The following is a 144,179-nucleotide window of genomic DNA, read 5'->3' as shown; positions in this document are numbered from 1 at the left end:
CTTAATAAAACTGTACATTTTAGAGTGACCTTTTATAGCTATGCTGTTTAATCAGCATCTTGATATGCCACCCCTGTCAGGTGGATGGATTATCTTGGAAAAGAAGAAGTGCTCACTAGCTCACAAATTTGTGACCGAAATTTGAGAGAAATATATCTTTTGTGTGCATAAAGTCTTAGATCTTTAAGTTAAACCCGTGAAAAATGGGAGCAAAAACAAAAGTAATTTTTTTTTGTTCAGTGTATAGAAAGGACATATTTTGTTATCATAAAATCTGTTTCTCACTTTCCCATGTTTCTGCAGCAGTCAACATTTTTAGATGGGTTCTGTTCACACTCATTTTGCTATCAATCATAACAGTTCATACCCTGCCAAGTCCCAATGACGCATTGTCACTCAAACCTGGTCACATATTGACGTTTGGTCATAGACTTTCCACGTCAACATATGATGTGCAAGGTACTCTGGATGTGTTGGTTGTTGACATTCTGGGACGCCGTGTCAAGCTATGCCTGTTACATGCATTGTCTGTTTTCAAAATACACTTCCATTTTCACTGGAAATGTACAGTTTGCATTCAGTCTTTTTCTAAATAAAGGCACTGCGTTGGTATAACACCTCAAACTGAATTGAATTGAATTAGTTATTGTTCTTCAACAACAAATGCATGTGCAACCTGATCTCACAGAAATACGTGAAATGACCACGACCTCTTAACACCGCATTCCGTGGTGGCAGCACGTAATGGGTTGAAATTACGTGCTGGTACCACGGAAACAATGCCAATGTAAAGTCAATTAGGATCCTTTCCCGTGGTGGACACATGAATTCCCTGATTCAATCACGTCACGTCAACCTTGTTTTCCTCAATGATATCTTTAACATTCCTGTATACACACAAAAACGTGGAAGTGTCCTTGATAACTCAACAATATGGCAGGTTAATGTCAAGGTCACAAAATAAAATAAATGTATTTTGCCAGCTTTTGATAGCATAGGGCTTTAAGAGCATTGTGCTGTGGGCAGATGGGGCGCGTTCCACTACTGTTTTGTATCTACTGTCTGGCGTGTGTGGGCTTCATTCCATTTCAGATTCCTGTCCGTCTGCCGTAACCAAATTCAAACGCCACTAATAAATGAATAAATAAATAAGAAGACAAAAATAAGGCACACAGCTCCCACTGAGGAAACACTGGAGTTAAGAACTAAACTATGATAAATGACATAAAATATTAAGATGTAGGCCTAACATTAAATAAATTTGTTACTAACTAAATTCAAACATATAGCCTACAGTAGATAAAAGCAGGACATGCTAAAAGTGAATACAATAATAGGCTAAATAGTATCTAAGCAATAATAAAGTGTCTAAACAATAATAAATTGTATCTAAGTTATCTATTAGGCTACCATTCCACTCTGTCAATAGATTTTAAAATTTCAATATGATTTTAATATTATTTTTGCTTATTTCATTATTGTTATTATTGGTTTACTTTTTAGTAGTATTGTCTGAGAATGACTCATTTTAGTAACTATCTACAGTAAAAAAGAAAAAAAACAAGCAAAGAAACAAACAAAACAAATAATTTTATACACTGGGCCTTCAAAGTGCTCTCTGAAACTACACCTGGTATGTCTTGTGTCCAAAAAATGAAAAAATCGTAGAGCTAAACCAAATACATCATTGGAAAGGTCTCAACCTGGAGAGTAACATATGTCAGTATGAAGATTCTACATGGCTCCTGCTTTGAGCAATTCACCTCTGAACCTTGACCTCAGTGCATGCTTGACTAACATAGACATAACTCAGCAACAAAATGGGACCAACTGTTATAGAGAGCTCTTGACCTCAGCTATCATGTGAGTGTAGTCAACAACTGAGGCTGCTGTCAGATATGGGTAAAATATGGATAAAATTAATTTTCACCCATTTAGAAATTAGATATTTAAAGTCTGATTACACAAATGTGTTTACCACCCCCTTACAAGTCCACAGTGTACTCTCAATTCAATATTTACAACTTCCAAATCTGGGAAAAACACTTATCTTTTTTAAAAACTACAATTCCCTGGGACCGCGCCATGCAGCTTGATACATATCAGCAACATATTTGTAGTTCTTCTGATTTGCAAAGTAGGGCTCTAAATAGGGTTGTAACAAGATATATTTACCCAATATATCTAATATCTAGTAAAGCCGAACTAGTTATTGCACTGCACCTAGATGAATTATGTTAAGAAAAAGTAAAGATGTCGGCTAATTTTTGATGTTTTAGCTGAGACGCTAGAAACATTGTTTTTGGGAGGGTAGGTTTTTTGTGGCTTGTAAAATAGAGTTGTAAAATAGGGCTGTAAAAAGATAGATCTACTGAATATATCTAATATCTACTAAAGCCGAACTAGTAATGACACTGCACCTAGATGAACTATGTTAAGAAAAAAACGCAAGGATGTTGGCTAATTTCAGATAGTACTCTAGAAACGGCGTTTTTGGGACGGTAGGTTTTTTGTGGGTTGTTGTAAAATAGGGCCGTAAAAAGATAGATCTACTGAATATATCTAATATCTACTAAAGCCGAACTAGTAATGACACTGCACCTATATATATCTCCAAAAGTAGATCAGGAGCCAGAGCCTTCAGCTATCAGGCTCCTCTCCTGTGGAATCATCTTCCTGTTACGGTCCGGGAGGCAGACACCGTCTCCACATTTAAGACTAGACTTAAGACTTTCCTCTTTGATAAAGCTTATAGTTAGGGCTGGCTCAGGCTTGCCCTGTACCAGCCCCTAGTTAGGCTGACTTAGGCCTAGTCTGCCGGAGGACCCCCTATAATACACCGGGCACCTTCTCTCCTTCTCTCTCTCTCTCTCTCTCTCTCACTCTCTCTCTCTCTCTCTCTCTCTCTCTCTCTCTCGTATTCTATTACTGCATCTTGCTAACTCGGCCATTCTGGATGTCACTAACTCGGCTTCTTCTCCGGAGCCTTTGTGCTCCACTGTCTCTCAGATTAACTCATATCACAGCGGTGCCTGGACAGCGTGACGTGTGTGGTTGTGCTGCTGCCGTGGTCCTGCCAGATGCCTCCTGCTGCTGCTGCCATCATTAGTCATTAGTCATACTTCTACTGTTATTATACACATATGACTATTGTCACACATGTATACTGCCAGATATTAATACATACTTTCAACATATTGTACCACAGTAGCCAGAACTATAACTATAATATTATTACTTTCAATAATGTTGTTGTAAGCTACTGTCATTACCTGCATCTCTCTCTCTCTCTCTCTCTCTCTCTCTCTGTCTCATTGTGTCATACGGATCACTGTTAATTTATTATGCTGATCTGTTCTGTACGACATCTATTGCACGTCTGTCCGTCCTGGAAGAGGGATCCCTCCTCAGTTGCTCTTCTACCGTTTTTTTTCCCCATTAAAGGGTTTTTTTTGGGGGAGTTTTTCCTGATCCGCTACGAGGGTCATAAGGACAGAGGGATGCCGTATGCTGTAAAGCCCTGTGAGGGCTGAGGATGTCGGCTAATTTCAGATAGTACTCTAGAAACGGCGTTTTTGGGACGGTAGGTTTTTTGTGGCTTGTTGTAAAATAGAGTCGTAAAAAGATAGATCTACTGAATATATCAAATGTCTACTAAAGCCGAACTAGTAATGACACTGCACCTAGATGAAATATGTTAAGAAAAAGTAAGGATGATGGTTAATTTCAGATATTTTTATATATATATATATATATATTTATATCTAGTACAGCTGAACTACCATGTTATTATTATTATTATTATTATTATTGGTGGGAAATTTAACAGAGGAATATATTTGCCATTTTAATATCAAGAACACTTTAGTGTTTTTGTGTGTATACAGGACGTTATTGAATCAGGGAATTCGTATGTACACCACACAAAAGGATCCTAATTGACTTTACATTGGCATTGTTTCCGTGGTGCCGGCACGTAATTTCAACCCATTACGTGCTGCCACCACAGAATGCGGTGTTAAGAGGTCGTGGTCATTTCACGCATTTCTGTGAGATCAGGTTGGCATGTGGTTGGGTTTTAACAAAAAGAACAGGGTTTGGCTTTTTAATCATACCGGAACACTGGCCTCCCGAGTGAAAGTTAGTGGCTGCTGGAACTGTCCACACCACTCCCACCCACCCTACTTGAACTTTTGCCCCCTTAATTTATGTTGTTGTCCCGCTGTGTTTCCCCCAGACTTTACACAATAACTGTGACCAGACGCATATCATAACATGAAAGGACGGCTGTTTTCGTCGGTGTCTGACCCTGAAGGTCACTGACCAAGTGCCAGTATTCGATGACTTCGGAGTAAGACTGGGTTTATTGGGGGCATTCTCACTGATGTGAAAACTGGCAAATGGGAAAGTCCTCCTATCTTAATGTCTCTCAACACTTGTGATTCTGCTCCCATTATTCAGAGGTTGAAGTTCAAGAGCTAAGAAATTTTATGTCAACTTAAGACTTATTTCTAGTTTCATAGCAAATTTGTTAAAAACCCTTGTCAGTGAGCGCTTCTCCTTTTCCAAAATAATCCATCCACCTGACTCGTGTGACATATCAAGATATTGATTAATTACTACACAGGTGTACCTTGGGATGGTCACGATTACAGGCCACTCTAAAATGTGCAGTTTTATCACACAATAAAAGACACAGATGTTTTGAGGCTGCATGTCCTTGGCATGCTGTCTGTAGTAATGTCCACCAAAGCTAAGATAAGATAAGCCGTCTTAAGTTGTTTCCATGAATTTGACAGTACATCCCACTGACCTGACACCCAGAGACCACGTGCAACCACACCTTCCAGGACCTCCACATCCAGGTGTAGAGGTCTGAAGAATTTCTGCAATAACTGTTGTAAACCGTCTCAAGAAAGCTCATCTGCACGTTCATCATCCTCACTGGTTTACACTGTGAACCATTCATGCAATACAGTACTTGATTAGCTGTTACATATTATGCATCCACAACCAAAACTACAACTTGGATGATGGTTTACTTTTCTAATGTGCTTAATATTCCTTATATAGGAAATGAATGTAACTGCTACACATTTAAATACATACCAGTTATTTGAGTGGGTTTAGTATGTAATGAATTCTGTTTGTGTTGATCCAAATGTACATATTTGGCATATTGCATCTCTTCAATATTTGTTTTAAAATGTGAAGGATATTTTATATACAGACAGTAAATGGCATGCATGTCCATTTCTGGGCTTCTCCTCTCCTGATGTCCTGATGACTCTCAGGGCTGCCTTCCCAGAGTGCCTTGTGTGTGCGAGCCCTCATTTAGACTTAGGTCAGAGTTCAAGCTGCTGGATCAGAGATGACTTGGCCATCAGAGGAGGGCTGTCGGTGGCCCTGAAGTCCTGCTGGGCAGCCATCTGCCTGCGGGTTGAGGCAGACGAGCCCTCCTGCCCAGAGTCCTTGAGATCGGGGGTTTGGCTGAGTAGGATTGTTCATCAGAAACAGTAAAGGCAGGCGAAGTGGATTAATAACACTTTCCCCTCCCTAAGATGTGCATTAGCAATAGGCTGTGGTTGAGAGAAATTTTAACTCGCATCGCTGTTTTAGCTGCTGTGTTGAGTGTGATCTCAGGCAAGTTGAAGTGTTGAATACAAAAGATACATTACTCCAGAAACATTTTTTTTAATATTGATGAAGCACTAAAAACAAAATTGCTGTCTGTCAATGGGTCAACAATGTTATGTTATGTTAGTTAGCCTCCTCCATCATGTTATGATTAAAAATGAATGATGAAGTGCTTTAAGTAATCCTTTCAGTCCATTACAGTTCAATTTGAAGTAAACAGCTACAGCTAGATGACTGTGTGTGTGTGTGTGTGTGTGTGTGTGTGTGTGTGTGTGTGTGTTGGTTTGTACTGACAAACCCACAGAGACTTATCACCTGACTCCTTGAAGCTTTGAAGCATCCATTAACTTGTTGGTTTGGTTTTTCTGACCCACATACCAACCATAAACAACCCTATTTCCAGCTGCAGGAGGCTCAAAGGAAGGCATCAGCCACTTTCTAAGCAAACCTTGGGATTTATGAAGAAACTGACAGGAGGATGTGCCTCCCTCCAAGGCAACTCTGACCCATGCTTACACACAGAAACTGGAGAAATGAGAAGCTGTGACTCTGAAGGATAAAACTCAAGAACCTGTTTGAAATTGATCTGATTGAGTAAAATAAATTGAAATATCACCTCTGACATATTATAAATATTTTTTACAGTTTAACTGGAAATCATATTTCATTGGATGTGTAACTGTTAAACAATACTTGCATGTTATGAAATGTATTCCCATAAATAATAAAGTGAACAGTGGGGCAAATTACAGTTAACGAGATGCTGTTTCAGTGCCTCACTTAGACAGATACGAGTGCATAGTCCCATATACTGTCATCACGTCTATTTCCCAGAACTGTCAGTGCATGAGATAATGGCCCTTTCACTGTCAGTTACAATCAGGCTTGAATTAGCCAGAATTGTGTAGCTTTTCAGATGCAATCAAAGGGTTTGATATAGAAAGGCATGCAATTACGATGTGTAATGACGAACAACGGCTGCTTTGGCACAATTGGAAAATTTCAGACAGAGTGAATTTTCGGGACCAACAAGATTTGTTTTGCCAATGACAATGAATGGCTTATGAGCTGACTTTGATATCCCAAAGCTGCTCTCTTAGATCTCTGTGCTTTGCTTTTGTTAATCAAAAGCATTTTCATTTAAGTGATGTGTGAAGTATATGTGATGCAAGCATGGTTCTCGCAAATATACTTTTTGTTCTCTGTCCTGTTGAGATACCACACTTCTAAACTTACTGAATAACACCTACTCCACTTCCAATGATTGCTTGAGTTGCACCACCGTTACTCAGAAGATCACTGACCTGGAGGGAAGAATCATAATCCTCCACCAAATCAACGAAGAGATGAAAAACCTGCGATGCTGTGGTTACCGAAAATGGTGATGATTTTGATCTTGGCTGCAGATCTTGATTTTGGCTGCAGTTGGGTGCAGCCTAAGAACCTGGCCTATTCTACAAAGCTGCATCTCAACTCTGGCACGTTGTCACAGGTGGCACATGGGATTTCTCCTCAACTGCCCACAGAAGACTCCACCTGTAGGTGAGTGGGGCGGACCCCCTCTTATCCCCCAGGCGGACCCCTCTTATCCCCCAGAGACCATCAAACAAAAATGGTTTCCAGGTGTTGGATCGCAGTGTCTGGAATTGGCACTGAGTGAAATTCACCTGTTCTCCAGGATCATGTTGTGGCAGCTTCTCTGGAATAGCATCATCACTTGGAGAGACAATCACCCCGTGCCAACCCAGTTGTCTGGATCTGCCAGACAACTGGGTTGTCTGGATCTGCCAATCACCCTCTTTTTCCTCAGTTCCCTTTGTGGGCTCTTCCATGGGTCGTCACATCTCTCTGCCAAACTCACAAACCATCTGCAGTCCTGGTACACGAGTACTGGACATAAATTCCTGTCCCCCAGCCAGCATTCTTCTATAGTCAAAATTCTGCCTCTACTTAATGTACATGTTGGTTCAAATGTTGTTGCTGCTCAGAAATCAGAAAAAAATGAAGGAGGATTTCATGAAATTGATCAAAACTGCCTTGGACTCTGACAGGCACTGCATCATTTCTGCTCCAGTGCCTGCCCTGTTATAGTGACATGAAACTCCATCAGACCAGACAACTGCATACTCGGCTGAAAGGATGCTGCTGCTCCTTGGGCCTGCCCTTTGTAGATAACTTCTTTGTGGATCTGTTTAGCAGGGATGGATTCCCATTTAGCAAGTCAGGATCCCACATATTATCTCTTGATATGAGACCTCTGCATTCCTGCAGTGCTACAAGTCTCTGACGTCAAAGGAACCACGGACGACACTGTAAAAATCCAGCATGCATTTAATATCGGTGAGAGATCAGTGAGATCACCTAAACACTTTTAATAAATTGTATGCAATTTTCAAACCTGGTGTCTACCACCGTTCATTGAAGCTAGAATCACCAAGATATAAAACCAATTAATGTATAATTAATGTGTTTAATTAAGATAAAAAGGTTTCAGCTTTGAGTCATATATCTTTTTAAAATAAAAATAAGGAAGAAAAATAAGATGATAAAATGTGTGTAAAACAGATATGGAGTACATTTTTTTTCTATATTCCCTGACCTCCATCTATCTTTACACATTTATATAAAAAAAAAAAAAAATCCTGTGCTGTTCGCAGTAATCCAAAAAGGGACTGTGCTCTATATGTTATGTAACTCACAGAAATGGGTCAGCATAACAGTAACAGTGTCGCTCACTCTCATACAGTAAGAGATATCTTCCCTTCCCTTTATTTCAAAAGACTTTCAACATAGTTACATAATTGTTTGTAGAACAGTCGAATGATATGAAACAATTTTATGAAGGTAATATGCCAGAATAAAATGGATGTAATGTTATTTACCTGCAGAATGTGTTGCCAGAGGACAGGCAGTGTACTTTGCTACTCTGTAATAATGACAGTGCATTCCAGTTTTGTCGGCTGAAGCTCTTTGAGAAGGACTGTTGCTCTGTAAGCTGACTTATGTAAAGGGGGATAAGCCGACGCTGAGTATATTGCATAAATAGTCCCTTTGTATTCTAACTGTCCATCCAGAAACTCTACCACTCCTTCAGTCTTCTGTTTTCATGTACATTCACTCAACCCCTGACCTCGACAACAAGCTCCATCTGAACTGACATGATTTGATTTTACTTGAGCACTGCACAGCCAGCTGTCCACATTCCAGGACTCTGCATGGGCATTTTAGACAGGCAGGGGCCAAAAACCAAACAAAGGGAGGCAGTGGAAGCCTTGCGATTAAAGAAGCAGGCTGTAGCCAGACACTGGACAGTGTGTTAAGATGCTGATGAGTTCACACCAACAGTTTACAACCAAAAAACACGTGTTGGCTTCAGTTGTTGCAGCTCATTATTTGTTTTATACTGTGTGGTTACAGCAGGCGTCTAGATGCAGAGGGCTGTTGCAATGCAACATAGGGTTTCCTCTCAACTTTTGCAGCAACTCAATGTGACATCATCTGCAACAATCTTTGGCCAATAAAATGCAAATTTCAGCTAGTTTATAAAGTGAATGCCATAATTACTGTTTATCTAGCAATCACTGAGTAAAAGAGTAACATGTTTGTCATCATTATGATGTTCTATATAACCTGTCAGCCAAAACTATAGTATTATGTTCTTTATTTTGCCAGGCCACCTGGGATTTTTACTGCAGTTTGCGACACATGGTGTCTTGTCTGTTTGCAGTCAGCTCTGTGTGTTGTATACAAACTGACTAACTGCAAAACAGTTTGCAGGACCGGGGTAGAGACGAATGCCTGAATGTAAAGCCTGCATTTGTGTTTGGTAAAAGCAACATTCCTACTTTTAAACATTAGGAAAGACTTGGATATCAACAGGTTTTTGGATATATGCAGATATCACTGCACCAAACTTTTCAGAAAGGTGGTTTTGAAGGAATGAAAGAGGAAGGCTGGGCTCGCATAGTTAAACAGTCGTTCCACTTTCCCATATTTTGACATGAAAAACTACATGTTAGGGCACATTCATTGGTTTATGTGCAGCTGCATGTAAACAGGAGCATTAGTAGGATATTCTTTTTTTTAACCATGTAAACAGCTTAGTAGGAATATTGTCTTCTTTCAGAATGGGATAAAACTGGGATATTTTGTGCATGTAAACAAAGTCACCTTGTCTCTTTGTCCCTCCTCTCTGTTCTCTATTCCCCTGGCCCATTTATTGCCATTTTCCATCCCTCCACCAGATGCCCTCTCATTTTCAGCCCCACCCCTCTACACACCTGCTCCCACTTCCCTCATCATCCCTGCAATTAACTTGGGGACATTAAATCTGCAAACGGAGCACATCTTTTTGGTTTCTGGGCTCAACAACATGTTTCTTTGAAACAATATGCAACGGTTTGCTCTTGTTTGGGGGTGTGTCAGAGGTGTTATCCAATGAGCAGCAACATGTATATAAACCAATTCTTGTAGATCTTTACAGAGTTCTCACAGTCATGAAAAACCTAGAAAAGTGGAAGTGGAATTTCACAAACACATCTTCCACACCTGGAGAAGTCATGGAATCAGTAAAAATGATTAAAAGTTTTAAAAAAAGTTATGGTATTTTGTTATGTGTAATGAACTTATTACAGTAATCTTCTATAGATAACCTTTCACGTAATGTAATGAAATAGCAAATTTATTTTTTGTAGCTGTTGAAGTAACATAGCTTTAATATGTGTCAGGTGTGGCGACGTTTTGTTCACCATTACACATATTTCCTAATTTTCTCCTTGCAATCTGTCTCTCCCTTCATGTATGCCAGCTAGTTGAAATTATGTCTGAATTGAGTTTGAATCTGATATGTTTGTAAAACAGTGGTAAGGTGGGGAAAGATTATTATTATTATTATTACTATTATCGGTCCTTGAAAAGTCAGAATGTTTTGAAATTTTGTCCCTGAAAATGTGTGCAAACCTTGTTTTTAACAACTGTATGTACAATTTTTGTTTTGATGCCAATAAATAAATAATGCCCCTTTGAATTTAATTTAATTAAATCTTATTTTATTAAAAAGCAGTGCACTCGTGTAACACAACAGGGTGGGGTGATCGACACACCAGCATTTCCAAAGGTTTCCATTGAAATAAAAAAATGTTGCATCTTGTCTGTGCTGAAGGCCTGACCTTCACCGCCTACTCTTTCACCTATTCCCACTTTCGCTTATCAGCTGCCCCACATTTTAAAGCAGCTCCTCTCCACACACTTCTTGCCATTTTGATAAAGTTGCCATGTTTGTATCTGAATTTGATCAGTTTTCACATTTACTTTAGTTGCTCTGGATTTACTCAGATTTTAACCTGCTGCCGGTTTATCACCTTCCTGCTCCTCTGGGTTTGTTTGCCCGTTTGGACTACCTTCCAGTTGTTGACCCTTGCCTGTCTTACAATTCTGTAAGCCTACATATGCCATCTCTGTTGCAGTAAATCTCTCTACCAGCTTGTATTGTTCGCATTTTGGTCCTAACCCTGTCACCCCACACACACTCCAGCTGTGTGGACTTTTATGCTAAGCTAGGCTAACTGACTGTTGGCTTTAGCTTTATATTGAGAACAATGTGACATACACGAGAATGCTATTTCCCAAACTGTCTGATGCAGAAAATCCAACTTATCCAATTATCTACAAAGATTTTTGAAGATTTTTCCCCCCTAAATAATTTAAATCCAGGATGCGTTGTTCAGCATCTGGTAAAAAAGGAGACACTCCCACAAACTGGTTGCTGATTCGCTCTTTTGGTATCATTCAGTGTTTCCCAACGGAGCAGGAAGAGATCTAAAACATGCAGGACAAGAGGTACTCCAGAAGAGATTTGGGAAACAGACTATTTAAGTTGTAAGCCAGTAAAAGACCTTGCCTTCTATTCTGGACATTTCTGCAGCTAAATTCTTAATTCCTAAACGAATGAGTGATGAATTTTTCCCAATGAAATTTGCCTCATTGCATTTTGGATTGAAACCCTTAAATCATATGTCATACCAGAAAGCTGCATTTCATCCTCTTTATTTCAAAGCACTTAGCCTGATCAGATTATCATTCAGTTATTAAATGACCCGAGACCGTAATACCCTAAAAGCAGAGTGGAGGAATGCAGAGATATAAGGTTACTTCAAGGTCACCGAAACATTAAATCTGTCTTGAATCCCACTTAGTCCTGATGTGAGGCGGAAGAGGGGAAAAGAAGAAGACCGAAGGAAATAACAGAAGGAAGGTAGGAAAGTAGTGAGTAAGGAAGAAAGGCGACAGTTACTTTTTATTATAACCCGACTCTTCTTACTGTTGCTCATGCCAGTGCTGTTTGGTGTACCATCCTCCATATGTGCTTCTCTTTTTGCCATAGCAATCAAGGACTCTATCTCAACTAGGAATTTTATGTTCTTGTTGGTGTTTAAGAGGGGATTCATGTGCTCAGCAGAATCCTTGTTGCTGGCTCAGGTTTTTTTTCAGACTTCTTCAAAGAGCAAAGGTTTTACCAGCAAATGCAAAATGAGTTTTAACGGAATATCACCTTTGACGGCTGCTTTCACCTGACACTGATATTGAACATTTTCATAAGAGTTTTGTGTGTAAGGTGGGATCACCTGCACTGTATGTAGAAATAAGAAGCTTTTTTTTGTTTGGCTTTTCACTTCATCTCCTTTATTGCTTTTCCACAGTCATGGGTGTCATACTGGCCTCCCAAACCACCTAACAGCATCAGCTCCCCCACCTGTCTGAAGATCAAAAATGTCTTCCTCCAGGATTGATGCAGTCTTCTTGTGAGCTGACGCACTTGTAACCTTGTTTTGACCCCCTGTTTTTGAATCTCAAAGGCTTCAGATTTGCATGATACAAACTGACAAACAGCCAATTGCAGGAAATGCCAAAATGCAATACTGAGATGGATGCATGTATGTAAACACACACACGCTTGGTTCCATCAGTGTTAGGTTTTGTTTGTCCATCAGTTTCAGTTAGGCAAACAAACGACTGCATCCCTCTTAACCGCTGATGATAAAACAAAACAAGAAGTAAACGTGAGAGAAAGAACTGCCTCGTGTGTGTTTTGTTGTTCCACTGTGACTGTGATGTGTAGCAGCCTGAGGCAGTCAGGACGATCTGCTGTGGCTTCTCTGTTCTCTGGCTGACTTCCACACATCACGAAAAGTCTAATGTCTCCCGACAGAGTTGGCGTGATGTTTTGGGGGTCTCAGAGACAGGTGGATAGTCTACCCCGCTGGGCAGAGCTGAATGTGTCGAGAGGCTGCTACACTGTGATTAAAAATGACTCTGTATAAGCTACCTGCGAGCGGTTCCTCTGGTTACCACAGAGTAAGCCTTTAGTTATAAAAACCCTCCACAAGAAAATAAATTGTGCAGTCTTACCATCAGGGAATGACAGACTTAGTGGTTTGTATTTCTAATTCTTCTAACCTGGGCTTTAACATCGATGCAACATAGCTCAACAAATGCACTGGAAAACTAGTCTTCACTTAGCATGGTTAAACTAGAAAACTCAGAAAGCCAATACCTGGTTGTAACCAGTGTTGAGTTAAGCTCTTTGTTCTTTAGGCTTTTCGACTGGCACTTTTGGATGCATTGAGTCAAACATGCTGAGTTGATTTGTGTTTCCATTACCAGTTTAAACACACCCAAGATGGACCATCTCCAGTGTCAGGCCAAAGTGCCCCCGGCCACCTCCAAGTGGGTTACACTGACAGCAGATGAACTTTATCATCATTGTGACGATTCAGTGACATGTTCTTCGAAATCCATTTGTCATCCTGTCTCCATTTTTAAGGTAACACTGTGTCAGATTTAGGTGGATTTAGTGGCACCTAGCAGTGAGGATTATAGATTGCAACCGCTTGAAACTTCTTGTTAAAATTCCTTCAGTATTCATTGTTCAGGAGGTTTTTAGCAAGAGACCAGTTATTTGCAGAGGTCTAATCTCCAAAACTAACAGACCAAGAGATTAAAACCAGTAATAGCACATATTAAAGCAGTTTAAATTTACAAGTCTGTGTTTTTTCTGTGCTATTTGGCACATCACAGACAGGTTGCTCGCCTAGCACCTGCTAATGTGTGCACATCTATTTTCTCTGATAATTCAATATGTGCTCACATTATTGCTGATCCAGATGTTTCGGGGGTTTTTTTTACCGTGAGACGAATTATTCACAGAGGTCTCTTCCTCTCAGTGATTTTAACTGGTAAAATACAGATCGAAGCGTTTTTCACATTAAAAAAAAAGTGTTTTTCTTTTACAATCTCAATGCAGAGGGGCTGCTGACTGTGGAGGCTGATGCAAAAATGTGAATGGCCCTGTCTAGAGCCAGTGTTTGGTTTGTCTATTCTGGGCTACTGTAGAAACATGGTGGTTCAACATGGCAGACTCTGTGGACCACTCTGTGGACCTGCTCCCTATGTTGATATAAATGGCTCATTCTAAGGTAATGAAAACACAGCAATTCTTATTTTGGGGTAATTATACACTACAGAAAACATATTTGTCAAATTACATTCCATCTCTGCCAGTTTATCCCCATAAATCCTACACACTGTACCTTTAAGCAATAAGGCGTAGATGCCAAACAAAATTGTAACAACAGCCTGAAAATCCTTGATGATAATTGGCTGGCTACCAGCAACTGTTGCACAGTGTAGTGGTACACAGTGCCAAAGAGGGTGCTGCTTTTTAACATGATTGACTCTAGACAAGTGCATCATCAGTTAAAGACAAACCCTCAAGTGGGTTAAGAGTCAAGCCAAGCCAAAACATATGTATGGGAAATGGCTATTAGTGTCCCAGGATTGGCTGAATCTTGACCCATGTCTTTTATGGTACTGCCACTGGGGGGCGCCAGAGTTGGACTATCTCAAATATTATATACCATGCCTTTAATTTAACAATAGAAAATCTTTAGGCATTACAATACAAAATACAAATAGTGGCACAAATGTATTATTCAAGGTGGTGGGGTTATTCCTATGAAAATAGCAAGAGCCAGTGTTCAGAAATGCTTTAAAAATGAATGGAACTGAAACAAAAGCTAATTGCTTGCTACCCTTGAGCTGTGCCCCAATTTTCCCCACAAAATTAATTTGTATCTGTCATGTTATTAATCTTTCTGCTAACAACAGGATGGAAAACACATATTAACATCTCACCATCATATTGTTGCTGTACTGGTTTTGCTGGTAGAGAGAGAATGCATTTTATTCATCATATATTTCAATATAGAGTCATATTGGTGACTCAAAGCAACAGTAGAAGTGAAGAGCCAGCAGATCACCATAGTACATTAAACTATTTAGTCTTTTTTTCCACCATAAGTAGCCTAATGACGAAAGCACCATTTTGGTCCTCAGAAGAACTGCGTTGTTTTCAGAGTGCAGGATGTGAGTAAGGAGGGCTGCTGCTTCCTCATAAACTGTGGAAAGACTAATGTGTCCTCATGGGTTTTTGTGATCTGCAGGGCCAGGAGCTCAAGCAAGGTCATTACTATATAAATAGAACAACAGCTACTATTATAAACTGTGTTTCTATGCACATATTAGAGCTAGAATGAGACCATGCCTCATGATATGAAGTAAATATGTCCTAACAGGAGCTATAATGTCACATTCATTCAATTTATACAGCAGTAAGTGTATATATGTATGCTGTAGACACTGGAGCAATCTGGGAGGGAAGCACCACCATCTTGACTGCTCTCCCTTTTAGATGTGTTATACAATCATTCATTTCAGCAGCTGTTGTGCATTTACAAAAAAAAAGGTGTTTTACTATGAAAAAAATCAGAGTATGAGTATGTTCAGTTTGCTACTTATGCATTTATTTTCATTACCCTGGATGCACTGAAGGAATGTACCCAAAAGTGTTTGAAAGGCTAGTGTCAATAAACTCCTGCCTGCACACTGAATATTCAAATACACAACAATTTGATCCAAGTATGTTTCTGCAAACCACGGCCACTTCACAATTGTGCGTTATTATCTCGCTGAAATGTTGAAACCTTATGCATAAATGACCCTGTGGTTAATGTGTGGTGAGGATTAGGCACCACTTAGTAATAATTAGGAAAAGATCATGTTTTAGTTTAAAATACCTTGATCTGGGGGCACAATCCCTGCTGGAAGGGCAGCAATGTCTCTGTGTAAAACAACCTCTTTTTGTGGCACTATCTCAGCAGGAAATGCAGAGATATGTTGGTAAGGAAAAAAACACTTTTCATGGCACTACAGGGGCGGCATGGTTGTATAGTGGTTAGCACTGTCGCCTTACAGCAAGAGGGTTCCTGGTTTAATCCCAGGAGGGAGCCCTTCTGTGTGGAGTTTGCATGTTCTCCCTGTGTCAGTGTGGGTTTTCTCCAGGTGCTCCGGCTTCCTCCCACAGTCCAAAGACATGCAGGTTAATTGATAACTCTAAATTGTCCGTAGGTGTGAGTGTGAGCATGAATGGTTGTCTGTCTCTATGTGTCAGTCCTGTGATAGTCTGGTGACCTGTCCAGGATGAACCCTGCCTCTCACCCGATGTCAGCTGGGATAGGCTCCAGCCCCCCCCGCGACCCTCAAGAGGATGAAGCAGTTACAAAAATGGATGGATGGCATTACCCCTGGTGGAAAAACAGTGACAGGTCACTACAAAACACCCACATTTGGTGGCTAAGAAGCAACTTGAAAAACAGCAGTGATGACGTGCTAATAAACAACCAGTTTTGTTGTTCTCGAGCTATCATAAGCATGAACACTGTAGTTTATTTTAACTCATTCCACATATAGTACGCCATCCACTGCCCCAGATACTCACAATAATACTGATTAATCCACTGCTGAAAAATAGTCCCCAACAAATTCACTATTTATGTTTTTTTACCTGTGATTACTGAGGACAGTTCCTAAAATAGGGCATTCAAAAGTGCTGATTATTGAGAGAGGAGGAAGGACAATCAGGTTTTCATTCAATTTTGTATAGTAAAGAAGTGTCATTATTTTGGATTAAAATTGAAAAGTGTATCTCTGTTTATAACTAAATGTTTTACCGATGCTCTTTTAAAGGTGTGAACAACATCATCATTATGAGGTGGAAAGCATTTATATTTAAAGTTACAAAAATAAAACAATTACTGTGAACACAGGACATTTAATTTTCTAAGTAACAGTGGGTTCTTGAAAAGGACATTAACAAGAATAAAGAACATAATTATTTATTTGAATGTTGGTGGGATACTCTGAGCCAGGCTGAAGATGTGTTAAATTTTAATCAGTTTGTGCATATGCATCTGTGTATGAGCGTTAAATCTCAGGTTGCTGATCAAATTGTTACTGCAAAATTGATTTATTTGATGTATATATGTGTGTAAATTTGATTTTTAGCTGGTGGCATTGTGTAATTGCTGTTTTTGTTTTCTGTTGGGGTACAGATCTGGATCCTCACACTCTTTAGCCTTCACAGAATCTGTGACAGGTCGCTGTGGAAAAGTCTTCTAAATGAGTAATATGTAAATCTAAAACATGCAGACGATCCGTTTCTGCGAGGAAATCTCTGCATCATTAGCATTGAGTTAATTTGGTGGAGATGAATCAGTTCATGTAATGTTTAAAACTTACAGATTAGGCTGGGCCTCAGCCTTTCCCAACTCATGAATAGCATTACAGTGAAAAAATATTTCTTATAACATACATTTCATTGCTGTATTACCACTAATAAACTAAGAGTCACATTAAATAATGAGCTCTCATATAAACACATACATTTGGGATGCTTTGCTAATTTCTCTTCCCCATCTTCCTCACGTAATCTCATTCACACACAGCTTCATGTGCTGCTCACAGTTTATATGTGTGTGTTTACCTATAGAAGCTGCCTATATCCTCATTATGCTAATCTGTCCTTGTCAGCCCACACAGCAGCCCTGGATGGATGCTGCTCTCTGCCTCAGCTGCAAAACAGCATGATTTCTTCTTCCTATTTAAATCAGAGCTCATCCTGTGCTGCGGCTTTGGTGAAATCACAAGCAAGTTAAACAAAAAACTGCACATTTGAAAAGGCAGCCCAGAAACATTATCTGACCCTCAGTATACAGAGCCAGAGAAAAAGAGTATTGATGTCCCTTGGTTAAAAAAAGGTATGTGATCATATGTTAAAGGGATAGTTCAGATTTTTTGAAGTAGGGTTGTATGGGGTATGTATCCACAGACAGTATATTACATACAGCAGATGTCAGTTGGCACGCCCCCAGTTTGGAGACGCAGGCTGGAGTCTGACATGGAAGCTCAGCAATCAGCTTCTGTGGCGGGGTCAGCAATAAAACATATTTTAGCCACCTTAAAAAGTCCCATCTAAAAAGAAATCAGTATCAGTTTAAGTGTACGCTATATTGACATTATTTTTTATTGCTTTACCTCAATGTCACACAGTGATTATCAACAGGAAAATTAAGCCTTTATATTGCTGTCTTTACTGCCAGACTCTTGTGAGATAAATAGGGGTGTAACGGTACACAAAAATCTCGGTTCAGTACGTACCTCGGTACACAAGTCAGGGTTCGTTTTTTTCGGTACAGTAATGAAAAAAATAGACAACTATTAAATATCTTTTACTTATTGGTAACCTTATTAAAACATACCACCACAGCAGTTAACTCTTTTTACACAATTGTTGAATGAAACAAACATATATATAAAATCCTGCTTTTTCACATTGTTTCAATGAAAATAGAAATATTAAAGTGAAAAATAAAATCCTGCTGTTTTTTTTAACACATTTTTTGAATGAAAAATATAAATATACATTTCTGCTTTAACAGTTTTACTCAATTAAAATAAAAAGTATAGTGCAGCTGGTCAGCTTTAAAGCCTGCTCAGATTCAGTTTTACAAAGGAACTTAGGAACTTACTTAGCTTTCCCACTTTGTTAAAGTGCAGTAAACAAAACATGCTTATATCTAAAGTGCAGCTTAAACAATTTTACTCAACTCCAATGGCGTTGGTTATTTCTTTAGCGCGATGGTCAGGGAAACGCTCTTTCTTTTTAAACGACGACGATATCGTAGTTTGCACCAGATTGCTTTTTCTAGTCGTGCCGGTTAACGTTCAAACTGGGATGCGTTAGCATGTTAGACGTGTTTCCAAGTACATACCCGACCACTGTTCTGCAGTGTCGGCACACTGCTTTTGTCTTGTCAACTTGTTTATTTCCATCTTCGTATTTTACCCTGAAACCAAAGTGTTCCCAAACGGAGGACTTAAGGTTTGCGGGTGGGTCTTCAGGTTCGTCAGGCTCACTTGCCATGTTGTCAAACAGCGAGAATGCGCTGCACAAAGTGAAAGCGGAGATTAACGGTCGGACTCGGTCCGTCACTCAATTATGTCCGTCGGGGAACTAGATATTTTAAATGGTTCGGCTCGCAAAAACGGAATTAAAATAAAACAAAATAAAATAAAATAATATCCTGCGCCCAATAATTCGGTACAGGGGCGTGCCAAACCGAAAGTAGCGTACCGAACGGTTTGACACAAATACATGTACCGTTATGGCCCTAGAGATAAACATTGATTAATTTATTTAACATTGCTAAACACAGGAGCTGCTGGTCTATAGCTGCCTTGATCAGTTATTAATTTTGTGTTATTGTGTGACTTTGGCCTTTAAAAGGGTTAATTCAAATTCACCAAAGTCACACAATAACACAGACTAACTAACCGATCGAAGCAGTGGTAGACCAGCAGCTTCTGTGTTCAGCAATTTAAATTACTCTTTTACTCAATGGAGTCTGGTGGCTGTGACCAGAGCACAGATGGGGAGCTGAAGCTGTTAACAGCTTCCCAGTTGAAATGGGCTGCCTGAAGGAATGGTAGAGCAGTGACAATACTCTCAATATGGCATTCCCTTCAACTGATATTGATTTTTTTAGGTGGGTAAAATATGTTTTGTTGCTGACCCCTGTTCACAGTGTACATGGCTGAGTTTCTGTGTCAGACTCCAGCCTGCCTCACCAAGGCGTGTTGACTGACATCTACTGTATGTAATATACTGAATATGAATAAGAACCTCATACAACCCCACTTAAAAAAATCCGAACTATCTAAGTACTACCACTTTATCTTTCATTCAGGAGTTGTGATGTGGGATGATCCTCAGTGGTAATAATGATACTACATGTTTATAAAATTGCGATCAATTTATTATTATTTTAACCTAATTTCTGATGTGTAGTGTGTATCAAAAAAAATGACAATGACTAAGAGGAAGATGCAGAAGGGGGAAATGCAAGTAACACATTTCAGGAGACACGTCTGCATCAGTATTTAAAACGTGAATAAAATTCACCAGAATGCAGATGCTCCAATTTTTCTGGTGCAGGATCCCCCAACCCCCCAATTCATATGTCTCTACTGCAACTAATGATTATTTTCAGTATTGATCAATCAGATAATTATTGTCTGGATTAATTGGTCAATCGTTTTGCCGGTAAAATGTTAGAAAATTGTGAGAGATGTCCTTCCAGAGGCCAAGGTGACGCCTTTAGATAATATGTTTTATCTGACCAACAGTCTAAATCTATTCAGTTTATTATCATGCAACAAAGACAGGCATCATATCCTCACATTTAAGAGGCCTGGAACTGGCAAATGTGGCTTCTTTGCTTGAAAAAATCCCAAAATGATTATTCGATGATCAAAATAGTTGCCAATTAAGGTTCTGTCAATGACTAATCATTGCAGCTCTATGTGCCCCCACCCCAGTGCTGAAACAATTCTTACAGCCTTGTTGTGTGTGTGCGTCCACCAGATGAATGTAGGTCCAAAGTCAGCAAAGTTTTGGTCTCCATGACCTCCTGAAAAAAATATCTGTCTCTTAAGTTGCCAGATGCTTCACTTTCTTGACCAGCTTGTCCCTTACTTTATTTGTTTACCGTAGAGAAGGAAGTGGTTTTTTTAAAGGGGTCTCACTGTAAACAGCTGCAACGCTGATGAGTGGGAGTGAAGCAAATCTGTAAAGTCGCAGACTGTAAAATCAAAACAGTAAGTTAAAAGATGCTAAAATGCTCTGCAAGGCTGAGGGGAACTGGTAATTCTCTGTGGGTTCGTCACTATGAGCAACCCTTTTTTCACATTACACACAGTTATATGATTTGTTGTTCTTGTAAAATGTTGATTAGAGCAGCTTTAAGCATTAGCTGTCATCCAGATGTGTCTTACCTTCAGTGCAACATGCTCCATTTTCTTTCCTGCAAACATCACAAGAGGACACAAGGTAGAAATCCGAGAGCAAGAGTAGAAATAGATTAGAATAGAGCTTTAAGTACTGAAATAAGAGGCACACAGAATGTGTAGATAAACTGCATTTTTATGTCACCTGTAAATAAAAAAAGACACCAGAAGAAGTAGAAGAAGAAGAAGAAGAAGAAGAAGAAGAAGAAGAAGGGAGCAGAACTTCTTTGCGTTCTGGTTTCGCTGCCACCCACAGCAAGACCAGTTAGACACATCAAGCACTGCGTAGGCTTCCCTTTGTACCGTAGAAAATGTATTTATTAAAGCATAGGCTCCAGAACACAATCAAAAGAAAAGGAACAACAGCTGCAAGATTGCAGAACATATTATGTACCATAAAATTGATAAAGAAATCACTGTACACGCTACAGTGCTTTTTAAAATCACAGCTTTTGCAATGCAGTTAATAGAACTGATGGTCTATGTATTATTATTTTCACATATAATAAACATTCAATAAATCTCAAATATGTCTTCTTTTGGGAACATCTAGATTAATGTCAAATAAATGTATATTTGTAAGTTTGAGTTAGAAATGTTATCACAGCAGAACAAACAGCATACAAAAAGTACAATCATTGTTCAGTATTTAGCTCAGCTGACTGTAAATCTGAGAAGAATTATGGATGAAGGACGATGATGAGCAATTTAAAAAAATTAATATTCTGTTGGACCTAAGATTTCTAATGTCTCTTACATGATGCATACATAGTTACTCAAATCTGACCAGTGCAACCACATCGGCCTTTTCTGTTACATATATATGTAAGTGTATGTTCCACTTTTGAGGTCACTTAAAACATTTTGAGGTTTCATTGCAGGAAAATGTGTTACTGTTGGGAGATGCTCGATGAAATGCAGCCTACAAGTGCTGTAACAGACATTTGGGATTAAAGACAGGAGGGAATTTCAATTTGATTTCCACAAGCTATCGTAAGACTGCGTGTGACAATTTTACACCTCAGTGAATTTCGCTTTTTTGCTAAAATCTGCAGACTGTATGTATAAAGTCAGAATGTTAAGATGCAGTTCTTCTAAAATACTAGAATTTATCTTTCTTCGTATCTACAAATTGTTTTTAGTTGCCAAAAATATTCATTTTAATTTAAAATTGAATCATCATACAAATGATATACATTTTTAAAAGCCAATATTTTATTAAACTCTGAGAGAATCATTGTTTAAATTTTATATAAAATATATTTCACTACAAAACTGTTTTCTTTGAAGCAAAGGGAGTTTGGCATACGGTATCTCTTCGTTTCTAAAAGATCTAATCTGCTTTATAGCACTTGAAGGGTTTTATTCCAAAATACTAAATAAGCACTTTTATTGCAACTGATTCTGAAATGAATCATCCGTTAATCTTTGCCGTTACTAAATATGTTACGTTTTTCCAAAGAGAGAAAAATAGTTGTGCATTCATGCCAACAACATTTTCTCATGACTGATTTAAAGTAAGGCTCTACTGATATGCTATCAGCCTGACAAAAGAAGCCTCTTCTTTAAAAAATGAAACATTTTGGTGAGCCTGTTGAGAAGTCGCATTTTGAGAGCAATAACAAATTGTGAATCTTTATTCTAATTCCTCTCTCCACACTGTCCTTAGAAAGACCTGCAGAGCGCGGTGGTGATAGTATGAAAGAGCAGATAATGTCGTCTGCATCTTCTGCTCACTGACTTACACGTTTCAGATTTGTTGTTTAATTTGTTTCCTCCCCACAAATTTAAATAAAACCCTTTGGAAAGAAACCCTTCGAGCGAACCTCCCTCCCCACTGTGGATTCAATTAGACTGTGTTGCTCAGCATGTGAATTGCAGAGGATTAAGTGATTGTGTATCTTTTAGATTCAAAACATCTGCTGTTTATGCTGGCAAAAGCTCCACCACTCTCATACTGGGATGCAAGGCAGGCTGTCGGAGAGGAGGAGAAAAGAGGTGACAGATAAATACAGGATGAAAATGCAGAGAACGGCAAGTGGTAGTCATTATTTGGTTAATTGCTATGAACATTACTGATGGAGTATCATCTTGGTAAGGTAGAATATCATTGTTTCGGTCTAAATATTTTGAGATGTGTGTTTTCTTTAATCACACAGTGCAGACATGCAGTATGTTTGGCCCCAGGGGGGTAACAAACATAACCTTAGCAGTGCTCCTATTTGAGCTCTAACTGACCACAGAGTGGGAGGTGACAGTGTATATGTGCACTAACAAGACAGATGTAACTTTTTTCGCACACAGTGTTTGTTTGCAATAACTTCCGGGTAGAAAACCCCCACGTCAGGTTCTTAAAGTCAAGTGGTGCTGAGCAAATGCTGCCCGCATTGGTTAGTTTAAGTGTTTGCTATATTTAGAATATGTTCACTGCTTTACCTCACTGTCAGACAGCCCTTTCCAACTGGGAACTGAAGGAGTTACCAAAAAGCCACCAGACTCCACTGACAAAAACAATGATTTTACTAAGCTGATTAAGGGACTCAGTGGGTCTACCGCTGCCTTGACTGGTTTAAGGTGTGAGGTAAAGCAGAAAAAAATATTCTAAATAAAGCGTCCACTGACACTGACATTGATTTTTTAAAGAAGGGTGTCTTTGTGCATGGCTAAAATACATTTTGCTGTGGCCCTGTCCACATTGCTTAGCTTCCGTGCCCGTAAGATGCCAGAGATGCTAGCAAAGCAACACAGTACATAAAATAAGTACAGCAGGAATGTCAGATAAGTTGGACCACTGTGTTTAACTATATATCTTTAAATGTTACAGTTATGGCTGAAACAATAACAGAAATGAACAAGTTTGCTGATTTTGCCTATCTCAGCAATTAAAATCAATGAATAGTTTTCTACCTGGAAGTAATTGTTGTTATTAGTATATGACGTCCAGACAAAAAGAGGCAAGTGAAGAATTTTATCCCCAAATATGATGAATGATATGTCAGCTGTTTAAAAATACAATGCAGATTTGTGGCTTAAAAGCAGCAATCTCGGATCCCTTCACTATTTGAGAACACCACAGATTCATAATTTAGCAGCCAGCACCACTTCTTTCTAAAACAGATGTAGAACATGCTCCAGCTTTAGATGTGCCACTGTAATATGATATATATTATTAACTTCCCCATAATGAATTAGCTGTAAAGTATGGTGTTGCTTTGTTGACACTGACCTCTCATACAGCGCTTGAATTGGCATATAGCCTATTGATTGGCTTTCAAATGGCCTCAGCTCATTTGCTGGAGTGCTGTAATAGTGGTCAGAGCTCTCCCCTTATGATCAAACAACATTCATCCAACAGCATAAATTTAACATCGAAGGATCTGCTGAAGAAGTAGCTGCACTACAAGACTGGTACACAGTCATCCCTCCCTCCTGTATGAGTTAAAGAAGCCACACATCATGAACCTTCTTTACCCTCAACTTTGCTATTAAACACAGAATTGTTGTATTCTTGCTGCTCCATTAGGAGCCATGAATACTCTGAAGGATTCATTATATTACTAATTTAAAATGATTACTAATAAACATTAACAGTTTAGAGGGGATGCTGACATTTCACTTGTTAATGCTGTGGTGCCCTCTGAAACCTTGCATGTCGGTTGTAAACAGGGTCTTCCCAGGGGACAGTGAGGGTGTTCATGGAAGCAGGGCAGAAAGACATCCAGTATTCATGGTCCCACAACATAAATAATTTGCTCTAATGCTCTCTAGGTTCCCCTTCATGCCTGCCTGCATCGTAGAATCATAGAGTTGTAATGCATCAGTATGTTTTGAACACCATGCACTGCAGTTTGCCATACCTGCACTGTTACAATATGGTGTAATTTTCTATGCTTGCTGCAGGCTTTGGTTTAGTTCATATACCCTCTAAACCTGCAAGTGGACAACTCAAACATTTGGTGCTGTCCTACTTACAAAAGGTGCCACCATGAATGTCCACATTAATCCTCAGAAACAAGGACACAGCTTTATATTCCAATGGGAAAGCTGGAGAACACGATACAAAGCCCATATAGGTCCAGTATGGTTATAGAAATATAGGCTACATGTGCACGGGAAGAACTTTTTTCTCTGCGAGACGTGAACCCATCCAATTTATCTTCATTCCTACTTCCGGCAGACGTTCACAGGAACAACCTGGGAATTGCTGTGAACGTCTCCTTTGGGGTTTTCTGAGATCTATTCTTAGAGTTCAGATGAACGAGGGAACATGCAAAAAAGTGAAAAGTACAGATGAGGAGGGAGGGAAATCAATATGCATCCTCTAAGGGGAGAGGTGCATTGTTAGCGGTAGCAGGTGCTGCGCTAACACTGACAAAGACGGATAACTAACACTAGCTAGCCTTAATTAAAGAGTGACTTTAGAAGAAGAGACATTTTTTGGTCAAAATGTTTGGTTTCATCTTCAATCACTCTGACTATCTGTGGTGGCAGGAAAGCAAAAGGTTTTGTGTTTCTGGGAGTTTTTAATAAATGCAGCAGCTGAGCGACAACAGTCGTATCTTGAGCAACACCTGAGCGCCCTAGATTCAGAGTCTTCGATCTATATGTTGGTACGAGGCCTAGAGCAACACAGCTAGTTTATCATGGTAGCTGTCACAGAGGCTCCTCTGTGGCTCACACCGCCGCTGAATCTGTGCAGGCTTTAGACTTCAGCACAAAAGTAGGTCAGCAGTGACTGAAGTACACTGAAACACCTTGAAAACAATTCTGTGGATTTGTAGATTATTGAATCACACATAACAGTCACTTTAAAAATACACAAGTTGTAGATACCTCCAATTTTACTATGGATAATGTTGAAAAATGTCTATATTACAGGATGGGTGATAAGGCCTGTGGTTGAGAAAAGATAAACAGTTCAAATTACTGAATGATTGAGTCACGAAATGTCATTTGATGCCAAGAACATGTATGTTTTCCTAATGTACAAAGTGTGTTGTAACACTGGTATGAGGGGCTGTCTTGCTTGTCTTGACTTTTTTCTGTTACAACATTTATCGTTTTTATGATCCCACCTGCTCTCGGAGGGCAACTTTTAAATTCAATTGACTGTCTTTACAGAGGCAAAGATTCGCTCTAATTGCTGCTTGCATAAAGCATGGAACACTGACAAAGACAGAATGCAAACAGTAGTGACTTCTGTCAGTTCTTAGATACATCATGTGTCTTTAGCTGTACGCGGTTATGCAGTCATGCTTGTACATAAAAATACCATTCCATCTCTCTTATTGTGGGTTATGAAACCACTCTGAGCAACTTACCTCCTGTATCCTCACAGGCCTTTGTGGTACTGACACAACCTACAGCACCTTTGGGAGCTGATCTAAGGCACATTAACATTCATCACAACACTGGAGTGCATCTCAGTGGACAAATTTGGAACGATTGTTCAGTTTTTCCCTGTGTATCTACCTCTTAAGAGGATGTTGACAGTTTGACAGAGAAATGTTTCTTGGAGGCAGAGCTGCTCTGGAGGCAGACGTAGTCTTATTGGTTCAGTTAATACTGAATAGAGCCAAAAAAGATCAGTCAGTGTGTGAGCATTATGCACTAGCTGGCAGATCAAACTCTTGCTGAAATACAGTGTAACTAAACATTAAAAAAAGCAATGTTGTATTTTTTTGTCCTTATTCATGACCATAGCTGTCATCATTTGGGAAGTTTGGTGAGGCTAGGAGTCTACAATGGATTTGTCATTTAGCTGCAATCGAGATGTCACAGACTAAATGACTAAAACCAGGGATCGCAGTCTTAGCCAGTGGACTCTGGACATATGTGGACCATCTAATACTTCTTTACCACTGTCTATATTGATAGCAGTGTTTGAAGACACAACCAGGTGCGAAGCTAAAGAGGCAGAATATAATAAATGTATGCATTTAGTACATAAAAAACAAAAACTAACAACCCAATTGCCAGAAAAAATGTTGGCATTGTACATTACTGCAAACCACGAAAACAAAACTTTCAACATCACTGTGGTTAATCTCTTGTTAGGGTTAGGCACAAAAGCCACTTGATTATGGTTAGAGAAACATCATGTTGTGATTTAAAATACCTGGTTTGGGGGGCACAATCCCTGCTGGAAACTGCTGGTTAAAAAACACCCACATTTGGCCTAAAAAGCCACCGGGAATGCAGCAATGACTCACTCATGAATAACAACCGATTTTTTTGTCTGCAGCATGGCAGGCGTCTCACCATCCACCATCCTCTACACCTCCAGATGACAAAGTCTGCTCATATACTAGGTAACTTTGGAGATGTTATTATGATACGTATGAAACATACAAATGTAACATATTCGTGGTTTGCAGAAACTGTGTGAAATTGTAGCAGTTCCACAGTCTTTGGTATTTGCTATCATATTGTTTTCTCCAATTCATTTCAGCTGACTTACAGTTCCCCTGAGTTGACTGGATGGTTATTCAGATCACCTGTTGCACATGGTGTGGGGACTGACTTCTACCTAAGAATTGAGAGTAGCTTGGTGCATTTCCCCTCTGGGCCACTCAGGGTTTGACGATGTCCTTTCTTTGGGCTTAACAGAGGTGGGGAAATGCACACTTACTCTGATCCTCCCTCAACCTAAGGCAGACCTCATGTAAGCAGATATTGTCAGCCAGAAACTCTGGTCTTTAGGACCCTTGGGACTTTTTGCTGCCCTGTATGAGGGTACTTTTGTGCAGATTTGTGCACATAATCACCAGTTTGAGATATGTTTCTCTAAGTGAATATTTTTTATACTGTGTGGTTGGAATCTGGTTTTCAGGCTTCTTCATGATCAGCTACAATTTGGGGAATCAGTACCAACACACAATGCCAAAATTTTCTTCTGGCGACTGGGCTGAAACAAAGGAATCTCATCATTTGTGTTTCAGATTTGCGTCTGTGCTCAAACTTCCTTTTGATCAAGAAAACGGAATCATTTATTTTTGAATATAATAATAATCATGATCTCTATGCAGTGCACAGCACAGATGAAGGCACTGTATAGTTTTGCTCCGAGTGTGTAATTGTTATTAGATAGTAAATTAATTTCATTTTACAGGATTTTAATGGTTTGGCTTTAATTTGTTATATTTACAGCAGACTTCATCAACATGCAAAGATTATATGAAGCCCAATAAGGGAACATATTCAGGGGGCCAGATTATTCTGGTGGAGAGCCACATCTGTCTCAAGGCCAACTGTCGTCTCCTGTACTCGCTGCTGACTTGTTCACTGGGCTTCAGCCTTATATGACTGACCCAGAAAAGTGTCGCTCTGCAATTTGAGGTTTAAATCAACCAATGAGATTGTTTTTGCTCCCACAGCACTTCAGCCTCTAAGAAAAGAAAAAGGTCCAATCTGCTCTATGCTGCGTGGAAAATCTCCCTTTTAAATAATATGCTTACAGTCTGAGTACAAAGTGTAGGGATAAACATCTTGGTGTTTCTGTTGTGACAACCTTGCAAATATGCAGTTTACATGTGTCATCTAATACATTGTAAAAATGTGTTGTTGTTGTTTTTTTAAATTTAGGTTACTTTTAGCTACCTGACAGATCCATGCATTTGCTTGTTTGCTGTGACTTAACTTATCAGGAGTAAATACATTGTGCATTTTATCATACACACTATAAAACACCACAAAACACCGTGAACTTCTTGCTGGAAGCCGGAGGAACTTCTTTAGTGGCATATGGAGAAAGGTGTGTGGGAGGAGAGTGACAAGAGGTTGGTCGGACCATGCTGTGAATTGTGACTCCATTTCCCAGGGGGCTTTGCAACAACAGCTCAAAAAGCCACTAGCCGCTTAGCCGATGGCATGGAGAGGGCTGAGACGATTTGGCCAGAGGTCACAGGAGCTGATTGGCTGGTTTGTGGAATCATGGTGGATGCGAGGGTGCAGGTGTTTGTTGATCGGATGACTCTGGTGCACAGGAGGATTGTGGGTAGATGGATATGTCAGAGAGTTGAACCCCACCCCTTCTTAACTGTGATGCCTGTTGAAGGGAGGACGGTAATGTGTGAAAGCGGATCAAACCCTAATTGTCCTTCATTCTTGACCTCCACTAACATGTTGACCCAACTACATCGAGCCCTCCTAGAAAACCTCAGAATATCTGAATAGAAGCACATTACCAGGTGCCATGTTGGATCAGCTTTTACTGTTGAAACTTACCTCTTGGTACTGGCTTTACAAACAAATGTCTGAGGGCTTACTCCTTAAGACTAAAGATGTTAATTTGCTTCAATGGTTTATTTTACCCATAACCATGTACAAATAAACAAAACCTTTACAGCTTTGTATGGTCACACATTTAGCATTCATTGGTCCATAAGCACTCCTCACGGCGACATGAAAACACTGTTATAAGACACCGACATTGATTTCTAGCATCGGCGTCTCAACGTTGCACTGACGTCACAAATGTACCATCCATTCTAACAGTTTCATTGCAAATAAAAATAGTCACATGCAATGATTGAAAAAAATTACATTACCTCATGTCACATAGAAAGTAAGCGAAAAGTTCCATCATTTAGAAATAAGTACTCTTCAGAGATTTGTCTCTCTCTCTCTTTTTTTTTTTTTTTTTAAAGTCCTAGACATTCTTTCAACAGCGTTGTTGGTCTCATTTGGGTTGTAAACATTAGTTACAGTGCCTAGCTTCATTCACCTGGCTGGCTTTGTAGCGTCTCTTAAGAGAATTGGTCAATCAATACTATCAATCAACTGATTGAGAGGAATTGGTCAGTAGTCAATCAATTGAATTTATCATGGAAGGACATGATCGTCTTTGGGCTCAGTTAGGGGCAACAGGACACCAGTGAGAGACTGCAGAACAGACTGAACAGTAGATCAATATAAGACACCCTGAGAATCACAACTACGTCTCTTTCATCTGTCATCCCTCCTCCCTACCCTCTCTCTTCCTCTATCTCTTCTTGTATGGAACGATCATAGTCAGGTGGGCGTGGCCTCGGTGGTTGAGGAAGATGGTTGGTTGGTAGGTTGGTTTGTTGTGGCGGAAGCCGGTTGCCGTGCAACTGGCTCCTTGGTGGTTGGCATGGAGACAGGTTAAGGTGGATTCTGACCTTGTAAGGTAGTATGCAGCACGTACAGTAGTATGAACAGTAGAATGTAATATGCAGCTCTGGAGAAAAATACATGAATTTAAAATGGTGATGCTGAGGAAAAACAAACAGAACAAGTGCACCTTATGAAGATTAAAGGGTCAGTTCATTCAAATTGCATATTTTCTCACTCAACTCTTGTGATATCTAACTATGCACATTTTTAGAGATATCTGTCTCTGACATTTCTGTCACCATCCCCCAAAAGTGGAATTTAGTTTTTTCTTTGGAGCTACTTTCTACAGACAAAACAGTCCCAAAAAAGTGAGGTCTGTTGTTTACCCAGAGCAACAGGGATGCTGTTTCTGGAAAGAAAATGTGCTGTTGTTTCCTCAAATGTATTTCCAGTGTTTAGGAGTGGAGGCAGAAATGTTAGATAGACATCTCAAAATCTGGACAAACATTCAACTTTTATTTTTGAATGAAATGACCCTTTATAATTCAAACAACTTGAGGAATACTTGTTTTTTTTTTCTTTTAAGAGCAACTAAAGAAGCGCTTTGTTTCATTTGCAAACATGTCATAATGTTGAAGTTGAAAACACCACAAATTAATAAAACAAAACCAAGCACACCTCAAGTTTGAACACTTGAACATCCATTCTAGATGAGTATTTCTCCCCAGATCTGTCAGCATGTAACAGTAGATTGTGACAGTAGTATGTTATCAATGGAGAACATCACATGGGGCTGACGTGGTGTGCAGCAAAGGATGGCGCAGGGGAGGGCGGTAGTGGTGGACAGTGATTGGTTGATTTGGTTGGTCAGGTGACTGAGGGGGTTATGAACAGTCGAGTTGAGTCAGATCACATGATGAGGGTTTGCAGCTATAACGTCAGGAGGTTCCATCAGGAGGTATGGAAGCCTGACAGGTTTTAGCTTTTGGTGGACACTGGACAGAACACCCACCCTGAACCCCACCCTCACATATCCAGCGAGCACTCACACACAGTCACACACAGAAACAGACATGCACTCATACATTCGTGGGCAGACAGACACAGACAGACACACACACACACACACACACACATTTACCCACATTTACCATATTTTGCATAGACACACATAAATAAACACGCAGGTTTGTTAACTTAAACTCACATGTACATTCATGACAAACAAATGCTTTCACATTTCACACGCACGCACACACACACACACACACACACACACACACACACACTCTTGCCCACCCCCAGACTTGCGATGTGTTACTGTGATGATGCAGAGTGTGGTGGAAGGTGAAGAATAAGACAACGGAAGACAGGTGATGCTAAAATGAACATTTATAATGACTGCTGTTGCTGTCGCAAAATAAGAATCCTTAAAAAAAGACCTCATATATATTAGCACTAGATTGCCCACTTCACTGGTAATCCACAAGTCAAGAAACACAACTCACTAGGTTTTTTTTCTCTTTACAAACACAATGCTACAATTACATTAAATATTCAATACTCTTTAAGTCAGTTAATGAATGTTGTTAAAAGCAACCACTAAAATACTAAAAATAAAAACAAAACAATACTAATATTAATTCACCTTTTTCCAGTCGTTCCCTTTTTCTTGTTGCGTTGTTATTTATTAATAGTATAATAATAATAATAATAGTCTGAGAAATAAATAGCTCATGTGGTGTTCTCAGGGCAATGGGGCAGGCAGCATAAATCAAGAGTGGAGCTCAGAGCAATGCGATGAAATGGTGGAGTCTAATCTCACGCAGTTAATACTTTCAAAATGTCTCTGATGTACAGGCGAAATATGGAGATATGCCACAAGTTTGGTTCTGCAGGTAGTAGGATGGCTGAGTGGCACCTGCAGAGGTTAATCATCTCTAAACTATCATTCTATGTTATGTAAACTAGGACTGTATTGCACAAAAGTTAGCAGCTCAGCTTCCTCATTTTGTAGCCCGGGAGGAGCTTAGTTTCTTTTCTTTTCGTTTTTTTTTAAAATTTTGTTCTCGCCACCTCCCTGGGTGTGTTTTTCAAACCTGGAGGAGCCGAGTCGAGCCGTTTTCCACGATGATATGTCTCTAACACGACCAAGCATTTTCAATAACTATGGCTTGATGATAAAAGATACTAGCGCCACTACAACTCACTGTTAGGAAAACATCAACAAATGTACAAAAACAAGCCTACGTTGAGAATGGCTCGGACTACTTCTCAAGGTTAGTATTATTATTCGATGAGCACAGGTATCTAAAGAGTTTGCTAACCAACATGGAAGCTAAACAGCGAATACAGTAGGTAAATCAACACTAATAACAACAGCACAGGTTAACACAGTAGAACTAGCATAGCCGATTATACAGGCAGACCTAACTATCGGATACAGAGGATGAAGTGTGATGATCGTTACTGCGTCCACTAGTACCTCTTTATGCTGCCGGCCCCTTTCTGCTCAACACTTCTCTCTTTACAGCTCGGCAAAAATCTGACAAAAATATTTACAATGAGAGAGAAAAAAAATGAAATTGTGGAGAAACAGTTGTTTAGTGTTTTTTTTCTTTTTTTTGTTTGTCTGCATTTCTTTTTTATGTTTTTTTTCTTCCTTTCATATGTTTTTTTTCTTTTTGTTCTTTTTCGACTTATATCTCAGAGAATTGTCCCCAATGATGAGCAACAAACAAACAAACAAAAAAATCCAATCATATCAGCTAGCATTGCACAGTCTCAGAGAGGTTTTGGGGATGGAATGGAGAGTTATCGTCCAAACAGTTGGATGAACACAGAAGGGGGGTAGGAGGAGGAGGAAGAAGGTCAATAAAGTTCATGAGGGGGTGAAAGTTCAAAAAGTTCAAGAAGACAGAGGATGGCTGCGCAGCTGACGGTGCGTAAACACTCCCCACACCACCGCGTGGGGGCGGTGCGTGTGTCGGCGTGCGTGGTTTGGATGTTAAACAACAACAAAAAAAATCATCATTAGAAAATGGAGTTTTTGAATCTTTCCCATCGAGAAAAATCAAATGGAGCGAGAGCGAGAGAGGGAGGGGGGGATAGAAAGAGAGAAAAAGGTGAGGGAGGGGGTAGAAAGAGGGGGAGGTGAGGAGAGTGAAAGGTGCCCCCAACACTATGGCACACAATCAATGAAGTCCCACAGGCTGAAGAGATGACAGAATTAGGAAAGCAGCTGGCATGAGCGGTAGGGCTTTTTTAGGTAGGTTGAGAGGCAGGACAGTAGGTAGGTAGCCAACCTGCAGAGGGGTTAATCCTTGTCGGGTTTAGCTCTGTGGGGGGTGGTGAGGAGGAGGAGGAGGAGTGGTGGTGGTGGGGGGCAAGGTGCTGTTCAGTTGAGGCGTCATGAGCGACATCATGTTATGAGGGCGGAGCATGCTGGCTTCATGGGTGCTTCCAGGATGGATGTCCGACACACAAGAACAACTCAAAGAAACGCTTGGAATGGTAGTTGTTGTTGTTGTTGTTGTCTTTTTTTGTTTTGTTTTTTCCTCTCTGTTCTATTTTGGCACTCGAGAGAAGAGACTCGTGGGAGGCGGAGGAGGAAAGTGTGTGTATGTTTGGGCGAGGAGGAGGAGTGGGCAGTGAAAGTGCAAAAAAGAGGGCATGGAACAGTGTGTGTGTGTGTGTGTGTGTGTGTGTGTGTGGGAGGGGTAAACAGGCTACACACAGAAATGGCATTTTGTTAAAACTGGTCTAGGTTAGACAGAGCATACAGTACAAATCAAAACCAGGAAAAAAATCAACAGAGAAGAAGGAACAGAAAAACAGTGATATGACAAATGCAGTCTACAGTTGCTGGTGCTTCGATGGGGCCCGAGTTGGGGGAGGAAGAGGGGGTGGAAAAGGGGAGGAGCGGGGTCCCATAATATGTCCTAGTAGATGTTTGAAGAGGTGGGAGGGTCAGTGGTGGGTGTGGGTGAGAGTGGGTTTGAGTTTGTAGAGGTGGCGGTGGAGGGGAGGGGCAAAAAAAAAACAAGATCTGAGAACTATGTCAAAGAGCCACACCCACTGAGAAGCAATGAGATCACCTGGCGAGCAGGTGAGAGTTAAGTTTGCATTCCTCTACACATCACAATAAAAACAGAAAGGAAAAGTAACATGACTAACCGGCTACGTCGCAACACAAGACAGCACGGGCACGGAGCTGGCCTAAAGCAGACAAACTCAGAGAGAGGGAGAGAGAGAGAGAGAGAGGGGGGGAGAGAGAGAGAGAGAGAGAGAGAAGAGCATGCACATCTAAATACACTGCTGGATAAACACCTACAGTAAGGCTACACATCTACAGTAGTCTCGCACACTGACCCCCACCTTCAGCTCGGCCTGCCATGCACAGTAACAGCAGAGAGTTTAGTGCAAACATGTCGCTAGGAGCAGAAATGGAAATTTTTCTCTTTTTTTTTTCTTTTGGGGAGTTTTGTAGGAAGCGGGCCATCTCCCATGACAACATCTGTCAGGATACAAAACATGACCGCACTGGAAATACTCTGGTTGCATAATAAGGAGAGAGAGAGGGAGAGAGGTGGACAGACTTTGGCAAAATTTCTTTTTTTTTTCTGTTTGACACTGAAGCCAATAAAGCATCCAATTGAAGTGAGCTGGGAAAATAGAGAGAGAGAAAGAGACAGAAAACACACTGGCAATGTTCAGTGTTGTTTCTCTCCCCGAGATCAGAGCTTTGGATTGCATATTAAGGAAGTGAAAACACAATCTGTCCCAAATTCTGCAGCGAGGCACCCGAGGGAGACCGAGAGTGCAGCAGACAGACTTGTGTGTGTTTTTTTTTTAAAGGGGGGATTTGTAGGTGAGGGAGGGGAGTTTTCACCTCTCTTTCTCACACACTCTTTACCACTCTCTTCCAACCTCACTGAAATGCACCGGGCGGGTCGAGAGATGCTCCATGTCATATTTGTGGTCAATAAGGTGCATATCAATGACAAGACAAGCCAGAGCTCAGAGTGTGGGGGTTGTAAAAGGACAGACAACAGAGTTATACTAAGAGCTCGACACAGTGCGTCGAGGGTTAGTAATGTTAGAATACAAAAACACACGAAAACACACGTAAGCCTCTACTGCACGTCAATGGTCAGAGGAGTGATATGCAAACTTATGCAGAGGTGAGTACATTCATGGACAATCTCAGTCTTGATTTGAAATTAAATCCTGATTTCTTTCTGTCTAAAGTTAGGCAGCAACTGAGAACTTTTTAGTACAAGCTCGCTTAGCAAGTAGCAAAATAGTCTTAGGTTTGTTCGAGAGATTTATTTGTATCCCTCTGAGGATGGTTAGACAACTTAAGGACAAAATACTCATTCTGTTGTAACGTCAAAATCAAACATTTTGTTCACCTTTGTTCCGGTGGACCAGGACTCAAACAACAAACATTTGAACGCGTGTAAAACAATATCAAAATGCTCTACCCTTATCGGCATGCAAAGATTTGTCTCCGAAAAAATGAATGACACACACTGCCTAATTTTTTTTTATCACTTCTTTTTTGTTTCTTCGATTTTTTTTTTCCTTTTTTAGTCCACGCTTCACTTTGATATCATGCAATATAGACGTGCAAAAAAGATAACATCTATTTCCACAAAATACATTTTCATTGTAACTATAAAAGGCTGTATTTAAGAATGCTATCAAGTCACATTTTTTATTTAGCATAATTATGCTAACCTATCGCTATATTGATTTGTCTAGCCCCAAAGTCATAGTGCTGTTGCATTCTGGGACGTGTAGTTCCCAGAGGACTGGCTAACACTTTGCTAACATGGCGGTGCGTCCTCTTGTGGCAGGAACAGAGAGGGCTTAAACAAACTGCTATACTGAGGCATTTTGACAGTCTACTTAGTTCTTAAAAAGTGTCACATGGACTATTCCCTTCCTACGTAAATTATAAATATGGTTCATTTGGCACTTTTCACATTTTCTTAATATAAAAGTATGTCTCCTCTTATCTAATGTGATTTAAATCAACACATTTACAGTTTCACTCTGTAAATACCTATTTTGGCACAGGTTTAACTTGTTCAGGTTAGAATTACACTATTATTAACTTATCATCAGCTTATAATAGAGCTTGTATTACACTGCCACTTGAGACTAGGCTCTCCAGCTAGAGGACAGATTTCGATATGTTTTAACCTTGTATTTTTAGTACATCAGTTATTATTAAATAGCAGCATTTTCCACAAATTAAAAAAAATTGTACTCATGTAAACCTACTCAACATCTAAATCCAAAGCTCCTACGGCAGACAGAGGATAAAGGACAGGACGACATGCCACTACGTGTATTGCTTCCAGTACTCATCACATTTTATCTCGATCCCCTAACGTTAAGATAACTGAAGAGATTGGCCGCTGTGTAAAAGACAGACCAAGAAAAGATGTTTTCTAAGGTTGAATTAATGAGATGAAAAAGAAATCCGTCGAGTATAAATCAGCTCAACTGGCACCTGTTTTTCCACTGTAAACACACTGTGCTGCATCCAAAGTAATCTAGCAATGAGACTAATTGGACAACAAACTAAAAATGCTGTGTTTTTGACAAAGAATCTCAAACCATTGATTTCCCATACAAGCAGGTTTGTCCAAGGAATTAATTTTCATTTCAGTATTAATCTTTGAAATATTAATTTAAATGAATTCAATATTTAAGTCCTGTACAATTTTAGAAAAAAAGTATAAAATGCCTGTCACATGTTCCCAGAAAAGTCTACAAATTGTTTTTTTTGTGTCTGACGAACAGTCCGAAACCCAAACATATTCAATTGATGATACAATGATACAAGCAGCAGATCGTCACATTTGGAAAGCTGTAATCAGTAAATGTTTGCCATTTTTGCTTTATAAATGATAGTTTACCTGCTCATACTTGACCTAACATGCTAACTAAATATAAACTGTAAAATCATTACTCACTGCTCACAGCACAGTACAGTTCTACAGTGGAACAACAGCACACTATCTACTACTACAACAATCTCCCTATGGTCTCATGAGGTTTTTGCCACAAAATATCAAACATAAATCCAGTCAAACCCCATCAATGACAAAATATTCCCTCACGATATGTGTATGTTTTATGTTTGTGCAGCAAGGTATTCCAAATGTTTCTCTTCAGTATTATGAAATAAAACGCACTGATCCAAACTACAGCTAAGAGTGTTTGTACACTGTGCCCTGCCAGCCTCAACTCTAACTTCCTCTGCAGGTGTGGTCATTTTCTGATGGTGGTGCATCAGGGTGTCTCCGAGCCTCAGCCGCCCGAGGAGGCAAAGCGAAGAGAGACTCAATCTGTGGTGTTTGTCAGGGCAAGCAGCAGACATGCATTGATCGTAACACCAGACATAGTCACCCATGGAGCGATGTAGTAGGAGGAGAGGGGGTGTCAGGATGGGAGTGCACTGGAGGACTGAGGACGGGTGGGAGGGAGGGTGAGGAGAGTGTGGATGGTGTTAGATGGGAGTAAAGAAGCCTCCTTACCAAGCTGTGGAGATAAACCCTCACTGGCGCTCCAACAGAGAGTGACACATTCGATAGCACAGTGGAGGATTTTGGACCGGATTGGTTTAAAAATAATTAAAAGTCTGTTGTTGTTTTTTTAAACTTAGAGGAGTTCCCTCCCCTCACCAGGCTGTTTAGGTCAATAAATCAAATGCACCCCCTCCTCCTTTTGGCATTTCACATTCCGTCACACTTTAACTCCTGTTGGACTTAAATATCTGTCCAGAGATTTGCCCATTGGATGTACAGTACATTATCAATTTCAACTGTTTATGAAAAAGACACAGCTGCGATAGAAAAGTGAATTTATAATTTGTTCCAGTCTCTTTAATCTGCTACTGGACACCTAACACTCCCCCAACATCCCACCCTCTAATTACAAAACACTTTTCCAGGACAACAGGTAAGTAGAATCTAATTGATCTCAACTCGTGACCTCAATTGATTGATCCTCTTCATCGACCTAGTCTCTTTCTCCTCCTTCAGTATTCAGATATGACGTACATTTCTGTTGAAGTTCTTCATATGCATTCTACATATATTTCATATATGTGTTTATTTTTCCCTGCCATACAAAAACCATCCAATCGCAATGCCGTCTACAGCACACATCCCTGACCTCATAGGCAGGGAGAACCGCTCCCTCGCTTCACAGTGCATTAAGACAAAAAATTCAGTGTACTCCGATTGTAAAAAAAAAAAAAAAAAAAAAAAAAAAAAAAAATAATAATAATAACACGACACAAACAAAAAAATTAACAACAAAAGAAACAACAGCATCTTCAGCAGCCTCCTGGGTCTACAGTGGGCAGTAAACCTGTTGCCATGGGAGACCTGCAGTTTGCCAGAGGCAGAAACGAGCTCAACTCCCTGGACATATGTTGAAAATCTCTCATGTCTGCCCTTTACCTCATCTGCAGTCGGTTGAGGTTGCTTGATAAGGGCAAAGATCAGTGAGGCTATTAATCTCCTTTACTGATATGCATGCCGTCTTACAATAGCAAATCGACTAGTGAGGCTTGCAGATGAAATATGTTCCCTCGTCATGTTTCAGTGTTACATTTTTCTCAATGTTTGCATTTCTCAGTAGTACGTTGTGAGTCTTAAGTGCTCTTGCTTGATCTAGCCTGTGGTTTGGGTTCATCTAAAGAGGACCACAGGCTAAGCAGTAACAGTTCATCTGAGAATTTGTCTCAGCTCAACTCAATTATTCATTTCAGTTACAATTTTACATTGTAGGCAAACTGTAACAGGGCATTTTACTAAAGATTTAGAACAGTGGGGATATTTTGGAGCATGAGCTAGGATAGCCGAGCATGATGACCAGGCGTTTCAGAATAATATAGCTGCTAAGACGCTGCACTGCAGCCTGTGGTGTGAGTGGTTTACAGATATTTCCTTGCTAATCTAGAGGTCTCACTGCAGTCTGCATCATAGATATGGTGAATTCCCTTTTCTAGCACCAAATATGGCATCATAGTGTTTTGTTTCAGTGTGTGTGCATGTGTGTATGTGTGTTCCCTGTTCTGCTCGTTGACTGGATATATAAGTTGATCCTTCACTGTATGATATTAATGCCTGGGGCGGCTTTCTTACTGGATTTAAATAAGACATATATTACACTATGTGACATTACTATTCATCTTCAATCCACTTAAATTAAAACAAAAAGATTCAAATCAAAAATAGTCTCATTTACATTCATGTCAACCTGAATTCACAGATAAAAAAAAACGAAACAACTGAGCTTTTTATGGGTGAACTCATTAATAAATAATGACGATGGTGATGATTCCTATCGTAATAATCATGACAATATCATTAACAGAATTATCACAGCAGACTGCAAAAAATGCCATAGATCCTGTGTGTTTGCCGCAGCTTGCACAGTATCACTCTCGTCGGTTTCGCACTACGTGAGGTCATCAGCGTGCGCCTCGGCATTCTATCTCAAACACTAGAGCTGCGTATGGGGGGGCGCTATGTGCCGTAACACCCCTGCGGCGCTGCACTGCTTGTGGGATACATCACAGGGTATACAGGGGGTTGGTGTGCAAATGAAGAAACGCCCAGCTGATTCTCTCCCCCCACACCCCTCCCCAATTTCACTTTACCCTTCCTTCATCCTCCAGAAAGAAGGGAGGAGGGGGGAGGTGAGATCATAGGCAGGGAGGGGGAGAATGAAAGGGGCTGGGGGGATTTGAGGACGCTTCTTCTTTCACACACCAGGTTTAAGTTTGCAGTCTTGCTCATTATAAAACCCTTGTAAAATGGGGAAAAGGGGTGAGGGTGGGGCAAGGCTGTGGGCAAGTAGTGAGAGAGGCTTTGGGAGGAGGCGGGGAAAGGGGCTGAGGGGCAAATCAAAACTCGAAGAAAAACAAAAACCCTACAGGAAGGTGACGGGTGTGGGCTGCAGGGGGAGGGAGGGGTGAGGCTTGTTTCCATAAGGGATTTTGGGTAGGGGGGGTGGAGGGTTGTACCCTGTAAACGCAAACCCTCACCCCCTCTGCGCCCATGCCCTTCCCTCCCTCCCCCTACTTCCTGTAGCCTCTCAGGCAGTCGGCCTGTCTACATGGCATTCAGCTTTGTCCACACAATACACAAACGGACAAACAGACAGCTTAATTTACTAAACAAAACAAAACAAAACAAAACAAAAAAACAATAAAACAAAACAATAAAAAATCCCGAAAGGTCAAGACGTTAAGTAATAAAACCTTATTTACATGTTACACATTTTTTTCTTGGTTTTTCAGCGTGATAACTCGCTCCTCTCCCTCCTCGTCTTCTCAGCACATTTTTGCTTCGCATCAAAATTTTTTTTTTTTAATAGAGAATACTGAAAACACGCAGAAGAAAACGGCATGGACGATTCCTTCTGACATTCTTGCTCTCCTCTCCTTTTTCCATTCTCACTCTCACTTTTTTTATACTCCTCCCCCAAGCCCCCACTCTTTTTTTTTCCTCTTTTCCTCCTCGTTTCTCATTGGCTGTCAGGTTTAGCCCACCTTCTGTGGGTTGGTGGCGCGTACCCCCTGCTCATAGGTGATTCGCTGGCTGATCAGGTACTGTGCAGCCTGCGTGGCAGCCTGGGAACCCGTGATGGTCACCTTCCTGTTCCGAGTTCCGGGGATGAACTCGCCTTTCTTGGAGATCTGGATCCTGGCGCCAGTCAGCTCCTGGTACTCCACTAGCGTCTTCCCTCCTTTTCCCAAGATGGCTCCTACCAGGTTTTCTGGCACGGCAATCTCGACCACTTCCTTTGCTCCCTCTGCTAGCTTCTCTGTGGCCAGTAGAGATGATGCCACCAGGGGCGATGCAGCACTTAAGTAGCCATTGGTGGCCCCCGTAGCAGCAGCAAGGGATCCCAGGGAGAAGCCTCCGAGACCTGCCGCTGGATGAGCTGCACTTGTGGACGCATCACTTGCGTAGGATGCTAACAAATTAGCTGCAGCAGCTGCTGCTGGGTTAGCATTAGCTGCTACAGCTGCTAACACCCCTGAGGCTGCAGCGGGATTCAGCCCCAAGCCCAGGGAGTTGGTGTTGTAGCCGTAGCTGGCCAGGGTGTTGAGGGCAGAGGTGATGGCCAGTAGGTCATTGCCTGAGAGGCTTGACATGGTCGTAGGGAAGGCCCCGACCCCAGCCAGGCTGGCCTGGCCGAGCAGAGAGGAAGCTGTGGCTGCTGCAGCAGCTGCTGCGGCTGGCATGACCTCTGTTGAGTTGGCATATGGGGAGCCAGTGGGGTTGGAGTTGGCAACAGGCCCTGTGATGTTGGAGTAGGAGATGTTGAGGCAGGAGGAGCTCTGTGGATCCTCCTGGATCTTCTGGACAATGATCTCCACAGCTTTGCGGTTCTGCTCAGGCTCCCCACTGATGGTGACCACACGTTCCTGCAGGTTGATGCCCTCTGGCTTTTGGGATAACTGGACCCATGCCCCGGACTGCTCCATCACTGCCTTGACTGTCGCTCCACCTTTACCGATGATCAGCCCTGCCGTGCTGTTGGGGACGATCAGCTTAGCCTGGTGGGAGGGACAGGGAGGTTGGAGAAAAAGAGAAAATATATACAGATTATTGCTGTGTGACAGATACAGTACAAAATGAAATCAACTAAGTGAAGGGAAGATGTACAAGAAGGAGCAAGAGTGATAGACAGCTGTTTCTTATGTTTTCTATACTGCATATATTCAATAGAGAGAGACACAAATGTCACACCTGACTTAACATGTATGATAACAACGCTTCTTTAATTCAAAATACAGTGAAATGAGAAACAAGAATTATGCAATGGAGATTGGCGATGAAAAATCTTTCTTTTGTCATGCAAAACACGATCAAATGGTGCACACATCGTTTGGCTCAAGAGTAGACATTAAAGGCAAGGTCAGTGCTGAAAAGGACTTTGTCAGGGACTGCTTTTCAGAGGTGTCCTCGAGAAGGACGGGAGACAAAAAGAGCCAAAGAAAAGACGCAGAGGGAGAGAGACTGAACCACTTTGGAATACAGAGAGAGGAGGAAGGAGAGAGAGCTCCTGATGGAAAGAGTGTGTGTGTGTGTGTGTGTGTGTGTGTGTGTCAGCAGTGTATGGACGTCCTGAAGGACAAAGATCTGAAACAGACATAAAACATTATGGACTGAGCAATGACCGTGTCTCCACCACCTGAACATCTAAGTAATAAAGAGTGTTTTTTTCCATTTCTTTGGTACATAACGGAGAGAAAAGAGGAGAAAGAGATAAAGTGCAAGTCGGTGAGAGAACAGGTGATGAAGAGGTAGAGAGAGGTACATAGAGTGGGAGGGAAGGATGCATGAGAGAGAGAGACAGAGAGACAGAGAGAGAGAGAGAGAGAGAGAGAGGGAGGAATTCTAAAGAGGCTACTTGTGTGAAAAAAATAACATTGACTCCCAGGGGTCAGTGTTGCCATGGAAACACAGCTCCAGCATTCAAAGGGTAGTGAAAGGGAGTGAGGCGATGACACACACACACACACACACACACACACACACACACACACACACTCTTTCCATGTCCAAACCCAGCACAGCATATTTAATTTCACATATTTGCATGTACAAATGATGAATCCTTGTTGTTGTACTATTCCTTGTGATGCACTTAAATTTTTTAGAGTTACTGAGAAATTGTTACATAATATACTAATTGTCTATGGAAGATTGTTACTATATCATAAACCTAAGCATTCAACTGGGGTGCAAGAAATTATTTTTTTTATGACTGATTAATATGTTGATTTTGATAATTAATCTTTTGAATATTTAGTCTACAAAATGTAGACGAAAAAAGTGAAAAGTGCCCATTATCATTTACAATAATATAAACACTTATTAAGCTGCAGTTGTTTTCTTGAGAAGAAAAAGATGAACCAATGAAACAATCATTATTAGTTAATTTTGCCCAGCTGTCCAACAAGGACTCTCATTTCCAAAATACATTTCAATATTATTATTATTTGGTGTAGGTTTTGTCTCGACATTGGTGGGGACACACATGAAACAGGGGTTTGGATATATGCCACCAGAAAATTTCAAGCATCAAATGCTTAACTTTCACCCTTCTGGTAAAAATGTGTGCTTTTTCTACATCAAATTGTGTCATCTAACACTTTCATGTTTTTATTGGGGGTGGGGGGGCAAACATGCTCTAAATAACGAAGGGTATGTGTCCCCTGTGTACCCTCTGAAATCTATACTTATAGGTGCAATACTTTGTTTTCTACCATTTTCTCAATTTTAAATGAGTGAGTGAAAGCAAATAGCGATCTGTTCAGGTTGGCTGCAGTACCATCATCGCCGTATCTCTCAGTACTCAGTGATCAGCAAGAATCTTTAATATCAAGGGAGATGGGGCACATTGTCTAACACTGTGTTGCGAAAAGATGAGCACAAAACCTGACTCAATCCAAGAAACTACAGTTCCCATGGGCAACCAAACTAAAGTTGAACCCTGATGTCTATATTTCTCTGTTGCATCATATCTTATGTCTATAGGTCTGACCTGAGGTCTGAATGAACCTGATTATGAAGGGTTCGCTGTTGTTCCGTTGACGTAAGCATTGAGTGACGCATCGCACTCTGCTGCAGCACTGAGCTCCATGCACAATGAAAGCATCACTCTGCTGAATGGAAACAGAGCAGAGGAAAGTGTGAGACGAAAAAACTTCTGCTGTAGCTTCTGTTACTTTGCTCTTCAAAACAAACTAAATGATAGAAATTGTTGCGGTGAAGTCATTTTTCACAAACAAGGACACCTGCAGGAGATGTTATCGACTTCTGCAGCACATTAGCCGCATCGCAAATAAATGTGGGTGTGTGTACAAGTGGCGCGCTTTCTCCTCTTAGCATTGATCCCACTATCTGCAGAGCAAACTACCACTGCTATCTGCTGTCTGTCTGAACGTCGAATATTCATATTGAGAGCAGAAAGAGAGAGTGTGGGCCGTAGGAGCAGGAGGAGGGAGGGCTGAAGAGATAAAAAGACTTGGCCTTGATAAAGAAAAGAGGACAATAAAACGAAAGAGACAGAGAGAGAGAGAGGGAGGGGTGATCGATTTAGTGAACTGAGAGAGAAGAAGACGAGATGCACAATTTTTTTATTTTCCGTTTTTCCATGCAGAGAGAAATAAAGGAAAGTGAAAGGGAGAAAGGGAAAAAGAAAAATGCTAAGAGAAAGGAATCAATTCAACTTACAATACAAAAAATGCGAAGGCCATTCCAATTACCTCCCCTGTCTCACCCTCTCCTTTATCCCTCCCCCCTCCCTACTTCCCTCCCTCCCTCTGCTTGCTGCAGTTTTAAGCCAACCTACATCTGCGTGGCAGCAGCCTCGATGCAGTGCTCTGTTGCCACGCCACATTCCACAGCTCACTCTCTGCATCGCAGGTTTCCGTGAGGAGGAAGATGAATTTACATAGAAATAGAAAATTAGTAAGAGGCATGCAGGTGGGAGCCGATAATATGAGCGACTTCAAAACTGCAGACAGCGTCAAATATTCACTTCTTGCTGCTTTGAGTTTAATATTTGAGAATTATCTTTCCCCCGCTAGTGTTTGTTTGTGAGTTGTCAGTGTGTCGCTCGGTGGGATTAACAGGTGCCATTTTTCCTTTTTGTTCATTCATCTTTTCTCTCAGAACGAGTGGCAGTTTGTAGCCCGTTTCTATTGATTAGTGTTGTTACTGTGAGGCACGTACACAGCGAGGCTCCTTCAACATGTCTGTTTACGTCCTGCTGCTATCAGAGACTCGGCTACAATCTGCTGTCCTGTGTAGATTAATGAGAAGAGCAACGTGCTAACAAAGTGTGAACACTGCTGGGGCTGAGCCATTCTATTTTCTGTTTGTTAAGCTCTGAGGATTGGCTCCAACATCAAGCTACCTTTTATACAAAGCAAATGTACTCAAAATCACATATAAAATAATCCACTTTATCAATCCAATTAACTGTGTTCCACTGCATTAGATGACACCAAACTCTTAAAATCTGTACACCAAAACCTTTAATAATTACTGTTATTCATTCATTTGCAGACAAGTTAAAATAGCAGTGTGTAGGATTGTGTGCCATCTAGAGGTGAGGATTGCAGATTGCAACCAGCTGAAACTTCTCCCATGTGCCAAGCCTTAACTCCCAGATAGGATTCCCTCAGTGTTTTTAGCAGGAGCCGAATCATCCGCAGAGATCTCCTCCTCTCCAGAACAAATGATTAAATCTGGTAAAAACACTGATTAAAGCAGTTTCATGTTACAAATCAGTGTTTCTTCATCACCGTGTGGCTCATTGCAGACAGGCCACTAACCCAGCACCTGCTAATGTGTGCTCTCCCTTTTTTTTGAAGATCAAGACGTTCAGGATTTTTTTTACCAAAAGCCGGTGATGTATAAACTCTTCCGACAAAAATGTGCCGATCATTTGTCGACTGCAAACATAATGCATCATCTGAAACATGTAAGTAGCTACATGCCCATTAGCCACTTAGCACAATAATTAATGCTTTGTCAACAGCGTCATTAACAGGCTCAGTGTGTGACGTGCACTTGTAGATTAAATATAGGCCTATATTAATGAAGGTTCATTAGTATGGTTTTGTATTTCTCTGTAATGTAGCACAGTGTTAACAATGTTACTTAAGCATTACTTTCTCAGACCTTGAACCCAAACCATTGTGTTGCCCCACTCAAAATAAGTAATTGCAACTAAAGGCCCTAAATGTTGACTATTAGACGACTAGGAAAATTCTTAGTCAGGGGCAGCCCTACATGGTTATTATATTACACTACATTTCTGCCAGTACATCCCCTATATCCTACACACTGGACCTTAAACTACTGTACTTGAAGTACATTAACACAATATGGTCAAATCACCATACATCTGCACAATCCTCTACATGTATTATTCTAATGACTGAAAATGTTTTGTATATTGGTCAACATCTGCAACAAATTATGCAATTCACATCAATGCATACAACAAAAGCAAATTACGCCATGGGAATGTGCACACCTCATGCAACAGATGGAAATATTCCCCCTTGATTTTTTATTATGGCAGGATATCAGTTTCAGCTGTAAAAGGTCTGCAAAGGTTTGAACTACTTGGCGTTGCAGCTGAAGTCTAATTTTGCATTCAATCACGTTTTTATTTTTTTAAGTGGCGACATTTTGTGGATGGTTGTTTTCACAGTGATGAGCGAGTGGTGGTGGGGGTAAAAATGGAGACGAGAGATAAAAGAAGTGACAGGCAGCAAGAAAGCGAGAGAGTGAGGGAGGGAGCCAAAAAGATTTTACCCATGAACCCTTTCATCCTCTGCACTGAAACATTCTCGCACACACATGCACAGAGTGTTGGTGGGAGGATAAACAGTGGTGTACTGTGATGTCTGATCCCTCCTGGCCCTAATGATCACATCTACCATCTTTATATCCAACTGATTCTCTGCTAATGAGCTTCTCCGTTTGCCTCCACTCCTCCTCCTCCGCCTGCTCGGCTTTCTTTCCTCACGTTTCTCTCTTTCCATATTGTCATTTTTCTCTCCTTCCATCTAATTTTTGCAGATTTAAAGAGGTTTTTAAACCTCTTCTTACAAGGTCAAACTCCCACACACACAGTCCGAAGAGCATTTTATTGTGAAATCATCATCTTCATCCTGGTTTTATTTAGCTGACGCTGTTGGTTCGGCGCGCTCTAATGGCCGACTCAGCCAGCCAGCCTCCTACCTACCCACAATCCTCTGCTCCCAGCACCTTTCTGCATAGCCGCCACAAAGAAGAAGATTATGTGACAGTTGGCAGCATTCAGGCAGTCGCTCCAACAGTGACGGCTCTTTCATGTTTTTTTTTTCCCCCTCAGCTGTTCTGGTTTAATGCTTTTTTGTGAAGTTTTCAGTATTTTTTCTACATTTTCTCATCTCTGGTGTCTCCCTTTTTGTTTTTTCTCCTTGGAGAGCTTTCTATCTGTTGGGAGAAACTTTTCCACAGAGGAGAGGAGAGGAGAGGAGAGGAGAGGAGGGTTTGGCATCCATCCAGCTGCTGACTAGAACGTCCTGTTGCTGCAGCTGCTGGGTTGAGGTCGAAGGTCAAAGCCAATCTCCTGTTCATGAATACACTCAGGCAAACACTGTGAAGGAGCAGGGATGGGAAGTGTTGACTTCAGCAGGGATGCCGGCTTAGCAGATAAGCCCAAATCAATGTCAACAGCAGAGTGGGGTGATTTGATTCAAGATCAATTTGGAACAAGTTCAGGGTTGGACTGTTGGTGGTTTGTCAATGCCAAAACTGTCAAACTGCTAATAGTTTATACTTTGAGCCAACAGTGTTTAAAGGTCCAGTGTGTAGAATACAGGGGGGCAGGGGTATATTGGCAGAAAACAAGAATCATCGTGTCTTAATTAACTTATCATGAGCCGTTTAAATTTACATAGGGGTCATCATCCACACAGTCCACCATGTTACACCGCCATGTTTCTACAGTAGCCCAGAACAAACAAACCAAACACTGGCTCTAGGTGGGGTCATTTTCACATTGGGTACAGTAATTAGCAGCCCCTCTGTGATGAGCAGTGTCAAAAAAACACAGTTCTTACAGGAAACTGCTTTCCTCAGTGTTTTTACCAGTTTCAGTCACCTACTTTGTCTGTTTGGAGAAGAAGAGACCTCTGCGAATAATTTGGCTCACAGTAAAAACTTCCTGACCAATGAACACCAAAGGAATTCCTAACGGAAGGAGTTTCAGCTAGTTAGAATCTGCACTCCTCACTACGAGATGCCACTACATCTTACATACTGCTCTTTTAAATATGCCTGTTTTTATTGAAACAAATTTTGACACTAATTTGTCTTTGCTTGTTTTGACCTGACGGGGCTCTGTTGCCATATTATTGGGTTTTGGGTGTCATCTAAATTAGTCTGCGTGAGCATGAGTCAAGGTTGTTCCAGTTAAAAGTTCTGTATGTAATTCTGGAGAAAGATATTTGATTGTTGATTCTTATTCACAGGTTGTCAAATATTGAAGCTTTGGGTTGGTGGTTTGATCCATCTACCAACCCAGAGTGTTGGTATTTGAAGCCTATTCTCATTCCCAACTTGTCACATACCGCCGCTTTGTCAGTGACTTCAGCAACAGACACCTGATGCCAAGAGCAACCTTTCACAGTGGTATGATACGCCCTAGGGTGGCGTCAGTTGGCAATGCGGCCACATAGAACCTTTTGCAGTGTTATGATATGCTGCTGGTCAGGCATACGGCACCTGCTGCGGCAGTATGATGTGTGGACGGGTGGCATCAGTTCATAACACAGCTAGACGGCAGCTGTTGCTGTAGTATGACACACTGCTGCTCAAGTTAATACGTATATTGCCAGTAACGACATAATATAAGGAGCAGGAAAATTTGTATCACTTTGTGGGACAATAAAGTTAATCTTGTATCTTGTATCTTGTATCTTGTGATGGATGGGACCAACAACCCTGGGCTTTCAGAACCTAACCATGTGTTTTTGTTGATGTCCCAGCGTTGGTAGCGGCGTCCAGGAATGTCAATAGCATAGGCAGAAGAATATGCATGACAACTTGGGATGTGACAACTTGGGATGAAAATGCGTTGGTATTTGACAACCTGTGAATAAGACTGAACAATCAAAAAACATTTTAGTTCACTGAAATAATAAAAACTAGGCTAACTGAAGAAAAATTGTGTACATACAAAACTAAGTAAAAAAAAATGTAGAGATAGTATAAAAAATAATTTTAAAAAACTAATACTAAAACCAATAAAAACTAAACTTAAACGATTTTTAGATATAGAAACTGAACTTAAACAAGCAAACCCACTCTGGAAACTAACTGAAACTAAACTGAAGTTAAAAACAAAAAACAAAATTAAAAACAAAATTAAAATAAAAACTTATAAAAATACCAACAAATACTAACCCTAGCCTGAATCCACCTTAAACTGGTCAAAGCATGCAGCAAATAGAACTTTTACACGGCAGACACTTTGACATACCGTAGTAGGAAAAGCACAGGTGCATTCAATACCATTTGAGATAGTTACATTCCACTTAGGGCAGGCTGTGGTATTGTGCATGCTGGCTCACTGGAAAAGCTCACTACAACACTTAATGCGACTGAGCCGTTGTTGATGTTATCAGCTTCACCTGTGCTTTTCCTACTATGACAGGTCAAAATGTCTGCTGTGAAAATGTCATTTAGTTTAAATTCAAAGTATTGCAGCTGCTTCCTGTCATCAGAATAAGGAACGTTTAATTCCTTGTGTGCAGCTGTGTGCTTCCCATCTACTACTGTGACCTTTCTCCCTGCACTCAGCAGACTGAGTCACTGACCCTCATGCTGTATTTTTGTTGAATGAACGTCATGGTATGATGAATGAACAAGCCAGACCTCTATTTGTCCCTTTTAATACTACACTATCATTAATTTGTTTTCTTCAACATCATCCACAGCGCCATTTTGCTCCATGATTGGTTCAGCTTCTGGTGCAGCTGAATCTCTCTGAATAAAAGTCAACCTTCTTCAGTCCAGTGGTTGGGATTTCTAAATGAATAATCAATGTACAGAAAAGCAACATAACTGAACAATTAAAAATCTTTCATCCTTAGACAATAATTCTCTGATACATTGGTGATCTGCTTCGCTTAATATTACCAGGTAGATCAGCCATATCGAAATGCAATGTGATTTTCTTAAAGGTATACTTTGCTGATTTTCAACCTATATCATTTCAATGTGGGTAGTATGTGTAAATGAACTGTGGTAAACTTCCCTCCATCTTACACCCAGATCACCCTGCTCATATCTCAGCTCAGACTGCTGGCTGTACGGCTGCTGCTGGAACCACAGATTGCTCACTGTAGGCCTACTTCAGCATTTTTGTATGCACGCCACGCCACCAAAGACATAAAGAGTATAGAGGCAAATTGAGAGAGACCCACCTCTTTGTCTCACTCTCTCAAACTCTGATCAACCTGTAAAACTAGGCAGTGCTGATCAAATATAAACCAAGATTATGTTACTGTATTGTCTATTTCTCACCTAAAATGCCTGTATAATAGAATGAAGATTGAAAATACTGAGATCAAACGGTAAAGCTCAGCAGTGTTGATGAAGTCTGACCAAGATTCTGTTAGCGGTGTTCTAGGTTTTCTACCTTTGAGCAAGAGCAAATGTCACAGCCCTTTTCCTCTGTTTGTTTTGTTTTTTTTGCAAAAAACTTTCTTCTACTCTGAAAATGACAGCCTTTTTCTTTGAGCCATGTTCTGATTAACACAACTTTTATAAGGCCTCCATCACGCCTTCTTTCTTTGCTGTCATCATGTTGAGAAACAACCATTGCTACCGCATGCAACACACATGCTGCTGGCATAGTGAAGACAAAATATTGGGGAAAAAAATTGCAACTGAACTGGAAAGATGGAACATACAGTCATTGCCTAACAAAGTTGCACTGAAGTCTTTCTGTTGTCCTGAAGCTGACCTGTTGTCCTCACAGCCTGTAAGCAGACAGACAAGCGAAGCAGAGGGGGCAAATGTCTGCTTCGCTTCATCAACCAAAGCATGTAAGTCATTTTGTGTATCTGTAAGTTTGTGTGTGTGTGTGTGTGTGTGTGTGTGTGTGTGTGTGTGTTGCATAGCCAAGTAGTAGTGATAAGCTAACAGGGTGCTGAGGTCACCGAAGCATGGGAATCGGAGAGAACAATGTCTCATTTAACAAATGAGGAAACATGCAAACTGTTAACAAACATGGCAGCATACACATATATGCATAGACACACACACACACACACACACACACAGTATGTTGCAGTAGTTTGTCAGGGTTTAACCTTGACATGCAGACGCATTCACACAGCTTCAGTCCGCTGCCTCCCTGGCGTCTCTCCTTTCTGTCTGTGTCCTAATTTTATGAAACACAAATCTGGGCAGAAAAAGCTGAATTCAGTAAAACCTTCTGAGCGCTGACAGAAAAGATTTTTCTGTTCTCTGAAGGCTGGAAGTGTTTCAGTTGGCGGAGACATTGTGTGACAAATAGCAATCAAAAATAAATTTGTTGAATGCATAATGGCACAGCCTCTACATGATACATCGCTCAGTTTTATTGGTAAACACTCTGAAGAGTTTTCTCTTAAAGCTTATTCACCTTCAGATAAAATATAACCGCCATGAGCTGAAAAACAATAACTTGATGGGGTTCAGTCAGGGTTGTGTTGATGTTTTCATTTGAGAGTTTTGCTTGTGCATCATCCCACCTCAAAGAGTAACAAAAATCTGTAAATACATTTAGAGTGCATAAAAGTTTACATGCCTGAATGAAATAAACCCCACAGATAGATATTTTTCAACTGTGTGAGATAAGAATAATTTGACTTCCTGTACATTTATTCATCTCCCATCAAGCATTTGAATTAGGGCTGTCAGCATTAACACGTTAATCACGATGTGATTAGGGTCCAAACAAAATGCATTTATTTTTTTTTTTTCGTGTTGACTGCATTTTGTCCCTTAGACTCACCCATACTTGTAATCAACCTGCCGCAGTGACTTCCTGCTGCAACAGCCACAGAAAATAACAACACCACTGCACTTTTGAATAGGTCCTGTCAAAAAACACTGCCGGACGGTTCAGTTGTCAAGTCAAAAGTAATATGCACCTTGTGTCATACTGAATTAAAATATCACCAAAGTACTTTGAGTTTGAGCTACCACCTATGAGCGAAGCCTACAGGTGCAGCTAAGCAGATTGATCTCAGCAGGCAGCTGCATCACCAAAGCCGGCAAAGCACCATTTTAGAATGTTTATTGCCATACACCTGTGGATGAAACTATATCAAACTACAAACACTACAGTACTTGCTAGATGGGCGGCAACTGACTACAGATCAGTCAACACCGTGGAAGACTTGGGTCTAAGGGACGTCCTCAGGTTGGCACGTTATCACAGCAGGTAACACTAGTGCCACGCATACAGGACCTGTACAGAGAAAGTAAACTAAACCCCCTGAAAAGTGCTGTCACATTGACCAATCTAAAAGTCAAGATCATAAAATATATTCTTTTGCATTCATTTGATTCCCAATCAAGACACTCTGGCAATAACTGCTTTTACGTTGTTGTATGGACTTCAAAACTGCTTTTAAATGCATAATAATGGAATTTTAATGACTGATTAATGATTGAAATTTGGGGATTAATCGCAATTAAAAAATGTAATTGTTTGACAGCCTTAATTAAATGAATTCATATTTTATTTTCACATATTCTGGCATGTTTATATATGTCTGAAAATGTTTTTCTTGTAGGTCAAAGCACTTCAACCTTGATTTACTCGTATATTTGTAACCTGTTCCATACTATTAATTAGAAATAGTCAAAATTGTGATTATATGCTCCGTTGCGGAGTACTAATGCACATACCTGCTTCCTGAAAGTTAAAACTCTTCTATTTCCCTCTAATTCTCTATATTTTTTATCTCCCTTTTCCATATGTTTCATCCCTCCTTCATCCCTCCTTCATCCCTCCATTCTTCCATTCTTTCCTTTCCTCATCTGTCTCTCACTATGTCAGAGCTGTCTTGGTGGTGATGACGAGTCTCTTCTCGTCCAAACTTTGTGTCGCGTTCCATCCAGGTCACAAGGCCGTCTGTCAGGCTGTCACTACAGGCCAACACACACACACACACACACACACACACACACATATGTGTGCAAAGATGCACACACGCAAAGACACACATTCATTCACAATTTCATTCCTACCTGAAAAAGGTGCCTACAATCCCACGTGTAAAGATAAACAGATAAAAACATACATAAAACAACACACAGATACACACGCTGGGATGTAAGTGCACACCTACATACACACACACACACACACACACACACACACACAGCAACTAGAGGACAGCAGACAACTGTTGAGGCTGCAGGAGTTTGAACTTTGAAGTCTTAAGCAGGGGACTTTAGCTTAATCTGCCTCCTCCTGATCCACAGGCTTAGTCGCCTCTCTCTCTCCTCCTCTGCCTCTACCCTGCTCTCTCTCTCTCTCTCCCTCCCTCATCACCCTGTCATCCGCCTTTTTCTGTCTCTCTTGCCGTCTTTCTTCTTCCATTCTCTGGCCTGTCCAGGAGCACAGAAACCCCCCTGCAGGTCAAAAATAACAGCAGGACAGAAGAGCTGGGGTACAATGACTGACAGCGAGGGGACATAGTGTTAACTTGGATAAGAACATTCATGTATACATGCGCACACATCCACAAATAAATCCACACACCTTTATATATAGTGCTCATACCACACAGAGATTTCAGGGCTCTTTCTGACTTCTCAACCAGGATTTTGGAACATTTTGTTCCTGGTATGCAAACAATACACACATGAACACACACAATATATAGTCTGTGTACATAGCAGGCACACATGGGGAGGGTTAGGGCTGGCTTACGTCCTGTAATGTTTCAGTTTGAGTGATCTCCTGGACAGATTTTCCTCTCCTGAGAACATTAAACTGTCATCATGCGCTTATAGATGCACACACACTCGACATGAAATGTTAAAAAAATTATTTTACTGTATGTGATTTTTCTTGCCTTAATAAGTTCAAATGTAAAAGCAGCCAAAGAAGCAGGTCAATTTCAACACACTGTTTACAAAGCAAAAACTAAATATATTTGTGCTTCAATAATTCAAAACACAACTGCTTGAATCATTAAACATGCTCCTGATTTGTAAATTAAAATTAAGCATTAATGAACGACTGCCAGTTGCCGCTTCAGACTGTGAATCACTTTTTTGGAAACTGTTAAACATTGTGTGTGTTTCCTTTAATGGGCTAGACCCTCTGCTGGCTCCATCATTACATGCATGGTGTGCAGCCAAGACTCGCTCAAACCCACAGGACCCAAAGTTTCCAGAGATACAAAACATGTCCTGCTGAACATTTGGGATGAGTGCAGACTTTGAATTGATGCATAATAAATCTAGAATATTTCCACTTGATGCTGAATATGAAGTAAATATCATGTGTTGTAACTTCAGTAAAGTATACGAAGAAGCACATGATAATGATGGGTGAGCTTTCTGTTTAAGTGGATGTAAAGGTCACTAGCTTCTTACATCATTTGTAGAGAACACCATGCTGCAGGTACTTACAGATAGTGTACAAGGGTATTAAAATCTCTCTTTAAAAGACATAAAATCTGTTTGTGTAATGAACTGTGAGATAATACAATGTCCCATCTGTGTCTCCTTTCTCCCTTCCTTCTTTCCCCCTTTCTGTTCTTGGTCTTTACATAATCTCCTCCCCTCCCATATCCCTCTCTTCTTCTGAAACTTTATTGTGAAAATGGCACAGTTGACTGCACCAGGTATGACAGGCAAAGCTGACGTGGCACAAGTAAGGAAGCAGACAAATAAAACCCGCTGTAGCAGCTTCAGATAATGGATAAGCATGAAGATAACGGCATCAAATGAAAATAGATGACCTAAGGCATCTCTCTCTCTCTCTGTCTCTCTTTATGTATCATTTTTGTCATATGGATTACTGTTAATTTATTATGTTGATTTGTTCTGTACGACATCTATTGCACATCTGTCCGTCCTGGTTTCTACCATTTTTTCCCCCTGTTAAAGGGGTGTTTTTGGGGAGTTTTTCCTTATCCGCTGCAAGGGTCCAAAGGACAGAGGGATGTTGTATGATGTAAAGCCCTCTGAGGCAAACTGTGATTTGTGATATTGGGCTTTATAAATACAGCTGAAACTGAAGGCATCTATTGGCACCAACCATGTCATGCTATCCTGTCAGCAAGGGGCTTAATAACTCTCCATAGTTAGGCTAAGTGTTGGCGAGGGGAAAAAGTGCCATTGCCAATTTTCAAAATGGTATTTTTGCATAGTTGTGCATACTGGACTCCCTAAATAGTTTTGGAATTGCATAAATTAGCACATTATGAACACAAGTTTTGAAAATGGTGGTAGATGAAGAGTAAATGCATTTGTTCACTCACGATTTGATAATATGATTTAATGCCTTGCAGTGATTTCTTTAATCAGTGTTTGATGCTTACTTTTCTTCATTCATTCATCTGAGAACATTTTATTTCTCTCCTGGTTTTGTTTCAAGGGTAAAGGAGGAACATTATTGTTACAGTCTGATTGAAAGATTTTTTCTCTGTGTTTTGAAATAAATGACCTCACCTCTAGTATTTTGTAATCATATTGACTATATGTATGCAAAACGAGCACAGCCCAGATGACTCTATAATACAGGATTTGGTAAGGGTGGCTGGAGATATTAGCCAGGATTTTATTTGAAATTGCTCATTTTGGTATCACAGCTCTTCTAAGAGTGGATTGTTGAGGGTGGTGCTGGAGTGGGTGAGGATGAGGGGCCCTATTTGGAAAATTTTGTCCCCCTGTCCATAATGCATAATGGTTGGCCTGGCTGAAACCACTCTTAAATGAGGCATATGCACCACACTGGCTAATTTCTCACCACTTTTCTTGTGCATCCCCCCCAAATACATATGTCTCAAAGAAAAACACATCAAAACTACAACAGAGCAACAGGAAACAAAGAAGAGAATGACAGGAAGTGAAAGAACAAACAAGATGTCACATCTGAACTTGATTTTTCTGTGTGTGGTGTTCATGTGTGTAAAACAGTGCAGTAAAATATGAATTACAGCAGAGATAATATAATGCAGACACACACACACACACACACACACACACACACACACACAAACCCAGAGAATGTTATTCTGCTGACTCAGCAGCGAGGCAGAGACTACAAATCACAGAACTGACAGGGAGATAAAATGTTATGAAAGAAGGCAAGAAAGCAAGACACTGTAAAAGACTGCTCACGTGTGTAAACCCTGATAACAAGTCAACAAAACACAGAGGAACAGAACAGATGTATGGGTGAGTTTTAGTTATTTATAACTTCAGTGACTTATAGATGTTAAGATCTGAGCCCAAATGGATTTGAAAGGATTCAGATTCAATAAAATGCTATCAAACCCCAACCTTGTTCTTTCATTCACTGATCAGCAACAACAACACAGAACTAATCCTGACTGTTGGTGTGTTTGACTCATTTTTTGGCTGAGGCTGAATTATTTCCTTCTCACCAGCTAAGCGCGGAGTCTTACACTCCCACCTCTTCATCATCTGACACAAAGTGAGCCAGACTCTACGTTTTCCTGACATTTATGGCGAACTTCCTGTGTAGGGATTAAAAAACAGGAAGTAGGAAACAGGTGTTCATGCTGGAGGTGAAAGTTCACTGGAAATGGCCCCTCTCTCCTGCAGGAAGTGGCTGGAGGGAGTGGCAAGGACAACAACCAGACGAGAGTGTAAATGCTCGTATGTATGTGTTCACCGTTCAGCGAAACAACGTCAAAGCACTTCTGCAGTTTTAAGTCTGAATAAAGGCCAGCAGGGCCACATATAGCCCCAGAATAACACCACAACAAAACCACAGGCCATTTACAGCTGATCTCACAGGGGACGCAGCTCCAGCTCTGCAGCTCACTTCCAAGCACCATAATGCAACAATAACAGACGAGAGAGCATGTTTTACTGCCAATATGAATACAATATTGATGCAGTAAGTAGGTGATGCCTCACTACATTACACATAAACACAGTAAGGGAGGTCTCCAGAGTGCTTTGGCTTTTATGGAACGATTGCTGATGCTTGTGTGCTGTTTTGCTTCAAAGACTGAATTTACAGAACGCCAAAACAACAGCAGGTAAACAGGGATGGATCAAAACTAGCTGCCTAGTTACCTGAAACATGGTCCTGGTGTCTGTGACGTCACACAGGTTAGAATTTGGATTCATTGCCTGGCCACAGCTTGTCTGTTGTTTGAAACCAGAATAGAGGAAAGCCAAAGAGCAAACTGTTACACTTATGTCCATGTTACACTTATGGCGGCAGTAGCTCAGTCCATAGGGACTTGAACAGGCGACCCTCCGGTTCCCAACCCAAGTCCCCGTCCGGACCAAATATGGAGTGTGGACTGGTGGCTTGAGAGGTGCACAGAACCCCCCAACCACTCGGGGCGCCTGACATCTCTCCACTTTGTGCATGCATAGGTCCTGTTTGTGCATGTGTGTGTCTTTCGGACCTGTGTGTAATTGACAGCAAGGGTGAAAAAATTTAATTTCCCCTCAGCGGGATTAATAAAGTATATAAAAATTAAAATAAATAAATAAATAAAGTCCAGATAAATATCTACTAAAGTTAGCTAAGGGACTATAAGAGGGGAGGGGTTGGTGCCAAAAAGTGAGTTATGCTTTTTTAATTTGGCTTTGGGGAGGGACATTAGACTTTAAGTGGTCGTATGTTATATTTATTCTAAATACCCTCAGAACCCCTAAACCCACAAGTGGGTTATAATGTGTGTTTTCTATAAGAAACTGCCAAAACTTACACCATTCCGCTGAGCACAAAACTGTAAAAAACAGAAATGATCATCTCGTTGGGATTATCAAATTTCCAACAGTCATGGAACACATCATGAGTGAGGTTTCCATCAAAAAACATAATCAAATCTAACCTTAAAATAGTGATATTTCATCTAAATTGCTTTATTCTACATGTCTCATTTGAAATGTCACCCATAAAAGACCATTTGCACCAGATCCTGCAAAAGAAATCCTTTTTAAAAAAATCTAATAATGGCCACTGTGCCAAGTTACTGTTGTGTACGGTTTATTTGGGAAAATGGTCAATATGCACATGTTGCTAATGCAGGCTGTGTGCGCTCTGTGATGTGTAGGCTCATTCAATTTTGTTGGTTTTGTTGTGCACAGGCAGCTTGTGTAATGATGATGTGATTTGTAAGGAGGATTTTCATTTTGCTTAAGAAATTAGCTATTTGTTTGGTGATAGCTCTCTCCATACTGTTTGCTTGTTGCAATGGCTCAAATATCTAAATTTAGTGTGAATATACAAAAATATGGTTATTTCTTTTTCGTAAGTCATTTCAGAAGATTTTGGTATCAGACGCCTGACACCAAAAGCCACCTTTCACGGCAGTATGATATGCCGCTGGGTGGCATCAGTTTGTAATGGAGTTCGACATAACCTTTCACAGAGAAATACCGCTGGTCAGCCGAATGGCCCCTGTTGCGGCAGTATGATACGCTGCTGGAGTGGTGTCAGGTTGAAACACTGCAGGTAGCGACACAATAGGAGCTGGAAAGCCCCTATAGGATGGGTGGTGGATGGGTCCAACACAAGCCGAACTTTCACCCAGGAGCCTGGTTTTTGTTTGCTTCCAGTGTGACTGTAGTGCCAAACCATGACCATGACCAGAACATGTTGTTATATATGGTTGATGGGGGTCATGCATTTTTCCCCCAGGCACACAGAAAAGCTTTAGGAGAAATAGTTGTAGCTTTTGGGAAGGTTAAGATTAAAAAACAAGGTCCCTAACAATAGCCACCATAAGCTACTGGTCATACCAGTCCAAGTAAAGTAAATTCAACTTTTCCTTTCTAAGAGGGTTGGATTGTTAATCAAAAGGTTACACAGTCTCAATTTAAGCCTGAACATCATGGTAATGGAACAATAGTTTTAGAAAATCTGCAACACAAACACGTCAGAACAAAATTAACCACTGAGACCCTATTTTTGGGTGAAAAATAACAATTTATTTGCATTTTGTAATTGTATAGATTAGTTTGAATTCATTTTAAAACCAAGTCGGCCTCTGGTGGCCATTAGAGGAACTGCACCTGTAAACAGATGTGCTTTAAGTTTCAAGTGAATATTATATCTGTCACTACATCACAACGGAGCAGCTCCTCATTCTTTAACACTTGCTGTCATTTCCCTTTTCCAATTCATTTTAGATGAATGTCACAATTCCCCAAAGTTGTCTCTCAGCCCCTTTGAAACTGTTGTGCTGTTCTGTTTGAGGGTGATTTAGTGCATTTGGAAACCTGGGTGTAGGGAATGTTAAAGAGCACCTTTCCACTAGATTACCTACATCAGTGCAGGTCTTTGTGTTTCCCTGCAAGAGCTTTGCTTGCATAACAACTGCCCACAGGCTTTATTTTATGTTTGTTTATTGATTTATTTTCATTTATACCCAATATAACCTCTAATCCCTTATTTAAACATTTGTTTACTATTATAGTTATTGTATTTTGGTTAATGAATATAAAAACTAACCTGAAATCAAAGTTATCAGTGTATTTTGGGACACTGAAGTCCAGTCTATCATTCAGTACTGCACCATGATGCCTATTTAACAGAGGAAGAACAGTCCCTAACTTATTTTTAAGTATTGAAAATGCTTTGTAACATTTTGTGCGATTTTTTGAGAGCACTTTTCACTCCTGGCAAACTATATCAACTATAACTATTATAGTTCATTTGAAGTGTAACATACGCCACAGTGAGAACAGAGTGGTGTGATGTTTTTAGAGAGCATACTTGGGGGGGCGTAAATAAAAGCAAACAGAATAATAAAAGTCATAAAATCTCTCAATAAATTCTCCTCATCCATATGTCATGTCAGACCTCATTAGAGGCTGTTAAAGAATGTATTCAGCTCATAAATCTTCTTCGCTGCTCTGTTGTCCTGCTATGTGGCCTTGAAGCACAGTGTGTCGTCTTTCGGTGTCGTCGCTGCTCTGTTTTTCTTTCTATCAGCAGCTGCTTCTTCCAGCGAAGCTCTCTGTCACTTTGCAGCTGTCGGCTAACAAGAGTTCAGATCTGCTTCCAGCTTTCAGTCACCCACTCAGCCGGCCAGACTCTTGTTTTTGGCTCACTTTGTCTTCTCTCTCTCTCTCTCTCTGTCTGTCTATCTTCATGTCATCTTCTTCTACACTCTCCGTCTCCCCATCTTCCTCCCAGTCGCTCGTTCCAATTCTTTTCCTCTTTTCCATTTTCACAATATCACAAACAACCTTCAGATATTTCTCTTCTCTCTCCTACCCTCTACCCTCCTTTTCATCTCTCAGTCAGTCCCAGGGTTTAACCAGTAAGGCCACCAGCACATGCTGCAACAGCCGCACTCTTGACAAGAAGAAGAACACATTTTGTCCACAACCCGCAATAGTAGACAATGGACACCAATTCATCTTTCAGGGTCACACATGTGTATGAGTGTGTGTGTGTGTGTGTGCGCGCAACTGTGTGTGTATCTGTGTGTGTATCTGTGTGTGTTGGGAGTAATGTGTTATTATAGTTTGTGGTGACTGACTATAGAACAACCCTGATTCCAAAAAGCTTGGACGCTGTGTGAAACGCACATAAAAACAAAATGCGAATCCTTTTCAACACAGAATTCAACATGTCATTTTTTTTCCTTTACACACCAATGCAGCAATTCGGATTCATTTTAAAGCAGTAAAACTACACTGATAAGGAAACATATAACATTGCAATCCTTATCATAATGTATTATTATTAGTATTATTATTATTACTACTATTTAACATTTTATGGTAATGCAACACAATATGCTCAAAATCAGCCTTTTGTACCTAATGTTATTATTTCCTCATAAGGTAGAAAAAACTATTTACACCGCATTAAAATGCCTCATGATATTCTTCTTATATAAAATGTTATTACATAAATGATTATATCTATAAAAAATACTTATGCTTGTTATGGTTGTTCTATTACCTAAAATTGGGTGTGCTTATAAAATCAAAATAAAAATAATAAAATTTTATCCACATCTTGTTTCCTTCAAATTCCTGCGACATCTTAACCAAACTTTAAAATCAGGTCCTTTGGGTTTATGTGATGCACAACTGCATGAACTCTCTTTGAGAGGCATCTATGTGTCCACCACAGTTGGTCGAAGAGGTTATTTTGGTGTGGGGATGTCTGTCTGTGTTTGTGTGTGCATGTGTGTGTGTGTGAACATGTGTGTATCTGTGTCGTCAAATGCTGCACAAATCCATTTAGTCGCCTCTCCGACATGGTATAAATAGCCTAAAGAGCAACAGGGGGATTCGCCCTCTATTATAAGGGGCTAAATATCAGCAGCTATTAGCCTGCTCGTCTCCCCACGGCTGCTCGCCTCGTCCCAAACAGTATTACTCAACTGTCAGTCAGCCTCAGGCTCAGACGCTCGTGATGCAGAAGATACAAACTGAATGAAAAAAAAAACAAAAAAACATCACACATGTTACGGCTGGTACTCTCAGTCTGGTTAAAGAAGTAGATTGCATTTATTGCACATCTGCACTTATAGAGTAATATCACTCTTACGCCTGTAGGCTAAATGAAGCTACTGCGAGAGGCTGCTTAGCTTAGCACTAAGAGAGGAACAGGGTAAAATAGCCAGCCTGGCTCTGTCCAGTGGCGGTGGGAATCAGCAGAAACCACTTTACAACAAGTTACAATATTATCCTGACTTTAAACATATATTGTGATATATTAAATTTTTTCAACTGCAAATTATGCCCAAAGGAATACTTTGTCAACATCTGTTTACTCTAATGAGGTAAATGTTTTCAGTCTGTTCATCTCACATAATCATTTTCATTGCAGTAAAATGTATCTTGTGGACTGAAAAATAAATTGATTTTATTGTTCTAGCGCACTACCAAAAATTTGATTTGTATTTGCAATATCTATAATCTATATAAAATTGTTCTTATTTCTAATTTATACAAATCAATACTTGGCATTCGCGTATGGATAAAATATTTTCATACAAAATATTGTGATACTATGCTGAACTGATATTTCCCCTCATCCCTACTGTCCAGTAGAATCATAATTCACCAACCAGCACATCTTCAGATGTTATGGACACCTTATATCTGATTTGTTAAATCTATATAAAAACTGAAATATAAAAACAACTATTCACCATTTTATAGAGGTTATTTGCTGCATGATTTTTTTTGGCTCTACGCAGTAACTTCCTGGATTTTCCACTGGTTGCCTGGCAACTACAACCTGAGTTTGGTGTGGAAAAACCTGACCGTTCTGCACAGAGACCTGACCTCAACCACATCCAACACTTCTGGGGTGGACTGCTGACCACAAGCCAGGCCTTATCGCCCAAGACCAGCGATCGAATCACTGAGGCTCTTGTGGTCCGATGGGATGCTCAGGAAGGGGATGTGAAACAATTACAGCTGCAACAGTCAGGTGTGCACATACGTTTGGCTAAATAGTATATCCTCCCTGCCTGACAAGAATAACATTAAGAGCAATGTTTTAAGAATTAAAATTAGAGTTTGCAAACACACAAAAAGTCACCATATGTGCAAGCACAATCCAATACTGTTATCTGCATGAGCCTTAAAGAGCTTGTTGGAGTTCAACTGTGCAGAGTGTGTGTGGGCTGGAGAATTGAGTGTTGGTGAGTAAGTGAATGTGTGTGTGTGTGTGTGTGTGTGTGTGTGTACCCAGTATTGATTAATTATGCATAAAACTCTCTTCACAACTGCACCTTAGAATTGTGTACTCTGCAAAAGAACGTTATCTCCGAGGGCTCTGCGTGTGTGTTTGTGTGTGTGTGCACAGAAGTCTGATAACTATAATTATTCACGACTATCAAGGCGTAGCACTCCTTCCCCTCCCCAAACCCCGAAATCTGCTTATGACAGAGAATGAGAAATCACAGCAGGGAAAATGTTCGTAACACTAATGCAACAGCAGAGCGCAGAGACGAGGAGGAAAAAGAGAAACTTCTGGGGACATTTAAAATATATATATTTCCTTCTTCACTCTGCAGCAGATGCTATCTTTCCATTTCCCCCCTATGATTACCTCTTCTATTTATTTATTTAGTTATACTGCTGTTAATTTTTTTTACCTTGTTCTCTAAAGTCAATAATAATATATTGACTAAAAGTCTGAGTCTTCTAGTCAACATATTATTTTTCTAAAAGCCACTGCATTGTAGGTGTGCGTGTGTGCGTGTGTGTGTGTGTGTGTGTGTGTGTGTGTGTGCGTGCACCCGGTTGACTGCATTGTCTGGCAGGCATGAACAGTCAATAGATGGAAACAATGCCAGACCTGACTAATCAATAGTGAGCAATCATGAAGAGAGAATGATGATTATCACTTAAACAGATTGGGATCATAATCAATGGCTGAACTAATTGTCCTCCATTACACAGCTGGTATCGGCACTCACATTTAGCTGTACAATCAGCAGTGGAATGAGCTTCATGTGAACAATTGAAATTTCTGAGTTTCTGAGCAAACACCAATCCAACAGTAGCTCAGTCCGTGGGGACTTGCCTTAGCAACTGGAGGGCCGCCGGTTCAACTTGTTGTACGAACCTAAGTACAGAGTGTGGACTGGAAGCTGTAGAGGTGATACTTTGCCTTCTGGGCTCTGCTGAGGAGCTCCTAGGCAAAAGCACCGAACCTCCAACTGCAAACCTATCCCTCACTCTGACATCTATGAGTGAATGTGTATAGATCCTGTTTGTGCAAGTGTGTGTGTTTTGGGCCTGTATGTGTAAAAATAACAATAATATATCAAACTGAATTTGCTTTCGATCCATAAAACATGTCTTCTTTATCTTCTTCATCATTGTGACATCATTTATCAAAAGTTTTTGCTGTAAGTTAAGTCAGTAAGTTTGCTCCAAGTTTCTTTGGAAACATGACGTGTTGGTTTCATGTGCACGTTCTAAGCTTTACAAGTATCAACTACTGTTCCGAAGTAAAATAATGGGAAAGCCTCAGGGGGGCTGCTCTTGTTAAATTCTAATAAAACAATTCAATTTTTTAATCTTTGTTGAAGTCACCGTGTGGTGCAAATTGAACAATTTTGATATTTACACTTGGTGTAATTTATCAAAGCATATGAACACAAAACACCAGCATCATGTTTCAGCTTTTCAGAGTGGCAGATTAATTTTTTTTTTTTTTTTGGTTAATTACTGTAAAGACATTATAACATTGGAAAACTTTCAAGTTTGATGCCCTCTAGTGGTGTTAGTACACCCTCCCACATCACAAGGTTAAACAGCTATGTGACAAAAGACAGAGCTACAAACACGTATATAGTTGTAAAACTGCTTGAATAATATAAATGGTTGAATAATATAAATGGTTGAGTGTATATTTAAAACTAAAATTCCAGAAAACTTGTAATACAAATAAATAACAGTCATAGCCTGATTTATGGAAAATTTTATTGCTACAAACATGACGAAAATTGATTTCTTTTGTAAATGGCTAACAGCATTGTCTGATTTATGAAGTGATAAAAAGAGATATTGACCTGTTCTGATTTCTTCTGGAGGTGTATGTTAATTAGTGCATATCTAATTAGATCATGCATTATTTACATATTAAAAAAAACAATAATTTCAGAAAACTTGTAATACCAACTAATTGCCTTAAAGTAAGTAATCAACTGGAGAAGTTTCATGATGATATCTATCACTTTAAAGTTCTACCAACTTCTGTAGTGTCTCCCCTTAAATAAACATCACGAAAACACTCCTACAACAATCCTAATTTACTTAGTAGGATCAGTAACAACAACTCAGCCTCCAACTCTGAAACTCACAAGGACCGAAGTCCAAGTAGGGACAGAGAGGAGTGAATGAAAAATAATGAATACTACAGGAAGTCTGTGGGATGGAGAGTTGAAGCTCCATGTTTTTCATTAAGGCATGTCTTACACTACTTGATGTGTGTGTGTGTGTGTGTGTGTGTGTGTGTGTGTGTGTGTGTGTGAGTGAGAGCGACAGACAGAGTGATCAGGACACTCGCTCACACTTCCTCTCTCAGCAGGAAACTGTTTCCAGTTGGCATGTGGATGTTTAGGTTACTGGGTTGGTTTGTCTGTGTGTGTGTGTGTGTGTGTGTGTGTGTGTCATTGCCTACAGGTCATGTCACGTGAAGTTTACATGTTAACAGCTCACACACTGCATCATGTTTAAGAGGATGTCATCTCTCTCTGCACTCTCTTTTTCTTTTCTTTCCTTCTCTCTTTCCTCCTTTCCTTTTTTTAGTATCTTCTTTTCTCCCTCACTCTGTCTTTACCTCTTTCTTTTTCATTCTTGTCTCCTTGACGCTTCTTTCCCCTTATTTTTTTTTTTTCATTTTTCACTCCCTCTCTCACTTCCTCCCTCATCTGTCTACATCTCTGTATGGTTGCATGTTGTTTTTCTTTTTTTCTGCCTCATTCAGTTCCACTCAAACAGAAAATCACAACTTGACCACAGAACAGAAACACACACAGTTTGTGGTTCCAAAGGCAAACACTTCCCCTCCCTCTCTTGCTCATACACCTTAAGAGGAGCTTTCTCTCTCACACACACACACACACACACACACACATACAAACCTACTATTAAACACACACACACACACAATTGTAGGGATAGCCTCAGCTGCTCTGTGATTTCCTGGGATAAGACAGAATAAATAGAACAGAATAGATGGTCGGACTGACCTGTTTGACGCGGTCGGGGTTGACGGTGGTCTGTGGCTGCAGGATGCTGACCGGCTCTGTCTTCTGGGTGCTCTGAGGCATCTCCCTCACCTTCTCAGCGATGAAGTCATGGACGCCGTTCAGCGCCTCCACTGTCCCCTGGATCAGACACACCCGCTCTGTCGTCCCTGCACACACACATAGACAGACAGGTCAGTGTCAGAGTTTAACTGATGACAAACATTACTCTAAGAGGATACAGGAATCATCTTAAGCAACTGGGGAGAAGATTATACCAATGTGTTTTCCATCAGCTGCTGATGAAAATACGAGTGCTTGTAAAGTCTTCACTGAATTTTATTGCTGCTCCAAATTTGTATCACTTTGACGAATGTGTTTCCAGTGTCCAAGCATGTAATGGAAAGTGGCAGCACTAGAAATGAAGCATGAAGAATGCTGTACTTCTGTATCAATATGCCAACTTTTACACAAAAAATAGTTTGCTAAATTTAGGATTTTTTTTCAAAAAGTGCTCTGTTCCATTCATGTTTCCTCATGTAAAGATCCAAACATGTTCCCACAGGTGGGTGGAAACTCACAGAGGGCAGGTAAAGGTTTGATGTTTTGCAGGATGTTGTCCCTTTTTGGATTTGAACACTCAGAATTTTCTATTTTCATCATTTTTATGTGCAGTTGAATGGAAATGAAACCAACCCTGGCTCATGCTGCTTTTCAAAAAATAACAACTGTGAGATAAGAAAAGATACCAGGAAACTGTAATGACCCCCGCTGGGAAATTACACTGCCGCAGCAGCAAAAAGTAACAGCGGAGAGGGGGAAAAAAACACGCTGAATTAGAAATCGAATTGAAGCACAGAAAAAGGATAGATAGATAGATAGATAGATAGATAGATAGATAGATAGATTGTGGCGGAGAAGCAGTCAATCAGTGCAAGACAGAAATAAAGCAGAGAAATATAGGTGACACAGAGTCAGTCTGGAGTGAAAACTAACCTGAGAAAAATTGTTGTTCTTGACCTCACATGTAGAATGCAACATTCAGAAAACATCTGAGTTCATATTTCCACTTCTCGTCTTCTCCTGAACATAACAGTAACTTTCAGTTTGTTTCCAGGACCTCATCCAATCAGGAAATAAATTCCCCGGTCACATGAAAAATAAAACAGGCTGCTATGATTTCTAATCGTCTGCTGCAGTTTGGGCACAACATGTGCGTAAACATTATCAGCGATATCTTTAAGATTTAGCTCCACATCAGCCCCACATTAACTGCCTTAACTGTATTACCCAAATCAAAGAGCTGCAGGTTAGGAGGATTTACGCTCCACGTCCTCAGCAGGAGAAACTGGGATTTATGCTCATTATGAAAACACAGCTGAACATTTGCGGTGAATATAAGAAACATATGGGGGAAAAAATTTGTGTTTGCATTCGCTGTTTTACATGTTTGTGTGTGAGCATGAATATACTATGTTATAGCTTATGTACTTCCTGTTTCTCATTTTACCCAGGAAAGTGTGACCACACACCCAATGTGTACAACAGTGGAAACTGTAGAAAATCAGACATTATAAACACACAGTCTGTGGTCGCACAATGACACATTTTTTGTTGTCTAATGCTGAAAATGAAGTTTGGACTTGAGTTTTTACGATGTTTGCATTAGTGATGTGCACAATTATTTGAAAAGTCAAATACATGTCACTGCCCTCACTAATGATGACCAGATAAGAAGTCATTTATATATATTATTAAAGCTTTTATGCAATGTTCATAATGCTCGATGCAAAGTGCAATACATTTCAGCAGCATTTAAAATATTATTAATGAAAAATGTGGTTGATGATTTCAACTGGCTCTTATAATATATGCAATATTTTTTTTGGACAATATTGAACCTCATAGATTAACTTGTGCTCAATTTTGACTTTTTTTCTGTGTGTTTTCTTACTTTTGGACTAGTTGACTAATTTAAGTTTAAACTTCTCTTTAAACGTCAAGGAACTTAGTTGTTATGAATATGCCCAGTTTGCATCCACAAAACATTAACAGTGTAGGGATCATAGTTTATACAAAGTCCCCAAATTTTGGAACGAGCAAAAGTAAATGGCTGTTTAGAAAATTTATAGAATTAAGGGGTACAAATACTTATGTGTTCACCAAATGCTCATGTGAACACCCTTAAAACCTTTCCATGCCGCTGTGTTCAGAGGTTTAGATGTTTTTCCTGACATTTTCAACCAGCTCCAGGCAGCAGCTGGTTTCCATTCATAAGGTCTCTATTAATTTTTGTCAAAGTTATATCATCGCTGTGCAGTAATGCAGTTTAAGTGCAAGTTGAATTAAAAAGTCTTCACTGCATTACCTCATAAAAATACTGCTTCTTTGTAAAAAAGTAACACAGTCTCACACAACTCCATCAAGCTTTATAAGTTCCTTGATTTACTGAATAATAAATAAAACCAACGGCTGCATGTCTAAAATACAACATTTTGCAAAATCATTAGCTGTGATGTTAAATATATGTGACTTGTAGTAAGTAGGCTAAAATATACTGAACCACAAGTGTGGTCCTCAACAGCTGGAAATCAGCACATTAACTTCAGAGTAAGTGTTTGAGCCAAAACAATGACAAGTGTCTCACTTTCCAAATACTTTATGACTTCACTGTTTATGAAAATATTGCAGGTCAATACTCTGAGAGAATTAATACATCAGGGCTGCATCCAAAGAGGAGGGATGGTGTTGACAGATAGACAGACAGACAGACAGAGGCGAATCTAGGCCAATGCAAAGCCTCTCAGTCCTCTGTATCTCAACAACACACAGAGTAAATCTCTGTTTGGCTCTCTCTGTCTGTCTCTCTCACCCTTTTAACCTTTATTCTCTCCCTCTCTTTTTCCTTTTCCATCTCGCTCTCTCTCTCTCTTCCTAACTCTCCTTTCTGTCTTCCCTCTCTAACTCACTTTTATCTTCTTTTTATTTCCCCCATTTCCTCCTCTTCCTCTCCCTCCTCCATCTCTCGCTCTCTCTCCCTTGACTCCAGTATTTAGTGGGATCTGCTCTTATCTCGGCTCAGCAGCGTGTCAGTTTGCGCTTCCTGTCTCCTCCCTCTCCCTGCATTGTTGGACTGGCTTGGTTTGGCCCGGCTTGGCCCTCTGTGGCTGCACTGGGAGCAGATCGAGGGAATGAGGGACAGAAGCTGTGTGGGGGTTGGAAACTGATGGTACATTAGTGTAAGGGTTAGACTTCAAGAAGCTAAATCAAAGACCTTTTAAATGCTGCCTGGCGTTCAGTAAAATTCTGAAACACTGCTGATCAAAGCAGATTGAAGGATCCCTCTGTACACAGACATGTTACGTTTATGAAACTAAAAAGATACATGGAAACATAAAATCGTGAGTAGATGTCGACGGCATGTTTTGCATTAACAAAAATTCTGCACAAATAAAACTTCATAAATGTTCTTTCTCATGACTGATTTAAAATATGGACTTGAGGATTCTTGCACACTGTGTAGACAAAGAGTTGAGGGTGTACAGGGTTGAAACACCAGGAGCTAAAAATAAAGCAGACATATTACACTCAGGCATTTGCAACATTTGGCTACCTGGCCACGCTGGACCTTTGTAATGCCTGTTACCATTACAGGCATATTAATTCCCACTCCTATTTTTACAGTCTGTCGACAGCAGTGACAAACAGTTCCTGTTGACAGCAGCTGAATGCCTCAGTTTGGCCGAGTGAGCGTAACGTCAAGCTAACAAAAACACAGGCTAGTTAGCATGAGATATCAGGTGTAGCCACATGCTAACACTTTGTTGGTGAATATTTCAACCTCATTCTGCATCTAATTCAGCATTAGTGAGTGACAGTGTGTGTTTGTGTGTGTGTGTGTGCGTGTGTGTGTGTGCTGATACTGAGGAAACTGGGCTTCGCCTCTCCCTGACAGCTGGTGCCCTCTGGGTAATCTGGACTCGTCCAATCACAAGCAAGGATTAGCAGGCCATTGTCTTGGCATGAGCGTGTGATTGTTTCTATGTGTAGCTTGTGATCGTGTGTGCATGCATTTGTATGTGTGTGTGTGTGTGTGTATGTGAGTGTGTGTGTTTATGATGAGTGTGATTGTAGCGGCAAAGGCCACTCTGTCAGTAGAGATCACACTGAAACTGCTGTACAGCTGTGCCACTGCAGCAGAGACCTGCTTCATTTCATTACAAAATATGTCTGTAAAGATCACTTAATACTCATATAATAAACAACTGATTCTATCTAAGGTGCTTAATGTATCCTGAGTGCAGACATGGGTATTTAAATGCCTGAACTCTGCAGTGATAAGGTGATATTATGGTCCATCTAGGTGTTGCAGTGGTACAACGGTAGGTTCATGCAGCAGTGGAAATGATTTATTGGACATTAGCCGCCCTGATGTCTTCTTTATCATGCAGCATACACACAGACATCCATGCCAAACCAGCGACAACACCACGGAGTTTACACGTCCCTTAGCGATTGAGACTGAGCTCGGTTGGCAGTAACTTTGGTACTGGTCCCACTGGTGCAAGACATCACTGTGTGTGTGTGTGTGTGTGTGTGTGTATTTGGATGTAACTTTTGCATTTCCCCTGTAAAATGAACCTCATCATTTGACATTTTAACGGTTGGAAACCTTTTTTCCGAGCCTGGCACGCTGCAGCTGCTGAGGCAATATCTGTTGAGTGTTGTTCAGACTGCGTTTACATAACCAGTTTGTGAGACATTTTTAATGTTGCTTGTGTAGATGCCAGAACATTGCAAGCAGAACAACATTACGCTGTATATTCACCATTGCTATTCAAATATATGAACAAAGTCAACTCACGCCTTTCTTCCACAAATGGCAGAAGCCAGGATCACCAGACAAATTAAAGGAACAGCAAGAGACTGTTGTTTATGACCAAATTACAAACAGGCTATGTGACTGTGGTGTAATCCCCGTCATGTCCTGCGTCCTGCTCTACCCAGGCGCCATTCCTTACCTAGACCACAAAGGGTATTTCCAGTAGGTGAGAATGCTTCTGAAACAGACAATCTCCTGTTGTGTGCTACATGTGTGAAAGGGACACACAGCACAACAACCGGACCTGATTCTCCAGATATTGCCTGGAGTCCATTTGAGAGAACAGATACCAATTTAAAACTCAAGATACTTTCAGGTGAATCTAGCAGTGCTGTCAATCCTGATTGGTCAAGCATATGTGTGGTTACATAGTAACAAGGATTACTACAACAAACACAAAACAACAACACAGGCTAATCAATACCACTGAGATGTGTATTTCAAACAAACATGTCTGACTCATGGAAGGCATTCTTAGTAAGGAAGACAGAGTGAAGACACAAACCAGAGTGTACACAATGTTTGGGAAAACTGGAGATGTATTGGAGGGATAAATGATACAGGGCTGGGGAAAACATTACAAAAATGAAACAAGATTATGAGAACACCACAAATTAAGGACCACAGCATACAGAGTGGAGCAAACCACATAATAACAAGAGTCAAGATTTGTAAAAGATACAAATACAAAGAAATAGGCTCCAAAATCTCACAAGCTCTAAAATATTAAGATGGAAAGTTTCAGGTCAGAAGGTCGTTAAGTTTCTGAGATGAAACACCTACAACAGTGTCAGCAAGGGACCAATAAAGGCAGCGGTCTGACTTCCACTGAGTCACAGATATCAGTAAAATCATCATGGTACTGCAAAACAGTTTCAGTTAGTAATTGGCAAATGTTTGGTAAGTAGTTTACTGGATGCAGTTTGCAGTGTCAGACAAATCTGCAGCGTTGAGTGCAAACAGTACAAGAGGTTCAATTACTGGAGTTATCATTTCTATCAGAGGACGACCATGATTACAAATAAAAAGCAGGAGTGTGAGATCCACACCAGACGCAAACTTCAGTTCGCAATTTCCACAGTGACCAAGTGACCCAACACCACTTTATTCGACACTAGAACACTCATCATCATCATCCTCATCATCGTGATCCAGGCAGTGGACCCTGGCAGTTGTTTTTATTAAAGTCTAACTAGCATGACTCACTCCTTCCTCCTCTGCTCTCCTCCTCCTCCTCCTCCTCTCCCTGATGATCAGAAAGGCACCGGAGGCAGCAGACAGAGAGCACAGCAAGCTGCTTCTCCTCTGATTTCTGACTCACAGGAACACACACCAACATATGCACGCTCAGTATGACGATGCATACTGATGCTGCTGGATAAACTGCAGGATGAGCGACAGTAGAATGTCCCTCGGTGCTAAAAACTGAACACAGAGAGCTGCATGTTAACATGTCAGAGATCAAAGCAACTTGATTCTGCAGTGGGGGGGGGGACGCATTCGCCCTCTGCTGCTCGAAGCATGAAACACTTCAGAGAGGAAGGACAGAGGGAAGATGCATAATGTTTGAAAAGCAACTTGCATTTCCAGCCTTTGTTACAGCATTACAAGACAGTTATCTAACAACAGCAGAACTGTCCTGAGAGTGGTGTATCAACGTGAGCCCACACTGACCGCTACAGTGTTGTAGTTACAGTGGATCTTCGCTCTAAAGATGGCTCGGTGTCTCTCGGCCTGCTAATTGCAATAGAGCAGTCAACCTGCAGCCAGCAGCCGTGATTCACTCCCTCCAGATGGGGGTGGAGAGAGCTGGCTGCTCTGGGCTACCGCCGCTTACAATAAAGGCACATCACACTGCCTTGAAATGTCACACTAATTTCTAGTGCTTTAAATGTCAAAAGCCAGGATGTAGATTTTAGACTTAGTGGTATTAAACCCCAGAATGCACAAATTAAAGAGGCACTACACCAATTTTACACATAAAGTTCAGGTTGCTCGTCATGGACAGTAATACTCAGCCTGTGGAGACAGTGGTATAATGTCTCCTGTGGATCTGCAGGGACTTTTTTTAAAGTCAGAGAATAAGCGCTTAGTGATGTCATCATTTGCTGACTTTGAATTTATAACAGAAAGCTTGACTTACGTACTGTGAGTGTTTGAAATATGTGGACATTAACCAAGCAGAGCAAGCCTGATGCTATTTAGTTGCATTATGGGAAATGTAGAATACAGCATGTTTGGACTTTGAATTAAACTAGTGACTAAAAGTAGTGATTTTTACCATTTCTTTCAAGCCTCCCAACTTTGGGGAATTCCAAGGACCCCTTCAAATCAGACCTTATTGGTAAAAAATGTCATAATGTCAGATTATATAGGCTAGTACATAACATTGCCAGGCTTATTTATTGCATTTTTATTCCTAAAAATATTTTAGACATTTTTCATTGTGTAAAATATTGAATGTACATCTTTGCAAGTATATGATATATTTGTTTTGTATTCTAAGAGAGTATAACTACAACTTAAAAAAATAAAGGATAATTCTAGCCTTTGTATATTAGTATGAGTGGGAAAAATGTTCTGATCCTGTGAATTAAAAGATAAGTTCAGGAAGAGATTTGAGTGTTGACAACCTGCAGCCACAAACTAGGCCACTAAGAAGTCCCCTTTATGTAAACACATTTACAGGCCTTGATGTAAAATTCTGTGACTTTCCTCAAGAAAGTCAGAGAACTTCCATGACCTGAAAAAATGTCATTCCTTCGTGGTTTATTAATGCTGTTTTTCTGCTTAGACATCTAAAGGCATAAACAGTCTGTTTGTTGGGCTGAAAACCACCAGCTGGTGCAACTATTGTGTGAAACAAGTTGTCAAATACATTTTGGTAAATTCCTGCAAGAAAAAAAAAATCTGAAATTTTCCCCTGAGAGTCCTTTAAAGATCCCCAAAGTTCCCTGTTGGGAGTGAGTTTCTTAAACTTTTTTAATATTTGAGAAATGTCAGCAGAGAATGGACGGGAAGAGGAGACAAGATGTGACAGCATCGCCAGAGGTCTTGTGTTCACAGGTACATGATGTTCATCCCCTGCTGTGCTGAGATATACAGCTTTTTTACTTCTAGCACCACTCTGATGGAAATAACATCAGCAGGAGAGAGAGAGACAACTGATAGAAACAGATAGAGAGGTTCACACGACTTCTGTCACATCCGAACACCATCAAGCGAGGGGCAGGGAGAAGGAAAGACAGAGAAATGGACAGAAACACAGAGAGGGAGAGGCAGATCGGCACAGAGTCACGATAGTAATGTCAAAATGGAGTGACACCAGAGAAAGAGGGAGACAAACAGAGACGAGCAGAGAGACAGACAGAGTGGGATGCACCGAGAGAAACCTTTGTGAAACCTGTCACAACAAAGTAACATCAGAAAAACAGAGAGGAAGAGAGACGAAAAAGACATGGTGATTCTGCGAGATGTATACAGAAATGTAGGCACAGAAAGATAAACACATACATATAGTGTTGGACATCACAGAGACCCTTTCTAGACACTTTCACTATATTGGGTGAAAATATTGTACTGTAGCGCCAACATATATATATATATGTCTCTGAAGTAGATAAGGCTGTCAAGCTAAAAGTCATAATGCTTTTATAAGAGATCTGAAGGTTCTCAGATTAATGTATATACAGAAAAATATGTCATGAGCAACATACATGGTTGCTGTTATTTATTTATTCTTATATTTTCTTTCTCTGCCATTTTTCCTCCTTTCCATCTACTGGATTATTTGGTGCCACAAGCTGAAACTGTGTGTGAAACAGATGCAGAAAAAATACTACTGTAAAGAGACATAAAGAGACAAAGACAGAGGGATAGATGGAAAGACAGAAAACATTACGAAGATGAAAATTAAATCCAGGCTAAGGAATACGGAAAGGGAGAAATAACTTTGATTTACATTAAAATAGAAAAATCCATCTCGTAGTATAAAATAAACTCTGAGGCTCCATCCGAGCTGATTGGAAGCACAGTGAGACGTGGCGGCTGGTTTAATGTAAGCTCATTAAACAGATCTCCTTAGGCTGCAGATAAGCTCAGGTTAACGGGCTACCTTTGATCAGATCTGTTGGATTAGCCAGCTGTTAGAGGTGTAGCTCAACACCTGGTTGTTCCGGAGGGTTAAAGAGTATATAAAATGGCTTATAGGACTACAGACAGAAGGGAACTGACTGAAGTCGAGGAGATGAAGGTCAGATGGAGATCCTGATGTCAGCGTATCATGTGTCTGTTCGTCACAGGCCCATTAAGTTTCCACCAAGCTGAATATTACACTTTCACCTGCCTCTCTTGCGAAAAGGTTCACTTTAGGGTTGAGTTTAAAATAAAAAAAGTAAACTTTTCCAGCACTTAAAACTTCAAAAATGAAACAGAAGATTGGTGCAAAAAGTGGGACATGTCCTTGTACTGACATTATGAGTCAGTGTTTCACGTTTCAAGTCTCATTCAAATGCACTCATTTAAGACCATTGAAATTATTTAGCAACTAGCGGCGTGCCATATAATATATTGACATATTGACATCATGCTATTACGCACGACAACAACAGGCATGGCTAAAAGCGAAATTATTACAGACTCCTCGGTGGTTCCAAAAAGAGGCACAGCTTCAGTAGTGTGGAATAAACTGTGGCGTCATTAGGCCTGGGTGACCTGATTTATGAACAGCTCAGGACTTCTCAGACTCTTTTAGCGACTTTAACGCTCAGAGGGAACTCATTCAACGGCTCCTCCGGCAGCAGCACAGTTTCTCTCCCTCTCCCCTCTCGTCGTGTGCGCACGGCTGCAATTCTTTGTTGTTAAATTAAATTAAGAATTTACCTTATTGCTTATTATAAGGTTGATTGTCAGAATTTACCATACCATCAACAACATTGTTATTGCAAAAATACCCTGAAATATTGTGATATTATCTAAGGGCCATACCTCCCACCCCCATTAGCAACCAATGTTACGTGCGCCAAGGGACGTTATTACCGAGATAAACCAATATCTATCTATTATTAGCTCTGAGACAGAATCAATTTTCCTCAACAACAAAACAACAAAGGTTTAATGACAAATATTTTAACTGAGCTTTGTCAGCTACATGCAACATTTGGTTTCTCTTGACATTACTGTGAGACTACACTGGTTCATTCCAACTGTAAAGGGAGTTATTTCCTGTTTTGTGCCGCAAAGCCACAAAGCACAATTCCCACAAGAAGCTGTTCTGTTGCACACAGATAAAGATTTAAGACAGAGGGCTGAGGAGGCTGACAATCTCCTCCTCTATAGCCTAAAGTTCTAAAATGTATATTCCAATGATTTATTGATGTTTCAATACTACATGTGATACCTCTAAATCCACAAATCATGACCTAATATTTCCTGGTGTCACACGATAAAGAGCCCTTTTCAAACTCTGCTCTACAATGAAATTGCCTTAGATTCACTGCAGCCCCTCGTAATGTGGAAAAAAGTGCTGACGATGACCAGTAGGCCTCCATCAGTGAGAGATGGATGGATTCATTGACTGACACCCCAATAAGCCAATGGAAATGACCGCAAAGACCTCAGTATCCAATTAAAAAGGTTATTTGGCCTAATGAGCAGCCCCAGCTGTGGGAACAAAAGCAGAGGCAGTTAACCGTACAGACAGAAGGAGGGATAAAGACAAAGAAAAGAAAAGAAAGAGAAAGTAGTGTGATTTATTCTTTTCACTCTTACTGACTGTTAGAAAATTGAAGACTGATGAAGATTGATATACTTAAAGATAGATAGATTCATAATATTTGTTGCATAACTGCTTCTGCAAAGTTTTGCCTGCAACTGTAAAGCAGCAGAGGAGGCGGTCAGTCTCCCCTTGACTGATTCTGCTCAGTTACCTTGGCAACTGACAGTCTCACCCCCTAACCAAGCATCCACACTTGCACACAATTGTGACTATACACCAAACACACACTCTTTCATGCAGCTGGGCAGCTGTTGGTGATGTCATGAGTTGTTCTTCCAAAAGGAGAGGGAGAGAGAGAGGGAGCATGACTGCATGTGCTGATGTAATCAGGAGCAGTAAGGAAACTTGGACCTGTCCACTGCTGCAGCCGACCAAGTCCTCATCAGGGAGATAAGAGGGAGAGGAGGAAATGAAGGGAAGGAAATAGGAAAAATAGGAAAAGGAAGGATGGGTAGATGGAAGAAATAATGATTAAAAAGAAGGAAGGAAGGAAGGCAAAACAAAAATGTAAAGAAAAAGAAATGAAAGAACAAAGAGAAATCAGAGCGTAGTCCAACACTGCAGCTTATGTGGATGAAAATGTGATGGTTGCTTTGTAACAGGCTGGCAGTGAGTTCAGTTCGTCTCCCCCGAGTGCTACAGGGCTGTAATACACACTCTCCCACTGGCTTCCACATCATTTACACCAGACAAAATCACGGTCAATTAGGGGAAAATGTATTAAATCCTGGAGTTACTGTGGTCAGCTGGCACAGGACACGGCTTTGACTGGTCTTTACTGATTTTTTAATGACTTTAAAAACAACAAAAAAAGAAAAATAAAAGTTTCAACAGTCTGCGGTGCACACAGTCTCAACATTAAAGGCCCTCTATGTTTCCAGAACATTGCTTCTAATACAGCTGAATGTTACTTTTTGATAAGAAAAACCATTTCGAAGGCATTTATTGTAAACCATGCACGCTCTATGTGCTTTATACACTACAACACTATAAACACTTTAATGGTCCAGTGTGTAGGTTTCAGAGGGATATATTGGCAGAAATGGAATATAGTATGATAAGTATGTTTTCTTTAGTGCATTATCACAAGGAAATCAGAACTGTTGGGTGTTAGTTACCTTTAAATTAACCATTTATTATCTACATAGAGAGGGGGTCCTTGTCTACAGAGTATGCAATGAGCCAAACAGCAAGAAGCACTAATTTGTAACGTTAAATTGCTTTATTCAGTGTTTTTAAATCTCTGGGTCTGTTTGTTTTGGAGAGGAAGAGACCTCTACGGGTAATTCCTTCCTCCCAAACAATGAACACTAAAGGAATTCTAACCGGGAGAAGTTTCAGCTGGTTGCAATCTGCAGTCTTCACAGCTGGATGTCACTAAATCTCCCTAAATGTTCCTTTAAAAGGGATGACAACACACTAATCAGCAGTGTTTAAGGATAATGAGACACAAAGATGCACAGTACAATGAAAACCCCAAAAGTGCCTGTAACGTATGTCTCAATCCAAAAATTGCTATGAGAAGTTCCAAAGAAGTCTCCAAAAGCTAAACACCAAGTATCCCAAAGAGTGCCACAAAAAAAAAAAAAAAAAATTGTACAAATTATTTTGGTACCAAGAAAAAAACCCTGAAAATAAAACAATTAACCTGCAACTTCCACAATATGCCACAAAATACCACAATAAAACTACAACTGTATATATTTATAACAAACTTATGCGCAGCTTTCTTGGTGAAACATGCTCTCGGAGAGTTGTGTTTAACAATAACGTTATGTTATGCATCACTTCCTGTTTCCTCTTAATGTTATGTTACCCACCACTTCCTGTTTCCTCTTGTTAATTCCGCTCTCTTCTTCTCCTCGTTATTTTTTTAAATCACTTTTTGAAGCAGCACCAGGAACAGTTTCCTGTCAGCCTGCCCTCCCTCACCCACCCTCAGTGTTTCTGCTCACTCATTCTCCCCTTGTCTCTCCCCTCTTCTCCACCTCACCTCCGCCCCCTTCCCTCCTTCTCCTCCTTTATCTGTCCTGAGCTCCGGCAGTGACGGAGCACTCGATGAGAAGAATAAGGCAAAGCTCTCTAAAGAATAACAAAAGAAACTGGAAGAAAAAGCAGGAATTCCACTGCTGTGATGTAATGCTTTTCACTTGGAGAGCCCCGCTGCTCTCCATCCAGTCTCCACCTCCATGTCCTTCACTTCTCCAACCCATAAAGTCCCTTTGCTGGGCATCTGAACGCTTCATAAAAATCCACTTCTTACATTCGAGGTTTGAAGCTATCTGGAAGTAATCGCAATTTTGAAGGAAAATTTCAGAAACAATACTAAAATCAATCAAGATATCTGGTAAAATAGATGCAGAGCACTGTAAAATCATAGATTATAACAAGAAAAAGGATTGCAACACACGTAAAAGAGTCTTTTAATGTAATGATAAAGTTATGCTAACAGCAGCAGCCATGCACTGGCTGCAATGGGGATTTGAATGTGACCTTCTTTACAGGAAACATTCCTTACTTCCCCACTTGCTCCTAACTTCATGTTCCACTAGATGCATTATTTTCAACTTATTTATATGTTCAGTTTGGGTAATTTGGGACTGTTCTGCAGTAGTTCCTGATTCTGTATTCGTGATTTGTTTTTCATTTCACCAAAATAAAAGAGGGGATGATCATTTCCCTGTGACAAACAGCCTATTCTCACAGTGTCTCTGCACTATCCACCCTCTGCTCAGCTTTCCTCCCGTTTCCCATCATCCTCCCCCGCCTCCTCGCATCTCTCCCTCCCTCTCTTTCTTGTCTTTCTTTCTTTGGCAGCAGGATTGGTGTTGCCCAAGTGACCCGACCCATGCCGAACAAACAGCTGAAAAGATGCCATGACTGCCTCTCCTCTCCTCTCCTCTCCTCTCCTCTCCTCTCCTCTCCTCTCCTCTCCTCCTTTTGGCCTCTTCTACCTGTTCTTACACTTCTTCTCACAACTTAATTGTCTATAATCTCCTACCACCACTTCCACCTCAACCCCTTTCTCTTCCTCCTCCTCCTCCTCCTTTCTTTCTCTCTCCTTCCATCACTCTGTTCAACCTGCTGTCACATTCATCTGAGCGCTGCCAACCTGCCCACAGCAACAAGTAGAAAACAGAGAATAAAATAAAGCAGAGAGGAAAACAAAAGGAGCTCAGGAACAGTTTGAACCTTTCAGACAATTACAGAGAAAAATCTGTTGCAGAGGAGGAAGAAAAAAATCAGACCCCACTCCAATGCTTCCCCTAAAAACGAGTTAGTGGAGCCCAAACTGATGTCTTAGAATTGGATGGTTTGTTTGTATCATAGTCAAACCAACACTTTCTCACTCCCTACTCATGTCATATCACTGCTAGAGGGTGCCTTGGTGCTTTGGTATCTGATTCCGAGGGCCAGTGACCAAACGTTGGTAAAATTTGTGGATATGGATGAAACAGAGCAGTACCACCAGAAATCGTGGGGGCAGTGTAGCGCAATTCAATTGAGGTACAACCACAGAACACAAGAAAAATTGTAAAAATGGCGGAAAGGTACTCATTGGTAATATGGTGAAAAGGTTCTCTTTATACATGTAACACTCTATGTAAAGGACTCACAAACCTCCACCATCTACAACGCTACTAAGTACAGTAACAACTTCCTCCACTGTTGCCATGGTTGTTGCTTTGTCAAACTTGTGACTCTGCTCTCTAGCGCCATCTAGTGGATGTATCTATACCAACATAAAGGATGCATGAAGTTAGGTGGGCAGTCATGTTTACAATGTTTAAAATGTTTGAAATATGTTTTTGTACATAAAGGGAGTCGAAATTAACCTTTAGAGTTAGTAACAATCTACAGCTAACGATGAAGTTACACTACGGAGACTTTCACTAACATTAACCATAACCAGAACGCCCTTTTTTACACAAGACTCAGGAGCAATATAGTCACATGTCCTCTGACGTGCAGGAGCAAAAACCTGGCAACAGCTTTTCACACTGCTGTGTTCTGTTCAGACTCAACAACTTCAGCATACTTCAAACTAAATGCAGGAGAAGCTGAATTTTGGAATCAGCAGCTTTACAATCCCCTCCAGGTGAAACAAAATGTTACAACCAGGACACAGGAAGTGATGAGAACAGACAGCTGTAATAACGTCTTCCACTGGGTCTTCCCCATAGACCAACACACACATACACACACAAAGACACAAACACATATATTCTTGTCTCAAGTCATTAAATGGCAACACTGCAGGAACTCCTCTACACACTCGAACACATTCATGGAAAGAACGTGGACGCACTCACACATACTCAGCTCTCAGCTCTCCGGCTCTCTAGAAAGTCACACATCTCACTATGTAACCACAGACAACTATATATACACACCTAATCACCCGCGTACTCATCTGTCGTCCACACACACACGTACGCACACACACGCACGCACACAGACACACACACACACACACAGCTCATTTGTGTCCTCGGAGGGCCTGCATGGTAACTGGACCTCGTGTGAATTCTTGGTCAACTCAAACGAGTTCAACACTGTTCTGATTTTACTCACACCTCTCTCTCTCTCTCTCTCTCTCTCTCTCTCTCTCTCTCTCTCTCTCTCTCTCTCTCACTGACACACACACACACTCACACCACACACACAGATGTAGACACATAAGTGCAAATGCAGACTTCTCTCTCTCTCTCTCTCTCTCTCTCTCTTTCTCTCTCACACACACTCACACACACACACTCACACACATGCACTCACACATGCACACACACACACATGCACACTAAGTGACTGTCACTGAATAATGAAGTGACAGAAAGAGAGAATTTCTTGCTTCCCTCTCGCTCTTTTCTGACCCCAGGTTCTTCTCTCCCTTTCTGTCCCTTTGCATTTCTTTTCTCATCCTCTAGTCCGTCTCATTCTTTCTTTTTCCTTTCTCTCTTTCTTTTTGCCCTCTTCATTCTCTTTCTCTCTGCCTCTATAATTTCTTTCCTCTACTTCTTCTTCTTCAGAAGCTAAAACTTATTCTAATGCATACATGTTTGTGTTTCCACTGCATCTGAAGAACCAAGATGACTGAGCCAATTAGAATGATAATGGATTGTGTTTGAGACACATTTCTGAACATGACAAGAAGACAACCACAGAGTCACTGTATTGATCTCCGTAATTTGTGTGCTGTGCTATTGTTTTTTTTCTTCTTCTGTTACTACGATGAAGGAATTAACTAATTAATCCAATGAAAGTTAGCTTCATTTAATATTGAGTATCTGCGATTTCAAGTCCCAATCTGGGACTATATTCCTGGATAATTAGCTGCGCAGTGCAAACTTCAAATACTTCTTGGGCTATCAGAAAGTGGCTTTTTGGGTCTGGAGACCTGAAATAAGTTCCTGCAGTAGAAACAAAGGTAAAGTTCATGAGTTCCTGAGGAACTACCACATACCACACTGACCTTCTGCACAGCTCTGAGTGTGTGTGTGTGTGTGTGTGTGTGTGTGTGTGTGTGTGTTTGTATGTGTGTGTGTTTGGTTTCTTTGGCATAATGTACGTGGTTACACACACGCACACTCACACAGACACACATTATAGCTCTGATACTCTGTGTCTTCAACTCGTTGAGTGTATCTCCCCTGTTGGTATCTGGTGTCACACAACTGCCTTGATGGAGCCACACCTGTCTTCTTGCCCAACACACACACACACACACACACACACACACATACCCCTCCTTCTACTCATGCCCACACTGCCCGGCATCCCAAAGACTAAAAGTTATCTAAACATTCCCCACCAACCTCTGCTGGAGTGTGTGCCTGCATATGTGTGTGTGTGTGTGTGTGTGTGTGTGTGCATGTGTGTTGTGTTCCTGTGCATTTATGTGAGCATTTGCTATTTCAGGGCTTAAAGCCAAGATCTGCGTTCATTATTGTATTTTTGTCTTATTAGTATGCGTATATCTGTCTATCTTTGGCTTGTGTGTGTGTGTGTGTGTGTGTGTGTGTGTGTGTGCCTGTATGATGTGGACAGTGTCAGCTGGCCTAAGCCTCCTTGTCCCCACCCTCCTATAGCCTCAAATCCCCCCAAATCCATCTCTGCTCCCCATGTGACTACAACTGCCCCTTTACGCCGTCAGCTGCCTCAACACTGCTGTCAGCCTCTCTCTCTCTCACACAACAGACACTCACACACCTTTCTTTGCTTTGTCATGTCTGCCCCTTAGAGACCATTTCCTCTCTTAGTTGGAAGATCATTTATAGATTAAAGTTTAAGTCCTTCAACCCTTTCTAAGGTTTCATTTCATTTCACATTTCCTTGGTTGGAAAAAAAGCCAAAGTGTGTGTCTTAATTAAGTACTCAATGCTTTTTCCAACTGTGTTCTAATGATGGTGCACAGATACTTTTCACAGTATCAGCTGATACATGTAAATGTATTGAACATTTTGAATTTTGATACTTGTTGCAAAACATGAATGACAGTCTTGACACCTTGACGCTCCATTACAGTAAATGCACTTTTGACAATGGCCCGCCCCACAACACTTCTCTTCAGTACATTACCAGCCATCATGTTTAAGTTTATATTAATAAAGATAAAATATTCATTTTTAACACACAAATTCAGCATCCCACTTGTAGGTCACCTATCAGTCCCTCCAGGATCTCGCAGCCAAAAACCCTTGAATTTGCAATTTTTTTTGTGATATTTGCGTAAAATTGTGGCTAATGACAAAATGAGAAAAAAAAAATTGAGATTTTTTTTAATTACTACCTCAAACAAAATAAGTTGTGTAATCACTTGCTATAATAATCATACTGAATATTACAAAAATAGCTGCAAATGTTTTTTATAGTTCTCTTCTTTAGTTTTATTTAATTAGTTTCAAAACATGGACTCCAATAATGTTGCTTAAAATCCTGAGTGAATATTGTAGCTCTCAGACCAGACAATGTGACTGTCAAACAACATGTAAGCTGCATCTTCTGTAAACATAACATTTTAATACATTCAACACGTATTGTATGCATTTAAATAATGCAAATTCTTATGTCAGTACAGAGCGTTTCTCCATACTGCAATGCCATTAGCGCATTTGATGACGTGTCTGATGACATTTCAAATGACATCGCATGCACAACGACTTCTGGTCGGCCGGAAAATGCGGAAAAATGTGGAAAAATCGTGGGACTTTTGAAGAATTGCAAGCCCCCGCAAATATTGCGGACTTTCGTTGAATTTGCATTGATTATTGCGATCGCAAGATCGCGATTTTCTGGAGGGACTGACCTATGTAAGCTCAATATGATGTTACAGAAATGTCACTGACAAATGATCAAATGAAGCAGAAGTAGCCTACGTCCCAGTTACTTCTACAGGCTTGTGCTGTATTCATGTGGTGTCAGAATAATCTGAAAGTTTCCGATCATATTTCATGGCTCTGACTAGTTTCTTTAAGTCTTTGTAATCATCAACGTGTTGTTTAAATGCTCTGAGCAACATTTGTACATTCTTTTGTAGCATCCAGGGTGCTTCCACATTACAACTTCAAGCTAATCCACACCGGAGGAGGAGGGCCTAATTGCACCATTGGCTTTGGCTGGCGGAGGTCTCAACTCCAGTCTCATTTACTTGGTCCTTGCTCGTTCGCTCATTGCCACTGCTGCACTACGTTGCAACGTTTTCGGAAGATGATTTTTTTGTCCATGTTTTGAGGAAAAGAGCGTTACAGTATTAAGGACAAAATGAGCTTTACTTCAAAGAGTAGCGCACTCTCCTGAGCACAAGGATTTTTTACGAAGGAACGATCAAAACAGAGCAGCAAAGGCCAGAGACATCCAGACTTTTGTCCCTAATAGGGTCCAAGCACCAAACCCCACAGGTCCTTAAAATCAACATCACTGCATAAAGCCTAGTGTATACATGATAGTATATGTGTGCAGTATGGAATTGAAACCAGGGTACAGTTTATAAAAGTACAAGTGTACTGGAAAATTAAATTTCACAACTGTCCAAAATATAACACACTGTCAATAAAGTTATTTTGTGTCTTACATGATCTTTGAAGTTCAACAGTAAAACAAAAAGAAACAACAGCACGTCTTCATGCATTGTGGTAAATACATGTTGACATTTGTGTACAGAAAGAAAGAAGAAAACACTGTAACATCTCTCTCTCCATCTTCATCATCTCTCTATCATTCCACATTCTTCTTACTTCCTCTCATTTCCTTCCACTCTCTCTTTCTGTCTGAACACACCCATTGTCTCATGACTCATGCTACTCGGAAACTGACACACACACACACTCACACATACAGTATGTAGCCGTCAGTGTGTCTGTGGAGTCGAGCTGTGTTGTTTTATGAGAATCACTTTATCTGCGTTTTCACAACTTTGCAGAGCTCCGGCTGTTTAAACCCGACCCTCCATACAATCCTCTCTCCCCTTAACACCCATATCATGACATCACGTACACCATGCAGGGAGATAATGGAGGCCCTAACTCTACTAATGTTAGTGCTGCGCTTTGCTCATTGAGTTTTACTGGACCACATAATAATGACAAGAAACTCCACAGCCTGGTTTGCCCTGCGGGAAGCAACAGATAAGTGCCTCTAATTTCCAAAGTCAACATCCATAAAACCTGTGATGACTCTAGTGTTAAGGCCCATTCAGTACATTTCAACCACACAAATCTGAGGTATATTGACATACTTTACATAACTGAAGAATTATTTAACTGCAGGCCTATTTACTCCTATTGTACAAATACTATAGATGTAAACAAACCTTACACGGACAACATAAATAATTTTTTAAAATACATTAGATTTACCCCAATACTCTGGAAATCTGCAAGGACTTTAGTTTTGTCCAAAAGTTGCAAAAACACACACATCAAATAAAGATAATCTCTTTTTAAAGTTGCATTCTGTACTCTTCTTCTGAACAGAGAAAGAGAGAAAAAGGACAATGAAGGAAACACTCTCTCACCCCCACACGCCTGTTTGTGATTGGCTGCAGCACCATATGATGTATTCTACAGGGAACCAAAGCAAGGGCTGCTTAACAGCTCATGGCACGTGGATCAGGGTTTGACCCCTCTGGATACACACACACACCAGCACGCACACACACACACCCAACATTTACTCAACAAAGCTCGTCAACCATGGAGACCAGCATGCCTGGTCTTTTACATCATCATCACCATCATACACAATCTGGTCCCCATTTGTTACAGCTGGGACTGTGTGTGTGTGCGTGCACATGTCTTTGACTATGTTTTTGTGCATCTGAGATCATGTATGCCCGTGTGTGTGTATGTGTATGTGTGTGAGCTGGGACTTGGCTCAACAGTGAGGACACGTAGCCTGAGAAAGTGAAAACTGTGCAGAGCCTCACACACCAAAACATGCTCAACTATACTTGAACTTGGCCGGCTCGTTCCTCCGTGCACTGCTAGTAAAACCGCCTAAGAATTTACACTCAGATACACACTTCTCTTCCAACATGACATAAATCCACATTGGGAAAGCAAATAAAACTCTGTGGATCTGGCTGAGGTGAAGGACTTGTACTGTAACTAAAACCCAACTTTTACACTGTGAGAAACTTGATTAACAAGTGAGCAGAAGTGGGATTGTTTCCTCTCAGTCTGTGTGAAGAAGGAATCTGACTGTTAGTGAGACTGTTGGCCAAGAAAAGCTGTCTCTTGACTTTTGTCCGATGTCGTCTCATGTCACCAATAATAATTTTGAATGGCTTCGGCTAATTTTCAGTTTCATTTTCTCTCTAACACAAAGACTAACAAGTAGCGTCACCTGCTGTGATCCTGATCGGTTTACAGCACACTTCTTGTTGCATTTAAGCAGCTTAATTATCCAGCCGCAGATCAACCAGCTCGTTAAAATCATCTAATGGCATGAAGGCTATACTGGGAGATATGGATGAAATCAAGTAATCAGTATAGAGCCGTTATATAATCTTGACAGGTTATTATGTTTCTTTATCTCATCTCATGCAAAACAAAGTTACATTTGCCACATGAATATATCACGTATTACATAGTGGAAGTGCCTCCACTCGAGCCTAGCTCCAGAAATGATTGAATCCCCATAGACACCCCATGTTAAAATGCCCAACTTCACAACAGAAATAAACATGTTTATAGCCGGAGGTGGTGGGGGCGGGGGTTCATATAACCCACCCATTTACATTTTATTAAGGCTTAAAGTTACACATATCTAAGGGCGGGGCCACGTAAGTGACAGGCTGTGTGCAAGGCATTGCTGCAGTGTGCGAGTCAGATCCACCCCTCGCTCATCCACAGCTCCACCCTCTCATCTAAATAATCCAAAATGTCAAACAGGAGTCCACAAACCAGTGGGTGACATCGCAATGGCTACGTCCATTATTTTATACAGTGTATGCACTCACAGTTTATCAGTTGACCAGTTGAACTATTGTGGACATTTGACTTAAACCTGTACATGTATCAGTCCCTCTTCCTAAACCGAAGTGGCAGCTTCAGTCGCTCATGTTCACCTGCTTTTATGATATTTTTTCAGTCTGAGAAGTGTTCCCTCCGCAACCCTCCTTCTCAGATTCTGTAAAGCGGAGCCCAGCGGACAAACTGTAACACAAAACCACCCAGAGAAACACTGCCAGGTCACTGTGTGCACCCTCTGACAGAAGAACATAAAAAAAAAAACAGATTTACAGACTGTAAAAGTGCAACAGTAATCTCAGCCAGAGTTATAGAGATGATTCATTCTGCTGCTGGTCAGTCATCAGAACCATGTTTTAGCTTAAGAGTGCTGGATCAGGACGAGGAAAGGAGAGACACGAGGTCAGACTCCCTACACGTTTCTGTGTGCAGACATGAAAACATGATGGACATGTCTGTAATTAGAGGTAAATGACAAGAGTTTCTGGTGAAAACTGGGGTAAAAGATGCTCTCTCTATTTCTTTCTTTCTTTCTCTCTCTGTCTCTCTCTCTCAGTGTTGTGTGTAAGTAGGCGGAAGAAAGTGGTAATTAACAATCAGCTAAAACACTAATTAGCTCCCTCTCTCCCTCTATCTATATGCCCCACTCTCTACAAAGTATCAGTGCGGCTGTGCATGTGTGTATCTGCACGGTTGCATGTGTGCTTGTGTACTTCTTCATGAGTGTGTGTGCACCATAATGTTGTCTGCATTCAAGTGTGCATGTGAGCGTGGAGGGTGGGGCCTGACTGGAAGTGTGACCTCATCTTTATTAATGACAACCATATGGAACGTGATTGTATGATTTACAGCACGATGTAGAGAACAACAGCCGGCTGCAGGCTGGAGAAAGATGAAAGCAGAGTTCTGCAGAACGTGGCTCAAGTTTATTGATGAGGGGACACACATGAAGGGATTGATGGCTGTTGGGAAACACTCTGGCTGTGAACAGACAAGAAAAAAAAATGTGACAGAGTGGTGTTCTTTAGGGAGAAATCTGCAAAAAGATGTTTTTTTGGTGCTCAAATGATTATTTTTGTGCTTCGCTGTTATCATCACTTGCTGTTATTTTGTAGAAATAATGAGCTATTGTTTGCGAAAGCACAGTTTGTAGCCTAATTATTGTTCTCTTCTCTTTTGCTGTGATCATTAAGAAATGAGGACTGTATTGACTGTGCTATTAATTTGTCGACATTCGTGCCTCTTTGAATGTAAGAAAAGACTGAAACAGACAAAAAGAAGTAAGCAAGCAAAGGAAAGAATTAAAGTAACAGTGTGTGACATTTAGGGGGATTTACTGGCATCTAGGGGTGAAGACTGCAGATTGCAACCAGCTGAAACTTCCCCTGGTTAGAATAATGTTATAAATCAGTGTTTCACCCATGCTGTTTGGCTCGTCACAGAGTGGCTGCTAGCTCAGCACCTGCTAATGTGTGCTCATCTTATTTCTGATCCAGACCTTCAGGGCGTTTTTATGGGAGCTGAATTACCCACAGAGGTCTTTTCCCTCCAAAACAAACGTACCCTATGATTTAAACCAGTAAAAACACTGAATAAAGCAGTGTCACATTACAAGTCAGCGTTTCTGTGATGCTCTCATCAAGAAGGGGCTTTTAATTATGATGGCTGATGCAAAACATGAGTGGCCCGATATAGAGCCAGTGTTTGTTTTGTCCACTCTCGGCTACTGTAGAGACATGGCAGTGCAACATATACGAGGACCTGCTCCCTATGTAGATATTAACGGTTCATTTTAAGGTAACAAAAACACAACAAATCTTATTTTCTGTTAATTATAAACTTAAAAAAAACATACTTATTATATTATATTCCATTTCTGCCAATATATCCCCCTAAATCCTACACACTGGACCTTCAAAGAAAAAAGGACAAAATGGAAAGAACAAAAGCAAAAAAATAAAAATACAAAACAATTAAAAAATACAATTAAAAAGGAAGACAGGAAAAACAAAGGAAGAAAAGAGGCCGTCAGATGTTAGACAGGAATAGTATCAACCTGTCATCACTGCTAGGTCGAAGGTCATGAACCCCATCAGCCAATCAGCACCTTTCTCTGTGGGAAATCATGTGACCAACATTGAATCCTGTTTGTCCATCTGTCTGACCATAAACATACACACTGTCACATCTGTATAATCCATGTAGCTATGCAATCTTGACACTGGACAGAATACACGTATGCTGATATGCCAAAACACACACACACACACACGCGCGCGCGCACACACACACACACACACACACACACACACACACACACAGTAATCAGGCTCAGAGCTTCATAATTAAAGTGAGAGTCCAGCCGGTGTGTCAGAGAGACGATACGACAGCTGACGGCTTTGTGGGACCTCAGACTGGAGGGGGGGGGGGGGGGGGGGGGGGGGGGGGCGGCAATCATGGGGGATGGAGGTGATGATGGTGGTGCATATGTGTGTGTGTGTATATGTGTTGGAGGGTTGGGGGGCGGAGCCTATATGGGGGCGTGGGTGTTGAGAAAGAGGGGGAAATTGGGGGAGCTTTCACTGGGGGATTAAAAATAATGGAAGTGGGGTGGGATGGGGGACTCGGGGCAGCTGTGGAACCAGCTCTTTTGTGAGGGAGGGGTGTGTTTGTGTGCATGTGTGTATGTGTGTGAGACAGAGGGGTTAAGGGGTCCCAGAGGGCTACCTTTGTCCCCTTGCCAGAGATTGGGGGTCTGTAAAGATGAAAAAAATGCAATTTCACAACTGGTTCTCTCTCTCTTTCTCTCTCTCATCAATGAGGCTCTTTGTTTGCCGCGCTCACCTTCCTCCTCCTTAAAGGGAATGCCACTCCTACATAAAGCAGGACTCTATAGTGAAGGAACCTGCTCCTTTAAGAGCACACTGCACAAACACACAAACACACACATCTGTGTCAGCAAGTGTGTGTGTGTGTGTGTGTGTGTGTGTGTGTTTCTGTGTGAGAGGTACTCAAAGACATTAGCAGATTTAGACCTTTTAGATCTGACCCCTTTTGTGCAACTAGAGGGATGTTGCCATGACAACCACCAATGCTAAGTGTCATTGTTATGGAGGGCCAATCAAGATGGAACACATATGTCGCTGTGGGTGTGTATGAGAGTGTGTTTGATCAGCATTGCATTTGATCTCCTCTCAAATGTTTTGCTAATAGATAAGTTTTAATGTTGTATCAATACTTATTCAAACTTCTACACGTTGTGTTTTTCCTGCACAGTCCTGTGATGTTGTCTGGTAGTTTGCTCAAATAATTTCATATTATGCCCCATGAGAAGCTCTCCCTGAAAAACTTTACTCATTATTCCTCTGCATACACAATTTAGGATATTATTAAAAGCTGACACACAAATTACAGCCTCAACTTCCTACCAGCGCTGCTTATTTCAGCAACTCTCAAGGACAGAAGGCGAGAGGATCTGGAAGCCAACCAAGACGGGAAGAAAGACATCTCTCTGTCTCTGTCGCTCTCTTACACCTGCTAGCGAGGAGAGAGGGAGTCTGAAAGGAGGTGGGGTGGGGGGTGGTCCTCCTCGAGGAGAGCTGTCACTTTGATTCTCATCACCAAGGCAACGGGTGTGCAGTCCCACAATCCTCTGCTTTGTCCGGTGGGGGTGGGTGTGTGTGTGTGTGTGTGTGTGTGTGTGTGGTAGCTGCCGTGCTGTGCCTCTACAAACCTGCATTACACACACATACATGCGCGCACACACACACACACACACACACACTCCAAGGCCTGGCACTATCGTCATTGCAGGTCGTGAAAGCAGCAAATCGCCATGGTGACACAAAGACAAATCTAGCTATGTCTGCTATTTATGGGAAAAGAGAGAGAGCAGGCAATATTGCGCAGCCAAACTAGCTGAAATTGCACTGTGTGTGTGTGTGTGTCTGCACATGATAAAGATGTTTTATGAAGAGGGCCGAGCCACGTTGCTTAGCCAAGCTCCTCATAGAGAGCAGCTTTGTCATAAGAGCTGACAGATTCAAGTAGCTGGTTGACAACAGAGAGAGAGAGAGAGAGAGAGAGAGAGAGAGAGAGAGAGAGAGAGAGAGAGAGAGAGCCATCAGTTAAAGTCTGCTGACTTAGACTCAGCCCGCAGCGTTGTTTTTCAAAGTCTGGGTCGCAAACCCACCGCTGGGTTATGAAACATTTTGAAGGGTCGTCGAGGGGTCACGATGAAAACAATATTAACCAATTATTGTCATCTATCTCCCAGTCAAACAACTTTCCTGCATTCCCCACTGTAGCTTTAACATCTAATTGCTGCTTTTAATCTAAGAAAGCATGTTTATTATCCTCAAGGTCCGATACAGTCAAATAAGAATTCCCAGTCACAGCATCAGCAGGCTGTGTCATTGCTGATCAACAATAGTCATATCAGTAGTTTTACATTTAATTAAAGTTAATATAAGCATGTGAAAGTAAATACTCTAAATGTGTAAAAAAAAAAATGAGTTGGAGGGGTGTATCAATCCATCAATCTTGATTGATGTAACAAGGCTGAAAAATCAGTGATTTAAACCAACAGTGAATGGGAAAAAGTATAAATAATAAATGTAATTTTAATTTTAAGCTATGGTCAGAGGAAACGTCTGCTAGCTGCTAGGCTAACTTATGCACTGTAAAAGTGCTAAGGCTAATAACACTGTGGGTGACTAGCAAAAAAAAAAAAAGACTATGAATGTATGTATTTATGTTAATATTGGGCCAAATTTTATACTTTTGTAAAATGATCTTGTTTTGATCATTCATGTTTTATGGCTGTTGGGAGAAGTTCGCCTTCAGGGTTTTAAGAAAAAGATGATAATTTGGGTTCAAATGAAAAGATTTCTTCCAGCAAGGTCTGTTTGGCAGAAAGCCATGAAGGTTAACTCATCACATGTGGGATTTTATGTGTGTTAGTGGAGTCAATTTAAAGTCAACTTCACTTACCTTAACCTGTTACAGTTATTTATATTATTTATGTGTTGTTTTTATCTTTTATGGCCAAAAGCAAAAAAGGGAAAGGGGTGGAAGCTTATCCTGTAACTAATTGTTGGGGTTATGATATATGTTGCAAGTATCCTATCTAAAGAAGTGACACAGTATCATAGCGTGATGAAACTATTTTGATCCCTACAGGGTAGAGTACTTCAGGTGGCCCAGAAAAAGCAATATGAATGGTAAACCACTGACCCACACTGCCCTATGTCACTGCTTTATGCTGCCATCAGGAATGTGTTTTAGATTGTGTGTCCTGAGTGTGCTGCAATTGCATTTTATAAAAATGTGTTGTTTGTTTGACAAAATGTGCCTTTGTTGTGTTTGACATTTGACATTTTCCAACTCACTTGCCTCAAACGGCCCCTTGAGGGATGAATAAAGTATTTAAAATGATATTGAATAAAGGCATGATCATACTGACCAATAAGCTGAACTGGTGATTTTGTTAAATTTGGATTTCAGTGTTAAACAAATAGGCTACACTGTGCATGGTCAGTGCAGGTTCCTAACTACGTGCTGCTAATATCTGTATGGTTGGTGCATCTGTTTATAATGAATGCAGTAAAGACTCAAATTTGCACAAGTGAATCAAAGCATATTAATTTTATGCATCTTAAAGAGAGGCAACAGCAGCTCCAGTTTTCTGTCTGTGTGCACCACATACACACCAACATGCAGATTTAACAATGACACAGTTTTGCACACAGATTGCAGAGTACAGATGTACACACACACACTCTCTCGCTTCTGAGGCAGATGGGGACACCCTCTCTCCCTCCCCTCCCCCGTCCTCCCCCCTGCTAGCTTGACCGGGGTCAAAGAGCCTATTGTCATACAGAGCGCCTTGCCTCCACCTATTGTCTGCGACAGTTGGAAACCCTCAGAGCTCATACAAACCTCTGTACACTCAACTGCTCCTCCTCCTCCTGCTGCCCTCTCCTTTCTCCTCTTTATTTCACTCTCTCTTTTGCTTTCTCCTTCCCCTTCTTCCTCCCCCTTCATCCTCCTCCTCCTCCACCCCCCCCCCCCCCCCCCCCCCCCCCACCCCCCCCTCTCTATGTGCTGACTGGACTCTTCAATCTGTCTCACACATGCACACAGCTGGACCGATGCAGACAGACACACAGGAACAAATGAACAAATGATCAGCTGTGCTTTACTTAGTTTACTCAACCTCGCAGTAACTTCAAAGATTTGTTTTTCATATTTTCAGCATGTATTGAACTTATAGCTCTTATTGATGTTGCAGGCATTCAGTCAGATGTTTAGATTAGATCACATGAATCATTAATGATCCTTGTGGGAAAAGTGGGTTGCAAGACATAATAATGACTGTGAAGCAAGTAAGAATAGAATTTAAGTAAAGGTAGAAAATGTCAAGAGAGTGACTAAAAGCCACTGACAAACATATTGACAAAAGTGAAATATACAGAAGAACTGTATAAAAAATGAAATTATAATAGAAGGTTTGAACATAAGATCAAATGCACACAACCCACAGTTCTTATTCAAATCACGCTTACATGCAGCCTAAGCCCTGATTAGAGTTTATCATCCCTCTGACAATCAGAACATGTGCAGTGTCCCTTTTTTGTGAATGCAACATCTAGGTCATGGTGCCTGGTGACCTTTGTCCACCACAGCTTGAAAAATAAAGCAAATCTGATGTATTTGTACACCCCGACAAATCAAAAATATTGAGCTGAAATACTGAAATATAGAGCGCAGTTTTTATTTAAAATTGGGGAGAGGGACATGTAGGAAGCAGAGGGTTTGAGGTCCTCCACCAGGGAAATTTTGAGCATCGAACACTTAATCTTCATTGTGGTGGTTGAAATGTCTTTAATTCTGTCCCTATAAAAGACCTCTGCTACGTCATGTTTTATTGTGTGGGGCGAATGCATATGTTCTACATATATAGGAAGATGTGCATCCTGCACCCCCCCTGAAATCTATCCTAATTTTACCTTATGCGTAAATGTATTGCTAAATCAGACTGAAATTGAAACATTGACACAGTGCTCATGGAAACAAACTCAGTTTCAAACTCTGATTAGCCTTCTTGTTGGAAATGACTTTTCCACATCTTGAACAGACCAAGTGACTCACTGCTGAATGTCTTTGACAGCTTTAAACAGGAGTCCAGCTGTGTGTGAGCTGTGTGTCCTGTCAGGCTGGAGGCCTCGGTACTGCTGCCGTTTGAACAGCAGGAATATGGCCGGCCTTTGCAATGACACTGCAGTTTGAGTGGCTGCAAGGCGCCATGATGCTGTGAGTGGCAGGTGGAATCTCTTTAAGTCTGTATCCCTCTCTCTCTCACACACACATTAACACACACACATTGCTGGATTCTCACTTCAGTCCTGCACAGGGAGACTACATGTTTCTCTTCTACTCCTCCTCTCACTTACATAAGCAAAAAAAGCGAGTCTCTTCTCTCATCGCAGACGACAAAAATGCTGTCCCTGTTTTTTATGCTGAGCGGAATCCTCTTCAGTGTGCCGTCATTTTTTTGTTTTGTTTTCTGTCTGTTTCAGAGCTGACTGAGATGGCTCCAAGCCGACATTTGCTGCCGTCGCAATTTTGAAAAGAACGCTGCTTTTGCTTTGCTCCCAACACTGGTGATTTGGGAATTATTCAGTTTATTGTAGCAGTGCATACGAGCAGCTGCTAAATGCTCAAGATGCGAAAAGGAGAAAAAAGAAAGTCTTTCACCAAGTAATAGGAAAACAATTCTCTTAGCGCAGCGAAGGACGTGCTTTGTTTGTTACAACAGTACAAAATAAAAGCAATTTGAAATCCACATTTTGTTCAGGTTTGTTCTGACATCATTAAAACAGATGACTTCTTCTGTTGGGCTGTGAGCTGGGGCTTGCAGATAGCTGCTGGTCTGTCTGTGTGTATCTAATATTAAAGGATAAGGCTTATGGATGTGAATCCAAGTGAATCCCATTCATCACAACAGCTCTCAGGCGGGGGGGGAGGAGCACAATGATTTATGGAGTGAGAAGAGGAAGAAGAAGAAATAGATCCAATAAATTTGCAGGGTTTAATATAGTGATGATATATTTTCTGATAAAATAATACACTCTCTTTTATTTTATCAATTAATTGTATTTATTTATTTAACCTACATGTAACCAGGGGAGTCCCAATGAGGTTACAAATCTCTTTTTCAAGGGAGACCTGGCCAAGAAAGGCAGCAGCATGAATAAAAACACATAGCTACAGACAGAAAAGACAAACAACACCAAGAGTGACTTAATAAAAGGGTCGTATAGCAAAAGAACCTCTTAACTCAAATGAGAAGTTTAAAAGAGTTGATTTCATAACCAGGCAATTAAAAACATTGACATCATCAAAGAATCTACCTCAAGTTCTGACTAAAATTTCGCAATAACTAAAAGTGCATCTGCTCAAGGGTTCACAATCAATTCTGCAATGTCAAGATGACAAATCTTAATTTTACTTTTCATTATTAATACGAAAAGGAAATTCTTTAATTTTGTTTTAATTTTTTATGATATTTAAAATCAATTTTGCCAACACAATCTTCTTTACATTTTCTGGTGGTTAAATCTGAGTTTCTGCAGGATGCGCCTTGTTGATCACAGCATCTTTGTGCAATCATTAACTCTGTTCTTTTGCTTATTTCAAGAAAACTGGAACCAACACAAAGCCAACATATTCTCACTCCCCACTCGTCAAATACAGATGCTAGGTTAGCGGCCCTATACGCGTACTATGATGCTCTGGTACCCCTCCATGTCAGTTTTGGACACTCCTTGATGGCATGTCAGTTTATGTTTGTTACATGTGTACTGTCTTTTCAAAATAAACTTTTACTTCTACTGGAAATGTACCATATGTATACAGTCTCTTCGCAAAATAACCTTAGAACACAGGTAAAAAAAAAAAAAAACTTTGTTTTTAGGTTTACTTCGATAGGCTTAAGCTACAAGAGTATGTGGTTAGTTTTACAAAAAATCTTTTGGCTTCAATTTGACTTAAAGTAAGTACATGTGTTTCCAATGTAATGTAACATCATAAGACAAACGTCTTATAAGTCAGATGACATACATCACTAGCGTAGGATGCTACACACACGCACACTACGATGTTATTACTTATAGGTTGACATGGGAAATGAACGGTAGTCTCACTGGGGTTTGTTTGATACATGTACTTCACCTCCTGCTCCCCTACGTGGACTTTCTTGCTATTTAAACTACAGCAGCTTGGAGCATCAAAAAAAGCCACCACTCGATGCATCTCATACTGTCACTAAAGGGTGCCTCTGTTGGCATCTGATGCCAAGGGCCACTGACCAAGTGTCAGGATTTGACAAGTTGGGAGTGAGACCGAGTTGTAAAAAACACATAATTGTTGTTACTTGCTAGAAAAGACCTATGAAACAGCTCTTAACATAAAAGTTTTCATGGCTGAGTTAATCACTGCAGTGCTACCTAAAGTTAAAAAGCTGTGAAATAGTCCTTTAAAGTCATATTTAGTATACTGATCACTGTTCAAGAACTTTTACTCCTGCCAGACCTGACGTCATGTCCTCTTGTCCTCAACACCACAAATGAGATTCAGGTTGTCCAGAATTGTCTCAGAAAGACACACACACACACACACACACACACACAGACCTGCAGTGATGATCAATATCCCAAAGATATGACTGTGTAAGTAAGTGTGTGTGTGTGTGAGAGAGAGAGAGAGAGAGAGAGAGATGTGTGTGTGCACTGTGGGAGTGATGAGAGGCAGTGAAAGTGTTTGAGAGGGTTTATGACAGTCGTATTTCACTGGCAGACTGCATTATCCTACCACTTCCCAAGGACACACACACACACTCTCACACCTTCACTCTCACTCACACACACACATTCTCAATCTTACCCATACCTACACACTCACACGCACTCAGTGCGGCATTGATCTGCGGGCTGGCCGGCCATATTCCTGCTGTTCTATTTATGGTTGGCCTCGCTGGGACCCTCAACACTCCTTTATTAAAAGTCTTAACATGACGGCAGCAAATGGAGAGAGTGAGAGAGGGAGCACTGAGGTGAAGGAAAAACAATATTGATTACCAGATTCTTCTCTAATTATCATTTCTGCTGTTTTGACTCCTGCAGGCCACCATAGACAGAGACAGAATAACAGATGGGGAGGAAGCAAAGGAAATCTAAGAAGGCAGAGTTACGGAAAACAGAAAATGGAAATGCAAGCTTCATTAAAGCAGGTGGGTGTATCCTGACGCCCTATCTCAGCCGTCAGTGTGGCAGATGTGGTGCAGATCGATTAGTCATGCCTGTCTGCTGGCAGCAGAGGACTGACTGATGCAGCCTGCCTGAGAGTTGCAGAGGTGGAGGAGGAGAGGGGTCAAGAGGGCCCAAAGTGGCTGCTCTGCATCTGACAATCACACTCCACCTGCTCTGTCTGACATTGGCATGTTACTGAGGTACATGTAAAGGGGGCAGATAATTAACATTAGATTTACCTTCCAGAGCTCAAGCTAACTACGGGAACAAAAATGTGAGCTGCCAGGGCTGAGTCGCTCATGACCTGGGCCTATCTACTTCAAAGAGCTGGTTAGCATCATAGCTAAGCTAATATTAGCATTTAGCAGACGCTTGGAGCGCCTGGCATGGTATAGCCAATTGGAGGCTTTAACCCATCCACTGACTTTTGACAGATGACTTTAAAGGTTTGTTCATTTCACTGCAGCACGTTACACTATTGATAAATGAGAGTAAATATATATAAATAAAAATTTTAAATAGATAAATACATGAGTGAATTAATTAACAAATAAATTGATTCATGTACAAATAAATAAATAAATAAATACATAAATGTATAAATACATAAATATATTTAATGTCTCATTAAATTTGTTATTATTTATCTATGGTTATGGTATGATAATTAAGCATTAACTTACATAATTATAAATGTATTACTTTTTTTCACTTAATTATATGATTTTTTATTAATTTAAGTATTTAATCACATAATTATTTATGTATTTATATATTTAGTTGTGGCCCTCTATATTTACACAGCTTATGGGTTTTTGAAAATGGCAGTTGCCAGCACTGCATTGGCTCATGTGTTCGACCAATCACCTTATACTCACATCACTCAAGATGCCTCTTGTGCCGGGAGAGTATCTACTCTAAAATAGGAGCTAAAAAAGTCCCTCAAAATGGCATTCTGAGAACTACAATTGTACCTAGTTCTTGCAGTGTGGACACAATAAACGGGTAGTTGCAGAACAATGAAAAAGTTCCTCCAGTCTGTAAACGCCTCATATATCAACACAAGTGTAAAAAAAGTATATTATCAGTAGCTTGTAGCTCCTCGTGCTTCAAAGGTTGAGTCTTTGAGGTGTCTGACAGAGCTGTATGTCAATGCCATATTAACCTTGCTGGGACTGAGGGGTCTCATTCTGCTCGAGTTCATGTTGGAGAACATCAGTGACCCTGCCAGAGTTCAGGGTTCAGCTCCCACCGGAGTCTCCGAACACAGGAACACACTCAGAAAGGCACTTCAGAGGGAAGCAACAAGCTTCTGCCACTTTTAATTTGACCTTTTCAACTACAGAGTTCCTCTTCTCCAAACTGTGGGTCTATAGAGGAAAAAAAGAATTCATCATCTGAAGGTTATTATTCAATTTCTACTATATCAAATAAAAGATCATATCACAGAACAAAATTAGAAACTGATAATACAGTCTGTTCACTGCAGCAGATAACATCAGCAACAGACTGCTTACTTTCCTTTGAAATAAAATGTTAATAGTTATTCTCTCATGTTTTTATTTTATACAAGCTGCAGTTTTCAAACATTGCAGATCAACACTCCAACCTCCTCTTAAAAAGCTGCTGTTTTATGAATCCATTATGTAATCTGTGTCTCTTATGGCGGCCTGTGAGGGCAATGGAAGTGTCAAAGCTGCAGTCTGACTCTCTCTGAGTGCTGTGATCTGTCCATCAGCCTGCGTGGCACGGACTGGTACTGAGGCATTACTCAGCCTGTCTGCCTGTTGGCTGACGTCACACACCCTAACAAATATAAAAAAAAAAGGTGCTGGTGTCAGTGTATCATTTCTTAAGCTTCAGCTAACTTTTACATTCTATACATACAGCAATAAAAGCTAACTGATCCCTCTGGCCTTATGAAAATGGAAAGTCGTCTCTTCAAAAAAAAAAAGTATTAAAAGTGAAAATGTCAAAGACTGTCTGACTTAAGCTTCTCAAATGTGAGGATTTCTCTCTGTTTTATGTCATTGTAAACCCAAATTATATTTGAGCTATGAACTATAAATTAGACAAAGGGGGACAGTTAAAGATTATCAGCACTTCTCTGTATTTTCTACAACAAATGGTTGATTGATTTAAAAAGCACTTTGGAGACCGCATTTTTTAAATCTATTTTAGAGTTGCAATAATTGATGGATGACTCCATTAGCCTAGTTGTCAACTATCAAGTTAATCACCAACTAATTTGATAATCGATTAACAGTAAAAAAAAACAAAAAAAAAACAGTAATAACTCTCTGATTCCACTGTGAATATTTTCTGTTTTCTTTCCTCCCGTGGACAAAAGAAAACCCTTCAGGGCATCATCTTGGGCTGTGGGAAACACCAATTGATATTGTTCACCATTTTCTGACATTTTATAGAGAAAACAACTAATCTAATAATCAAGAAAATAATTGACAAATAAATCGACAATGAAAATAATCCTTAGTTTCAGCCCTAATCTCAATATCTCAATAATAATCAAGGACAGTGCACATTAATTGACATCAGTATGATGTAATTTTCACCAAGCTGGTACTTTTCATCAGCAGTCCCTAAACAAGTTGATTATGTAAGTTAAAAACAAAGGAAACAAAACACTGATAATAACCATACCCTGAATCAGAGAAGTCATTTTCCTGACACAGTGAGGGGTTTCCATTTTGGCTGAGCCCTGATCAGCTGTGACGCCTGCGCTCAGACAGACTGCAGACACTTTAACTGGTGTCAATTTGCCGCAATAATTTGACATATTCAGACAGAACCAAAATAGGAATCTAATTTGGTGGAAATCATCTCGTTATAACTGATAAACAGCAGACATTTGTAATGAATAAGTCGTTTAATGAAGAGGGGAAATGGCTAACAAACAGGAAATTCATTACAGTTGCATTTGTGTGAGTGTGTGCGTATATGAGTGTGTGTGAGAAGTAATGTTGCAGTTTTCCATCTCTCAGTCTGAAAGCTCAGAGCTGCGTAAGAGGCTTAGAGCGCTGAAATCAGTAATGTTGATAAAGGCTGGGGGCAGCGTGTGGGTGGGTGTGTTTGTGTTTGTGCGTTTGTGTATGTGTGTGTGTGTGTGTGAGTCAGGTGTGTGTTAGTATGTTAGGTCATGTGGCCTTTTGCGACAGATGTGTGCTGGTTTTTGTGTGTGTGTGTGTGTGTGTGTGTGTGTGCAGATGGGATATTTAATACTGAAAACTGCAATCATGGTGTGGGATTAAAGACAAAGCTCTAAAATGGTGGCACGCTGAGACAGAGGACAGACAGAGGAGATAGAGAGATGGACTGTAGAGAAAGAAGAAGAGAAGAAGAAAGGATTGTCAAATGGAATGAGAGAGAGTGATCGAGGTAGAGTTAGAGGAAAATGGACGACAAAAGTTTGTGGATACTCACAGTTTTAGTTTATTATTTGAATGTCCGCATGCTTGTGGTCGTACAGTATAGTACACTACCATGTGACTGACTTCATCAACTATCTATTATTTTCACACGTGACTCAGTGGAGCTGCAGTGTTGTCTCAGCTGCTAATGAGAAACTAATGGTCTCTGTCTTCTCTGCAGTCGTGTGAATGTGAGTCAAATGGGAGCGTGTGGTCGTCGTCTTTCAGGGTGTCTCATTAACAATCAGATTCAGTTTGGATCGGGCTCACTAAAGTGGGTTATATGTGGTGGTGAAGTCACCGCTGCAGGAATGTGACTGCTCTAGGACAGCTACAAATAGAAAGTGATATTATTGTCCACACGAACACAGACAACAAACACACAGAGAGAAAAGAATACATTCCTCTCAGGTATTTGGACTCTAATGATGACATCAGGTCTCTTTGTCTCATTGTTTACAGAGTGAGAAGTGAAGTTTATAAAGACTGATGATTTTACAACGGACACTTTTACTGGATGTTTCGGGAACTTTTTGTCCTGTGAGCTCAGAGGATTAGTTAGTTTATTTTAGCTCAGCTCAGCGAGAACTGCACTCATAAGGCTTAAGGCTTATCAGTTTGAGTTTTTATGGATTTTCGTGGACAAATATTTTCATGCATTCCCAATAAAAAATATGTTTTAAAACTTCAGTTTTCACCTGGATTTTTGTATTTTTTAAAGGTCCAGTGTGTGGGATTTAGAGGGACATACTGTCAGAAATACAATGTAATAAGTTTGTTTTCTTTAGCATATAATTACCTGAAAATAAAAATAGTCGTCTACATAGGGAGCAGGTCCTCGTCCATCGAGATCACCATGTAGCACCACCATGTTTCTACAGTAGCCCAGAATGGACAAACCAAACACTGGCTCTAGATTGGACTATTTTCATTTTTGCTATGGCCACCGTAGTTAGCAGCTCCTCCTCAAATGCAGGAAAGTGTCAGAAAAACTGTTTTTTTTTAATGAGAAATTGCTTTTTTCAGTGTTTTACCATTTTAAATCACCAGGGCCATTTGTTTTGTAGAGGAAGAAACCTCTGTGAGTATTTCTGTTCCTGGTAAAAAATCCCCCGAATGTCTGGATCTTGAGTTATCAGAGACAAAAGGTGAGCACACATTAGCAGGTGCTGGGCTAGTGGCCCATCTGCGAAGAGCTGAACAGGGAAAAACATTGATTTGTCACATGAAACTGCTTTATTCAGTATTTTTACTGGTTTTAATCACCTGGTCCGTTTCTTTTGGAGAGAAAGAGACCTTTGCGGATAATTAGGCTCTCGATAAAAACCTGCGGGAGTTCACGCTTGGCACATTGGAGAACTTTCAGCTGCTTTCAATCTCCAATCCCAGATGCCTTAAGTCCTACATGCCGCTCCTATTAATTTTTAAATCAGATTTTCCTTAATCATGTAATATTCAGCGTAAACACTGATACATTCCCAGATTTTCTTCAAACCTTAATTATATTGGTCTCAGCTCTGACAGCAAGAGGAATGGAATGAATATATTTGCTGCTTTATGGTTCTTGTAACGGCTCCAGAATGTTCTCATTTTTTTAACAATTTTTTTTTTTTTTGTGAGCAGGATTCAGACCTGCTTTATCAAGTGTCCCAGTGAGACAGTCAGACCAACTGAGCGCAGTCCAGATGTCAGATAAATGTCTCCCAACATGATTGGTATGAAGGAATTCTTGCAAATGTTTTGCACAAAACATTACTGCTGAAAAAACTTCCAGTTTCAGTGTAACCTTAAAAAAATCCTGCAGAATGTGCCTCCCTCTCTGCTCTCCAACATCAGTCACAGTTTCTAAAAACTTTCGTCACCATTCACATCATTATCCCAGCATCTGTCTGCTCTAACACTCAGTGAGACACTCAGCCCCAAGGCACTAAAACGGAACTGTAGCCATAAAACTGCAACAGGACAGAAGAAGGAAACTTTGACGGCATCGATACTAATTCATTTCCAGCTTTTAGTTTGTCTTTATGGCTTTGCCTCCGTGTCCGACCGGAGGTCAATATCTCAGTGGCGGAGGAGAAGCAGAGGAGGAAAGCGGGTCGATTCTAATTATAAAACAGGTGTCGTGAATGAATATTTTATGTGGAACGGCAGTGGCTGTGTTTGTTCTCTTCGCAAACTGATGAACCAACGGATGCAGCCGTCGCGCAAGTTTCATCTTAGCTGGCTGCTTGCTGAGCAAATGCACTTAGGAAATGAAAATGAACTTTTTTTTTTTTTTCATATGTTAGCAGAAGCCAGGAGAAATAAGGACTCACATCGTAATATTACATCACTTAAAATGACGCAGGCACACATTTAGTATGTGTTTTACAAGTAATTAATGCTGTTACAGATAATTAGCTGATGAGTCACTGAAACCTGTTAAAGGAATAGTTCAACATTTTGAGAAACACATCCTGAATCCAGCTCTGTGATTAACACAAATACATGAGACTGATATCCACCTTTGTTTCTCACCCTCATGAAGAAGGCAAATAAGTGAGTGTTTCCTGAACTGTTTTTATATTAGGAGTTTAACTGTTCATTTTCTTCATTATAGATAGGTATCTGTTTCCCACAGTGTTGAATAATCCCTCAGAAATGAGAACGTACAGAGATAATACAGCTTCTCTATTGTCTGGGCTTGTTAACACATACATAAACATACACAGACATACAATCCTTGTTTTTAAATGTTTTTTAATGCTTTTTTGCTTGTCGTTTTTTACCATCTCTTGCTGATTGCAGCTCTACAGACGCAACGTTGTCATAACATTCTGTTATGTCCCTTTGTATCCAGTTAGCCCAGAGAGAGAGAGAAAGCGAGACAGAGAGAAGCTATATTTAGGAGCGGCACTGCCTTGTACTGTATGGGTATGTAATAAATCTGTTGTGCCATAATAGTGAATGGTGGGTCGCACTGCACAGTGTGTGTGTGTGTGTGTGTGTGTGTGTGTGTGAGGATGAATGGTGGCCTGTCTCGTCCCCCCGTACTGCTGCTCCTTGCTACTGTAATTGGTCGTCGGCTTAAGTGCTGCTGCTGCACTATTCTCCAGATAGATGGGATGGAGGGAGCGACGGAGGGAAGGAGGGGGAGAGGAAGGAGGGAGAGGAGGCAAAGGGAGGTGAAGGAATAATGCAGCCAGGAGGGGGGGGGGGGTGATTGATCGGCGGGATGGAGCTGTATCGAAGGATGCATGAATAAAAAGGGATGTGAGGTCGGGAGAGAAGGAAAAGAGGGATGGAGGGAGAACAGTGTGATATATGAGCGGAGGAATGTAGGCTGAGAAAGAAGAACAGGGTTCATGTGAGTTTCACACATTCTCTTCATGATTTTTCCGCCCGTACTTCGTAGTCTGTCGCATCTGTTCAGTCTATAATTATGAATTAAACAAACTAAAATTACTATGGGGGAGAATCTATCTTCTTCCATGTGCTTATTTACTCCCCATGTATCTGTTTGAAATGCTTGTTTTGACCCCACAATTGTTTACATCCTGTTACCTTGCTTTTCATTGTCTCTGCTACTCCTTGGATTTTCTATTTCTAGCCTCATGTTGTGTTTTTCCACACAGAGTCCTCTCTTGTCACATTAACTTTGCTACTGCAACAACTAAATTCCCCCTGGGGACAATTATTGAGTTAATTTGAAAAATGTTATGATACTGTCTATATTTAATATAAAAATCCAAATTTTGTTTTTGTCTTAACTTAATCTTTGTTTCTGGTTCTAATTTCTAAGATCCTGCTTGAAATTTTGCCAAGTTTCTGCTCTTGAAAATCTGTGTTGAAATGTAAGTTTTTCTTCATCTTGTTTTGGCTCGATGCACCTTCTGCTCCGTGGGACTTTGGCAAAATTCTCAACATCCCTTTAACTGAGTTCATATCATTCCTTTAAAGTCTCCAGACGAGCATACCTTACATCTGATTGCATCAATCAAGCCTATGAAGTTTATTTTGAAAAGAGAATGGTATAAGTGTTGACATTTTTGGCCAAGCATAAATCTTGCAATGACAAATCTACACTGATTTCTTAGGTTATTTAAAGTTCAGATTTTCTGTAGTGGTGTTGTATGGAGTGCTTATCCAAAGTCAGTGTATTACATACAGTAGATGTCTGGCAACATGCCCCAAGTTTGGAAAAGCATGCTGGAGTCTGACATGGAAACTAAGAAATGTATTGCTGTGAAGGGGTCGGTAAGTTAGCATATAGCTACCTAAGCCACCTAGCCACTGAGAAAAACACTGTCAGTTTAAGTGCATGCTATATTTAAGATATTTTTGCTGCTTTATTGTAATGTCAGACAGTGATTTACATTGGAAAATTAAGCTGTTATATCTTTCTTTTCAAAGCCAGACTCCATTGAGAAAAACTGTGATTTAACATTGCTGAACACAGGAGCTGCTGCTTTACCACTGCCTTAATTTGTAACTTTGTTTTGGTGTTTAAAAGTTTGGATTTACCAAGTCACATAATAACAAACTAACTAACTGATCGAAGCAACGGCTGACGAGCAGCTCCTGTGTTCAGCAAGCCAAAATTACTGTTTTTGTCAATGGAGTCTGGCTTTGACAAGAGCACAGATGGGGAACTGAAGCTGTTAAGAGCTTTCCTGTTGGAATGGGCTGTCAGGCGAAAAGGTAAAGTGGTGAAAATACTCTCAATATAGCATACACTTAAACTGATAACAATTTTTTTAGGTGGCCAAAATATGTTTTGTTACTGACCCCTACACAGCAGTACATTGCTTAACTTCTGCATCAAACTGGGGGCATGTTGACTGACATCTACTGTATGTAATGCACTGACTGCAGATAAGAGCCCCATACAACCCCACTTCAAAAAATCTGAACTATCCCATTAATATCCCCAGTAACATTAGGATGAAATTTCCCAAAACTTCAATGACCTCTGCCAGGTTTTCCATGACAGCTGGGACTGGGGGGTAAGGGGGGGGGGGGGGGGGGTGTACGCATGTCGGGCAGTAGAGGGGGAGGAAAGGAGGGCGACTAATGTCTTCCGAGGAGAGAGGACAGGAATGAGACGCTTTGGCCAAGACACAGCAGTAACTCTCTACTCTCATTAGACTGGCCCTGTTATTCCCAACACACACACACACACACACACACACACACACACACACACACGCACACAGACGGGCCCTTGCAGCAGGTGGGCCTTTTGATTTGTCACCCAGGAAGAACCGTGTCTCATTTACATACAGATGCCCCCTTCAGTGCTTAGGAAGGGTGCACACATGCACACACACACACACACACACACACACACACTAAACTTAACACTGACACACGCACACACACACACACACACACATACACACACAGCTTCTCCCTTCTTCCCCTCTAGACTGAGCCTCATACAACCCTCTCTTTCTTTCTTTTTCCTTTCTTTCTTTCACTTGTCTCCCTTCCTCTCCTCCCTCTCATCAGTTCTTCTCAGGTCTGCAGTAATTTTGATGAAATAAAACCCCAGGAGATTGCATACCATGTCTGCATGTGTATGTGTGCCTGCATGAATGTTTTTGTAGATTTATATGTACTTCCTCTGGGAAGGAATGCAAACTCCATGGATTAACTGTATGTGCTCATGCGAGTTTTTTACTGAATGTGTTTGTAGTTCTGTCAGTGAATTCATCATTTGGTTCAAATGCCTTTACATGTGTTTGTATGCGTGTGTGTGTGTGTGTGTGCGTATGTGTGTGTGTGTGTGTGCGTGTGTGTAAGTGTGTGTACATGTGTGTGTCTCTGTGTGTGTCAGTGTGCATGTGTGCATCTCGGAGGCTCTTGCACCTTGCATCTGTTCTAGCTGGCAGAGCTTTCAGGAGTCTTGTGAGCCGGTGTCAAACAACGGTGGCTTGTTTGCAGACCCCAACACTGAACCGATACACACATTCACACACTCTAACACACACGCACACACACACACACACACACACCAAGACAACAAGAATGAGAACTGAATTTCTATCCAGATAAATACTTCACGGTGGAGTTAAAAGTAGAGGGGGAAAGTGAGCGTATATGCAGCTGGGCTGAACAGAAGACAGAATGCTTTTAAATTAAGCTTCACAGGAAAATTATTTACACTTCTGAGTGACTGTTATTTCCAAAATGCATCATACTGGAATTCGTGTTTCCGATAGCCAAAAACTTTGGATGTTTCACTCAATTCAAAGTAAAAATGAAGCACCAGAACTAAATCTTTGCTTGTTGAAGCAAAAAAAGTTGCAAAAAAGTGGCATTTTATTGTGTGAACGCCTCGAGTGAAGCTACAACTTGTATCTAGGTGTTGCTAATTGTATTATTTCTTAACTTTTCACATTTTCTTTTTCTTGTTAAATTTCTCATCAGGATTGTCTCTTGGGAGTCCTGGCCAAAACTGCACCATAATTACATTACACAAACCAGCACATTTTGTGTCATTAAGGTGAGAAACAGCAGATACAAAAACCTTTATCCTCTGTCTCATTAAAATATGCATCCAGCAGCTCTGTGCGTCCCTTTGCACACAGAAACCAACATGAATTTGTGACATGATTCCCAGGCTCAAGCTCTAAGACGTATTTCAGAGTAGCACACTGTGTGTCCGACAAGTCTCTAGCAGAGCTGGAGAAACCTCATGCTGTGATTGGCTCAGGGGCAGCGATTACATCAGAGGCTCCGCAGGCGCTACGACAACACTTAGAAGTCTCTGGGAGTTGAACTGGAGGTGGAATTGTAAAGCACGACTGCTGACGCCTTATTTCAGAACGTAATTTTACCTCCGGAGGTTGTTTTACTTTTAACAACAAAGCTGGGGGTTACAAATAATATTTCAGAGAGAACAGTATGAATCGTAGTAATACATTTGGGTCATATAAATGTGTTTCACCACACTGAATCATTCTGCCACCTGCGACTGAGTGCATTCTGCATAAGAAGGCCCTGAAATCTTAACACAATTGTTTTTCCACATGGTTTGTGATACAAGGTTGAGGCAGAGAAGGAGTCAAACCACAGAAAGACACATGGATGTTAAAATTTACTTTTTATCGGTTGTGGAAATGCAGTTTTCTGGATGATTTTCTGTCTTTACAAAAAAGTTCAGGTGTGTTAAAAACTGGCCAGCCTGCAACCCACAAAACCTTCACTCTCGACGTGTTTCATTGATTTTACAGCATCCACTCATGGCATAAAGCCTGGCTTAGTTAAGGTTAGGAAAGGATTGCTTTATGACTATTAAAAAAGTCGATGCTGACTTGAAGCAAAAGATGGAATGCACTTGCTTATTTAATGTTTAACCAAACCATCATCTTTCCCTAACCCGAACAAGAGTTTTAGCAGCCTAGCCCTAATCCAACCCAACCTCCTCCCAATTACTTCAGTGATTTATAAAGACCACAAGGAAGCCCTTGACTGCAAATAAATACAGCCAAGGAATATGAATTAGATTAAAAAAAAACATATTTTGCAGAGTATATACATGTATTTTATAGCACACAGAGTTGCATTTGTAGCACTTTTATGAGTGTTTTGAACATACATGGTACAGTCCACTTTGTCTCTTTGGGGCCTGACACACCAAGCCAACAGTTGGCCTTCGGTCAATGCTGGGATGTCGATGAGCGTCTGTGGCCCTAGTTTTTGCAGCCTGTCCAACATCCTTGACACTAGTTGGCCTTTGTCACGTGTTTTTTAGCCGATTCAAAATGTTATAGCAGTCTGGGAAATCAGTCTGATTGGCAGTAGCCATTGAGCTCTTAAGCAGAAATGGTTTGTAATTGTTGGTGCTGTTGTTTGCTATGGCATGGTAAATATCATCAGGTTGTGTTGTTAATGTGCCAACTGGCTAACTAGCATGTTGAATCCATCTTATTTGTCCTCCAGTCTCCCTTTTTTAATGACGAATACCGATTACCGTACGTGCTTCTTGGCTGTTAGCTGTAGTCTTTGCGGTGTGTTCAGGTGCAACTTTCTGGCCGAGACACAGGTAACGTGAAGCAACGCAACAGTTGGTCTTCTTTGCTACTCAGTCTTTGATGTCAGTTTGGTGTCCCTAGGCCTTTCCACAGAGCAACTAAGCAACCCAAACCGTCGACTCACAGGACAGTATGAGCAGGGTGACAAACACATGCACACACACACACACACACACACACACACATACAAATCAGTCTCCCCCTCTTCACTGCTCCAGTCACATGTCACATCAGGGCAGAATTAAGAGTTTAAATAAATACAATTTCACCTCTGATCCTGTAATCCTGATCTGTTGGACTGTGTGTGTGTGTGCGTGTGTGTGTGTGGTGGGGGATGCAACGTGAGCCCAGTCAAGGCCCCTCTGTCCCTGAGGACTCACAACCTCTGTCAACACAAACTTACAGCCATGTACACACACACACACACACACACACACACACACACACACACACAGGAGCAACATAGCATTTATAAATCCATAAATTTCTCCCGTAGCATTGAAATGAGGCTCTAACTGTCAATGCCTGAGCATAACGATAAGCAGGAGGTCAGCAGTTCTGATCTGAGGGAAACTTGGAAACTCACTAAGACACCACTCAGCAGTACAACTCACAGTACACACATATATACAGTACACACACACACACACACACACACACACATATATATATATGTGTGTGTGTGTGTGTGTGTGTGTGTGTTTTAAAATCATGGAAAACTGATGGATGAAGACAGAGATAATGTGCTGTTTTCTTATTTTCTTAATGGGTCAAAGCACTTTGTACTGATCCATCTATTAATACCAGCACACTCCTTTCATCCTTCACTACCTTTGTGAGGAAAAATAGATAGTCCTACATGCCTCTCCATTATCCATCCATCCATTGACCCCATTCATCCATCTATCACTGTTCAAATTGTTCTGCTGATGAAGCAAAACTCCACCTTATAACACCTCAACACTGTTAGAAAAGGCAGTGGTGACCCATCTTATTTGTTTGTGCAGGTATTTAAGAATGCCTATAGAAAATGAATACTTAAAGGAGCAGTGTGTAGGATTTAGTGGCATCTAGGTGAGGATTGCACATTGCAGCCAATTTCTCCTCTGTGCCAAGCATGAACTCCTGGTTAGAATTGCTGGGTTCATTGTGCTCGTCGCGGACTACCATCACTAATTACAGTTGCCAAGGCAAAAACATGAATGGCCTTATCTAAAGCCACTGTTTGGTTTGTCCATTCTGGGCTACTGTAGAAACATGTTGGTGCCACATGGTAGACTCGGTGGACAAGGATCCACTCCCTTTGTGGATCTAAACAGCCATTCTAAGGTATCGAAAACTCACCAACTCGTATTTTCAGGTGACACTAAAGTAAACATACTTTTTATTTTATATTCCACTTTTGCTTATATATCCCCTTTAATCCTACACACTGGGCCTTAAAAAGATTACAAAAAGAGTAAATTAACAGTGTATAAGTATTTAAGGATGAAGTTTTGCTTTACTTTCCCAGCTCCATCACTTATGCATTTATCCACAGCAGCAGTAGCAGTGGTGGTGTCTTACCAGGGTAGAAGTCTTTGGATTTGGACAGTTTGATGGTGGCTCCAGTCTCTTTCTGCAGCTGGACGATGGTCTGACCTCCCTTACCGATGATAGAACCCGCCGCATAGCTGGGAATCAAAACCTTCAGGAAGTACTCGCCTTCCTCTGTAGCAGAAAACAGGAAACAGGAAGTCAAAGAGAGCTACTGCAGTTCATGTTGTTTCTACTTCAAATAAAGCTGAAAAAGAAAAATATTATAGAAAGCAACAATATGCACAATCAGTCTGTTTGAACTTTTACCCTCATGCTTGCCCTTTGTTTCTAGATTTTTGTATGTAAGTCAATTTTCAGCAAGTTTACAAATGTCGGAGGAAAAGCAAAATGCAGAAGAAAAAAAACTCATCCAATACAGGGATCATCTTGTTTGAATGAGTGTAAACTGTGAAGTGGAAGCAAAGTGTTTGTCAGAAATCACAGTCTGACAGAACAGATGCAAGCCGGTGCCGCATCACTACGCCAAAGCAGAATAATTTGTCTTTCTATGCATACCCCTACACCCCCCCCACTCAACCGACCATCCAAAGCTTCCTCAAGCTGCATAAATCCATCCAATCACATCAAACGATGACTGATATCCATGACAACTAATTATTTCCATAATCTGATGATTCCGTTATCTCTCCCCTTTTCTCTGCACGTCCATTTGTGCTAGCCTCTAAACACTCTCTCCAGATTGGTCTGATCTAATTTCAGCATCGGGCCCAAAGAATCTGGTCCTCGTCACCGCCTTGGCACTGGGGGAGGGGGGCGGCGCTGAGGAATATGCTGCTTGCCGCTTTTGTTATTAAAGCTAATCAGATTCAACCAACGCTTGTGGGTGCTTCACCTCGTGAATGCATAACACCACATGCCCGCCACAACACACGTGCACTTATTAACATGTGCAGATAAGGCCACATAAACAAACATAAAGCAGACGAGCACAGATTCATGGTGCTGCACCTGCATTGAGGAATATAGTGTAAACTGTGGATATGAAAGGAAGATGTCGGTTGTTTCATGTGGCCTTGTGTTGACTGTTTTCAGCACTGAGCTCAGTTAATTGCCCTGATGGGATAAAGATGTCTTTGAGCGTCCTCACAAGCTGAAGCTGCAGTCAGATCTTTATGGAAAAATACATTTGTCTAATCAGCCTGATGGAGGAAAAGGAGGCAGCCTTGCAACAGAAGAGACAAGCTTTTTTCCCTTCAAAGACTGGCAAACTTTCACCCATTTCACCCCCATTTGCTCAAATCAAGTTTTACAGACGAAAAAGTTCACTTTTTTCCTTCTCTCTTGCTCTCCATGAAAAATGTGACTTGAAATGTAGGTCACTTTCACACTTGTCCAAACTGACTTATTAAAAACAAACTAAAAGGTGTAAGCATCAAGCTATAAGGACTGACAGATAACTCACTCATCCTTCATCATCAACACTACAGGGAACCATGAAGGAAAATCGCATACTGGTGACTGACCAACGCTAGGGCTGGGCAATATGGCTTGAAAAATAATATTGCAATATTTTTAGGCTATATCGCAATGCACAATGTATATTGTATTTGTGTATTTTATAGTACTATGGACAACTAAAATACAAAATGATGAAATGAACTACAGTTAAATAAAATAGCTACTGCCTTACCAAAGTTAAAGTACTGTTATGATAAATTTAAATGAAGTATTTTTGAAATTAAATAAAGCAAAGCAGAACCACTCGTGCTCATCGCAGGCTTGATGTGTTGATGTTTTTGCTGTTAACTTGGAGCTCCCAGTCACCAGTTGTTGTTATTAGCAGTTAGCACAAAGTTAAATTGTTAGCGATGTGCCTTTAAATGTATGGATTTATTAATTGTGAGCTGGAAGCACACTAATAGCGCTCCAGTTCATATATTAATTGTATTTGCAATTGTATTTGAAAGTTGCACTAGTGCTCCATAGTTGCAAAATGTGACCAAATAGTCGCGATCTGGAGCCTTGCAAGTATAGACTCAAGTTGCCTCTGCTCATGCAGTTGTCAATCTCATTAAGTTGAAGTCAAACAAAGTGCAGGAGTTTGGCAACATACTTCAGGTTCTTGTTCAGAGGCAACAATAGCACTTGGGTTAAGGTCAGGGAAAGATCATGGTTTTGGTTAAATGTTAACATTAAGGGTATAAAAAATTGCTGCAGTCATTATGAGTTAATACTGCACTGCAGGATTACCTATTGTGGCAAAAAACTGAAATATGTTGTCACTGAACATTTAATTGTTAACTAAGATATGCTTGCTACTTGCCAGATATGCTAATTAGCAAGATTTCCTCATTATGTTCATAGAAATGTGATTTGCTTGACTTCCCTCAAAACTTGCTTTAAATTAGGCGTATGCAGTATAACTGTAGGAGACAGGGCTGGACTGACAGCTTGCTGCATGTAACTGTACCTTATAAGCTCATTTCCATATTCTGAAGGTCATTAAGGACTCTCAAAGAAATAACGGATTATGAGCATCATTAGTCAACCCCATACTGTACAATCCAAGCAGCTTAGTAAACTTGAGTGTGTTCTGTGCAGTTAAACAATGCAGGTGAATCTCGAGGTCACCACAATGAAAAGCTTTAACAAAAACCTCCTGTGACTCTCTGTTGTATTTGCATGTGAATTGAAAACAACCTTGACTACAGGTGTGTCGACTGACTTAATAAGGTCTGACAATCTCAAGGTAATGTTTGTTTTTTGTAATTTGCAATAGAGTGCAGGAACAAACAGCTTCAGTGCTCTTGTGCCTCAGTGTTAGTGAAAAATTACACAGCAGAGCCAATGGGGAATAAACCAAAAGGTCAAAGCGCATTTTAATCATCTTGGGTTCATTCATAGCAGGGACAATTTCAGTGGCTTCACTCGGTGACACGTTGACCCGAAGCAAGACTGGGACTGAACCTACGACCTTTTGGCTGTAGCCTGCATCTTCTTTGACAATGCAATGAGAGAGAGAAAACTGACTGATTCTCACAGGTCACCACACTTCCCTTCCTCCCACTGTCTCTTTCAGGAATGACCACTGACCTGCCTGTCGGTACAGAATCACATACATTAAAAGAGATGTGGAGGCGTTGTGTCAGAGGTGCATCGGCAGAGATCTGTGTATGTGTGTGTGTGTGTGTGCGCGTGTGTGTATGTGCATGCGTTCAAGTCTGCAAGTGCAGGACTAAGTTGATAAGAACAAATCCTTCCTTTTCTAAAACAGACATGCCTTTGTAACCATGGCGATGATATCAACAAGCTGTAGGTCAACTAAAGAGTAGCACCACCTCACACTCACTTCCTCATTCCTTCCTGTTTAAAGGGCTGTTTCACCCAAATAACACTGTTGAACAAGAGACTTTGATTTGGAAACAGTCAGTCGCCACATTGCAATTGCAAAATAATTCTTTAAGTTTAAGGACATGAACTCAGTTTGCATGGTTACATCTCCCTCACACACCTCAATGTACTGTATTTGTCTAATAAAATATATTCAATCCATGCAAATTGCAGAGAGACACCGCATTTTTTCAAAAATAATTTTTCAGCAAAACCACATTCCATTCACCTACACTGTATTGTTAGTAATATCAATATCTCATAACTTTGACAAACCAAACCAAAACTATCTGCAAAGCAAGACAGGTTTCAGTCAGAAAATGTTTGTTGACCTGGCCCTTTAAAGTCTAAATCTTCGACAAAATCATAATTTGTTTCATTATTTTATCACTATGTCGCTAGTTAGGAAAAAATTCCACATTAACTTCATCAGTCAGTATTTATAATCAAACGCTGAATCATCAAAAAATAGATTAAAATAAAATAAAGATCGACTACGCCTTATATTTATAGGGACTCGAAAAGAACTTAACAATTTTGCCTTCACGTCAGCAATAATATACATATAAAAAGTAGGTTTAATTCTTTCATATAATTCTATAAAGAAACCCTTCAAAATCTTTTGAGGTTGTGAATCTAATAACAACTGCTCTACACATGGTTTCTAACATGGTTTTGCAGTGTGATGTCTCTTTAAACTGCCACTGATTCAATGATTCTCAGCTTCCCTCCCTGGTAGCATTCTTCATATTTGATAATCCGGGACACAAAACCTCAGGAGGCAGATTAAAATAGGATTATTATTACAGGGGCACACTTTCTCACAAGGGCGAGGCACCTTCTAACACCGCTGTTCTCTGTGCGCCACTCAACTGTAAGAAATACACATCCATACAAAATATGAGAATGTCCTGCTTTGACTGTGAGGTGGACAGACCAGGTATAACCACATGGAAGATTCATGATCCCACATGGTTATACTGAGTATTATTAAATGCCTTTTAATAGCTGTAACTCACATTAAATCCCTTTAACACCTCAGGACCAGACACATCAAACCGACATCAAAGAACAAGGGGAGATGAAGGCCGACTGTTGTGTCGCCTCATGTCACCTGTGTCCTAGACAAAAAGTTGCATATGACCACACCACAAAGACTAGGCTGGTTGTATCCGTCATTCAAAAAGGGAAACCAGAAGACTGACAGGACAGATTCAAGACACTAGTCAGCCATTTAGGACATTAATAACAGCACAACCTGATGATCAACTTTAGCTGTTTGATTGCTTTCCTCACTTGTATTTCTCTTCTCGTGCACTGACCTGAACTGCCAGTCAGAGTTATTTCAGTCACCGACGGACTCCACCATCTCCGACGCCGATTCAACATGCTGAATTGGCCACAAACCAGCTGACAGTGGTCGACTAGTGCCAAAAGTGAGGGAGACCCTCAATGACAGCTCTGTATTTTGGTGTGTCAGGGCCTTTACACCGTGTGGTCTACTCATGATATCCAACAAAATGATTTATAATTAACATGTGCTCCTTCGCACCTCATGATAGACAGAGGAAGTGGTACATAATTTGCAATACGTCATTTCCACCACCATGTATTCCACAGAGTAAATAACGTCTAAGTTATGTGCACAGTGTTCAACGTATGTGGAAATGCATGACCATGTTGACTTTGACCCAACAACACCCTGGAAGTGCGGGAAAGTGTGAGGGCCCGTTCACTACTGTTTTGAGTATGTGATGTTTTCACACTGGGAACATTGTATAGGAATGGATTGTGGATGACGGTCAGAGAACTCAGTCAAGATTTATAAAACACGACAAAGTATAACATCTCTTTGTAAAGTTTAATTGGCGGTAGCTTCCCAAAGTTCTAGTTTTGTTGATGTGGAACATCCCACATGATTCCTTATTTGCTGTTATTACTAAACAGTAAACTACACTAGTGTCTTGTAGACTAAATCCAAAAAGGTACGCTATGACCATTAGTACTTGACACTGGGGCACAATTAAAACTTGTCTAAACTTTTTGATTTTCCTTCCATCTACCAAACGTTTGTGCTGTGTGTAAAGGGACTGTAGTAGTACAGTGTTCATAGTGTTAAAAACTGGGTGGGCACTGTTCTCATCTCTGAATGTTCAGCCAAACCATGAGCACACAGACAGGAAACCTGACACTCCCCTGCCCTTCCTCAGCTCTGCTACTGATGAAATACAAACTGCAGGGAGCTCAGACATGGATGTAGAGGAGGTAAAAACCTAACTCACTTTTTCATTCGTCAAAGATGGTTCGGCCTCCTTTGTGTTAATCAGAATTCCCTGATGTGCTTGAGCAAGCCAGGTGTTTTCACTGAGTTTGATTCTGATTTTGTTTTAATTAAACGCTCTTCCCTTCGGACTTCTTGCTAACTGAAGCGCCAACTGGAAGTTTCCAAAATAAAAACACCTACATGATTATGATCTTCAACCGTCACTCTTCTTCCTCCTCCTCCTCTACTGTCCTACCACTCACCCTGCTATCATCTAGCTGCTTGTTCCCTCTCTCATTCTCCTGACTTAAGTTGTAGTACTAAAAACATTTCTCAGAAGCAGAGCCACTTGAGATGCTTAAATGATCTAATTACGTTCTGAAGCTGAATGTAACGAGAGTAACAGCTAGCAGACTTAACAAAGATGTAGGTCTGATCAGAAAACCAAATCATAGCAGAACATACAGCCACTGTTCACTATCAAACTGATATAACAGGCTAATTTATTCAATTTATTTAGAAGCAAGATTAAACCTTATAATGACAGCTTCCTGCACAACCTCCTGTTATTTCCACAAAATATAACGTTGACATTTCTCATCAGGATTTTGATATGTTTATCAAGTCAATACATAGCCTACTAGTTCATTTATTTTTAGGCACAAAGTATACATCTTGATGCACTATCTTTATGTAAATGTCCCCTACTGTTAATGGGGTTATTGAGCTTTTATTAGAAGACTTCTTGAGCATGTTACTACTTCCAGATATAAATATAGATGATTACACTTAAAAGGGAACAGTGGGATATCATTTTTACCTCATCATTTTACAAATCTAAATAAAATCAAGGGGTTTCTATTTGAGATTATACACAGTAGTACCCAGTTAAAGCAGCAATTTCGTCCCAAATTTTTTGATTTACAGCGGAACAAGCATTTTATATATAACTCATTTTTAACAATCCCAGTTTTTTGGGCTGATGAAAAGTATATAATTAACTTGATTGCTACTTTAGCAAAATAATATACAAATAACATAATTTGGATTAAAAGACTAACCTCCTTTACTTAAAAAAAACAAACAAAAAAAATAACATTTATACCACTTTCAAAATGCACTTGACTGCTATTAAATATTTTAAACTCAAAAATTATAGATTGGCAAAAACTATTAAATTACATTTGTGTTTCACTCAATTTTGGTTAGTCCTACATTTTAATTTATTTATTTATTTTTATTTTAGTTCTTGTTGTACAATTATATTTATTTTTCCATTATTTCTATGTTATGAATGTATTTTCTACAACTTTTATTTTGGAAAAAAAAAAAAAAAAAGCCCATTCTGTTTCAGTTGAAGAAAGTTGTATTTTGTTGTGATCCAGGGATGTTTGTTGAAAATGCTTCACCTCTTTTTTCAGTTATTTCCAGCTGTAGATTGGCAGCAGACGTGCTCCTCCTGCAAACCTTGTGTTTTGGATGGATGTAGCGTGTTACAGTGCTCGGCCCTGAGCACTTCAAGTCAAGCTTCAGCTGCACTGTGGCACGTCACCGCCCTCTCACAGTTTGCTGATGAGAAACATGAACTTAATCTCGGGACAGGGTCCACATCCTAATTTTTCAAGTACAAGCATGACAAGTAACTTTCTCTTGTCGATCTTTATGTTTTCATTTCAGTCAAGCTGGTCACCACTAGTGACAAAAATGAAGTGACATGTATTGTGCAGATAAAGTTCTTGCTCTCCGATATTAACAATCTTCAAAGCAGCATTGTGTTTTAAGCATGAAGCACGTGATTGATGCCTGAAACTGTCTGTCGTCTGTCTCCTTCTCATGACCTTTCTCTCCTTCTTTCTTCCTCCTCTTTTCCTTCCTCTCCCCTACTTTCCTCTGTCCTTTCTTTTCTTTTACCATCCTCCTCTTGTTTCCTCTCCTCTCCTCTCCTCTCCTCTCCTCTCCTCTCCTCTCCTCAGTGCACTGCAGTGACCCACTTTGAGTATGAAGCCTTGGACTGACCTGCTTTAGATGGAGGCTAGCTAATTATAACCAGCCTGTATTAATAAGGCAGGGGAATTGGTAAATATGAAACACACACACGTGTATGCATGCACACACAAATACAAAAGTGCGTCTGCAGTGAAAAACAGATACAAGCACACATACACAAACACACACACTCACACACACTCCCTCCACAAACAGACCGCTACCGACGTCTCATAAACAAGCCTCCACACCTCGGCAACATGACTCATCATGTATATAAGAGGATGTAATGAGTGAGTCATATTCATCACTTGTATCTGTTGAATGGTAACACTTGTACGTGTTACCATGGCAAACATTAAAAAATGTATTTATACTTGCAGCATAGATCCTGTCCTAGAACAAGATATCCACAATCTGAATTACACACAAAAAAATAACTGACCCAAATTATTTAAAAAAGACTATGTACCCTACATCCTGCCAACATGTGCATGCTATAAAAAAGCTTCATCTTTAATGTTTTGCATCCTGATCATGAATTATTTTGCATACAGAAAATATTTGGGGAACACTTATGTGCTGCGCTAGCAAGGCATAAAATACAAACATATCACTGAACTCATCTGTGTCATCCAACAGCACTGCAGATCTCCAGTGTTGAGTTTGTTAACGGGGTTATGTAACACAGATTGAATTACACTTTGGAAATAAGCTTTTAGCAGGTTTGATAACTGCTATGACTCAATTTTCATAAATATGAACTTCCAGATATAAAAAAAATACTTGAAAACTGTGCTGCACTTTCTGCCTCTTCCTCCCACACTGCACCATGCTGAATGATAGTGTTTACAGAAAAGTTTTATCAACATTCCTCCACTTTTATCAGCTTTATCTGCTCTTTTTAAAAGCCTCTGACTTATGACAACCTGAGCTTTAAGGGTGATGCATCTTTCCGTCCAGCCTTTTTTAAAGATTTTTCTGGTTTCAAAGTAAAAGCTCTCGGCTTGCCACATCTAAAAGCCTCTTGTACATCTAAGACACATTAGCAGCCTCTTCTATACATAAGGATGTGATGTCTTGACTCTGTGTGCACTTAATAAGGCACTTTGTTACAAACCAGTTTACTAAAAACACTCCATAAATCAATACATTCTAGATGTTCAATCAAATGTGAGTATTAGATTCCTAATAATATTCTTAAGTAATATCAAAAAGAGAAGAGAGAAAATCAAAGAGTGCAGCTCTCCACCTGACGGCCAAGCAGCAGTCTAGTTTTGATGGAGCCATGGCATGTTGCATTGAGCAGACAAAGTCCTCCTGCTAACAGGCACTTCATGTGATATATAGATTCAATATAATTATGTGGATTAATTTATTTTTGATTATTAAAACACAGTCACAGTCTTTGATCAATGTTGTTCATAAAAGGATTTTAACAAAATCTGCAAGTCTACAAAATCAGAGAAGCAAAAAGTTTTGCTTCTCTTTGTGTTGTATGATGTTGGGCATACGACGGAACAAAACCAGATTCCAGTCGGATGGGGCGCAGCTGGGCACGGTGAAATTGTCCCTCCCAGCTCCCTTCAAGTCAAGATGGCAGTGACGATAACAAAAATAACTGACTTAATTATCTCATACTGTGCCTAACTATAGTGGATCCTAACATACTGGGGTGGAATTAATCTGCAGACGCTCCGATTCAAAATGAGACCAGACTTTTCAATGGATGTCAGTTTTTGAGCCATGATGGTCAATATACAGCGTGCAACAGACGTTGTTGTTGTTGTTGTTGCTGTTGTTGTTATTTTCAGCTGATTTTTTGAAAACTTTGCGGGATGGTAAAGTGGAGTGAGGAGTCAGCGGTCCATAACGGTAAACAGTCAAAAAATATGTTTTTCCATAATTCTAAATCACCACAGCTGCAAGACGTCCTTGAGCAGACAACCATAAATGTGCACACGTATTATGAGGTTGATTGGTCCAGTAGTTTGTGAGATTAGCTGCGAACAGACAAATACACACACTCTCACACGCACACACACACTCGACCGAATGCACAATTCCATCCAGGTTTATGCATGGTGAAGATAAAAATTAGAGCGAAAGCTAAATGCATGATAACTAAATCATGAATTAAAAAAATCCCACTTAGCTGCTTAATTTATTAACAGAGTTTTGTGAGTTTGTTGGGTTACGCGAAGATCAACCTCAAAGAAATTCATGAAATGGCCCCGACTTCAACATTGCATTATGCGGTGGTGGCACATATTGTGTTGGAAAGAGTGCCAATGGAAAATCAATTAGGATCCGTTGTCGTGATGGACACAGAAATTCCCTGGTTCAACGACATCATGCAGTGGGTAGTGGTTAATGTTATAACCCCATAGGTAGTGTAAAGAGCAAGAGACTCTTGGGTGGTGGATGGGTCGGCAAACACCTGCTAGTGTTGGTGCCAAAGCCAAACTGTGCCATCACAACATAGTGCGGTGTTCAGAGGTTGTCGTCTTTTCACATATTTCTGTGAGATTAGGTTGGAGAAAATAATGCAAATTATAAGAGTAAAGAAACAGGCCTATGTGATAAAATAGTTCATAAATGAAACTGAGAGCATGCTTTAGTAACCTAACTGAAAAATGATATTTAACTTCATTCTGCAGAGAAGCTGCTTACTGAAACAGCTTGTTTACTGTTTTGCCCCAACTGTCGCCTCATTTTCTTCACTGTGGAGAACACAAAGGTTAATCCTAAATTTGTGAAATTATCTCCACTCATGTCAATGATGTCATCCTGATCCAAAGTGGTCCCCGCCCTCAAAGAGCAAAGTTTGGTTACATTTTTACCACACTTTCGGAAAAGCCAAGCCTCATTTATCTACCTGCCACAGTTGCAAACTCTAATTATGTGTAATTATACCCCACGCTCTCTTCAGTGTGTCATCCCACGTCCCAGGGGTGCAGGTGATACTCATGCATGCCAATCTAGCCAAGCATAATAAGCAGCTGGAGGAACTGCTCGCCACGTCTGACCCATCAGTGTCGACACTAACCTCAAAATTCGATAAAGGTCATGTAACGCTCACCCACACCATATTCCTCTCACAGCTCAGCAAATTAAAAGTGATGGTAGAAACTTCTCCTCTCGTGGGTGTTGGAGCAAAATGTCTTGAAATGACCTGAAATAATTTATTCTTTGGAAAAGGGGATTAAAAAAACCTTCTGGAAACATAAAATGAACTTTTACAAGAATCCAACAACAACCGCTCATTGATGAACCTCAGATATTCTAAATTCATTTCAAAATGTGCCCCCACAGTGGAGATATGACAGAGGTTACCCTAAAACACGGAAATCAAACCCATTGAGGTTCATGGCTACTTGTGCTGTTAAAACAACACAAATAACATGCTGCTGGTGAGTGGCAGTGTGTTGAGAGAACCTGATGTCTCAGCATGATGTCAGGCTCATTGTTCTCTGCTGCTATTTTCCGCACTTGTTGATATGAAGCATCATCAAATATCTAGCATCTCAGCCTCCTGTGTGCAGCGACTCTTTCACGCTGACAACATAATGAGCATCTAAACTTTCAGTCCAAATAAGAACAAGAAAAACACCATAATTACAGATGTGGTGATTGTTACTGATTACGTCTTAACATTTTAGCTGTCAGAAACTATGGAGGGGGTATTTTGTGGTGCTCCTAAAAGGATGCAAGACACTTTAGGATACAACACTGACCTTAATGTCATGTATAGAGCAGCAGGCATCACACACGCTATGCATAAGTTCTGGAGTCAAGATCTCACTATACTTTAAATAAATGCTTGTTGTTTGTCTACCTTAAAGGTCCAGTGTGTAGGATTTAGGGGGATATATTGGCAGAAATAGAACATAACATAGAAAGTATGTTTTCTTTGGTGTATAATAACCTGGAAAAAAGAATTGTTGTGTTTTAGTTACCTTAAAATGAGCCATTTATGTCTACATAGGGAGTAGGAGTTGCCCAGACAGGAGAAACCAAACTCTGGCTCTAGATAGGGCTATTCACATTTTTGTGTTGCCCACTGTAGTTAGCAGCTCCTTCATGACGAGCAGCACACACAAAAAAACAGCTTTCTTTTTAAAATGTGAAACTGCTTTATTCTGTGTTTTTACCAGTGTTAGTCATTTGGTCCGTTTGTTTTGGAGAGGAGGAGACCTCTGTGGATAATTTGTTTCCTATTAAAAACCTCCTGTGCAATAAACACTGGTGAAATTCTAACTAGGAGAAGTTTCAGCTGGTTGCAATCTGCAATCCTCACCCTCTAAATCTTACACACTGGACCATTAAAAAAACTATTTCCAACAACAGAATCACTCGAGGGCTGTCTGAAATGATTAGGAAGAAAAGGTGAGCGCAGATTAGCAGGTGCTAGGCTAGCAGACCCTCTATGATACGCCAAGCAGCATCAGTGAATCACTGACTTGTAACGTGAAACTGCTTTATTCAGTGTGTTTACCAGCTTTAATCACACAGTGCATTCGCTTGGAGAGGTAGGGAGTTATCCAGATAATTCAACTCCTGGTACAAACCTCCTAAACAATGAATGCTGAAGGAATTCTAACCAGGGGATGTTTCAGCTGATTGCAAGCTGCAGTCCTCACCGCTATGTGCCTTACACTCTGGACTTTTAAAAAACCCTTTCCAAAAACAGAATCACTTGAGGGCTGTCTGACATTTTTTGTAATTTTCTAATAAAAAAAAAAAAAAGAAAAAAAAAAGACAATTGACTGGGTGTGCTGAGGATTCAATTTCGGGAGGGTCTGAATCTTTCTACCACCGTCGCGTGTTCAACGTTCTCTTTTTTAATATCAATTGTAATTGTAGCCAGTTGTAAGTATCTAACAGTAGTTTCTTTCTGCCATCTTTACTGAATGTTGCTCCAGATGAAACACCCTGCCTGTGCTCAGTTTACATTCATATACTCTCCACGTGTTGCTTTACTCACAGCTACCTTAAAATAGATGCTAATAACATCCCATTAACGTTATGTATATTGTATTCTATTGTTTTTCCATTTAAAACAAAGAAGATGCTTATGGAGGGAAATCTGTACTTGTCCTTGCATAGTCTTCCCTTCTGATTTACTGGAAACTTTCCAGTCGTCTAACTGAATCTCAACACACACTGCAAACACACTGAGAGAGATAAAATAAAGAAATAACACATCTGATCTCAAAAGAAATGGAGGGATTACAATTTCAAACCACTGACGATATCATTGTGCAGGTAATGATGTGTGTGTGTCTGTGTGTGTGTAGATATGGTGTGTCTGCAGCTGTGTAACTACAGGGTTCCCTACTGGTTGCTGTGATGAGGGTCTTTGTTTTCACTACTCTAAGCAACACACACACACATACACACACATTCCTGCAGTTACAACACTCACAGGAAGAACACACACTTCCTTTGACACGTCAAAAGGATTTGATGAAAAACTTTTCTGTGTTTTTTTTGCAAAGTGTGTGTGTGTGTGTGTGTATGTGTGTGTGTTTGTGTGTGTGTGTGTGTGATGAAAATGTGCCTAACCCACCACTCCCAGAAAGTTTATTATGAAGTGAGGTAGCAGCACAAGCGCTAAGGTCAGAGAGCAACCACTTTCCTCCCTGTTGTGTTTTTGTATGTTATGAAAATGTCTTCATAAGTTCATCAGACTGTATGTAAGTATTTCTATGTTTGTGTATGTTTAGGGCGCTGTGGGTCAAGGCCGAGGGATTTGGGATGGGGGGGGGGGTTACTTAGAGGTCGTTCACAATAAATAATAAATGGTCCTCCACAACGACATAACTGGATAAGTAAACAGTCCAATCTGTTGCTAAGGCCCCTGCGGACCCGCCAGGCCCAGAATAGGCTCTCCATGCTGGGGGATTGGAGGCTCAAATCCTGGGATCTGGTGTCCACGGGCCTGCAGGGGAGGGGTGGGGGGGCTAAAGATCACAAATCCTTTCTCATGTTCCGTTACTTTTCCTCTCACACTTCACTCTGACAAACATATCCAGAGTCACCTGTTCATAGCAGACACAGAGGATATGCTCTGAGCACGCTGGGTTTTTCTGGGCCCAGGTTACAGTGTTTTTTGTAGTTGTCTTATCTTTATCAAGCAGTTCTGTCCACTACAACCTCCCAAATAAATATTTAAAATATTGTAACAGTACCTTTTACCCCACGCCCCCTGAGTACACAGAACTGTCACGCTCACACTGATCTGGACGACACATAAAAACAGAAAAGAACTTCTGGCAGTGGGTAGTGAGCTCTACTTAATTCTTCCTGAACAAGTATGGTGGAAATCCAGATGTTACACACCACCTGTGGCAGTCATTCAGGATTCAGAGCACTGTAGTAATATAAGTAACCAGTGTGGAGTCATAATCTATAAAGAAATCAATAGGAAGTGTAGTTTGGGTAGCTTCACAGTTACACATTTGTGAAATACACAAGTTAAAACTGGCTGTTAACTGGCCCAGACACATCAAATGGACATCAGAGAACTGGTGGCGATGAAGGCAGATTGTTGCGTCGCCTCACATCGCCTGTGTTTTGGTCAAAGGGTTGTAAAGACTGCAAAGATTACAGCCGACAGCCAGCTAGCATATATACGTTCTGTGTCTACGTAAGAGGAAACAACTCTTCATACCAGCATTCACCGACAGGGTTCACCGTCTCCAATGTTGATCCAGCCAACATTGGTCTCTTACTAAATCAGAAAGCGGCAGGTCATCATACTTCTGATGAAGTGGATTTGTTGCCAGTGTTATCATAATTAGTGAAACAATACAATGCAGTAATACAATATTGGTTCTGTATATGAAGCATTAATTTAGAATTCACACATAATAAAACTTATCTTGGTATTTTAGTGTTTCATGATGGTCTTTTTGGTACTTTCCCACCTTGATGACACTATAAATCTGAGGAAACCCCTGAAAATTCAAAAGCGGATATTAACAAATATCAGAAATCAGTTCTACATACGGGCCATCAGTTATTTAATTCCTAAACCATCACAATCTGTATTTACAAACCAAAGTAGGTCAAATGAACCTAAGCGGTCCAGACCAGAATCTTGAGCAGCTTTGTGAAGAAACATCAGATGTGAGTGCCACATTGGGGGGAAGTGGGGGGGGGGGGGTAGCAGTGTGAACACAGCCTGATGAAGGGGGGCTCTGAGCTCTGAGCACTTGGAAAATATTCATCTCCCCAAAGCAGGGAGAGTTAAGGGGGGCAGGCTTTGTCTAACACCCCCCCTTCAGTCCTCTGCTCTTTTGTTGGGAGGTAGCACACACACACACACACACACACACACACACACACACACACACACACACACACACACGTAAAGCTCTCCAGCAGTGAGGCTTTGACCAGCTGTCTTCGATCTGAAAGATGGCCATCGTCACTCATAAACACAGAGAGCTCGCAGAGGAAGGCGAGCAGAAGGAAATATCTCTTTCTCTTCTCTGCAGCATCTGAATGTTTCACTTTTCTCACGTCATTTATTCAGTTTAGATTTGACATTTTAGGCGGTGACTTCCAGCATGCAGAAGGAGCTCCTATTTCTTAATCATTAGATTCAGAAACTGCCAGCAATCGCCTTAAAGCCCTCTGAACAATCAAAAAAAACAACAAAAGAAAATTCTTTAAGTCTAATTCTTAGATGCAGGTGCAGCACTGCTTGAAGTGACTGCTGAGGGATTGAATTCCTATATATATCTATATTCTGAAAGCTTTTTTTTTTCATCTAAATTTTGAAGCCAGTGTCACCGAATCAAAACCGAGTATGCTCTTAAAAGGAGGTTTTTTTCTCTTAAAGGTATCAAGATGACTCATAGCACCAGCAGCACATTATACTGTGTTTTGCTTTCATGCCAGAAATCATTTTCATAGAGAGGCTGTTTTTAAAATGGAGGCCATTACAATTTGAATATGACGCACAACTCTTTATAAAGAAAAATAATAAGTGGCTCATGTTTTGAAAACAGTATGCAGCAAAAATCGGAATAAATTACGGAATTCTAAAACATGACAGACAGGGTAATATCTCCATCTATTTATCATCAATAGAGACAGACAGAGTAATATCTCCATCTATTTATCATCAATAGAGACAGACAGAGTAATCTCATAGAAGAACAGCATTCTGCCACACATATTCAGTTTGAATAGAGGTTAAGGGAGAACCAATCAAATGCTCCCAAACTGAAACGATTCCTATCATCAGGGCGTCTGCGTAGAAATCGAAGCAGACATGATGGCTACACTAACAAAGATAACTGAAGCAGCCTCCTTTCTCTGCCCTCAGTGTGTGTGTGTGTGTGTGTGTGTGTGTGTGTGTGAAAACCGGTGTGTATTGTTCATGGACCAAGGCTATTTCAGAGGAGGGGGCCATTCCAGTCGTCCTCGCTGCATCGGCCCTTTCATCGCTCCCTTATCCATATTCATCGCCGCCCCGCTCTCCTCACCTATCAGCGACCGGCTGGCTGTGACCGACGTCCCGCTCCACCAATCGCTCGCCTCCCTTTGTGGGAATATTCCCACCTCTCAGCGCCTTCACCCCACCCTGTACAATGGCTTCCTTTTTTTTTTTTTTTTTTTTTTTACTTTGACGCAGTGGCTTGAAAAAAAAAACGAAGAGGAGAGGGTGGAGGAGAAGGAGAGTCGCAGCTACCACTGGCAGAGTCCTGCAGACGGCGGCTGCGAATCGATCGACAGCCTCGGAAACGGTTGCCTGAGCAAGCGTCGTCAATGGCAGCCTGCGATTGATGAAGGGGGTGGGTGGAGGACGGAATGATGGGAGGACGAGGGTGAAGGAGGACAGGAGGAGGAGGGTGCAGTCGTGATGGTCTGAAGTAGAGCATGATTAGTATGGATGAGGAGGAGAGGAAGATGGAGAGAATGGAAGAGGATGAGAGGCTCGTAAGTGTACCAAAACAGGTGTGCCGCAGAGGAGAACGCCGTGTTCTACAAGATACCGTGGATAAAGCAGATTGTGTTTTAAAAAAATAGTGCTTGGTATTTAACACTCAATACATGAAAACTATAAATCTGTATATTTTGTACAAAGCAGCTGAACCGTTCTGTTAACTTCTCATTTTAGTTTAAAAAATGAACGTATTACTATGTATTCTGGCTCACACTGTTGCAGTCTTGGTCGTTTCTAGGTCTGAACCCCCTCTGCCTGCTGTCTATTTTCGAGTGCACAACGACAAATGTGGGGCTTCTTCCTCTTCAGCCCGGACAGCTGATCAATGCGAGGAAGGCAGCTCTCCTTTGTGTGGACGTTCCCCCCCCCCCCAAAAAAAGATGCTCCGCTCAGCTCCAGGAGCAACAGAAAACACTCCGATCAATAGCATCAAAGGCTCATACAGCCCAGGCTCACTACACATCATGCATGTGTGCATGTGTTGAGTAAGTGCGTGCATGTGCGTCCATCTACAGCGCAATACATCATTTACACACCCCTTCATCTCTCTCATTAAACGTCATCTCTGCTTCTTGCGACTTAAGTTGGACAGAAAACACAAGGACAACTCCGCACACACACACACAGACACACACAGACACACACAAACAGAAATCTTCCGGTGCACTGCTAGTCCCCTAATGTCACTTGGCAAGGGCATTTCAAGGCCCTCCACCCTCCTCCTTCCCAGCCCTGGCTTGCCAGTCCATCCATTTACTAAATGAATGTATTACATCTTACAGACAGGAGAGACTGTAGCATAGAGTGATGAAGGGACTGAAAAGTCTGTGCGTCCAGGTCAGCAAACTTTTCCCTGACTGTTAAACCTGTAGGCGTCCCCACTCACATGTTCATTTTCTGACCACCTACATGAAAATCGAAAAGAAAAACAAAACAAAACATCCAATTTATTTTGTTTGTGCTTACATAAGACTTCTTAATGGCTTATACAAGCAGGTTTTTTCCCTGAAAGCTGCATTTGTTTTTGAATGGACTGAATCTGAGTCATTTCTATTAGACTGAGAGGCCCTGAACAAATAACCAAAATGACTACAAACTCCAGCCTCCTGTCTGGTTACATTTACAGAGGTTCAGTGATATGAAAGGCTCCGCCATCTCATATATGAAATTAGCACCTGCACAATTCAAGAAAGCTGTAAAAGGTTTGTTTTTGTCTCCCCAATCTTATCCTTATCCTTATGGATTACCTACTGTTCACTAATAATTAGCCATTTTCATTTTATATTTTACTTTGTGAACTTGCATATATGGACACTTGCTATTGTGTGCAGTCTTATCTTTTGTCTTTCTCTCTTTCCCAACCTTGCAATATTTTTCCTTATTGTCTAATGGATGACATATACTTAGGAGTTTGCCTTGATCAAGCCCCTCTGAGGGATCACCTCTCCATTGCATTTCTGTGGCTTAAATACTCATTTGTATTTTTTGCATTATGTGTGAACCAGCTAACTAATATCAGTCTGTAGTGTCAGTGGAGATTTTAGGTCATAGCCTCTTTTGGTCTGGATGTTGTTTGAGACTGAAATTTGTGATGAATTCAGCAAAGTATTTTCATTTTGAGGCTCATAATGCTGAAGTTTTCATATTAAAATTTTCAACATATTTTGAGTACAAAATAGTGCAAAGCATGCCCAGTCCAGTACATTTAAGATAATGAAGGCTTTAACCTTTTAACCTGTGTGTGTCATAAAAACTGTGACTTTATCTCCCCTGTTGATGCATCCCTGCACTGAAGCCACTAATGTACTTTTACCACCAAATCTGGCAGGTGTAAGCAGGTTTTCAATGCAGGAAAACATATTTAAAATAGGTGATAGACTGCTTTCCCTTTGCCGGTGCAGGAGACAAATATGCCTTTCTGTTTTGTTTGGTTTTGTTTTTCTGCTGTGTCACTTTCTACGTTACAAATGGGCTGGAAAAAAGGTTAGTAAACAGTATGAAGCAGCATTAAGGCCAGTGGAAATGTACCGTGGTTACTCCTGTCTTTACACCTGTCACTTATTCAGTATGTCTCTCAAACTCTGGCTAATTTTGAACGATATCTGAGTGCTGCTCGGACTGAGACAGACAGTATTTTGAGGCGTCATTGCATCACACCAGCCAAGGGGCTAAAATCAGCGTGTCCACCCGGGTGTGGAAGCCGTTTGGAGCTGGAGCCAATAAATAACTGCGACTACTGCAGAGTCATTGTCCCAGGAGAGAATGGCAATTGTAACCTTTCCCATTAAATAACCGTTAGTGGTTTCTAGTGGGTTTTTTGTCCATTGGGAAAAGGGCTTAAGGTACTTTTTCTGTTTGGTCTCTAGAAATAAGTGATTAAGCAACATATTTAAGGTGATTTAATTTCTTATTTCCAACTTTTCAACTACTTATTTGGACCACCTAATAAAGCCTTGAACTCAACAGCAGCGCTGTTGCTGTGGTCTCTGCTGAAGGCTCCACGATAGTCTGATTATCTCATCAAAATATGCTACTTTACAGGAAAATAATACATTCTTCATGATTTTTTTCCCTCCAAATAAATGTAGTCTTGGTTAAAATTTAAAAGTCTACATAAAGCCCTGAACCCTGATTGGCCGACAGCAGCTGATCCTTGAATAATGAAATAACTGGAAGATTTTTACTCATTTAGCCAATCATGATGAAGACTGGCTTTGAAAACGATCCAAGTTTAAACATCTGAAACTAAATCAAATATTAACAATGAGCTCATTAAACGGCTCTGATCATATATGTACATGATTAGAAGGAAGTCAGAGTTCCTTTAATGTGGGGGATGGCTATTGGTTGGGGGTGAGGGCAGGGGAGGTGTAGAGATGAGAATGGGTTTGGGTGGGTAGATTAGAGGGCTGGTGGGGGTGGGCGGCTGTGAACAGCAGCTACTGCAGCTACTCATTGATCTTTTCGTCTTTAAGACCTTCAGCTTTTATAAGATGGAGCTGTGATTTATGACCCTCAGGGTTATAGTGGTCCCACGTCGTCTTGTACCTCTACTCTCTGACAGTTGACCACCTCTTTCTCTCTAATGTTGCTTCCCATATTCCTCACACACATGTTTGCTTAAACCCTGGACATAAACCAGCCGGAAATTCGGTAAGAAAAATAAAGTGCATCTTTTCTTGTCTTTTTTGAACTGAAAACACTTTGCACAGGCATTACACCTCACATTTCAATGAAAAATAACATGACTAAAAAATGATTATTTTCCTCTGTGATGAAGAGAAATATTTCTGATTTAAACGCTATTTAGAACTCTTCATGTTAAGTTTCAATCTACCTGTGAAAAAAGAAAAAGGTTAAAAGAAACGTGGTTTTTACTCAACAGCAGTTGCACAGTGCACACAGAAGCCATGACATATCACACTTAAAGCACTTTCAGTGAGTAAGCATTTCAGCAGTACATCAGCAGTCATAAACCCATATGCTTTGATGACATGGCTAGCATGAGGTCAAAGGTCATCAGAACTCATCTGTGCAGTAATGTTGGGTATCATGACAAAAGAAACACTGAATTTGTATAAAAAGCATGAGAATGGATGTTATGGAACTGGTAACATACAATATAAACAATATCAGCATGCATTATCCTGGATCATGAGTAGAATATGAGGATGCTACATGTTACTTTAGATCCTATTTAAATGCCAGGCAGCAGTTAGACCTTGTCATTGAAATGGCCTAAAATTTAGATTTCACTCTGCAGAATTTGACCTTCAAAAACACAACATGTACGTGTTGTCACTGCTGAATCAGTCCTGCATTGAAAAAGGTTACAGTAAAGATTAGGGAAAAAAAACAGGTAGAAGATCAAAATCAAAGTCTCTCTTACCATGAGTCTCAGTTTCTTGGTGAGGGAATACAATGCCTTCAGTTTCAAATAGGGGCTGCAGGAAGGCCACTACAGAGAGAGGAAGCACAGGGGTGGGGGGTGTGTGGCGTAAGCTAATCATACAGAGAAACAACCATTGTTATGATCTCTTAGCAGCACTTTGACCTCTATAACTTTAAAACTGCAGCCTGAGTGCATCTTAAAAATATAAATACAAAAACATACTCTCAGTGAAAATAAATGGTTTTATTCTGCATCTTAGTATTAGTAAAGTAAAAGAATAATTTAGGCTATTCTCATCTGTGTCATCTGATTGGTTCAAGCTGTCAATAGCAGTCATAATTACAACCAAATTCTTCGACCATGTCATTGGAACAAAGAGACATCTTTTAAAAACAGAACTGAATTTACTGTCAGTGCAAAATTTTCACACAAGACCTGCAACCAAGCTCTGATTCCTCTTCTCTGATTCTCTGAAGTGTGAGTGGGAGCGACTCGTTCATTTTCAACCAAATGTCATCTGATCGTCAGCCTGATGCTGCCGGCTGAGGGAGTGTTGACCTGGCTGCACCGTGGCCATCCTCTCAGCCTGAGTAAAAGCCTGGTCGGCCATGCTCATCATCATCATCATCATCATCATCGTTCCAACCTTTTCATTTGTCTAAATGGACGAGCAGGCTGACTGTTACACAGGCAGGAGGATGGTCCCCTGAGGGGGAGCCTTGGGTTTTTACATACAGTGAGGAGGAGCCTTTAGTGCTGCGAGCGCATCGATCTGCAGTTAAACAACGCTCGCTAACCTGCAGCTCACCCCTCCACAGCCGGACACTCTCTCTGTCTAATTATTACTCCTGAGGACGGCTGTCAAGTTTTCTGATGGGAGCTGAAGAAACTGAAAAATCACTGTCTTGTTCTTTTCTGTCATCACTGTTAAGGGTCAGGTCACCCAAAAATCTACAAAAAGATAAAAACGTATTGATTCTCAATGGGTCGCCACTGAGACTGTCATTTTGCACTAAAAGGGACAGACTGCTTAAACTCTTAGGTTCAGAGTTAAGATGTAAGTTAAAACATTATAGTACCTCTCACACCTGCTTGCACAAAATTAGTAGATCACCCACAATGTAGAGCTTTGTGAGAGAAATCTTGTGGCCTTTTCAATAAGAGACTGATAAATCAGGCCAATAGCAGGGTAATTATCAGTCATGTTGACCACCTTTAAAATGATGAGCATTCTACTCTGATCAGACCTGCAGAAAACACCTGCTGTGAAATCATATTTTCTTTGCATATTTTTTAACACACACACACATTTCACTTGTAGTTCACTTGGCATTTGTCATTTGACTTTAATAATACACTAATACACTTCATTCATGTGTGTTTCAGTGGAGAGTTTTAATGTTCCATTAAGGTCTAATGCTGTTTTAGAGACTTTTCTGCCCTCATAGGAAAAAAATGGGGGCAAAACTGTTTTTGTTTTTTTAAGTTATAAATAGTAAAACTGAAACACATGGCATATAAGCTGCATGCAACTAAATATGATCATAGCATTAGAAATACAGGTGACCTAATATGTATTTTTTTCTTTTCAAAATCTTAATGACCATCTTGTCCCAGATTTGACTTTAAAGGCTTGCTCTCCAAACACCTCTGCCACTTTATACTGAAATATCTGTCACTCTTGCTAATGACATATTTCTCTTTGACACCTAAAGGAACAGGCGTCCGTAATATTATTTCATGTTCACACTGACAGTCTGCAATGTACAGACTTTTCTAAAGGTGTCTTAGACATTTAAAATCCTTAGATGCATATAAAGCATCTCCCAAATCTTCAGCAGCTCCTTGGTGAGTGCACGCGGCACTTCGGTGTTGTGTAAATAACACATTTAAAGGTGTAGTGTATGTCCAAATGTCCATGATGGGGTGCATGGCCAGGATAGGCTACTGATGGTTGTAATGCCGGGTGATGGGAATGCTTGGCGCATGACAGCATGTAAACAAAAACCAAATATGGTGATTACCATGGTGACATATCCATATTTCATCCAACCAGAGAATAATGAAGAAACATGATTGGACAATTTAGAGAAAAAAATTTCTCCCTTCCAGCTGCAGGTTATTATAATCAGGACAGCAAAGCACGATCAAAATATACAGGCACTGACATGCTGCAATAACACAGAGACACTGTCGCATTCTGAGCTGCTCTGGGTTCCCCTTGTTCTTTCTGGCTCGCCACAGGCCTGCTGTTAATGTGAGTCCGCTTGTTTATCCGCTTGTGTAATTGTACACAAAGCGGCGATGGAGGCTGATGTGTGAGATTATCACAAGGTCATCCGTCGACGGGATGAGAGTCTGCGATCACGCACCAGCCTGATCTGGCTTTCACTTGTTTACATCCTTATTTTGGCTCCAGCATGGCCGCTGTGGCTGCGCGTAAATCTTAAGACGCAATAAAAACACCCAATTCGGCTGATCTAAAGAGGCTAAAACAGTCAGGATGTGAGCGAGGGGAACCGGCGGCTTCCCTCCAAATCCCCCCTCGGTCCCTCTCATTGTTTCCTTTCCACCAAAAGCGGCGGCTCATCATTATTCTACTGCTGATGGAAAATGACTGTCGCTCACTAGAAAGCGGATAAAAATGGAGCTCTCTATATTTATATCACTGCGTAACTGAGACACATATCTCTGAATCTGAGCTGTAGCATGTGTACGTGGAGAATCAGATCAACCTGCTCCCCTTTCTCTCTGCCTGCCTCAGGACGAAGTAACATTCACCGAAACCCGAACAGCTCCCCGCATCCCCATCGCTGCTCTTACCTCCCGTGTTTGTGCGTTTGGTGCTGCTGGCCTCCGTCGGAGTCTCCAGGGGTCTTTTACGTGAGTCCGGGGGATCGGACTCCATGTGTGGTTGTTGATTGTGATGGTGAGGATTTGAAAAAATCCCGTTTTGCTGTACTGCTCCGCCGGCCATCATTTTCGAGCTTGCTCTTGGATGCTTGGGCTGCGTTTGCGTTTAAATCCCCCCTTTTCCCGTTTTTTTACGCAGCGTAGCCGTGCAGATGAGTCCTTGGAGAAGGCGAAAGCGATTTGGGAATTGGAAAATACGCCTGTTTCTTGCGGACGGGGAAGGTTAGCTGCGCGTTTCTCCGTGGTGCGCCGTGCGTACAGAGATGCTGCGCAGTGTCAGAAAGAAAGAAACGCTGGAGCGGCGGATGGTCGAGTCAGAGGAGGGAAAAATCCGAAACCTCTGCGGATGGAGAATGAGCTAGGCTACTGAAAACGTGCAAGTGGAACGTCAATCTTCCATCAACCGTCTGATATGCGGGCTAGGATATGTGTGTCATTCCGCTGCAACCACATAAAAGAGCATACTCATGTCAGGCAGTGCAGGATGGTGGCGCTCCTCTGCAACGGCCAGCGAAACCGAACAATAAATAAAACAAAACAAAACAAAAAAACAATGCCGAAAGACAAAGACGCAAAATCAACCGAAGAGAGAAGAAAGAAAGAAAAGGTCGGTGAAGCAATGATAATACAAAAAAAAAATCCGATGCGTTATTGGTAGGCTATTATAATTTCTTTCTTCTTATCCTGTCCTGGCTCCGAGCATGAAGACACCCAGGGGTGACGGGGTGGGTGAAGAGGGTCCGGAGACGCGGAGCTGGAGAAACACACAGAGAAAGAGACGTTTTTTCCTGCTCGTTCTCTCGGTGAAGATGCTGCAGTCTTGCGTTCAGAGCATCCCTTCTCTGACTGGCTGCTAGAGGGAGCGCAGGGGAGCGGCTGACGTCACAGGGCCTCCCGATGCCTTCAGTGGCATCCCGTGAACTCGGGTTTCCCAGAGTTTGATGCAAGTGCGACTTGTCTCTGTGTTGTAGTGCTTTTTTTAAAGGAAAAAAAAGCCTTGCAAAGTCACTCAGGGAACTTCATAGTCTAGTTTTAAGCGTGTTTCCTTTTGTTTACATGATGGAGCTATATTGTAGTGAAGGAAAAAAGAGGTCGTTTGATTAGATCAACTTACATTACATCAAGTCAGTGGTCTTTAACCATCTCATGGCCCCGATACTCTTCATGTTTTCATGCAAAGCACAATGAAACAAATAACATGTTTACGAGTCGTCTCTTGGGCTCATTTAAAGCATAAAATCCCGGCTTTACCATGTGGTAGCCGCAGAAATGAGAATCAATCCTTGCATCTCTTATTTTCGACGTTACCTGAAGGCATCATAAGAGAGAAAGCGAGAAAATGTGGGAGAGAGACGCCTCAGTCGAGACACTATTGGCCGAGGCTGCATTTCTCCGGCAAAACGAAAAGGACACAGATATATTCGCCCGGTGGGGTCACATGACGGAGAGGAAAGGATGCGGCGGCGGGTTTTTACTCCGTTACAGTCCCGGCAAATGCAATTAAGGTTGAACCGGAGCCTGAAGGTCCCGCTGCGGCTGTTTGAAGGTCTGAAGCTGCCAGTCAGCAGGCCAAGGAAGCCTCCAACTCACCTGGAGATCTGCAGGAGGAGAGCTCGCCCACAGTTTCCTGGCTTAAATTTAAATACTAGAATTCAGCAAGTGAATTAAACTGGTAACAATTTAAAGAGAGTGTTTGTATTCAAGTGGAAAAGGCACAAATTAGTAGCATTTTCAAAATTTTAATACATTTTTTGTTAATATCTGTTGTTGTTTTCCTCATTGTGATCCTCACAATCTCAAATTTGATAGATTTTTGTTTCCAAAGCACCTGACCAGCACTGATGACCCTTAGGCCAGGCTGCAGGCCTGTTCAGCCTCTTCCTGCACCAAAAAACAAAACCAAATTTGACGTTTGGTAGTTTTGCATGACATCAATGCAGTTCTGAATCTGAAAACATCCCTACGATCGAGGAAGCATGAAACCTGAGCACCGGCCTGTCTCACCTGTCCCCTCAGCTGCTGTGTGACCCACCTGTGTGTGCTGCGTCTGACATCTCTGCGTCGCTCTGCCTGGATGTGAAGAGGGATCCTCCAGCACTGTGAGCTGTCTGAGAGAGCTATACCCGCCTCAGTCTTTCTCTCTCTCACACACACACACTCACACATTTGGCATATTCTCTCACACGCTCCGAGAGACACGCAAATACCTTCTACTCCCTCTCTCCTCCTCTGTCCAGTGCCGTACAGATGCGGTGCGCCCTCATTGCCTCCTGTAGATTGTAGTCAAGGTGACATTGTGCTGCCTGTGCACACGCACGCACACACAAGCACACACAGACAGAGTCGCAGAGAGCAGCTATCTCACACTATTTCACATCGCCATGAGAAATGCACCGGTGAGCCAGTCTCCTGCTCTGGATATACGTGGCAAATCTGAGGCAGATGGATCCCAGGCTGCAGTCTGAAACAGATTTTGCACCACAAATAGCATGCGCTGCTCAGAGGGACAAAAGGCCTGGACGCCGGCACCTAATTGTACGAGTTACTCTGCACAGCCTGTGGAGTGTAGCACAGTTTCAGCTGGACACATCCATTTATGCATTTGGAGCAGAGACAAAATCTGCTGGAAGCCGAACTGTGAGGGTCCCACACTGCCAGACCGTCCAAGCTGCTTCTGCAGCATATGGAAAAAGTGAAGTAGCTCCATGAGCAGTAAAGCACACAGACTAGCAGCATTCTTGAGTTTTTATTAGGCTGGGGCTATGAGCAGATGTTAGTGAGATGGTTTTCAGAGATTTGGTTCTGAAAACTCCTGTTCAGCTTTGGACAGTGACCCCAAACACTTGAAGCAGCTTTCTGAAGCATCTCATGCAGTTTGGAAGAAGCAAGGTTGCAGTAATAACTCAGTTTTTCCCACTATGTCATAATCTGAATGCAAAAGCATAGCCAACAGTAAATGTTATTCAGTTTTACTCTCATGGAATCAGTCAGGAAGAGCTGATTTTCCAGAGATGGATTTTTCATTTTGGAACCAAAGTCTGAAATTCCCAGTTATGTGACAAAAATGTTTGGTAGTGAGTCAAAAGCAAAAGGGAAGAAGAGCTGAGACACGAGCCAGCTGCAGCATCAACTCCTCTAGAGATAGTAAAAAGGTTCTTAGATCTGACCCGGTGCATAAAATGAGATTAACATTCACGCAAACATTTCATCATAAGGTCATTATGAGCTCTAATTTAAAAAAATGTTACGATTAATTTACCCTCCAATAATTCAAATAAAGTCTTGTGAAATGAGCTTTCCTCTAAGAACAAGGTCATCCTCAGCAGGTGTGACCTGCTCGCAGCTGTTTTCCCTGCAGGGTTTAGTACTGTACATACAGTATTCTGGCTGTTTCTCCAACACTGGGTCAAGGCTGACTGCAGCTAAATGGATATTCAGGATGTAAAATCAGCTGTGTTGCTCACAGATGCTGGGCCTCTGCTGCCCCCTGCTTTCAGCCTGGTAGAAGAGCAGCACATAGTTTGCAAACATTTACTCCAGTTTCTGTTTCACAGTCATTATCCTCCTTTGAATTTTACTGGTGCAGCTTACTTAGGTTTCATTCATGTATTTTTTCTGTCCTTATCACTCATACATTGGCAAATAAGACAGTTGCAGCAGAAAGGGTCCATCAATTTATGCACATTTCACTGTAGCTGGGTCTGACATTCTCAATAATAATTTCAGCTAACACTCATCTGTAATGAGTGACCAACCAGTGGGTGCTGTAGGGTAGAAGTGGTTAAATAAATAGGTTTTAATCCAGTGCAATCCGTCCATGCTGTTACTCTACTAAAGCATGCTGCAATTATAGTTTACATCCTGACATTTCTCTAGGTTGCAGTCAGGAGTCTTCCAGGACAGACAAATGGGATCACAGCCCAGAAACAAGCAGAGAGACTGTTGATTACTTTTCTGAAAGTCATTTTCCCAGCAGGTTGGCCCGAGCCTTTTTGGAGTCATCTAAGTAATTTTTCATCATATCCTCCCCTCTAATAATTTCTCCACTGATATCACAGGTACACAATTAACATGTTTTGAAAACCCAATCTCTTTTCATCCCTTATTGTCTTGAAACTGGACACAGGCACAATGGCAAGTAAAAGCACATAAATGTGTTACTTACAATGCATCATCACCAAGCAGCAACCTCCGAGGCTGAGAAATGAAGCCTCTGTGAAAGTGCCAAAAACTGCGGATCATTGAACGGCCACTTGAGGCTGGCTCAGTAAATCCCCATACACCACCATCTTAAATGGACCAAGTGACCGAATATGGTCACCTCTGGCATCAAAAAAACAAGATGGCCATGGCTGAATGCCGACCTCAAGGCTTCAAAACAGCAGTCTGCAAACCAGTGGATGCCTTCATAGTAGCTACGTCCATTGTTTTTACTGTCTCTGCGGGGGCACCCAATAGCTCACCTGGCAGAGCGAGCACCCCATGTCCAAAGGTTGTGTCCTTACAGCAGCATTTGGGCTTTGATTCCAGCCCGTGACCCTTTGATGCATGTCATCCTCTCTCTCTCTCTCTCTCTCTCTCTCTCTCTCTCTCTCTCTCTCCTTCCTGACACTCTTAAGCTGTACTATCACATAAAGGCAAAAAGCCCCAAAGAAAACCTTAAAAAAACAAATTCCATTTGGGGTCTGATTTGTGTTCAGGATGTCTTTATGTAACAACACTGAAAAAGACAGTCATTATCAGTGTTGTTTGGCTACAAGTACAGTGACTTGGAGTACAATTAGTGTTCTAGTTAAGTGTTACCAACAGTTCTGGCACTAACGCGATTGAAAGTGTGCTCTATGTGTAGTCATATTTGGGTAGGTTTACATCCATGTACATTAGTGCATGAACTGAGAGCATTATGTTGATGGTGCTGTTGAGTCAGAGGTGTGCCTTTAACTTCATGGTTGTTTTTGAGGCTGCTGTTTGTTCAAACCCTGATATATCAGATTTGAACATTTCTGAATTCTGGTGACTCCTTCTGGGAGAGTTACTCTGGTGGTCTTGGGGTTAAGGCTGGTGTCCAGCCTGGGAAGAGGAACGGGGCACTGCTACATGTTATTTCCCAATGCCCATCTCTCTCTTCCATCATTTCCTGTCCATCTCTCTACTGTCAGCAATCAATAAAGACATATAATGTCCCCAAAACAATAAAAAAGGTAGTAGCAAGCAGTATGTGCCTAATTTAATCAAGTTGTGACAAAAATCATGACTTCATATTCCAGAAATGGGAACACTGCAGAAACTATATGGGATCACAGTCGCCACAATACAGCAATCAGTGGCTTAAATTTGTCATGTAGTGTACCTTGAATTTGTACAAGAAACCTTGCTTTTCTTGCACACCTCCACAGAAAATGGCAAACGTATTGAGTATGCCATGAGTATAGCCATGAGGGACCATGTTAAACAACAGCAAAACTTTATTAAAACATACATTTAGAAACTCTGGCACAACTCCTACCGTATGATCCAAGTCTCATTCATCCTTCTGTGTGCTCAGTACCTTACAACACATGCATTTTCAAAAGACCCTTTGTAGTGGAGTCTGGCTTTGAAGAGAGCATAGATAAATTTCAGTCTCAGTTCAGTTGTAAATAGTAAGGCTTTTGTGAAAATGCACGTTTGGGGAAGTACTGAGCATAGATACATGAGATGTGGATTATACTGCAGGAGTTGTGTGGGAGTGAGTTAAAGAATATTTTGATGTAGTTCTGCTGTTGTTAAACGTGGACCCTAGTTAATCGATAAATCAGTGTTTTAGTTTTTCTTTATGAATTCAAGGTAACACGGCATGACTAAATGATTTACAAATGGCCATTCTGATGGTGACGTATTCCTTCCCTGAAATGAAAGTGAAAGTGGGCCAGATGTGTGTGTGTGTGTGTGTGTGTGTGTGTGTGTGTGTGTGTGTGTGTGTGTGTGCTGGCGGTCCAGGGACACCCACCTTTGAAGTCCGCCTTCATTGTAATCTCAACTACACACCTGTTAAGTTTCGTCACTGCATGTTGTGGCGCTCTCATGGTGACCAAATCTGCCCACAGACAGACAGACAGATATATCAACACCTGGCAAAATACTCAAAAAGGCTTCTGTGTTAGTTCCTCTTCCAATTGGCATCACCTGGACTACATTTTGCTATGATGACAAACATGCACACATGCAGACTCACAAAGAAAAAAACACAAGACCAATCTCACTGTCGCAGCTAGTAACAATGAGCACACGTGACTCAGAACCATCACTGACTGAGATGCACCTAAGGAGATATTTGTTTAATAAGAGTACCATGCAGCTGCCTCCAAAATGACCATTGAGTTGAATCACCAGCTCCAATACCTTCAACAAATACTGAAATTCTCTATTTCTTTCTGTTATTTACTTATTCTCCTCCAAGTATTAATACTTGACACTATTATTAGACAATCATTTACAAAACATATATAAGTGATATAAATCAATCACACTAAAATACATGACCAGAAACAGAAACAGGTAACAGTATACATATACAAAGCCAGAAGACAATATATATGCAAACAAATACACTAACAAAGGCACACAAACTGATCACCTTAATAGCCTTCCAGTAATCCCCTATGTGTGTGTGCCACTGGGTGAAGAAAAAAAAGAAAACTGATGGCCTGGCATTAGAAATTACAAGATAAAATTGGTCCATTAAAGGCAACTGATAAAGTTTTTGCTGCTTTTACAAAGGGTGAGTCAAATTAAACTAAAGGAAAAGCAGCATGGATCCTCAAGATCTGAACTTAAATGAAGGTTTGGACTTAATGTTTTTAAATTGAAGTTTTCATATATGGCAGATATTTTATCATGGTAGCTATTTGGAAGTGCTAACCTGAAGATGCTCAAGTAAATGTCATGTATTAAAACTCATTCAGTGCAAATATGGGCATTAGTATTGCTAAGTATTGTTTTCATTTGACTCATATCAGATTTTTTATTCTTAACTATGCACATCAGCTTTGGCTTCATGAACCCAGTATTGGTTTTATAATGATCACCTCATTGACGCATTCATTTCTAAAACATTACACATATTAAGAGATGTAGAGCCATAACTTGAAGTTCATTGGTCACGTTTTCCCAACAGCGTAAGTAAAAGACTTTCTCCACATCCCAGTCTGTCCCCTCCAACATCCCCTTTTACATAATTGTCCTCCCACCCGGCACTCCCTCAGTTTTATCCCAGAAATCAATAGGAAAGTCGATGCAGGAGGGCCACTCTGTGAGATTGGAAAGAGACAGATGTGTTCCTCCTTGTTTTTGTGGCTGCTGACCTCATTCGTGCCACCACTCTGAGATTTATGACTGAAACCAACACGACCTGACTGCAACAGTGGAAACTGGATTAAAACTGTGAGTTGGTTAAGAATTAATTACTTTTCTAAATCAGTTCAGATGTATTTCTAGAAACTGCTGTACCGAAGCAGTGTGCCAGCTGTCTTTAGGAGAAAACCTTCCTGATTCTTCCTGAGGTGTTATTATGATTACATTCTTCAGTATCTCAGAAGTGCAAATGTTTCAGTGTTGAAAGAGGTTTTAACCTGTGGCCATGACGGGTCAGTTCACACAAATTATTAAAAAATTGGAATTAATGCATTTAAAAAAAATCTTAGTAAGTTATTTGTTGCAATAAAAAGCGGGTGTCATGTTATGATTGACAGCTGTGTGTGCCTACTGGTGTGCTCACGATGAGCAGGAGCACAATATCATGGAGGTCACTACTGCTCTGGATCCAAATAACGTCACCAGTGCAAGATGGCAGCAGCCATCAAAGCAAAAGTGACTGAAAAACAACAAAGGATCTTCTGATGTAACTTATAGACCTGCCCAATTTATTTAGTCATAGCTCAGTCCTTATTTACAAACATTTCTGAATTTGAATGTCTGCAGCCTATATTTTATACAGAAATGTATTTTGTTTACTCACAAAACAACCCTATACATGAGATTTATAACAGATGAGGAGACAGAATATGACAGCACTTACAATGTTTGGAATCGTCCTCAAATGTTTCCCCGGCAACAAGTAAAACAGTCTCGAGAGCTGTCTATCAACGGTTTGTGGTCTCTGCCCTCACAGACTTTACTTGAAGTCGGTGAACAGTACGTACAAGTGAAGTCCAAGAGGGCTCAATCTGCAAAACCAGAGGGTTGACATTTGGATTTGGCTTTTGTTTGACCCATCCACCTCCACTGCCACCCACCCTATGCGGACTTTGTCACTCTTGCCTGGGGCATCAAAAAATATCACTGCCCGATGCATCTCATAATGCCACTTAAGGGCACATCGGTATCTGACGCTGACGGACACTCACCAAGAGTCAATATCTGACGTGTTGGGAGTGAGACCGGGTTGACAAAAGGTGTACTGGTAACTCTGGATGCAACACTGAACACTTGATGGACAAATTGCTGTTGAAATGTGTGTGTAAGTGTGTGTGTTATGGTAATTCTGGACAGATGGTGGAGTGGCTGGGTGAAAACCCATCATTCCACCACCTCTGGTGGAGTTTTATGAGCTTTTGCATAAATCTGCCTTTAAAAAACTGCTGTGTGTGACTCTGCACATGTTTGAGATAGGTGGTCCTCCACTCCCTGTTTCTCTACCATTCATGATCTGTCTTGAATTCCACAGATCTACACTTTGACCCCTGATCTCTTAAACTGTTTTATGTAATGTTGTAATGATCACTAATTGAAGCTGGCTGTAATTTGACCCCTCTGGCGTCAGCTAGTTGTCTTAAACATAATTGTGGTGTTTAAGAGTATGTGAGGGAGAGACAGGAAGAGATAGTGGGAGAGATAATGGGGTTGGAAAATCAGGGGAAAAGAGGGATAAACCGGTCCCTGCTTCTAAATCATTTGGGCTTCAACCCCCACGTAGGAATTTCTTTGTTCTTGTGACCATCCAATGTAAATGAACATGCACAGGGCAGAGAGCTAAGGACTTGGGTTGTTTCACTTGATTCATTGTGCTAGGAAGCCAAAAGGCAGGTAAAACAGCCATTATTTCGCAATGTGACTGCAAAGAAGAGGAGGACACATTTCCATATTAAAACTTTGACTTTTCCATCTCCCCTCCTGAGAGCAGTTGATGAAGAGCAGGAGCTCATGTGTCTGGCCAGCTGCCATCACAGTCACTGTTCTGCTGCAGCAGATTGATGTGCACAGACTGACAAACATCTGATCGAGTGTTTTTCTGTGTTTTCTGACATTATCCCTTTGTTCAGTGACACTGTAATTAGGCTTAGGTGGTGATACTAGAGCGGCTGGCAGGATCAAATTTATATAGAAGCTTTATAGTTGCATCACGAATTTCTCAGCAGCCCATGTGCAGCATCTTGGAAATCCATTAGAGAACTGGCTGTAGACGGAAACATAAATGTCTTTATATAGCAATGAGATTTGCAAAGGGGGTATCTGAAAAAGACACATGTTGTCCATGTGGAGATGAGAACAGCCGGCTGAACTGAATAAAGAGTTGGTTTTGTGCTAGCAGTCAGCAGGATCATTTACTCCTGCCTGTAAATACAGCCACCACTTGTATATATGTGCGGTCTGCTGCTACTGTACACAATACCCACTTGTCAAGTTAAATCTAGCGACTACTACTTACTGTCAGCTGACTGAGTTGCACTGAAAGGAACAGCGTGTAAGATTTAGGGGGATTTCGTGGCATCAGTGGTAAGGGCTGTAGATTGTAACCAGCTGAAACTTCTCCTGGTTAGGATTCCTTCAGTGTTCATTGTTCAGGAGGTTTTTACCAGAAGCTGAATTATTAAATTAAAACCAATACAGATACTAATGCTTCAACCAGTACCAACTGTGTATCCTCTGGATGACTGAGCCACACATGACACTAAATCCATACTGACTGCATTACATGGTCATTGTTCTCTGCATACACTGGATGGTGCTCTTGTCTAACTTTCACTTCATCATGTATCCAACCTGAACAACTGAGTACAGCGCTACAATGCTCTATAAGCACGAACCAAGAACATTTCCCTTTAAAAAATCCCACCAAATGAAGGTGTTGGTTGTTTATTCCATTAGTATGTATTCCTCTTAGAGAGATTCACCTAAAGCAAAGGCTGCACTTGTTTTAGAATTGACTTTCATTCAAATATATTGTCCCTCATACAGTAAATTCCATCACTTGTCTTGTTGTAATACAGTAGGCTGTGTGAGCGTTGAAGTGCTACAGAAAGATCATAAAGGAGCAGAGAAGTAACAAAGGCACAGGAGGTAACTTTTTTTTCCCAACAGTTATCTTAATGAATAATAGTTTGATAAATCAAACAGTATGGCTACGTATAAACATCTAAAGCCTAAACAATCACCATTTTAAATGCGCTCATATTGCATTTTTGTAAAGGATCTGACAATCCTGCGTTTCTCCCTCCCTCTTCTTCTGTTCAATCAAATGTGTAATTAGATTAAATTTATAAATCTATTGTAAGCTGACTCCTGTGAAGCCCTTACATAAATGCTGTTGATGTAGTGCAGTGTAGTATAGGCTGTCGGCCATCCTTTGGAGGGAAGGTAAACATGATGGTCACGTAGATGATATTGTTTTACCACACCAGTTTGTTTGTTCAGTCGGTCCAGTCTGGGTACCGTGAGAAAGTTAATTCTTATCAGTTCCTCACATAAACAAATAAAGAACACACATTTGTCCTATATGGAGCTGAGACATGATTCGATGGATTTGTTGCATGTTAATCTCCTCCAATTGGAAATGACATGCATTAGAATATACAGTTACATGTTTATCATTGATAAAGCCTCTCTTCTTGGCTTTTTTGC

General features: G+C 40.8%; 1 protein-coding gene across 2 annotated transcripts; it reads right to left on the bottom strand.

Moving 5' to 3' along the window:
• Positions 1–38,809: 38,809 nt before the first annotated feature.
• nova2 (NOVA alternative splicing regulator 2) lies at positions 38,810–134,149 on the bottom strand. Of its 2 annotated transcripts, XM_033631189.2 has the most exons (5): positions 133,212–134,149; positions 130,386–130,454; positions 109,923–110,066; positions 65,477–65,643; positions 39,571–41,551 (listed from the first exon to the last, which is right to left on the bottom strand). In XM_033631189.2, exons 1-5 carry the CDS (start codon positions 133,366–133,368, stop codon positions 40,529–40,531), a joined length of 1,560 nt encoding a protein of 519 aa, XP_033487080.1. In that variant the 5' UTR covers positions 133,369–134,149; the 3' UTR covers positions 39,571–40,528. The 2 variants fall into 2 exon arrangements, with proteins under 2 accessions (XP_033487081.1, XP_033487080.1); XM_033631190.2 differs by lacking the exon at positions 130,386–130,454 and having other exon boundaries at positions 38,810–41,551; positions 133,212–134,139.
• Between the last annotated feature and the right edge of the window lie 10,030 nt (positions 134,150–144,179).

The sequence above is a fragment of the Epinephelus lanceolatus genome, chromosome 4 (assembly GCF_041903045.1).
Source record: "Epinephelus lanceolatus isolate andai-2023 chromosome 4, ASM4190304v1, whole genome shotgun sequence".
NCBI classification, from domain to species: Eukaryota; Metazoa; Chordata; class Actinopteri; order Perciformes; family Serranidae; genus Epinephelus; species Epinephelus lanceolatus.
This window is presented reverse-complemented; position numbering and strand designations above follow the sequence as displayed.

Bases quoted from the DNA above. Each gene is read 5' to 3' on its own strand.
- nova2 (XM_033631189.2), bottom strand. From the start codon at position 133,368: ATGATGGCCGGCGGAGCAGTACAGCAAAACGGGATTTTTTCAAATCCT. The intron at 110,067-130,385 runs GTAAGAGAGACT...TTTCTGCTACAG, and splicing joins CCAAGAAACTGAGACTCATG to AGGAAGGCGAGTACTTCCTG. The intron at 41,552-65,476 runs GTCAGTCCGACC...CCCTCCCACCAG, and splicing joins ACCCCGACCGCGTCAAACAG to GCTAAGCTGATCGTCCCCAA.